The following is a 144,179-nucleotide window of genomic DNA, read 5'->3' as shown; positions in this document are numbered from 1 at the left end:
CATAGCATTTAATTTTAGATGTTTTCTTTTATCCAGTTAGAAGAATGGGTTGCGTTGCGCTTCTTATTAAAGACACAAATCACATATTTTATTTTCAGGCTTACCAGCTTGTTTTTCGCTTCATGCACGTGTACCATTGAGTCAGGGACAGGAGGAAGTTTGTTCTCAATCGACAATGGTTTTGACATCGATGTCTTATCTTGGAATTCCATTTTCTAACACTACTGAGCGTTGGACAATATCGGTTCCGATGCACAGAATCAATCTGCAAATAATCGAGTTCTATGTTACTTGTCAGAACGGTTAGTATAATAGTAAATTGTAAGGACATCGGACATTATGCTAGGGATTTTGCCTTGATTTCTTGACTTCAATAGCTGTTAGTGTTTTATAATGGCTTCAAATGCTAATAAATAAGTTATATTCCTATCAAATTGTCACAAAATAAGTTTTATTTCATATTCATTTTCTTGAAATTCGAACAGTTTTTACCTAAGGGAAATATTTTTGACAAATTTAAAATGTGTATATTTAGTTAAAATAAGCATTGACATTTAAGGTATGTCTACTATGAAATATTTTAACACAATAAATAAACTTATACTATGCAGATTATCAGTTCTATTGACATTTTTAAGAATAAACGAAAAGGAAAAAATAAAAGTGGAAAAAAAACTTTTGGACCCATAACTGTACTTCAGTTATTTCCACCCGAGTGCCCATGATAACTGATCATAGCCTATTTTTTTTTCTATACATCTATTGCTATACTGCATTTACTCATGTACAATACTGACGGGCATTATGCAGAGGATTATTATTGAATACATGCAGTGGTGTAGCTGGCCATACATTGGCGTAGTTGGCCTTTTTCAGTTGAAGCGGATCGGTGCAGGAGACTGCCTATTCCACTGTGCGTTAAGGGATGCCTTACTTTTGCATTTTATATCAGTGGAACAGAATTTCACTAGCTAGTGTCAACATTTATGTAGATATTCTTGGGGTGTCTGTATTAGTTCTTTGAAGTCCTAACAATTATTTCAGTTGGCCTCGACTCGAAATAAGTTTCAGACGTGTGAGCTTATTGATGTTAATTCTGGGGATGTCAGTGTTAGTTCTGGGCGAGTCAGTATTAGTTATATGGGTGTCGGTGCTAGTTCTGGAAGCAACTGGGTCAGTTAAACAGATGGTGTCTGGTGTAGTTCTGTTAGGGTATAGGATGCTGGATTGAATAAAAGCAAATGTTGTTCTTAAAATGCATTCTAGGTTCGATCCAACTGTGTCCTATAAAAGGTAAAAATGTGCATCAAAGCGGCACTTTTCCCACAGAAGTTCGCCTGTATCTCTTTGTCATGTTTACGTTGAAGACACATATATATGTAATATGACTAAGCCACTTGCTTGGTTCTTGACTTACGACAGACGCAGTTGTCTCAATCCTGATGACACTCAATCAACGGACTTAGACTGTCAAGAGGTAACAGATCTGATTGAAAAATTCATAAGATATTCTTATAAGGATCAGTCTGCTTTCTAGCTTGACTTTCTATGTATAAGATATGTAAGTTTTAGGAAACACATGCAATAAGTGTCAAATATTTATGTAAAATTCATTTGCCTACAACCTGTACGTAATTTTTCTTTTTTCAAATTTAAACACTCCCCCACCCCCTGTGACCAAGTACCGTTTTTGCAGCATACGTATATAATAATTATCTACAAAGGCATGGAAAATATTTTGTTGCGCCACTGGGGGGAAAGATGTTTTAAACGTAAAAAATGATTTATGTTCAGATTTTAATAGAAAAGAGAACGAAAAATGTCTACAAAGTCTTCTTTTGTGTTCATAAACTTGTAAAATGAAGTCGCATTTATCAAGAAATGGTCTTCAACTATCGTTACTATGTAATTTCAGAAGTCTAGCCCTATGTCACTTTTTTCCTTAATTGGATAGGCAATCTGAATAGTAAAATGTCCGAGGTCCTTTCATTTATCGTAGCCGTAGAAGAACCTTCCTAAAACTTCCTATTGTCACCCTGTTGAATAGTTAATGTAAAAAAATGAAAACCTTTTCATATAAGCATATTTACTGAGAAGCTTGTTCAATATACAAATGTAACAGATTTAATTTATTATCACAACAGTACTTTCTAAATGCGATGTTGCGACTGTCAAATGTTTCCTCATATTTTGCACTTACTGTTGTTACAGTTTTTTTCCTTAGTGATCGTTGAGAACAATCATTCTAATTATAAAAGAATACCGCTTACCTTGTTTTTAGGAGGCGAGAGTGTTTTTACACATTTCATAACCTCCATGAAAAAAAAATCTGCTGTGATGTTGTTCGCTTGTGTTGTATGATTCCAAATGACATTTTCACATCTTTTATTATAGTGAACACGTAAAAGGTTAGAATTTTCCTACAATTGTAACCAAATAACAGGTTTTCTAGATGTCTTGATTGGGTGTTTCTCTTGTTGCTCTGTCTTCTGAAAAGGCATTGAGTACATACGTTTTTTGTTCTTAAGGTTTGTTTTTATATATTTATACACGAGCATTCTTGAGGGGATTACTTTTATTTACACTGTCCCATATCTTTGGAACATGGTGGGGGGTAAGAGTGAGGTAAGGTGCACCATAAACCGGTTTAAGCTCCCCAGTGGTGTTTTTGCCACTGACCGTTCCAAGGCGGTGCCCCACTGTGTTCCTTTGCTTGTTCGTTTTGTCCTTATGTGTTGGCTTTGTGTGCGTGTGTTTTGTTCGTTTTGTCCTTATGTGTTGGCTTTGAGTGTGTGTGTGTGTGTGTGTGTGTGGTGCACGCGTCTGCGTGCTGGGGGTTTCGTTTTGGGGAGGCTGCGTTTTTGGTGCGTGGCATTCCCTGTTTGATATTTTTCTTTGTTTTTTGATAACAGGAGTAGATTTTGAGACCAGGGTACCGTTTTAACAGAGATAATAGTGAAAACGCATCAAAATTAACACAAAATTCTAAGTAAAAAGGGGGCAATTTGAAACAAATCCATCAAGTAATTACAGAGATAAAGAGCATCAAAACTTTAATAAAGATGCCAGGTCAAGTAGGAGAGCTCTCCATACTTAATATAGCCAAGTAAAAAATTCAGATCTCAACTACTTGAAAATAATGCTATAAACATAATTAAGTTAACAATATATACAATGTTTTACTTTATGTAAGCTGATGTAAAAATTTACAGCTGGTTGATATATTCTTACATATTCTTCCTTATTAAACATTGTTATTGTATTGTTAGACATCAACATGACATTCAAGGGGATTGAACATGCAACCTAGGGTAATACCGGACTAGACAATGACTGTGTTTCAAACTTGTTTAACTTACATTTACTAAACATGCCCAACTTCCACTTCAAGTACATGATTGTAGGCGATCGTGTGCGTAAAGCAGTCGGCACAATTTATTGTTGACCAATGAGAAACTCATCATGCTTAACTGTACTACTCTGTTCTGGTGAACTTTATTACCATTTGTTTTACCAATGACTCCAGCAGTTAAAAACAACCCAAGCTATAAAATCCAACTTTCTGTCATCGTTAATCCAAAGTTTACACTACTAACCGCTATCTGAAATTATAAAATTATTTGTTGTGTTACATACTACAAATAATATCCAACACAGTGCAGATGAAAATTCATTGAATTAAACTGTAAAGTATTATAAGTCAAAGCTGAAATTGTCATCAGATTTTTCAAACTAAAATAAGTTAGTTGCCTGTAAACAAAGATCAATGTATAAGGCCCTGCACTTTCAATTAAAGGACTATACTATAAACTAAACACGGCTGTATAATAAAAATAACCCATTAAAAGATATTCCATCAGAAGTCACAGAGCCTTCATCCCTGCCATGTGGAAAAATTGCTTACAAAGACCAACCACTAGTATATAAAAAAAAACCGTTATGTTGAAAATATCTATTTTAAATCAAAAGACATGCATTATTAAGTTTATGTGTAATACTGTGAATTATGTATAAATGTAAAAATATCACAATCTGGTGCCAAATACTTGCATGTGTCTTTTCTCCAGTCTGGTTGAAGTTGACTATACTATACTAAACCATTGGCTATCAGACAAAACATTTCCACCAAGGAAGACCCTAGAAGAATTTTATAAATACAGATGCTAGAACTGATTAATATCCAAATAAGATATATTTTGAATTATGAATTCTTGAAAATTGTATGTTCCTGTATCACAGGTTACCTTCAACACTTGTCTGTGAGGCAATTTCATCTTGGAACTGAATAATTGTAAACATTTTCTTTTCACCATTTTAGCATGAAAACTATATTTTGTTTCAGTGAGTGGAAAATAAAGACAAATACTCAGTATATTTTCCTTTGCTTAAAGGGAATTCCTATAGTTTTCTATGCGCATCTTTCTGCACAGCCGATACTATATATGGGAAATTGAAGTGAAGTCAACATTTGTTGTAACATGTTACAGCTTATCTTAAATATGAGAAATCTTGTATAAAATTACATTTTTCAATAAGTTTTATCAGTAATCAGATGTTGATATGGGTTTATGTTTCATTGGCACATATAATGCCTGACATGTATTCTGCAGCTTGCCATTCATTTGCTGTGTTGACAGCACATTTTAGTACAAAGACAGTACTTACTGATCAACTAATGATAGACAATTAACTTTATATTGATAAGACAATACCTCCTGGTGACCCATACACTTTTGGCCATGTTTATGTTCATAATACAATTGCCTATATATAAGGAAAATAGGAAACCACTCTATGAAACAGTTTTTTCTTCAAAATTTAAAAACATATTCTTTACTATGAGTAAGTTTTTATTGAAAAAGTTCACAAAATGAATATGAAACAATATATTTGTTTTCATTTGTACCCATTATTGTAATGATATAGTATTACAAATATGACTATGATATCAAATAAGTATATAATAAAATTTGTAAAAAAAGAATAAACCTTATTCTGCTGTCTTGAAGCATATTTTTGGTGGTATTTACAAAAAAAGCAGAAAATTATGAAAATGTTGAAAAGTCAATAGCAGTTTCAGCAACAGTGTTTTCACAAAAACAAGCTCTGTGACCCATTGTTTTTATTTGTTCATTGTTTTCAGCTCAAATTTTCCCATCATATAAAAAATTGGCTGAATTTGAAAAAAACAGTCTATGAAAGGAAAAAAACTACAAGAATTCTCTTTAACGCTGTTTGAAGCTAAGGTCTATGACATGCATAAAACATTAAACCTTATCATGCTGGACGCGATTGATTTTGCATTTGCGACCAGTGTAGATCATGATCAGCCTGCAGTCTGATCAAGATCTGCACTGTTTGCCATAAAGTCAGTATCATTTTTGGCTAACACCCCTTTTAACAGTTAAGGCTTACAGGGATGACAACTGTAAAATACCAGATCATAAAATAAGCCATCCAAGTATTCAAAATGAGTAAGACTTATCTAAGTTCTACCTGTACAAGTGTAAACCATTAAACATACAAATCTGAAAATCAATCAGCTGTATAAGAATCGGAATTATTTTAATACCTGAAATGTTGTCCGAATTCACCATTCAGACGAAATACTGCCATTGCATTGTACAGCGTTCTAACCCTATATGACGTATGAATTGAGAAAGCTGAGCTTCTATCAAAAGAAGTCGTTGAAATATCATTGTTTTATGTCACAATTACTGAAAAATCGATCAAAAACTTTAATTTTCCCCACAAGTTCATTTGTTTAGCACATTTTGTTGTTGTTGTTTCCTTCCGACAAGTGCACGTCACGTGACTAAGTTAGACTGGACCACTGTTTTAAATAACGACAGATCTTATCTTAGCTACGAGAACTGATTTTAGATAGCGTTTGTAGAACACTTTAACATTATCTTGAACATTCTCGTAAGTCAATATCTTACGCTAAGATAAGTGAAATCTTAAGATATTTTGTAAAACGGTGCCCTGATGCAGATGAAAAAAATAACAAGAAGCATCTGAAATAATTTGAAATAACTGACTTAGCAATGCAATCACTTAAGTTGTTTTCTTGTAATTGGGATCAGGAGTAAATATCAAACTATATTTAACCAGAGTATAATGAATGTGTTATTGCCTGGCAATTAATAACGATATTGCTTTAAAAATATGAATTGAATTTTTCAGGTATTGTAAATTCTCTGTTTAAAATAATAAATATGGCACGAGAACGGACTTACTGCAATTTCAACAGACCTCCTGATAGCATCAATTCGTCATATGATAAGCTTATAGTCAGTTTTTATAAAGACATAGATTTGCGAACAGTTCAGCACTTTGAAGGGTTTAAAATAACTTACACCGCCGCATGGGAAACAATGACTCAATTCATTGACTACATGGAGCCATATAGTAAAGGTAATATGTCTTTTCTTTACAGAATAATAAAAATGAAAACAAAATTGTTTTTGTTTAACATTCTAATTACACTGACAGAAAGTCTGACAATACTCTACTACACACAAACATTGTATTCCACATTTCATAATTGTTCAAATCTGTGTATAACTGTTGCATTTGTACATGAAATAACTGATATAATAATAACCCTAACTTGATGTGTCACAAAATGAAATCAATTGTAAGTTGACAAACCGCCTAATTTCCATATTAATTTAACGTTTGATAAATGCGTATCAGTAGACGTTTAGCTGATGGGCTTATTTCATGCATCCATATCTGTATACTCGGAAGTTCCTAAGTTTGAAAGCCCTTTATTAATACAAAAAAGCACGAATGAACATTTATAAATGGAACTGTAACTATAATTGGTCTATATAATGTTCTTTATTCCAGACACAAACATTGCTTTAAACAAGCCAGCAATTATGATTGGTTCTGTTGATGAAAGATATTCAGTCGATTTCACTGCAAACAAGGGTACAGACGGGATTACATTTCCGGATTTACAGTCTGATTCTTGCTTCCGTACTGTCAATTACCCTAATGATCCATCATGGTGGATCGTTGATTTACAGGCTATCTATAACATACGCTACATAGTGATATACAATTCATTGTCAACAGATTATGGTAATTGATATTTTCTTATTTATATGGCAGTATATTCAACTTTGACAGTTGTTTGATTGTTCACTTCTATAATAGTATGAATCAGGTATACAAAGTTCAAGATAGGTGAAAAATACTAACTTCAAGCAGACACTTAGCTATTATAGAAATATGTGTGGTTAACTGCATGAAAGAACACAGTCTGAAAAAATGTCAATACAAAATGTATATCATTTTTCACAAAAGACTTATTTGAGTTAAACATGGCTCAAAATATTTGGAGAAAATTGAGACAGCTCCGCCTAACTTTTGTTGTAGGTTTAGAAGACCATTTACTTAGTATCTTCTGCAAACCATGTACTTTATTGCATAACAGCAAAAGTTTGATCTTTCTGTGGTAATATTCGTAAGTTTCTGTTTTATCCTGTATAACATACATATCTTACTTTTCAACTGTACTGGACAACAGCTTGAAACCCACAGTCTTTCTCAAGGTAAAATAAGTAGAGACTGTCCCAGCTATTTCTCTGTCTACAATCTTTGCTACCCATATATATGCGTCAAAGTCTTGGAAATATTTCCAAACAAAGGACAAATCAAAGAAAACAATTTCAGGCCTGTTAAATTCATTTCTAGAGGTTAACATAGAAAGCTTAATTTTCTGTTTCTTTGCTATAACATGGATATGATTAGGATAAACAATCGATGTACCCACAACAATATCACCTTATAAACAAATTGTGTCTCTTGTGTAAAGAGGGCTTAGAGTAAGTCTCTAACATATGTTATATTTATTCATCTTTGAAGACTACAACTTCCATGCAATGGATGTTGAAGTATTAACAGGAATCTCGATGTACAGTATGCACGTGACTGGTCAGTTTTGCGGATTACTTGGCAGCATTACAACTATCACCCAGGCAGGAATAAAGGCCAGATACGTTCGACTCAATCAGGCCATTAATGTGAGAAGGCCGTTGACATTGTGCGAGGTGATGGTATTCGGGGAATTAGGTATGTCAAAGACACTGTTAAGAAAGTTTACTGTTTACTAAAATAAAAAAACGACTTTCTGGTAAAAAGTTGTACGTGAAATCATACCTTTGGAGATTATGCCTAAAGGTTTATCTGTTATTTCAATCAAACAATTTACCAAGCTGATTAAAAATGACGTAATCTACCTTGTGTGAGAGAGGTAATTTGTCTATCTAGCATTTCAAGCTGTAACAGTTATGTTCAATGGATTGTAAACTTTTGATTAAATACCATTAAACTAAATCGTTTGCTATATTTTTAGAATCAAGACTCCTGCATACATCACTGGAACAAGAATTAGAGTATCCCAAACCAAGTAAGACTATTTACTAATTGACAAATTCAAATGAAACCGAAAGATTAATTTCTACATTATTTTTGATCAGATCAGAGATGCAGCCTCCGTAAGTTTAACGTATAAGTGAATACCGGTACCAAACTTTACACAAATAATTTACGTTTGTCAGACGAAAGTATAACTTCGAACTGTTAAAACGCTTGCATTTTAAATGTTTATTAAAAATTGGCAAATCATAAGCTCTTGTATTAAATTATTAAACGATTTTACAAAACAATGTGTAGAAAGTTGGACATTTGTTAACAAAATTTCAATAAAAGACAAGTTTTGATATAGTTTGTCACAGAAGCGCGTTTAAATTATTGCTTAAAACAAAGACTGAAATAAGATAATAAAATAAAGTAAGTTTAAAATACTTTCGCAGTTAATGGTGAAGATAGAGAAGGTGTGTATCAATAACACATTCATTATGTTTATTAATATTTTAAATATGGCTATTCACTTTAGCAAAACTAATTGACTGGGTAATATATATTTAATAAGAACGTCACAATCAAAAATAAAAACAACGCAAGTTCAAAATCATGTAGAAAAACATACAGGTAGAAATAACGTACATTGTTGCACATCTTACTGTAAAAGATAAAGGTCATCGTCAAGTTTTTAAAAAAAGTCTCTCAACTCACAGCTTTTGTTGTTAATAATTATTTGATCTGATTCGTTGGGTTTAACGTCGCATCGACGCAATTCAGGTTATAAGGCGACATTTCAGTTATAATGGTAGAGGAAGACAACATATGCCCCTCCGGGTTAGCGGCTGGACTAAACCACCGGCCTGCCGTAAGCCAGCATGGTGTTTCCCTGACATGAAGACTTTAACGCCCTAAGGAAGGTTCGAACTTTGCTAAAGGGCCGTGACCACTCGGTCTCGGAAGCCCGTGTAATTGATGAAGCAGTTTTAGTAAACGCACCTACTTGTGATGTATTTAAGATACATTTAATTTATATCAAGAATCTTAGTCCAAAGAAATTACACTAATGAAAAGTAACTAGAACATATAATACAGAAATTATTTCACATGCGATTTATCTGAACTAAAGAAGAATGTATGTTTGTGCTTAATAAAATTTCAAGACGTTTTACCACCTCACAAGAAAGCTTGGCTAAGAGAAGATCAATTAGATCGTGTTTGAATGTCAGTAATGTTTCATTGTATACAGTATAGAGATGAGCACTCTTTTACATATAAATTTAACAGCATATAAAACATTTGTATCATTCTACAAAACCATTGCAAATTTACTCATATATTTATTGAATTCACGAAAGGAACTGCATGAAGGGGCCACATTTCTGAACAGTTCAACGCCTTTAAATACTCACCATTTTTAAAAAGCTGTTACATGTCCTCGTTTTGATGCATTTGCAACATCGTACGTTTGTTAAAACTTTACCCAAGTAGGTAAAACATCTTTTTTTGACAATTTTGTTTACATTTATTTCTTGTGGTGTGTGTGTGTGTGTGTGGGGGGGGGGGGGGGGGGGGGGGGGGGGGTACGGGGCGAACTCCTTTAGAATATTTTAAGTATCCAACTCTGTGGGACAAAACAATAAAACCTATATTGGACAGATCAGGTTTTGGTCAAGATGGTGTTCATTTACTAAAAATTCTGTTGTTTTGTGATATACTGCTAAACCTTAAATATTATTCTTTTTTTCCAAGTACTGCATGCAACAGCATTATTGATTAAATCTGTACTTTGTGTATTTTTATCAGCATACCATTATTATATTTATTTTGGAAACTAGTGTGTGTTTGCATTAAGGTAGTTTTCAAGATGAAAAAAAGCCATCCCCTAACCGGATAGCCCTGATTTTTTTCCAGCTAGGTATATTGGCCGTTGCAAGAGAAAACCTGTAGTAGTGACATAATAAAATCTTTGCTTGAAAAGTAGTTTTAAATACTGGAAAATCATTGTTCATGCAAAAAAAAAAACATAAACAAGCATATTGTATTGCAGTTATCTGAGGGAAAGCGAATTCTACCATATATTACAAATAAATATTATTTGTTTTGGCCTGAAATTACACCTACGCATCATGAAAATATAAATTTGTACATACATAAATCATTGTAACTCTTGAAATAATGCAAATAGCCATTTCATATTTTTAGATTTGGAAGGTAAGATTGTTCTTTATGAACATTTTATCACCGAAATTTGGGTATTATTGTCACAATGGTTTTCACATTGAATTGCCCATATATTTATCATTTTGCTCCAAATTGTAGAACGCCTGTCAGTTTTTTTTTTTTTTGTTTTTCGTTGTTTTTTTTTTTGGAAAGATTTGAAGCAAAGGATACGTACTCTCTTAAAAATTTTACTATATACGGTGTTGAGTTTTTATTGATTGTTAAAGATAAATACTGGTTAATTTGGAAAGAAAAGTTAATTTGTCGCTTGAATTTAAGTTGATGGACAATGGGGCCAGTGGTCTACTTGGGAAGGCGTATGTTACAAGAAAAAGCAAATGCGGTACAGAAAATGCGATAGACCTAGACCAGATTATTTCGGTAGAACGTGCCCGGGAAAAGATAGTTCTTATCGGTCTTGTAAACCTGAAGAAGGTGCCGAGGGTAAGATCGATATCTCTTTCGCTTGTACTACATTCATAATATTGGTATTTACACTTGTACATATTTGAAATTTGGCTATCATTAAATAATCAGAATTAATGAAATCATTCACAATAATTTTTACTTCATTTGAATAGAAGACGTTTAACTATAGAATAAATAAAATTATAAATTACTTCCTTCAGTACTTTCTTAATACGTGGACATAATTCTTTTGAACCGACGTTGTTTCATAATTAACTTATTTTTTATTTTAGTTCAAACTATGCTTTTACCTGCTTATATTTGAAAAATAAGATTCATTCTCTGAGAGGCATGCATGAGAATTTCGATATTTTATTCAGCGCAAATTTTATGCATCACCATTAAATCTAATAGACATATGCATTCTGACCCGAAAATGTTGAACTTTACAAGCAAAACCAGGTAAAAGGTTTTGGAATCTTGGTGTTCATATAGTTCATATAGGACTAAGAAAAAGTAGGTTATTAAGCTGATACAACGTTTCTGTAAGCAGATTACCAAATATTCCTAATAACTTACGTTAAATTGCAAAACTGGTATTGATAGAACCTCTTTTATCGCAATGACAATGTAAGATAAGAGTAGATTTTTTGGAAGCAAAGTCTGCCAGAGCATTAACACGTAAAAAAGCTTGCCACAAAAAGAACCTTTGCAATGTAGCAAAAACCAATCATAAGCACATTTCAATTATATGAAAGATATAAAAATGCGGATGAGGTGTGGGGTTATTTGGGTTAGGCTGAATATGTATAATCAATAGAGAAAGCAACGTCCCAAAAAAGCACCCACCATAGACACCCTCCATATTCTAAATCAGTTTAAGCATGGACACGCGCGCGCTCCAATAAACTTACGTTAACATACATGCATATAGAAAAAAACTAGCAAGTAGAATGAAACAAACAAACACAATGCACAGTTGTGCATCGGGCTCGTAGTGGTAAAATAACAAGTTTGGAGCTTTGGTGGGCATCTTACCTCACCCAAAGTATTAAAGAGAGGTTTGGCTGAAATTGTGAGTCATGGATTAAGGAGACTAGCATCGCTTACATACATAATCTACGTAACATATAAGTCGAAGTAGATTAAGAACAAATTAAAAATAAAAGCGCCAACTTGGAACGGCCAGCTAACTTTATCAAATAGGAAACCATACTGTAATCGACCAACTATTCAAAAATAAGGTAATATATGTATTATGCTCTACGATTTTCGCATTGTGTCCACTTTGATGAATTTCTCACATGTTTTGAAAAAATACTTACAAAAATAAGCATTTCATTTTATTTTCTTACTTCGGAAACTACCTGCAATAGTAAACGGGATGTGTAAGACCTTTTAAAATGTTTCTGTTATATTTCTTGAAAAGTTCGGACGATATTAGGTAACAATTTGTGAAGGCATCCCGTAGTTGATATCGGTGACTCTAATGTAGTAAATTTTGTAACATAATGTTTTATATGATTAAAACCCGGTACCTTCAAGCAATATGTTGCAATACAATTCAATTAAGTTAATATTCACTGTTGTTAAATTTTCTGGTCCTTAGGGATCATGAAGTTCATTCAATCAATGTGTTATAGAGTTCCGATTAAGCCGGTGCTAGTTGGGCTTAAGAGATGTTGCAAATTTAATTACATCTAATGAAGAAACTGCTAGTATTCTTAATTGTTGTATAATGTCGTAACAGCCACCAGGATATCTTTGCAAAACCAGGATTTTGGCAAACTTCACTACAATTTCTAAGTGACTTAGAAACTTCTGTTTTAGCTTGGATGGTAGTTTAGGGACCGATGATAAATAAATGATATAGTTTTGCATTATTTTTACTTTTCTTATGTATAAAAAAGATGATTAAAAAAATTGTCCAATTGGATTTGTTCCAGTTTCCAATCACATCAGTTTATGGCGTCCGATTGGAATTCTCGAAAATCCAATCGGATTTTTTTCCCATATTTTCGCGTGCTGGATATTTTTCCAGGCGGAACACATTTTCTTTCGTTCAAAGTGTGTAAAAACAATTGTAACTTGTATATATTGTATATAAGAACGTAATTTGTATCAAAGAGTGGTCTCCTGAGAACTTTTGGTAAACTTCACTACCATTTCTATGTGGCTTAGAAACTTCTGTTTTAGTTGGATGGTAGTTTAGGGGCCAATGAGCAATAAATGATATAGTTTTGCATTATTTTCAATTTTCTTATGTATAAAAAAAGATGATTTAAATGATTTGTCCAATTAGATTTTTCCAGTTCTCAATCGGATATATGGCGTCCGATTGGAATTTTTGAAAATCCCATCGGACATTTTTCCAATATTTTGGCGGGCTGGATTTTTTTCCAGGCGGAAATCAATATCTTTTTTGTATTACAAATTTAAAGGCATATTTGTGTTACTTTTGTGTTTTACAGTCTTTTTGTCTGGGTTTGAGATCCAGTGTATGGTAAATAAAAAATCCCATTTAAAAAGCTGGAAAAAATCCGATTGGACATTTTCAAAAAAAATTTCAGATTTATTGTAAACGCTTATAAATAGGATCAGTGAACACCCTTAAACATAAATAGTGAATAACGATGTTTTAGTCAGTTTAAAATGGTTTTCTAAATCCAATTGGATTTTTTTCCAATTTTAGGAGTTGGGAATTTCTCCAGCTTTTAAGGTTGGAAATTTTTCCAGCTTTAAAAAAAATGGTAAACTATCCAGCTTAAAAGAGGGGACCTTTTGCAATTTTGAGTGACTGTGGTCATTTTAAAGCTGAAATGCTTCTTTTCTAAACATATAACAGTGTTTTCCAATCTTTTGTATACATTTTGCAACAAATAAATCAATAAAGTTACTCCTCGTTGTCTTCATTTTTGAACTGCATTAATTTCATATAAATTCACTGACCAATGAGTCATAAAATAGGTCTGTTACTATTATTTGATACATTTTATAAATTATTATGAGTTCCAATGAAATCTGAAACGTCAATATTTTTCTATGTTGACGTCGAAATAACTATTATATAGGGCCTGTGACGTCATTTGTGAGGTCAGTTTCATGTATGCCATTGCGTTTAAAAGGTTTTATAAAGAGGAATTTGTACCATTCATATAGATATGCTATAATTTTGTGAATGTAACAAAATGTTTTTATTGCATCTAGAAATCGGCACTCCATATTTCTCGGAATAATATTCAGCCCATTCCGTAGCATTTTTCCAACGTATTTTCTCACTTCTTAAATGCTCAAAATCACCTACTTTGAAGATACAAACTATTGATTTAACAGGGTTATTGTCTTGTAATATCATGAGTTTCTGCTTTAATTATTAATTATTTTGGCCTTATTTAATAATTGAGTGTCAAATCAGAGACAGGTTTACGTAAATGTCCAAAACAGCGTGAAACAAACATCTTTAGTTGTTGTTAATGTTGTTATACACCAAGTTTCGTTTCTAAATAGACATGAGAACATTAGATTCTTATGACATACTACATAATTAACAGGACTGCATGATACCTGAAGATTTGTTATGTTTTGATAGGCATCGTCGTCTAAACTAATTTGAACGATGATAATTTAATTTATTAGATTAACATTCAGGATCATAACAAAATATGATAATAAACAGTAATATAAGGAATACGAGGGTTGTCCAAGCAAATAACGAACTTTCTTTCATAACAGTTAGTGCTAGTCGGCGCACACTTAATTTTACCCATACGTCTTTTAAAATTCACGTAACATTCCCGATATGCATCACACACAATTAAAATATATGTCATCGTTAAGCATTGACTGTCGTCCATTATTTAAAGAATTCTCAAATATTATGAGAGGTATTTAATTTTAAGCTGTATAGTCTTCTCGAGTGTACATTGAAATACCAACAGTTAAAATAATTATTTCATGCGTCGCTTATTTTCGAAATAATAAGAAAAGTTAGCAATTTTCTGGGATAATCCTCGTATATAAATATAATATTCGCCACACATCACGATTGTGTTATACGAACAAAAAACGATAGAAAAAACTTTTTCAATAAAAAAACTCCAATTTGACCTTTTTCCAGTTTCCGGGCGGATTAAAAATTTGGATTTTTTAAAAGTTCTCAGGAGACCGCTCTTTGATACAAATTACGTTCTTATATACAATATATACAAGAACCAATTGTTTTTATACACTTTGAACAAAAAAAAAAAAAAAATGTTTTCCGCCCGGAAAAAAATCCAGCCCGCCAAAATTACGGGAAAAACTGCGATTGGATTTTCAAATTCCAATCGGACGATATATATTCGATTGGAAACTGGAAAAATCCAATTGGATATTTTTTTAATCATCTTCTTTTGTACATGAGAAAAGTAAAAATAATGCAATAATTGATCATTTATTGCTCATTGGCCCCTAAACTACCATCGAAACTAAAACAGTAGTTTCTAAGTCACTTAGAAATGGTAGTGAAGTTTGCCAAAACCTGGTTTTGCAAAGATATCCTGGTGGCTGTTTCTTGCAAAAGACCCTTTTAACAGATTGTATGATATATAGACACCGTATGACGTTGCTTGAAGGTTATTACCGCCCGTGCAGTGGGCGTGAAAATGGCAATTGAAATGTTCTCTTTTATGATACATTTATGTTTTATGTTACCATAACATCAATGTACTGATACAAATACAGGTATCAGCCTGATCTTGTAAACATTTTTTTTGTGCTCAAACTAGGAAGAAAAGTAAACGACAAATCAAATGTAATTTTCAACACAACAAAGAAAAAAAAAAACAAAAAAAAAAACAACAAAAACTAAAAAAAACAAAACAAAAAAAAAAAAAACAACAAAAAAACATGATCTTAGAGGCTGTATAAGACAAAATCCTTTTTTTAATTTCTAATGGGACAATGCTCTGCAAAGTTTCAAACAGTCATAGGCAATTGCACCATGCACCTTTGGAAAAAGCGACTTTTACTTAATGAAATACAGAATATCAGTTTTTTTTCCAGTCCATGACCATGTTTGTTAATTTATACATATGGGTAGAATCTTCAAAAGACAACAAATGAACTCTTTATATTCCTCAAATTAAATCAAAATAGAATTAAATTATCATAGCAATTAGTTATTTATCTAAATATTTGGTCTTGATCTCTGCATTTAATAATGAATAAGTGCTGATTCATAAACATCAAATCTAACATTTACTACAATTGCAATTAAGTAATGTGTTCATATATAAGTTAAACACCATCCGTAGATGCGGCGTCCTCAGATATCACACCAGTGTGCATGTTTACACATACCTTTATCACTATATTTATTTCAGATAAAACCATTCTTGTTTATCCATCACATGGAAATGTGTTTGAGTTGTATACTGTAACTACTGGGTATGACAAGACTGCCGATTTATCTGAAAAAGGATACATTCCTTGGCTGCAGATAGATCTAGGAACTATTCACCGCATTGCCCAAGTCGATATATCATATGAAGGTATTATATAAATAATTCTAATATGGCTAACAATGCTTTAATCATCACAACGATGTTATGTGGACGTCACGTCAATGTGATATTTAACGCCATGTACGCATCAAGAAGTAGCGCTTTCAAATTTCATGATTACGCCCGACGCTTTACCGCCCATCGTGTATAAATAGTGAGAAATAGTGAAAGCATGCCATTAACATGTAATCAAATACGAATACCATTAGATAGTTGAGTGCTTCTCTTGAATGTAATTGTATCATTATAATAAGCATCATACAATACTCTTTAATTAATTCTATGTATATGGAATACAATATTCGAATTTCATTTCTTATTCTCAGTCTTCTCTGATGTGCTGGAAAATATTGCCATACACGAACAATATTTTGTAATCTCAGCTGGGAACACACTATGCGATATCAGAGTACAGAACCAACTCAGGTTATGCGGAGGCCAAAATGAATATGAAATTATTCGAATGAATGGCAAAAGAGCGAGATACGTAAAACTTACATTAATTGGGGTTATCATAGAGGAGTTAACAATGCATATTCAGAAAGGTAGGGCTTAAAAGCGTTTAGCTTGCAAATACTCATAAAGTCATATATTACTTATAATTACTGCATTAGATAGGAATGAAATATCGGTTTAATCTTATATAAATCGTGTTTAGAACGAATTCATGTTTAGCAAAATATAAATACACTATTCAGCAAGAGACTTTGTGGACAAACTGAAATGTCGTAATTGCTGACATTAGGTGATGTTGTATATCTAGACATGCAACATGTATATGTTATCGGTACATGCAATATTAAATATCAAAATGTATCTTGATTGTTTCAAAAGACAGACTTGAAATAATAAATGTTTATGTATAGTCTGCGCAAATAAAGATGATCTAGCTATTTTACATTGAAGGCAATAATCTTTAATAGTAGTTCTTGTCATGTACAGATTGTGATATCAACTAGTTGGTGTGAAATATACGCTGTTTTCTCAGATTGGCTACAAAAATGTCTATAACAAATAGTGTTTAAACGTTATTATTACAATGCATATATATAAACGTGTTTGAACATAACATTTGTGGTATTGATTCAAACATTTTTCTATTCTAGTATACAACGAGTCCGGTTGGAACAGTAGTAGTAGTTGTGATGATATTAAAGCAGGTAAACTTATTAAAATATTCGATCTACTAAGGTAATGATGACCTTAATTCCTGTATCACATTCAAGAGCTTGACAACGAAATGGCCTATTGATTACAGTTTTACGTAAAACATGTTGAAGACATATTCACCATGCTACTTTAAAGTATAGAAATGAAATAAGTTAATTATATTTTATCGCAATTATTTGTCTGTATGATCTTTTATAAGTCGATGGTGGAATGAGTATTTGGTCAGAATGGGGCAACTGTTCAACAAATTGTGGACGTGGACTTAGTTCAAGGACACGTACATGTACCAGTCCCAAACCGGTAGGAAGCGGAATGCCCTGTTTCGGAGAAAAAGATCAACATCGTCCTTGCACTGGGAATGGGAATTGCCTTGGTGAGTCCTTGTTATAAAACTATTTAACTGAAATCTACATATTTACATTGCAGTGTAATTTCATTTATTCAAACATATTTAGACGATCAAATGATCATTTGTACACCACATGTATGTAAGTGCATGATAATCTGTTATATGATGGATCTATATGTAAGCTGCACGATGTGAATCTAAATAAGTCAAATATTGTTTAAATAACACGCACAAATATACAGAATGTTTAGTAATTATTTCGACGTATACTTTTACGTAATTGATTTCTAATGCAAACAACAATCCTCTTTGCTAATCTTCAGTGTGCATACATGTAGTCGAGTAATTATCTATGCAAATAAGATAACAAACACCAAAAATCCTTTATTGTTTTTTCAGTGTGCTCGAATACATTTGGCAAGTGCTATAGCATAATCTCGAGGCTGACAAACTGGCATCAAGCAAGCCTTGAATGCCGGAGAAGGAGTATGAAACTTGTATCTGTTTTATCACTTCAAGAAATGAATTTTATTAAGAGCATTTTACGAGAGAGAAGATATTTAGAAGGAAACCCTACAGACTTTCACGACTCCGATTTTTATGTTCACATAGGTACATATGTTTGTTACTGTTGACATGGGATACGTAAATATAACTACCAAACAAATATCGTATCGTTTTTGAGAGAGCTAGTAGTAATGTGACTGTTGTAAGGGCATCGCCATTTCGCAAAAATTGTCTACACGCACATTGCGACACATTCATATTGTCTGTATTTAAACTGCATTTGTTATAACAGCCGTAACAGTGTGTTATATATTTCACGAAAAATGTTTTGGATACAAGTAATTTAACCATTCTCATTATTTCGTTGTGCACACAAACAATAATTGTTCGATGGTGTTTTCAGACGGCCGTATTTATATGAACAACGTAATTATTTTATTGTAATTTACTAAATCTGTGTGAAGGTTGTTCTCTATGTTTGGATCAAATTCGTTTCATAAAGGTATAATTTGATTTGATCTGACTTTCTAAAAATTTAGAATATACTTACTATAGAAAAAATCGCTAAATAAGAAGGGCGAGCGTGTGTTTGACGTTTGAAAGTTGGGTCTCACACAAACTTCTAACTGTCGTAAATAAGCAATATTCTCTTGAATATGATGAAATAAAATGTATAGATCAACGTGCTTGTTTCTGAGATATTTGCCCATGATTGAAAATATCTACACATGTCAAGCTAACTCTAAAATTATTTGAAATTGTTTAATGTTTAAGATGTCTGAATATCGTATTTCATCATAAGAAAGATGGCTATGTTGCTGTTTTATTAGATATTCTCACGGTTTGCAATAAATTAATGAAATTCTTTTCATTGCCGTACTCCGTATTCTGGCCTTATTCTACATTATCCAGATAAATGACGTGACGCGCTTTCTTACGGTTTATCAAACGTGCATAACGTCCTTAGTTTGCAATACTTTTACAAATCAAATGTTTCAACATAACAGGATTGTTTCTGGAACAAGATGACAGAAGTCCTATTTGGGAAAATGAACTGCCAGTTTTGTTTTCAGCATGGTAAGTAAAAGTTCATGGTTCAGTCGTCATTTTGGGTAAGATAATAGAAAACGAAAAAAAGTAAGACGGACTTTTAACTTGCAACATAATACATTTCCTTTAAAATACAAGTTAGATATTGAAAAGTAATTACTGAGGTCACTCATGCAGTACTTATATGATGACAGACCCTTTTAGTCATGGCTTAACAACAGTTAAAAATGACCGGAAAGATTGACTTCTCATGCTAAGATAATGAATAGTGGTTCCTTTGTACATGTACTACAGGAAATTCAGGCCGTCAAAGCCAAACTGCACAAGAATGAACTTTAAATTGTTTGACGAAGACAGATCTTGGGAGACAGAAGACTGTGAAAATAAGGTTGCAGAATATATAATGTGTGAATTTCAGTCAGGAGATAGATCTATTGGTAAATTTAAAACTTTGTACGAGACAAACGTTCATTTTTTGTTGAAAACAATATATGTATTCTTATTATAACGCCATAACTACATTGTAGTTTAACATTTCACCTGTCATATGATATCTAGCAATTTTCAAGTTGTAATTGGTAAAGTTATTAACGTTGCTATTTTAAAAGGTTAAGACCCAACAGTTTTGAGAAACAGTTTTCAACCCTTTTACATTTAGCCGCTGCGATCGCCTTCTTCATTATGTCTAACAGGAAAGACTGGTTACTATTCGATATATGGTTCCTAAATCACGGCGAGTAAGAGCTATTTTGACATTTTTCATCTGACCTGTTTGCATCGGGCCTTTAATTGTGTTTTTCTTGTTGCTCTGTCTATCTTCAACAAAGACGACTAAATTCGACTTTTTTGTTCTTAAAGATTGCTTTAAATGTAAAGGGATATTTTCGTATTTTACATAACTTGTCTTGTGTTTCAACTGCGTATGTTAGGAATTCATAACCCTCTGGAAAAAATATTTATTTCTGTTTTATAATATCTAGGCTGTTGCTATAAAACAACAGTCGTATATTTCACTCAGTGTTTACCTAAATGATTTTATTTAAAGCAACAGTGTTTCATACATTCATTTTGAGTATTTGATATTTCATTCGTACAGCTAATCAAAAGTATATAATATATGGTTAGGCCGGCTGACTTAAATAAAGTAGTTAAATTGTATAAATGTTTTATCACTGTGATTGTACTGATTTGCAGTTCTAATTAAAGTATTATGTGCGTATACTGTTAATGTTTAGGATAATACATATCATTGTTTTTATGTCTAAATCCACGCTTAAAACGAATATTAACTAACAAATCGTCAAACCAGGGAATAATTCGCTTGCCTCTTTATACGTTTCATATTGAAAAGGCGCTCAGCAAAACCTTAAAGGAATGAAACCCTCTTGTACTCTTACGTAGAATAGTGTTAAAATTGTTCAATAGTTGTGTTATTTTCAAATGTAGGGAATATCTGGATGGACTCTTATCTTGTTTCTAAGCAAACTTTAAGTTTTTTAATGCGTGTTGAAGCAAACTAACACTCTTAAATACAAAATTATAAATTAAGTTGACAAATGTTATCAGTTGTTTAGTTTTGTGAAATTTCAGTATGATTACTACTTTGTGGAACGTTTTCTGTACGCGAAAATGTCATCAAAAGTGCGATATTTTCATAAAATCGCAATTTAAAACTTGAATTTTAAATCAGACAAACATAAAATCAAGCAGATTAGTTTGCTAGATTAGTGAATTGGCATTAGCGACATCACAACTGAAACAAAAATAAGACGCATTGAATCATGTATAAGTGATGCCTCTTCTATATCAAGCAGTTTTCTTCTGTTACGTTCTAAATCGCTTCTTATTGCTTGCCCATACGCCTATATCAAACAAGCCAGCGCTCGAAACAGACAAACAAGCCTCTTCGTAAGAAAACCAAACAAATCTGTAAGATGATCCTTCTGAAGTATAGAATGAAACCAATCAAAAAAATAGCAGACACGGTTTGACGGAGTCTATTTATGAGAGGAAAGGGAAATGCTACACCCGTCACGCACCCTAGCACCTTCTTAAGCGGAGCTGTATTACTAAGGTTTTGAATGGGCTTAGGAAACTTTATCAATACTCCTTGCAACTTCCATACAATAAAGAAATGACTCAGTCATAAACAAAGCCACGGAGTTCAGATTTATCGACACATTGTTAATGTGTAACTTTTTGAAACAACTTATTTTAAAATCAATTAGACTTTCTTCCGGAAAGTAGAATGCAACCAAGCTAGAAGAGACAATGACTCCATACCTGAAAAATAATCCAACAGGCAATGCCCTCATTGACTGTTAGCCCTAGCTAAATCTGAACTACACGGTATAACTCCGAAACATAAAGCGGACGAAATGATGCCATAGGACCCCAAGAATAAAACAACAGAATGCATGTGTGTAGACATGTTACGGCCGTCAAACGACACTTAAGATTTGCTTTTATTGTAATCAACAAAATCTATAAGAAAATACTTTAAAAATAGATCCTGACAAGTCAGTTTTACATCAAACTTGGTTATTAATAGCCAATTCCTATTTCCCATTGCATTTAAGCTATAGTATATGGCAACTACTTTTCGGGCTGTTAGTATTACATACCTATAATCGTAAACACTATGAATCGGCAATTTTTGACATGCGAATTTATCCATTTATTGATTTACAAGTAGAAAATAGTATTTCTCAAACTAATGTTAAAAAAAAAAACAAAAAAAAAAAAAACAAACAAAAAAAAAAAACATGTATTTATCCTGATTACACCTCTTGTCATCCGAAACAATGCAAAGATGGAATCCCATACAGTCAGGCAAAGCGGTACAGGAGAATTACTTCTAATGACGAAAAATTCAACTCATCTCCTAATGATTTACGGAGCTATTTTAAAGATATAAATTTTCCGGTTTCTGTGATAGACTGTGCATTCAATAATGTGTCGAGGTCATCACAAAACGAAGCCCTGACGCCTTCAGATAAAAATAAAACAAGTGTTATTCCATTCACCGTAGAATATAATCCATCATTACCAAATATAGGTGGAACAATTCACAAGTATTGGGATCTTCTGAACATTGCAAAGAATACAAATGTTAAATTTGTTCATGACGAATACAAACCTATAGACGTACAAGAAATTTAAGCGACTACTTAGTAAGTTCGGACTTCAAATTGAACACTGAAACATACATCACGCAGAAATGTAACAGGAAACGATGTTCCCACTGTCTACGAATCAACTCTGGGTCCTCATTTAGCAGTACAGTTACAGGAGAAACATTTGCTTTACGATATGATACAAACTGTCAATCGAAAGATGTTGTATACTTAATAACGTGTAAAAGATGCAATATGCAATATGTTTGGCAGACTATGCAACAGATTTCACGGCGTATGAATAGCCATAAATTTGACATATCTAATTTTAAAGATCCTGCATATTCCACGTGGATTGCTGGTCATTTTAATCAAGATGACCATAGTATTGACGACTTCACATTTATGCCTATTGATGTGGTAAATAATCAAATTAACCGGTTATGCAAGGAAACATTCTGGATTCATAAGTTAAAAACACTCAATCCTGATGGACTTAATTCAAAAACATTGCTTAATGTGTAATGAATTTTACATGTATATGTGTTTGTTTAGTACTATTGCGTTTTTTCCTATTTATGTTTTTTTATATATACTGTTATAGGAAATCCTGTATTCTTATATCCGTAATGTACTGAACTTGCTATCTGTTATTCACATTAATTTATGTAATATTTAAAAAAAACAGTATACGTTTTTCCGCCATTCAACGTAACGTTTACTTCATGACGTCACGTCCGTTGTTTTATTATGTGTTTATCCTGATGAAGGCGTAAGCGCCGAAACGTTGATAAAAGATAAATATTCACGTGTTGTTGTTGAATTTTACCATCGTCAACTTATGTTAAAAGTAAATTATGTTTATCTTAAGCTAAAGATCCGGTAACAGTACATCGTATCGTAGAGGAGACAATGGTACACGAACAGATACCGTCTTGGAAGTATAATGGTACAAAAGACATAGCAATTTCAGGCAGAAAATGTCAACATCAACTCGCATGTCCCGAAAAGTACTCAGATTGCGGGCCCATATACTGCAGATACACAAGGCTTATAGGATTTTTACATTGTCCAACAGATTACAGTTTGAAGGATGAATGCAGTGTTAAATGTATGTACCGCTTGAATAATTTTCCACATACCAGTTAACGCAACAAGTAGAGTAATTAATAATTGGAATATAGTATTTCTATTGCGGACAGCCACTTATCATGACAAAATCTATACGAAATATTTTGGGGGAATGATACACCACTAAGCAAGTTTATTACAGACTTGGTTTGACTGAGTATATTCATGAGAGCTGATGCAATGTGCAACACCCGTACCTGATCAGAATTCTGTTTCATTAAAACCGTTTGTTTTAATGATCGTAAAGGAACAGAGCATAGAACAATACTGATTCCAATTTGACCCCAGTTTACAAGAGCAAAGAGTCATTCAGTAGAGGTACGTTTGCCATTGTGCCGTGCCTGATAACCAATAATGATTGAGTAATTAACAAACATTTCGGTGCATATGTATTTTATGATAACAATTTCCTGATCCAAAATACGCATAAAATAATTTTAATGTCCCTATAACATAGCGTCTCTTAAATATTTGGATATAAAAGTTTTTCATTTTAATAGCGTTTCTTTCAAAATTTAGTACCAGAGGATATGAACTCTAACACGGTGTACTATGTTTACATGGGGAATGTTAATACAACATTCAGTGGTAAAACTTGTCAAAGATGGGATAAACAGAGCCCCCATAACCACTTTATCCGTGGAGATAAGTTCAAGGTAGGATAATATAAAATATTTGTACTATAATCACGTTCAAATGCGAAATGAAATAAATGCATGAGTAGAGTTAAAAATTAGTAATACTGTTGCAGTTTAGATTAGGCAATATAGGCTTCTTTCATGTTTTATTCATGCAAACATAAATTCATCGGATCCACAAACCACCGACAAAATAGCAATCAGTTAGAATGTACGGCAGATGGTTTTTTCTGTCTTATTTGCATGAGCTAAGTAATAGAAGGATATTGCCAAGCTTGTATTTAAAAAGCAGCAGCTTATATATAATACGTAACTATACTTCTCCAAATAGTATGCAAATACGATGTTAACTGTTAGACACTGTTAACTGTGAGAAATAATCTTTCTATTTTCTTAATGAGACTTTTGCAGTAATGTTACCTACAGATGTACAAATACCCGCTACAACAATTTTGTCTTAAACTTAAATAATCCGTTCTGTTTGGTATTCTTTGGTATTAAGTCATACTTAATAAAACATATCTTTGACGTCGTTGGAATGGGATAAAGCCATTACATGATGTTGGTATTACACTACTGTAACAAAGCTTTTGACGTTGACGTCGTGTTTAATAAGTACATGAGACGTTGGTCAAATTGACAAAAAATTCAGGGGGAAAGCTTCTGTTTTATAAACAGAATAAATTAATATAGTCAAAGTGTTGATTAAACATGTCTAAGTAAATAAAATGTTTGACAGAATCTCGCGCTACATTATCTTATTCAACTCGTATTAAGATTTAATAAGAAAAGAAACTCAGTGACATGTAATATCCTCTAAGTATGTCACAAGTATTACAATATATTATGACAGTGGTCTCTATTTTGTAACTTAATAGAGCAGTCGTGCCTTAATCTTTATTGCTTCCTTTCATGATGAAGTTGTTTTTTTTCTGCTCCAAGTACCAGTATTTTTAATTAGTACATTTGAAAACATGATAATGTAACACATAAGCACAGATAGTGCTTGACGCACTTTTCATGTTATCATTGCTATAGTTATTGATGAAGAAATGTAAATAATAGGATTTTGGTCAATTATGGACGATTTTTGTCAAATATTGTGTAAGCTGGATCCCAGCATCACACATTATATCTAAAAGTTGAAGCGCAAGTAGTCGGTTCAAACTTGAACAAAGAAGACATAAGTGCTTTATATAGCACCAATCAAAACTCAGTTCTGCTAAGGTATAGATAGTTAGATAGTTAGCCAAGTAACTTTATAAGGAATGATAATGAAGTTTTTGCAACTAAACGGTTAGGGCGGATATATTTTCAAAAAGTAAACGTTTCAAGTTCATTGTCTAAAGAAGTGTTACAGAATTTTAACAAGGTTTTGAGCTAAAGGGCCTACACATAGGAGTTTTACCTTAAAGGTAGTTGATTATAGCAAATATAGGCTGAGCATTGGAAAGCTGGGGCAGAGACATAGGTTTTGGTAATCTACTGAGAAAGCATGAGAGTTTCAGCTTATAGACGAGGCTCAGCGTTATTGGGGAAGTAGAGCCAAGGCATCTGGGTTATACCTATATGGTAGTTGAATGCAATAACATATAGGCTCTCAACATCCAAGAGTCAGGGCAAATATACTTAGATACAGCTTTTATTAAGAAGACATAGGCTGAGCATCTATGCAATAGGATCCGTACGTTGTTGTGAAAAGACATTGTCTGATGGGAACATTGATACACACAAAAAAGCAGTTAAGTACAGTATCTCAAGCCTGTTGGAGTTTGAGCTGGTTATCAACAATATTTATTGGAGATTGTCCGCTTTAAACACGATCCCTTAAAACATTTATATCCGGCTTGAAATCATTTACGAATAACTGGTACATGAATCATTTAGGCAAGGTAGCCAAAGGAAAAAAATACACGAGATATTTGGTCTCACCAGCTATACATTTTAACAACGGACATTCTTCATCGTTTGTCAGCTAGTCTAAGACACAGAAATTTGACCCCTTTCATTGTTCAAGATACTAAAAGCGTAGGCACTTCTCTGGGTTATATAACTTGTATCCTGACACGGTCTATAAGCCTGCCATCTGTGAATGGACTTTAATATTAATTGATACAAATTTTATCCCCCCCCCCCCCCCACCCCCACACTGCCCAAAAGAAAATGATAATGTATCATGCTTAACTTTCAGATTTCTAGCTCAAAGGTCAGGGTCATACATGGCAGTCAAATTATATTAGGTATGTGGGCCGGTGGTCTATTGGTAACTCGTATGAGTGTTAATCCAGAGGTCCGGGGTTAGAATTACGTTCCAGACACTGAAAATATTTGAGATGATCTTGAGTATCTCCGACCTAACTTAAGATGTTTGTACTGGTTCTTCCCAGGAAAGACGGCGTCGCTTGTATCGGTGCTATATATCAGGTACGTTATGGAACCGGACTGTCTATTTGCAAAAAGCTATGCTAAAGTAGCCGGACAAGCCTTTATCTAAGAAGGATTTCTTTCTATCTGTACTTGGGGCTTTATCTCACTCTATCCCTCTGGTAAGATCGTTCTGTGCCTGTACTAGTAGAGGATAAATTTGCGCTCTGTGTGCTATACGTAAAACGCGTGTTTCTCATAAAAAGTGCGCAATATAAGCCAAAATAAATATAAATATATCAAGCGATAATAATATTACTTAGAATAAATGCTCCCATAATCAGATGTCGTGTCAAGCACAATACCCAGAACAAAAGCAGCTTAAAGGTCAATGTCAGTCTTGAAGATTGAATGATTATAATATGTTGTATTTTGTTTCTGGTCCATTACTTTGCAGAAAAGAATTTATATGTCAGATTGAACAGATATTTTCCTCGATGAGACAACGTGTCATGGGCAAAACCTGGGCTCTTAGTTTTTCTTTCTGTTCCGTAACTCAACAATCCTTAAAGGGATTTTAATATCACTTGGCACAAATATACTCTTCATAATAAGACGATGTAACCTTGGCAACATCAAGGTCACACTTGAAGGTCAAACGTCCATTGGATTTGTTTTTCCTTCATGGTCAATAACTCTGTCGTCCATAAAGGAATTCTAATATTACTTGGCACAAGTGATTCCGTAATGAGACAACGGGTCTTACGAAACCTCTAATACCTAACTTAAAGGTCAAGGTCACTGTCAATTATCAAAGATCAATAGGCTATTTTTCTTTCTTGGTTCATAATTCTGTCATTAATTTAGGGGTTTTGTAAAACACATATGTTTCCCATAACGAAACAATGTGTCAGTTGCAACAGAGAGCCCTAGTGCAAAGGTTAAGGTCACATTTGATGGCCAAAAGTCAACAGTGACCTTTTTCTACCCTGTTTGTTTTACAATTGCAGTTTGTACAATATTTCTATGTAAGCTCGTGTGCCTTATGAACCCAATTCAAAGTATTAATTGGCTTATTTTCTTCTGATGATGATTTCTTTCATTTCTCATAATTTCCCACAAATTTTAAAAAATGAGATGTCATCAAAATTGAAATTAGGTACATTTTTTTTATATTCATAAATGAAGTTAAACAAACAATTTAGGTCTATGTATATGCAAATTTTAATCCAAGTGCTGTGTTATAACATATTGTTTATATGAAAAAATAATTTAGATCAAAAGAGTGGTTTAACACTATTTATGCATGATGGATGGTTATACTCCGGGTGTAATAATTTCAAGAGGGCGCAGCCCGAGTGAAATCATTTGTAAGACGTATTACCGCTCGAGTGTTTAAATAGCGTTTAAACACGGTTTTGGTATAAATTATCTCGATTCTAGTATGCCCTTAATGTAAAATAGTAGATAAAATATAGTAGCGCTTTTCTTCGTCACAACAAAAAGTTTGAAGTCACCGCACGTAAACGTGATGTCATTCCAGCGTAAGAGTGTTTTAACAAAGAAAAGCATATTAGAATGTACAATATTGTCTAAACATCATTGACAGGTATCGGATCATTATGTCATACTGCAACATAGAAAATTAGGTGCCTTCCAGTTTAAGACAATGTATAATATGGCATTACTTCATTCAGGTGTTTAGACGGTCTTGATCTTTCCTTTTTTTTTCAAAAGTAATTTAACTCGTTACAAACGAATGTATACAGGAATAAGAGATCATTTTAGTGGTTTTTCTATGTTCGTAATAAGTCTATTAGTATATGCGTTTCAGAACATAAATTCTAAATCCTATGGAAGCATAGAATACAACTAAGCTGCAAAATAGCAGAATCGATTTGATTGAGTCTGCTAATGAGAGGTAATGAATATGCCACAACCTTTTGTTCCCTTAGCACCGGATTAAGCAGAATTCTTTAGCAAACTTGAATGGACTCCGTGGTTCTAAGGATTAGAAAATATGACAACACTGAGTCCAAGTATGGGGATTCCTTTTTCAGCAACCGTGCGGCATCTAAAAACTGTTGTTATGATAGATAACAAAATCTACAAATAAGCCATTGATATACTATTTAAAATAGTCATGCTTCACCTTTTCTTACGGAAAGGGCATTCAAGTAGATTCAAGTAGTCTACCTACACACCTACACATATTTCACCGCATTTGTTATAAAGAAAAGTTCAAGAGCTAGAGAACTTAATCCGAAAATCTTTCTAGAATAAAATTATCAATGAAACCAGAACACATTATTATGCAATATTTATCCCCAACTTAAAAACCCAGCATCGGTTCTGAATAGTCTTAATAATATAAAATTCACATTGAACAATCGCCATAGTTATGCCGTGAAAAATAACAGTATTTGGCCTATTATTAAATGAAGACAACTTGAACATAAGTAATAACAAGTTTGAAAATGTTTTAACCTTGAGCTAATGGGCTGTTGTTAACCAGGATCAGTTCATACTCAAAAATGCTACTGAATTCTATAGGAAGAAACATTTCGTTTTTCCATTCAAGTACTCATAACACTCTAAACCGAAAACACATTTTCGAATGTACATATCTCTTAAGACGGTTGGTTATACTCGTGGACCTTAGAAAAGACGCGTTCGGAATTGAATTTTAATACATGTTATAAAGAGTTTTTAATCGAATCCATGTGTAACATTGTCTGGTCTTTCACACGTTAAAAGTTTTAAATTCGTCTACTTTGAAACTTCGTTCTAGATTAAGTAAAATCTAACATCACTTATAAATTGTAACAGTTCGCCCACGACTACAACCCATGTATAAACCTTAAATACATTTAATTTAATATTTGATAATTTAATATCTGGAAAATGTGTTTGTGTAAAACGAACAAATGCAAATGTGGTAAACAATCTAAGTGGATACGTTGTAAAGAAATACTTCAAAGAACTTTTAATGATATTGAATTTAAATTAAACGATCTTAACTCTAGTAACAATCGCCAGTATTAGACGATGCTATAAAATAAAAGTAATTGGTTTTCTTTCACTGACAATCACAAAACCAATAATTTAAAAGACACTTTCTCATCCGTTTGGAATATAAATTATTTGCAAATTAGATTACATTTGCTAGCTATTTCAAGACAAGCTGATGAACAACTAGAAAATATCGACATAACTGATGAAGATTCTACTGATGTCTTTTTCATCTATCTTTAACGAAATGAAGCAGCAAGACTGGATGAATAAAGCCATTGTAATGTTAAAAACACGTGAAATAGTCTGTTTACTGTGCACCATTAGTTTCAGTATGTCATAAAACATACATTCGTATTTGTGGAGTGGCGCGCATGAAATGCCGCTTTTTTAAAGGAGTGATAAAAGTAATACAAGAAATGCATCAAACTACCGTCCCTAGTCTCTTGAAAGTTGCGGTTGTATAAAGATATAATAGTTATTTCCATACGATTAAGCTTATAAATGACAAACACTTCTAGACATTTTGACGCTTTATCATTTAAATGACATTATATTATCAGATTGAGTCTGCTTTTTATTCATATTTTAATCAAGTTCAGTGGATATTAGAAAACCTTTCTGTAAAGTTTTACATCCAAGGCTAAATTTTATGGTTTTAATGGAGATGTATTAAGCTGAATTATCAGTTATCTAAACATTTGAAGCGAAACTCCTTATCTAGATCATTAATTACTGGCTTGATTTTATTATCTGACTGACAAAAAAAATTAAACTATACTAGTTCTTATTTTCAAATACAAAAATGATGATCTACCAAGTTACTCAAACGGTATTTTGAATAATATAGTGGAATATACAAATCTATAAAATCTGATTAACAGCTCGATTACGCAATTTTTATTGTTGTCTTTAACTTTTTTTTGTGAATGGGCATTACCACCATCGGTTAAGCCTTCGAATGATATACATATATAAACACGTCAGACTTCATCTCCTCGTTTCGAATTCTTCAAAAATGAACCAGTGCCTTGTTCCTACATATTTTTGTAGATGAAAGTTTCCTGTAAATACATCATAACAAAATACGAAGCAAATGTAGTAGCTTAAACCACTTAATTCCGTAAAGGATATAATCCAATATGTAAAATACTGGACTGTCCGAAGCGCGAAAGCGCTGAGGACCATCCAGTATTTTACATATTGGATCGTTTGAGGCTTATATCTTACTTAAAACATTGTTTTTATGACTTAACCAATAAGGAATTATGTACGAACCATTGACGTAAAATATTCTTAAATTAAATTCGCTTTCTTATTCACTTAACCGCATTTGATAACAATTGCTATATGATTATGAAATACCCTGTAGATCCTCATGACAAATTTTAGCACGTTTTCCTCATAATGCACGATCGCGTTTTTCTCGTGTTTCTCGTTTCTCGCTTTCGTTATACAGGACTTTAGTTAGCTCGGGATTCCCTTGATGCTTTTAATTGTGTAAACATGCACGAAATAAACAGTAGTATTCTCACGAATGGCGGCGGTGGTGAAAAGAAATTTTGTGACATTTTGGAAACAAAAACTGGATTTATTTTAGTTTATGGCAAGAGTAAATTGCTTCTGTTCTTTTTGTGTAAGCGTGTACAAGGAAAATTTCTAGATGTTAAAATTTACAAGGGTATGGCGAATGAGGATAATATTTCACTGAAAGCGTAGTTGGAATCGGACAGCTGGAGAACATGTGCACTGTATGAGAAATTGGGTGATTTGTTTACATGCCTGGCAATATACTGTTGTTGTGATTTATTAGTTTAATGACAGTTTTTGTTGGGTTGTACATAAATTTGCCCCAAAATCTTCAAATATAGTGCAAGAAGACTTACAGAACACACACTTTTGATATATTATCGGATACAGCTAATGGTGAGTCAAAACCCTATTAAACTTGTGATATTATTTTCGTTCCTGTTAATTGGTTAATATACGGCGCAAAGCGGTAAGACGGAAGCTGAAAACTTGCTTTCGATACGAATTTTATTTGTGCACCCAAAACTACTCCTATTTAACAGTGTTTAAGTTATTATCACAATAGATGACGATGCATGAAGCACCCAAAGTGAGAATATATTTAATTAAGTCCCAACTGGAGTACTGAAAAAAATATTTGAGCCGCGCCATGAGAAAAAACAAAATAGTGTGTTTGCGACCAGCATGAATCCAGACCAGTCTGGTCAGGATCCATGCTGGTTGCTTTCAAAGCCTATTGGAATTAGAGAACAGCATGCGAATGCGCAGAAAATGCGCGGATACGCAGGCTGGTCTGGATCCATCCTGGTCGCCAAGCCACTATGTTGGTTTTCATATGGCACGACTTATTTGATATCATTCACCTTGAATTTGTTTGATATTTTATCACTTAAATCTCAGTATTTCATTTGAAAATATAAAAGCGAAATTGTATATACAAGAACAAAATTTAAAAACTAAAAACGACTCAAAACTAAGGTTCATGTAAGTACATATGTCTCTTATTTGCATTTTTTACTAATAGGCAGTCTCACAGACTGAACAAATGTGAGCAAATGCTTTACACTGGATGCAAACACAAAAAAAACGAAGGCAATCTATTATTTTATACGTGTTGTGCTGTAAACGTTTATATTTTGAACGGAACACTCTTTTTTGTATGTTTTTTTTTCAATACGGATAACGCCAAGGTTTTCAACGGAAAATTTAGGGTATTGGATAAACTGTGTTTTCAGGATCCAGAATAGTCACTAAAATTAAAAAGCATTATGCTCAAATGAACATGAACTGTAAATTCCTATGGTTAATGCTAAAAATTACTGTCAGTACGCCTTTGCTGGTGTTTAAATGAACATTTAGAAACGTGTAGTATTGTGTTTTTGCTCCTCGAAGGGCGAGCATAGTTGTCACTTAGTCCGCTCGTCGGTCCGTCCGTCTATCTGGAATATAACTTCAAAATTATTAACGTCATTTTATTGAAATTTCACATAATTATAGAGGTCATTACGATAAAGAGCATTGTCAAAGAACTATAACTTTACCTTACCTAGCTTTTGAATAATCTCCCTTTACTACACAAAATAAGGCTTATTAATGACATTTCATTGAGACTTCGCGAAAAGATGGAGACCACTGACGGGAATATCAGCGTCAAAGAACCATAACTTTACCCAGGTTTAGGGGCCTCCGTGGCCGAGTGGTTAGAGTCGTTGACTTCAAACCATTTGCCCCTCATCGATGTGGGTTCGAAACCTCATTTGGGGCGTAGAATTCTTCACGTGAGGAAGCCATCCAGCTGGCTTACGGAAGGTCGGTGGTTCTACCCAGGTGCCCGCTCGTGATGAAATTGTGCACCTGGGGTCTTCCTCCACCATTAAAGCTGGAAAGTCGCCATATGACCTAAAATTGGGTCGGTGCGACGTGAAACCCAACAAAATAAATAAATCACATAGGTTTTAAATCATCTTCATTTTTATACAAATAAGGCTTGTTCGGAGCTTTACTTTCATAAAGTATTAACGGCATTTCATTGACACTTGACAAAAATTATAGAGGCCATTGATGGGAATTGCAGTTTCGAAGAACCTTAACTCTACCTTGAATTCTTCACGTGAGGAAGCCATCCAGCTGGCTTACGGAAGGTCGGTGGTTCTACCCAGGTGCCCGCTCGTGATGAAATTGTGCACGGAGGGGCACCTGGGGTCTTTCCATTAAAGCTGGAAGTCGCCATATGACCTAAAATTGTGTCGGTGCGACGTTAAACCCAACAAAATAAATAAATAAATAACTCTACCTTACCTGGTTTTTTGGATTATCTCCCTCAAGCACATGCATTGGGGGAGCATCATTCGGTTTTACCGATTCCTTGTTGCGACTGAAGTACTAATAAAAGGGTAGTTAAACGTAAAAGAGCACTACCGAATTATTATGGTTGATTTGTACTGTATTTAGTCTTTAACGTTTCTAAGTTAATGCAACCGTTTTTATACATGTAGAGAACTTGAGTTTGTATGACTAGACGGCCCTCCCTCGTCTCGAAATCTAGGAATTTACCACAGTACAGCCTCAAAGAACTATCATGCTTGGTCTTATAAAACAGCTTTTTAGCAGAAAGAAATATTTTCTTGCACATTTTTTTAAAACTGGAAACGTAAACAATATTGACGAAATTGTTGCTCCAGCAAGTTGTCGTTCAGGAAGTAAAACTACGTCGACGCCATCAAAAAATATGTATAAAGTTATTTTTAAAATTTTGCGATATTTTCCATATTTATTAGGCATATATACATACATCCATTTTATTATCAGTTCTTTGTTAAAATATTAGATTGCTTTCATTTGGTTTCACTATAAAGATCATCTTGATATGGATTTTTGATAATTGCTAAATATTGGACTTCACGAGTACATTGATTCGGTATATTAATCGTTTTTCTCGTGCAGTCCAATATTAAACTGAACAGTCCAATATTAGAATATTGGACTCCACGTGGGAAATATTGTACTGCGTTCCATTGAAAGCAGTCCAATATTAAAAATACAGTACTGCGAGTACAAAGGATTGACGTCATGACAATGTTTTAAACAATCATTTACGTGACATTCTTCAATACACGTTTGGCAATTCTTGCGAAGAAGATACTTTTTGACCGTTGTACATAAACCAAATGCTTCAATTATATACAAAATAAATAACAATATCATCCAACCTACTTACAGACTACTTATAGGATGAAATAAATTTTACTCATTGTAAAGAAATCATTCGTAAAATTAAATTAAACAGAATCCTTGAAACTTCACATGTCTAATCAGGCTTGAAATGATAAAAAACTCTGTAACATAAAAAAACCTTTTTGTCTCCACTAGACACCAAGCCTTTCTTTTATTATTCTTCTCTGTAACACAATATAGATTTTTTCGATCACTTTGCTACTTCAGCCTCCTCTTTTGGGAGGGTCGTCACTATTGTGCGAGAAACCTTTTGCTTCTGGTTTTAATGTTACCATTGTTGTACATACTTTACAAACATTCGCTTTATCTGTGATCTATCTATTGGTTTGTTTGCAATAAAATGTGAAAGAGGACTACCAATATATCTGTCAAATTAACATAGTTATCGCAAGGTAAATAGATGAGATGGAGTATTTGAAATTAAATATGACAGTCAGTATGGGTAGGCAAGTTTAATTTCGCACACAAAAACAGTTATTTCCTATGAAAATATTGGTAGATATTAGTCCATGGGAACTAACAGTTGATGAATTAAATATACCTTTATCACGGATACGGACATGGAAATGTAAATGTAAACGTACTCTGTACTTCAGTCAAATTTGGGGGATTTTCTCAAACATGTTTTAGGAATCATGGTAACTTGTTGTACTTAGTGTGTATTGAGAATATGTATAATCATAATTTTAGCGCATTTTCTTTTAAATTGTGTAGAGGTAAAGTTTAACCCTGTAAAGCTGCATGCTGTATATGCTTACAGAAAAACACAGATCTTTGACGTATTTGTAATTGTTTGGGAAAGGGTGGGTGTTCTAAAATAATTGAAAGGTACACAAGGAATTGAAAAAGAAAGGAATATGAATAGAAATTACAAAAATAACTGACGGTTGGTGTAGGAGTGTATTAGGGAGGTTAAAGGGTCTGGATGTTTTTGGGAGAATACTAAAATATAAGAAGAACATAAAACTTATTTATTTGTTGTCTCATGTTTTGGTGGTCAGGGTGTATGAGTCAGTGGGATTGAGGTAAAAGGATATTTAGAAACAATATCAGCCATAACACGGCCTGTAAACACCGGATCTACATACTTTTGATGGCTAGCATGGTAGTGGAGGAAATTGCTAATAAATGATACTTCCGAGGAGGCTCTTAGTAGTAAAAAGACTACTTTCTGTAACAATTTGGAACCTTATTTCAATTAAACGTGCAATATAGTTCTAATCATAAATGACTGTACCTTACATTTATGAAGATCGATTTTCAGAGGTTTACTGTTTAACGTTAGCCCTTTTGAGAGTAGCGATTTAGGTCCTGTTCAAAACGAAAGTTAAGTTTTGCAATATATTCCGTTCCGGTTTGTACAACATTAGTATTTCACAGAAATGGTACCTATTTATTTGAAAAGCTTACATTTTTACAAAATAAATAATGTGGTTCACTGTTTGTTCTTACTTGTCTATTTACACTTTTGAGATGAGGCCATTGCCGCTTGTACATGCATAAAGAGTTGGATCATAATTTATGAGATATTTTCCCTTTAACAAGATCAATCCTGAAGAAATGATTCTGTTTTATTATAGTGACTGTAGTAAAAAGGCATTGAGGAGATTCACCTAAACATTTAACCAACGCTATTACAAAATATAAGGTTTAATGATTATATGGAAATTTAGAAGGTGGCTAACTTTGACCCGAGAGCAAAAAGAGCAACGCCGACACCGACGTCGGCGTGAGTTCAATATAGACATCCTTATTCGCTTGAATTGATTGAGCTCAATTACTGTAAATAACAAGGAGATGTTCCACAAAACTTTAATTATAGGTAGCTTTCCATATATGGGGTAAATGCAGCTAATTTCAACTTGTTTGTTACTGAAAATAGAAACAAAGGTTTTCGGTCAATAACTAAAGTTTGGAATGATATATTGTCACCAAACTTGAGAAATAGCATGGTTATTAAAACCGCTTGTGATTGCATTACAGCTGCTTGGTTCAAAGTCCTGTATCTAAATTAATAGATAATGTTCTGCCATAAACTATACTTATTTGAGTTAAGAGAACTATCCATGGGCTATTTGAGTTGAGGTCAGAATTGTTTTACCCATACAAAGAAACGGCTACCGTCCAATGAATTTAGTTCAGAATGTATTTTCTGTCACTACGATGAAATTTGTTTTAACTGCGTTGTTTGCTGATAGACTGACAAAATGATTCTCATAAATTTACAAAATTAAAAAAAGATATTTTATCAAATGGCAGACATGTTTTTTTTTCATTAGATGTACATGTAAATATAAAGTCTTAGTCTGTGTTCTCCATGGAGACAAGATTTATTCGCAGCAGAGAATAACACTGCATGAATTATAAAGATATGTTGTGCCTTGATACTTTGGCGAAAACCTTTGAAATATCTTTAAAACAAAACAAATCCCTGTGGTTAAGTGTTTCGAGTTTTGTGTTTTTAGAATTTCCCCAGACTTTGACTATAGTACATAGTGCGATTACATTGCCCGTGTCCATTATAAAGGTCTAATAGTAATTTCAGAGCTAGGAACATGAAGCTGTTGAGTCCCTGGGAGTTGGTATCTGTCAGATATAGAGTGATATTAGATATTGTGGAAAAATGTCTACTTGCATAAAATAATTGTTTTTTGTTTGTTTGTTTGTTTATAGATATATCTGTATATTGCAGCCTTTAACAAGCTTTGATATTAATGAATATCATTTAGAGCATAACATATACAATTCTACTAGGTTGAAACAAATGTATAAGATATTTTAAGATGATAATATCATAGTTGCTACAACGAAAGGCAATGCAAAATATTATTATTTCAGACACTTTTATTGCGATACGTAGAATAATAGCATGATAAATTGATTCATATTCTGAATTATGTCATAAAATTAGGGTGAGGGTATATCGGACGCCGCGAACTTCTGTCGTGACCCGGGTAATACTGGGTATGTATGGTGTTTTACCACAGATAAAGACACTAGATGGGAACCTTGTTTATTAAATGGTAAATATATTATTTTATCGTATCTTCTTTTAATCAGTTTGTGTCGTGTAATGATACATATATCAAACAGTCGTAGATGCTAACTGTAAGCTTTTCTGAATTATTTGGCATATCATATTTTAAGTGATTTTAGCATATGAGTACTTAAAGAATATTATGCTAGTATGTTGGGTTTTACCTTTTAATCATGTCGTGCTGAATATGGAGTTCTAATTACGAAGGAAGGGACTAACACGAAAGGCAACACAATTCAGAAGAGCCGAGTTAAACACAGTGATACAATTGTTCTTTTTTTATCTACTTACACGTTTTGCCACTTCAGCGGTCGATGATTTTTCTTTCCTGAGTTTACCCAAGTATTTGGTTTGTCAGTTCTCTTTGGTCGAACTTCTGTTTCACTGGAAACCTTTTGGGTTATTTTCGTCTTCACGAATGGCAAGCTAAACAAAATAAAATTTGAGCCGTGCCATGAGAAAACCAACATAGTGTGTTTGCGACCAGCATGGATCCAGACCAGCCTGCGCATCCGCGCAGTCTGGTCAGGATCCATGCTGTTCGCTTTTAAAGCTTATTGGAATTGGAGAGACTGTTAGCGAACAGCATGGATCCTGACCGGACTGCGCGGATGCGCAGACTGGTCTGGATCCATGCTGGTCGCAAACCCACTATGTTGGTTTTCCCATGGCGCGGCTCATTTATGTAATGCTTTGTTATCTATTACCTGCGCAAAGATATTGCATTTTCTTGTCCCCTAAAGTCTGTATTTTGAACGGAAAATACAATGTAAGAGGAAATTTGTTTTTGATTCATTAACAGTAAAAAGTGATCATGTAACAATCGTCTACCTTATTGAGATATTTACGAATTTCTAACATGTATTTTCCTTTGAAAATGCATTGTCTATCAGTTACAATAATAATATATATTTAAAACTTATTTCTACAACTACCTCTGGATGAAAAACGTACATTTGTATAGTCAAAACTTCCTGTAAACAATGTATGTTAACTAAAGATAAACTTCTCTTGTAAGATATTACTCTAAAATATTCGAAAATGAAAGAAGAACAATGAATTTCATAAATTCTGTGTTGTAGAATTTATTGGCAAGCGGCAATGTACACGGAATTTGAAATACAATGAGTCGATCAACGTAACAGTTTATGGCAAGCCGTGTCTTAGCTGGGACAAAGTACAAAGTTATGAACATTCCAAAAAATTCACTTCGAATGCAGAAAACTACTGTCGTGACCCTTTGAATTTTGGTTATTACTGGTGTTACGTTGATTCGTTTCACAACGATCTAGTAGACATCAAGATTGAACCATGTCAAGTTGAAGCTTACCCCTTACAAGGTGAGGTCTTTATTTAACTAGAGATTTGTCAAAATGTAACATTCTGCTAAAACGTCAGATTTATGCCAAAGTTAATTTTTGACAAGACATATCGGAGAGGTTAAATGTATACATACCTATAGATACTGAAGTTCGGGGATTAGTTAGTTTTGTCTGTGAATCATGATAGCCAATAATATTTGACAGTCAAAAATGTCTGGATGGGTTAAATATTTTCTATCTGAAACAAACTGTCAGAGAATTACCAAACATGGTGAGAAACGTTTGTTTTTCCTCATTTGTTAATCTTTCTTTGTTAAACTGCTTTGGAATAAACATCTCTGTTGTCATGGTTGCTCGATTTTAAGGTACTATATAAATGATTTTTTTTTGTTAGTATCAGCCGGTATGTTTTTACCTGATATTTTGCAGAATTCATATAATAAACCTCGAAAGCTAGTCACTACCTTCGTACTCATACGTACTCTTAATGTGTTCGTACTCAAAATAATTCGAATGTATAGTTATTATTCTTAAAATTGTTAAAAAGTTAAATGCAAAATTATTGCTAATGTAACGTTTGTAATAAGTAGAAATGAAAATACGATGCTCAAAAACTTTCAAATCACGCTTTTTTATGCAAGAATAGCAACAGTACACGTTTGTATTGTGTATTAACGTCTGCAAAAGCCCTTGGGATTCTGTGTGTGACCTCGAAACAAAAAAAAAAGTGTATTATCCCTACACTACTATACGTTCCTAACTTACTTACCGTTTGATCATTTTCACAACAGATATTAATACTGAATAGATAGAGAATGGCTTTGCACCGAGCCTATCTGTTTTCGTTGTTCGTTTTCTACCTTCTTTATTCGAACTTTTTTGTAATCCTATTATAACATTTTTTTCCCAGCGTATTAAAACAGTGTATAAAAACATGTGATATTGTCCGCGGGTGAAACTATCACACTAAATAAATCACATTGTGTCTATCTCATTTGTTCAGATAATGGTTAAGGAGGATCTATACCTTGTTGCCAGGGAAACTTTAAAGTAGTTGAACCGTAGAAATGTACCGTATTTTTATGCCTCCGAAGGGAGGCATATAGTTTTTGAACCGTCTGTCTGTCTGTCGGTCTGTCGGTCTGTCAGTCTGTCGGTCTGTCCGCAATTTTCGTGTCCGGTCCATATCTTTGTCATCGATGGATGGATTTTCAAATAACTTAGCATGAATGTGTACCACAGTAAGACGACGTGCAGTGCGCAAGACCCAGGTCCGTAGCTCAAAGGTCAAGGTCACACTTAGACGTTAAAGGATAGTGCATTGATGGGCGTGTCCGGTCCATATCTTTGTCATCGATGGGTAGATTTTCAAATAACTTGGCATGAATGTGTACCACAGTAAGACGACGTGCAGTGTGCAAGACCCAGGTCCGTAGCTCAAAGGTCAAGGTCACACTTAGACGTTAAAGGATAGTGCATTGATGGGCGTGTCCGGTCCATATCTTTGTCATCGATGGATGGATTTTCAAATAACTTGGCATAAATGTGTTCCACAGTAAGACGACTTGTCATGCGCAAGACCCAGGTTCGTAGCTCAAAGGTCAAGGTCACACTTAGATGTTAAAGGATAGTGCATTGATGGGTGTGTCCGGTCCATATCTTTGTCATCGATGGATGGATTTTCAAATAACTTGGCATGAATGTGTACCACAGTAAGACGACGTGTCACACGCAAGACCCAGGTCCGTAGCTCAAAGGTCAAGGTCACACTTAGACGTTAAAGATCATTTTTCATGATAGTGCATTGATGGGCATGTCCGGTCCATATATTTCTCATTCATGCATGGATTTTAAAATAACTATGCATGAATGTGTGACACAGTAAGACGATGTGTCTCGCGCAAGACCCAGCTCCGTAGGTCAAAGGTCCTAAACTCAAACATCGGCCATAATTATTCATTTAAAGTGCCATCGGGGGCATGTGTCATCCTACGGAGACAGCTCTTGTTCATAATTTTATTCTTTGCTGCTACAATCTCAAGTTTGTTTATTTCTGTCTGTCCTTTCAAGTACAAATTTTATTTAGGTTTGAAATACATTACCGTCCAAAGGTATTTCATAATTAAAGAAGAAGGAAAATATAGATAGATATTTAACACTTATCAGTGTACCCCTGCTTTACTGTTATCCGTAGAAGACTGTGCAGATGATAATTTTACTAGAATGCGCGGAAGCTTTGTAGTATAAGGTTAAAATATTCCCATGGCAACACAATTTTCTCTCACTTTTACACAACTATGGGATATTTTGACGGCTTTAGTGCCATTCTGTTAATTACAAACTTGGAATATTATGGTAATATTACAAGCAGAATACCAAACACTTTGCATGTTTCCTTATTTATCTTAGCGTTTAAAGTAACCATGACAACAGAGATGTTTATTCCAAAGCAGTTTAAGAAAGAAAGGTTAACAGCAAAATGATTTAAATGACAATGTATTATTGTTTGAAAAAGCTTCTGTCATGAAAATGCGGGAAACTACCTCCTTCTGAGATTTATTTGCACATTTTAACATATACAGTGTAAGGTGTACTGTTTCACCAAAAAGAATGTGTTAGTGAGTAATTTATACTGTTAAAATAAGCGATATGTATTTGTTTACTCTATCCTAATAAAGTTTGAATAAATTTAGTATAAGGACTTGGAGACATTTCATATCAGCCGTATGGTATTGCAAGTTGATCATTTAATTTAGAAGATTAGTGAGTAGTATATAAAAATTAGTGGGTTTAAAACTTAATGAAAATGTATCGCTCCTCACCCCTGAAGCACACAGTAGCAAAAAGTCTTAAACACGGATGAACTCCATGAGCATTGATAACAAGAAATATTTACAACACTTAACAATAACAAAGTAAATCATTTAAACATAGTGCTTCTAAATAAGATCAGTTGGCATAAACGATATGCATTCATTCACATTACCAAAAAGTGTAACAGTATTGTTGTAAAACAGAAATTTCCAGTCACATTTCCAAAATCATAAATTGTAGGAATTCTTACCGAAAATATGATTATGAATTTAAAAATATAGTGTGACAGAAGTTATTTTTAACATATTTGTCATCTGCCTTTGAAACTTGAGTAGTTTTTTTAACAAATTTACGAGTTTCTTGTTTGTTCATATACTTCTTTATCTAACTATCGGACACACATTTCCAAATACCAAGAGTGTATGATTCAAAATAGTTCAGCACTTCTGCTGTTTGGAAATAGTGTGCACTGATTGACATTTTCATTGTATGTAAAAAGTACGGTATGTTCTGTGCACATTTCACTTTCATTGTTCCGATAATTATGGCTGAGGCATGACTGTTATTGTACTTTATATCCTTATTGCTATGAACAATGCACTGTCACAGCTGTTCAATGAAAACCAGGAACTGATGGTTTTATTACTGAATTAACTCTTAAAAGGTGTTATGTTTGGGGCATTTCTATTTCTATTTTACCAAACACAGGGTTTCATGTAGAGAACAACTTCACAAGAAAAATTGACAATTTCTTCATATGTAACGACGGTCTGATCATTCCTCAACATTTTGCATGCAACGGAAAATTTGATTGTTTGGATCAGTCAGACGAAACAGACTGTTTACATGTATATACAAGTAAGTGAAATTTATTTGTGAATACCATATTAAAAATAACTTGACGTCTTTTTCAATCCTTCTTTGTTCTACAAAAATATTTCCAAGCTGAACGTTGTACTGTATAGCCGATTATATTTGCGGAGATTTAATTTTTGCTTTATTCGCGGCCAACATTGACAGCGCGAAATCTAAACACCGCGATAAATTGTTACTGAGAACATATACACCAAGGGACGGCCAGTAACAGGGTGGTCTTGTGTTTATAGTCTAGACCCTTTATCAGGAAATGCTTCAATCCTATAAATATAGAAATTATGCACATGAGAAATGAAGGTGTGAAAAATTATTGTTATATAGCGATTATTTACAAATGTTTGATAATTGCAATTGCCTTACAATGATCAAACAATTTCGCTGGATTCAGCAAAATTATTAAAGGCGACCTTTTAATACCGCACTTCCCTTTATGTAGCCATTTTCTTATCACATCCGAAATTTTCAAAGACAAGAATACGCGTAACACCAAGAAAACAAGAACTAAATGTGACAAAAGGTATCAGCACAAACATTTTCATAAAGAAAAACGAAAATTGTATGTATACAATTTGTCATGTGTATTGAATCAGTAAAATGATAAGCTTGCAGACGCGTTGATATCCTTTTATATCTATTCATTTTCATTGAATTAAATTAAATACAAACACGGGGTGTGTATGAGTAGGTACTTACCATGTGTTTCGATACTTGATTTAATATTAGAAAAACAGTTGCGAGATTATTTCAATGCATGACAGAACTAAATTTCGCACAAGCGTTGAATTATTACTCGACTATTTTACACTATATGTGTCTCTATTCAGACGACAACGACAGACTTATCTGCGTGTTTGTTATTATTTACATGTCTAGGAAGAGTTGCCTGCCTTTTTGTGTTTACAACTAAGGTTTATAATTCGCGGTCGAAGTAGTTTCCGCGAAATCAAGACACCGTGAGTTAAAAACTTAAACAAGAGGGTCATGATGGCCCTATATCGCTCACCTGTTATCATTGCACTTGAGGACAAGGAGGTCCTCAGAAAAAATATCTAAGTCCAAAGGACAGTAACAATAAGGGGAAGAAATTTAACCAAAAAAAGAAAAAAAATTCTTACAAGGTACAGATATGTCAAAATACACCTAAAAATTGGAGGTACCATTCATGTTGTATAACAGAAAAGTAGTCTCAGTTTTTTCCTACGGCCAATAATAAAAAAGTTACTAAAAACAAGCTATTTATAGTAACGTAATAGTAATTTAAATAAAAAATTATTGCAAGTGAACAAAGAAGGATCTGCCAAATAAATCTGTTGACATAAATGAAATTTCAAATCAGTATCTTCATTAGTTACGGAAATATACCCATTTTTATTTGAAATAAAGGGAGATAATTTGACATAAATCAGTCCATAGTTATCTACCCTGATTGGCTCAGTCCAACTAATGACAATAATGAAATTTCAAATAAGTCCTATAAGTACTTACTGATATAAATCCATTTTGATTACAATCAGGGGAGGTAATCAGATATAAAATAACTCTGAACCTACGCTTGTATCTGATTTGTCATGGAATCCAAGAATTATTGTTGTTGAAGTTATTTTGGAAGTTTGTATCAAATAAAACCATAAATGAAGTCTCTATATGGCTGCAAAAGCCAAAATAGCCAATTTTGGACTTTTAAAGGGCCATAACTCTGGAACCCATGATGAAATCTGGCCAGTTCAAGAAAGGAACCTAGATCTTGTAGTGATACAAGTTGTGTGCAAGTTTGGTTAAAGTCAAATCATAAATGAAGCTGCTATTGTGCAGACAAGTTCAAAATAGCTAATTTTGGCCCTTTCAGGGGCCATAACTCTGGAACCCATTACGGGATCTGGCCGGTTCAACTAAGGAATCAAGATCTTATGGTGACACAAGTTTTGTGCAAGTTTGATTAAATTCAAATCATAAATGAATCTGCTATTGTGCAGACAAGTTAAAAAAATAGCTAATTCTGGCCCTTTCAGGGGCCATAACTCTGGAACACATAATGTAATCTGGCCAGTTCAAGAAAGGAACCAAGATCTTATGGTGATACAAGTTGTGTGCCAGTTGGTAAAAATAAAATCCTAAATAAAACACTGCTATTGTGCAGACAAGGTCAAAATAGCTCATTTTGGCCCTTTCAGGGGCCATAACTCTGGAACCCATAGTGGGATCTGGCCAGTTCAAAAAAGGAACCGAGATCTTATGGTGATACAAGTTGTGTGCAAGTTTAGTTAAAATAAAATTATAAATGAAACCACTATCGTGCAGACAAGAAATCGTTGACGGACGCACGGACGGACGGACTGACGACGGACGAAGGGTGATCACAAAAGCTCACCTTGTCACTATGTGACAGGTGAGCTTAAAGGCGAACATTTGGCACCGTGAAAATTCATTATTGACGATAGAAAATACTCTTCTTTATTCCTTCAAGTGTAAAATAACTGATAATTTGCTGATGGCATATACACACCAGTGCTTTGTTTAAAACATTGGTCAGATACTGTAATAAACAGCCACCAGGATATCTTTGCAAAACCATGATTTTGGCAAACTTCACTACCATTTCTAAGTGACTTAGAAACTTCTGTTTCAGCTTGGATGGTAGTTTAGGCGCCAATGAGCAATAAATGATATAGTTTCGCATTATTTTTAATTTTCTTATGTACAAAAAAGTTGATTAAAAAAATTTGTCCAATTGGATTTTTCCAGTTTCCAATCGGATATATGGCGTCCGATTGGAATTTTTGAAAATCCAATCGGATTTTTTTCCCATATTTTGGCGTGCTGGATTTTTTTCCGGGCGGAAAACATTTTTTTGTTCGAAGTGTGTAAAAACAATTGGTTATTGTATATAGTGTATATTAGAACATAATTTGTATCAAAGAGCGGTCTCCTAGAACTTTTCAAAAATCCAATGGGATTTTTTTCCAACATTTTTTAATGGAAAAATATCCGCCCGGACGAATTTCCGATTGGAAAAAATTCCAGTTGGTTTTTTTTCCAATCTAAAAAATTGGAAAAAGGTCCAATTGGAGTTTTTTTTATTGAAAACGTTTTTTTTTATTATCATTACTATTGATGTTGTTTTTTGTTCGTATAACATAATCGTGGTGTGTGGCGACAAATAATAATTATATGAGGATTATCCCAGCAAATCGCGAACTTTTCTTATTATTTCGAAAGTAAGCGACGCATGAAATAATTATTTTAACATTTTAACTGTTGGTATTTCATACTCGACAGGACTCTCTCTCTATATATATATAATTGAATACCTCTCATATTATTTGAGTATTCTTTACATAATTGACTGCAGTCAGTGTTTAACGACGATATAGATTTTAATTGTGTGGGTGCATGTCGGGAAAGTTACATGAATTTAAAAGGAATTATGTGTAAAATTAAGTGTGCGCCGACTAGCGCTAACTGTATTAAAAATGTCGCTATTTTCTTGGACAACCCTCGTATTCTTTTATTTCTGTTTATTATCTTATTTTGATATTATTCTGAATGTTAATCTTATAAATTGAATTATCATCGTTCAAATTAATTTAGACGACGATGTCTATCAAACAATATATTCAACGATGTCTATAATAAATCTCCAGGTATCACGCAATCCAGTTAATTGTGTAGTGTGTCATAAGACTCTAATGTTCTCATGTCTATTCAGAAACGGAACTTGGTGTATAACAACATTAACAACAACTATAGGTGTTTGTTTTTACACTTTTATGGACAATTACGTAAACCTGTCTGTGATTTGACACTTAATTGTTAAACAAGGCCAAAAATAATTAACAATTAAAACAGAAACTCATGACGTTACGTGACAGTAACCCTGTTAAATCAATACCTTGTATCTTCAAAGTAGGTGATTTCGAGTATTTATTTTATTTAAACGACTTCAAACAGTCACTATTTGCCGTCTTATTTTTCATAAGTTGTGATTAAACTCTGGAAATTTGTAGCTTTTATGCATTTGTAATAAAATGACATGCGGAATATAACCGCTTGATTTAATTTGGAAAATATGCAGATACTAAGTTAATTATCAGGTGTTTTTTTTTTTTTTTTGTTTTTTCTTTCAAGCAGAAACGGAGTAGTACATTAAGTAAGACCTCTTCCTGTCATTTGGTATAATTATATTTTATTACTGTTGAATGTACAAATTTAGTTCCTATTTCAGTACCAAATACTGCCATCTTGAACGAATCTTGAACTAATCCCTCATCTACTGGTCTATTTAAGGAACACATTTTCAACATTTTAAATATATTTCACAGCGGTACGTGTGTTGATTAAAATTTCATGCATACTAGTACATTATATTTCGATAAAAAGTTAGACGAGGATGACTGCTGTTTATAAGCTCCGATATCTGTTGATTTAAAAGACAAATGAAAATGAGCTCTGGAGCTATAGCCGTCGAATACGCCCATTCTCTTTGTTTCAATTTATTTTCCTCCCAAGGGGATTTGATGGTCGCATGAACGACAAGAGAAAAAAATCTCACCGGTCTTTAAAACAACGAATGCTCCGTGAGCTTTAAAAAACAAGACTTTTAACCTTTACTGATTCCTATTCTGTCCTGTTAAGATTAGAAAGCAAATATTTCTTGAATTATATTTCTTCCTTCATTGTTGATAAACACAAAATTTCAAAGGTTTATCCGGATTTATATCGCGAAAATACTAGTATATTATTTGTAGCTTAGTCCAGTGAAAATCACTGTACGCCAGATAGAACAGGACAGTGCCGAGAAATCAGACTACCACCTAATCAGACTTGTCAGCGAAGTGAAATGAGGTGGTCCATGTGTAGCTGCATTCATTTTAGAAAGATAATATAAATACTAAATAATTAGATACTCAGCAACGCAATCTGCTACCGAAAGTATAAGCCTAAAACTACGATAAACTGTGTGGCAACGTTAAACGTCGCAACGCCTCTAAATGTCGCAACCACCGTTAAACTTCGCAAGGTTGACGTTAAATGTTGCAACCACTGCGAAATGTCGCAAAATCGTCGCCGCTAAATGTCGCAGCTTTAACGTTAAATGTCGCAAAAAATTGCCCACCGTTATATGTCGCAACACCAACGCTAAATGTCGCACTTTCTATTTGACACTGTGACTATCGATTCCTTGTGTATATTTACTTTTTTGAGTGAAGAAAAATTAACAGGTTTATGTAGTTTTATTTACAAATAATTATCTTAATGATAAGTGCTGTTACGTATAGCAACAAGCGGGCCTTGTTGGCCCTAGATCACTCACCTGAGTTCCACATCTTGCTTGAACAGTCACGCAAGAAAAATATTTATTATTTTGTCAGCGAAGTGAAATGAGGTGGTCCATGTGTAGCTGCAGACACAGAAATCTAACTTAAAGACACAAACACACAGCACCAAGACAATTACATGTATTTGACTATGACTCCAGGAGAGGACTGTATTCATATTTGATTCATATTAATTTATTATGTATTCCTATATCTCGAGGTGAATATTTGCAACATGCTGAAACATTAATGTCTGATGGGACCTATCACACCTAAGGCGGACGGTCAGTCAGTGTTTAAGTTTAAAAAGGGTCCATTCGCCCTTTCAGGGGCAGTATAGCATTGGACCCCTGGTATGTCGCCAGACATACAGTTGAAGATAATTTTGAAAATTTATGGTGAAGAAAATTTACCTGTACACAGTTTCCGTAAAATATCAGCCAAAAAGTCCAAATAAGTGGGTCACTATCACGACTAATGAGAGCATAAACGACAGAGATCCAAAAGGTGGTTGCAGACAATTAAGGTGAATACTATTGCATTGCTATAAAAGCTAGCTTAATAGAAAGGACGTATAAGTGCACCCTTAAACTCTACCTTCCTATCACAGATTTTTCATATCACCCTAAGTCTCCGGAATTCAATAGGTATGAAGTATATGTTGTTTTATTTACCTTTACCTACCTTCATGGTCTCCAAAGTGCGTATATTTAACATACATAGCATGATAGTTTGAATTTAAACATGATGTAGTTAGTGGCAATGCATAACGAACGTATACACACAGACTATCTTGTATCAGGAAAATTTAATACAAATATAAATTACACAACATTTCAGGCGTAAGCTTGGAAGCAAATTAAACAAGCAAATTCAGGGGTGTGTGTGGAGGGGGGGGGGGGGGGGGGAGGGGGCGGGTGCAGCGGGGCTGACCGGGTGAGGGTACAAAACATCACATGTTGATTATAAATATTGATGGGGAGGGGGTGTGACCAGGTGTGGGTACATCACTTCACATGTTTCTAAAAAATGTTCATGGAAAAGAATGAAAGAAGTTTAATGAAATTCTACCAATTGGTTGGTTTGTTATGTACAAATCTGTAGATTTTTAAACATTTAAAGGGCAATAACTCTAAGGAAAACTGACCAATTAGAAAAAAAGACAGGCATCATGGAAGTATGTATATTTATTTCAAGTTTCATGAAATTCTACCAGCTTGTTACTGAGAAATGGCTGCAGACGTGGATTTTTCATTAAATCAAGAGCAATAACTCTAAGGGAAATTGACCAATCAAAAAAAAAAAAAAAATTGACGGGCATCATTTCAGTATGTTGGTGCATGCTTATTTCAAGTTTTATGAAATTCTACCTGATAGTTACTGAGAAATGGTTGCGGACGGACATATCTGGGCATTTTTCATTAAATCAAGGGCAATAACTCTACGGTAAATTGACCAATCAAAAAGAAAAAAAACTTGACGGGCATCATCGCAGTATGTTGGTTCATGTTTATTTCAAGTTTCATGAAATTCTACCAGCTAGGTACTGAGAAATGGCTGCGGACGGACGCACGCACGCACGAACGTGACGGACGGACAACGCCATTTCAATACCCCCCTCCCGATTTCATCGGCGGGGGATAATTACTTAGAATTCTTCGAAATAGCCAAGCATCGATTGAAGCTAACATATGCCTTCACTGCTTTGGTAAATGGCTCTAAATACTAGACTACATTACAGTTCAATTAATAATAAAAATAACCCCTCTGTTTTACAACGTTTCAGCTTTTACGTCATATATAACATTACGTTACCATAGCGTTATACTAACTATAGGGCGTCAAATAAACGTTGACTATCATAAATACAGATCATTAATTCAAAGTCGATTGATTTTAAAGTTCTTCTTCTCTTGGGTTTAACGCCGTTTTCCAACAGTATTTCAGTCATGTAACGGCGAACAGTTAACCTAACCAATGTTCCTGGATTCTGTCCCAGTATACACCTCTTCTCCGCAAGTAACTGCCAACTTCCCCACATGAATCAGAGGTGAAGGACTATTGATTTCAGACACAATGTCGTTATTAAATAGTCACGGGAACATACGCCCCGCACGTGAATCAAAATGTGCTAACCTCCATTCCATATTTAAGTTTAATAAGGGTCCGACCATCCGCCCTTTCAGGCACAGTATAGCTTTTGCTATGTAGGGTATACACCCCAGATGTGCCAGTTTTCCTTTATATATTAGGCGCCACCTTACAATCTATAAGGTTAAAAATTAAGATAATATATTACAGTCTGTGTAAAATTGTTAAAACTGTTGTTTTATTTAAAACAATTTACTATTCTGAAATTATTAAATCAATCTTAAGATAAAAATTATACAGATAATGTAAATGTAATTACCTCCCTTTAATTTTACGAACTCTATTATAAACAATCTATAGACTAAAAAAACTTTAGGAAATCTATTAAATATCTATCTTCTTTTTAATAAATCTGTTCTCCGCAAGTAACTGCTAACTTCCCCACATGTATATACATATATACCCGTATTATGCATGGCCGTGTAGATACTCGTCCCAGCTTTCAACTGAGATCACGTCCAAGTACATTGGATGCCCGTGGGGGTCAGGGCGGGACATGTAAATTTACCATTTGGTCTTCTAAGTTCCTATTTTGACAATATCTAATCGGTTTTCGACAGGGTTCGAGCCCCTATTCCAAATTGATATACCTATATCATACATTTTCATGTAGGTGGGGGTCTTGGCTATTGATTGAGACCATGTTAAAGTATCTCGGAGAAGCCCTTGAGGTCAGGGCAGGTCATATACGGCTACAAGGTAGGGTTCGAAACGGCTGTTTTGACCATGTCTGGAAGGTTTTCGACCCAGTTGGGTCCATTTTGACCTAAACTTGTATCGCTTTTACACGTGGTCGACAAGGTACGGGTCCTGGCTACAGATTAAGACCATGTTCATAAAGCTGGGTGAGCCATAGGTGTCAGGGCAGTTAATACATGGAGGTACGGTATTGTAATTTATAAATACTGAATTTCAGCTGATAATGACACTATGTAAGATTTTGACCCTTGTTCGAGTCTCTACACCCCAGGTACCTATACCATATAAAAATATGTTTGTAGATGTCTTAGCTTTACATTTAAGCTACTTACAAGTCCATATAGTGCCATCAGAGTTCATGACAGGTATCAGAAATTGACCTAACTTGTTATATGCAGTAGCTGGCCCGACCCGGTGAGCCGTGAGAATTGCTCCAATGGTATCATTGGACTCAGTGAAGGTAGTGCTTGAGTTTTCAGGACTGTCTTGACTGCTCTGAACAGTTCATATATTGAGAGTATTACCGGATTTTGACCTATGACCTTGACCCCCTAGCCGACCGGGTTCGAACCTGACGTGGCCTATTTTCTCAAGGTACTGGCTTGCCAGTTACAACAAGGTATCATTTTTTAAAATCGGACCTAAGGTTATGAAAATATGACTCCTCCGACAAGGCCCATCCCTCTATTTGATATATGAAGACTGCATTTTTTCACGAAAAATGATATATTTTGAGACGGTCCTCCGACGAAACTGTCGGTGGTAAAAATACACAAACTAAATATCTGTTTAGACAATATTAAGATTTAATTTATAAAAGTTATTTCATTAAAATGTCTTGTGTTTCGAACATTCTACAATTATTTGAGGTTAATGAAAAACACGGACTTTTTCCGTACAGAAAAGTACGGAAATACAGTTTTTATCCTAGATTACATACTGACGGATGAATAAGTGTTGTCTTTTTGTCACAAATTTTCAGAGTTTGTCATTTTCTATCATAATAAGTTTTTATTTGCTGTTATTTACCCAAAGTAAATGTTTTATAAGCACTAATTAGTTTTTTTCCTTATTTTACAGCTTTTATTTTAGGCCAAAAATGGCAAAGTTCAGCAAATGTTCCCGTCGATGAAGAAAACGGTTTTTTATATTCGATTAGACAATATTTCCAACTACTAATTAAAAGAAATGGCTGTGACTAAAAACAGAGCCGGTGCGTCCGTGATATATTACAGACTCTGGTATATACCGGATTAACTAAATATGAACGAAAAATATCTTAAATGTATGAAAATTATACACTTATGCGTGCGGACATGAAAAAAAAAATTGCGCAATTTTGCCGTGCGCTCCTATTGATAATCATTCCAGGCATGCACAAAATGGCTGCATCAGCTCTGTACTGAGAAACATCGAAAAGAAATTTCAGTTTGATATCTTACTTTTAACGCTTTTATAGTAAAATATAATTGGTGAATTTTTCGAAAAAATGCGACCAAGATTAGCGCTTTACGGTCCCTATAGCTAGTCTACAGATGGTACAGACGGACAAAAATAGAAATAATTGATATTCACCAAAGCGTGTTACTTTTTAGAGCCTAAGTTGATGTAAAATATTTTTAGAAAGAAAAACAAGGTGTATTTTCGTGCATTTTTTTCCTTTTTGACATCTTGGCACCCATATTGAAGCCTGAGGCGACCCTAAGGGTCGGGTTTGAGCCTTGCACTATACCTTTATGAAATAGCTCTTGATTAGTTCTACAAATGTCTGTAGCTTTTATTACGATATCTTAATGTACCTTTGTGTAATATTTCATTGAAAATGACTGATTTTTGAAAAAAACATATATCAACAGCATTTGACCTAAATTACCTCGACATGCGACAATTCCGCGATATTTGCGCGATAGACTGTCGTGTGTCATTGCTCGTTGTCGTGTGTCGCGTTGAATGTCGTGTGTCATGGTTAAGCAATTTAAGTCGACAGTCACAATTTCACGACATTAGCGCGATATGATGTCGAGTGTCGTTGTACATTGTCGTGTGTCTCGTTGAATGTCGTGTGTCATGTTTTTAGGGTGACACACGACAATCAACGCGACACACGACATGACACACAACATTCAACACGACACAAGACACGATACTCGACAATGAACAACGGCACGCAATTTTTACTGCCACATTTTTTGTCAAAACCTAAACAGGGTGCATGTACCACGTGACTTTTTCGCTAATCTGGGGTGCCAAAAACATGGCGGATTCCTCGATAAAAGTGACATTTTCTTAAATAGCTTTTAACCGACTTGTTCAAATAAAGGGAAACATGGATGAGTGCCGTCTTACATTAAAATCCAACACTCGGCTACAAGTTTTTTGTTTCAAAGTCCGTTCGTTTTCTCTTAAAGTGCAACCGCGCAACTGAAGTGAGCAAAATTGATGATGTTAAGACGGGGGACATTTTCGTCAATTCAATAAATTAACCTTTTAAAAGACCGAAAAAGACTACTTTGCGACACATATATTTGTATGAATATTCTCGCGACATATACACCTTAAGAAATTACAAAATAAGAGCCTTACATAGCTTCCGGGGCCAGATTTATGAAATTGCTAAGTAGGGGTCCGGTTTTGTTAATGCTAAGACGGGGGCATGATTCAACGATTTGGTAATGGAAGTCTTTGGTATTTCATTTACCCGCTTTGTTAAAGTTTTTCCATATTGATACTGCTCATTATAGAATAATCCCGTTATATGTATGTTAAAATTAAAATAGTCATGACAAATGAAAGCTTTCTACCGACTTTAAACTGCATATTTTACCTAAAGTGAAATGCTTAATTTGACTGATTTAATGAAAAATGCGCCAACTTTCACTCTGTGGTGTCGGCCCGGTACAATTTCTCCTTCTTTGCTGTATAGTAAAACAAACACTTTTGGAAATGGATTCAGCGGCGAATTTCACAACAAAAAGTTTACAGCATTGAGAGCTCTGTATTTCTGATCGTATTCAATAAATCATAAAGAAACACTATCATCAACATTGAACTTCTTTGCTACATATCAAAGTACTCAGTCACTCTTTATGATTTCCAACCCACATCTGTCATGGCCGCCAGTCTGGAATAGCTTTCCGCACAGAAATGTAGTCCTGAAAAAAACACACGAACAAAACAACTGTTAAAGACATCAGAATTGACACAAAATGTTTAACAAGTCAAAGTAGAGATGGCTTCAAGTTGGGAACTTCAAATTTCAAAGAACTGCTTCCAAGGATACAACGACCCGGAAGTACTTCAATACCTGGGTGACTCTAGATGAAACAGGTCTCTAATTATTAAGAATGTGAACCGTTCTTGCTTTTGCTTTGCTTCTGAAAATGGTTTAGAATCTGCACAGCAATGTTAATCTCAAAATTTGTCTTTTTAGATCTTGTGTGCTATTTTTACGGCTTTTATTGGAATATATATCTAATCTGCAGTTTGAAATGAAATAAATTATCATACTGAAGTCTTAATAATGTTATTTAGATACATGTATTGAATTATCAGAGTATGTGCCGGTAATTTCTTCACATGTGTTGTGAACTCATAGTAAATGTTCGAAGGTTAAAGTTTAAAGAATTTTTTTAAACCATTGGATTACCACAGAAGAAAACATAATTCAGAGCCAATATTTATCATAAAACACATTGCAAGTTTAATAGACGCAGTGATCATTTTGATACTTAATCATACTATAAAGAGGTCAAGTTCTAAGATCTCTCTCACAGACGACCGTGATTCGAAGCCCGAAACCGACCATGTCTCTTATGAAAGAAAGTGGACATTTTCTTTAAGAAGATTTGAATATGGTGCCGGTTCTTCCCAGGAACGATGGTTTGATAAACTGACCACAATACAACTGGCATTAAATTTCATAAAATGAATAAAGACTAATAAGTTGAAGGTAAAATCATTTATGAATGCATGCAAAAACGTTGACACTATCTAGTTTCTAAGTAGTTGTTGCAAAGCTAATAGCACTGAAAAAGAATTAAAGCCAATTTCAGTCCCTTTCGATCTACAAAAAAGATGAGAATCGGTTTCAAGCATATACATCGCAGACCGATTCTTCGTTCAAACGACTTGAGACATTTACAGGCTCAGTAAAATGATATTCTGTGGGCTGTGTAGGCTATTCGGTACAAAAAAAAACATATATTTTTACCAACAATATCATCGAAACAAAAACGTGCCTAGCAACAAACTAACAGTTTTGGTAACAATAATTTCAAACATTTGGTTACAATCAAGGCAGTCGAGTACAATCATTCCAGGTTGTAATGCCTCAATTCACATTTAAAAATAAAGGAACTCTTATCAACAAGAATTTTTCTTAAATGCATTTTTGTCACAGAATTTCCTTTTGAACCCATTTATTAATATACTAAATGCACTTCAGTTGAAATTAATGAAGAACAATAATTAATAAAAAAAATAAAGGGGAAAAGCGCTACCTTTCCGACCAAAAGTAAATCATAAATGACCATATTTTGAAATTCGAAATGATTTTCAAATTTACTTTGATTGAGAAGTTGGGCACCAGATCATACTAAGGGTCATTGAAATACAGGACCAAACGGTCTCCTGCAATCCACGGCAGTATCAGCTGTGAAAAATGTAAAGTAATCCAAATTATAGTCAAACCAATTTCTAGAAGTAAGAAGAGATGGACAAAATGTGCAATGCTTAAAATATGCCAATGTGAGATCGTAATATAATAATGTTATTAGTCTCACCGGAAAAGACCGCTCGCCGCAGTTACACATGTAAGGTCCAAGATTTCTGTGGCCTCTTTCGTGGCGCAGAAGGCTTTTTTTGGAATTATAATATAAGCCCTTCCACATTCCTGGCACACAAATGTCTGAAATGTAAATGCGCTTTAGTACTACAATGATAATAATAATTCATATTTTTAAACCAAAAAGGACATTCTGAACAAAATGTCTTAAAATAAAATATCTGGAAATAACATATACATTTCGATTTCTTTTGACAACTTACTATCGCTAACGTCAGATGCGCAAATGTATTTTATTCAGCCTAAAAAAATTAAGTTAACGCGGCTGAATCAGAATTCAATATAAACTGATGCTTTTTCAAAAACTTAACAGTATTCTTTACATGGTTACTATAAAATTATCTAGACATGACACTTTAATCGCGTTAGAAATGTAGTACATAAAGTGAAAGTTGATGCATTTTCAATTAAATCAGTCAAATTAAGTACTAAGTAGTTCACTTTAGGTAAAATTTTACAGTTTACAGTCGGCGAAAAGCTTTCATTTGTCATAACAATTTGAAATTTACCAGACATATAGCTAGATTTTTCTTAAAGTAAGCAGTATAAACATGGAAAAAAAACTTAAATGAAGCAGGTTAATGAAATACAAGACTTCCAATAACATATCTTTTAATCACGCCCCCGTCTTAGCATCAAGAAAAACGGACCCCTGCTTAGCAATTTGATAAATCTGGACTCGGAAGCTATTGAAGGCTCTTAATTTGTAATTTCTTGAAGTGTATACGTCAAGACAACACTCGTACAAATATCCGTGTCGCAAAATAGTCTTTTATGGCCTTTTAAAGGGTTTATCTATAGAATTTGCGAAATGTCCCCCGTCTTAACATCCTCAAATTTGTTCACTTCAGATGCGCGGTTGCACTTTTAGAGAAAACGAGCGGACTTTGAAACAAAAAACTTGCAGCCGAGTGTTGGATTTTCATATGAGACGGCACTCATCTATGTTTCTTTTTATTTGAACAAGTTGGTGAAAAGATATTTAAGAAAATGTTACCTTTATCGAGGAATCCGCCATGTTTTTGGCACCCCAGATTAGCGAAAAAGTCACGTGGTACATGCACCCTGCTAAAGTGACAATGACACAAATGTTAAAACGCTGTGTGTCGTTGTACATTGTCATCCGTCAAGTTGCAATGTCGTGCGTCGTGTTGTGTGTCGCGTTGATTGTCATGTGTCGCCCTAAATAAAATACCTCGACATGCAATAATACCGCGACACTTGCGTTGAATGTCGTGTGTCGACACGACACGCGACATTCTACGCAACACACGACATGACACTCGACAATGAACAACGACACATTTTTGCTACAATATTTTTTGCCAAAACCTAGCGCGACAATTAGACATTCAAATGTAAAAATGTCGTGTGTCGTTGCACATTGTCGTCCGTCGCGTCGCAGTGTCGTGCGTCCTGCCCTCAAAGGGCGACACATGACATTCAGTGTGGCACTAACCGGATTCCGTACCCTATATATGTACCATATATGCCACTGTCAGATTCGGGAGAAAAGCTCCTGACACCACAATTTGCATATTATTTTAATGAAATCACAGCCAACTTGTAGTAAAAGTGTTGTTACACGGAACTACATTCTCTGATTTTCGAAAAAAGTTCTATCAATAAAAATAGAAGATAAAATATAAATTTTACTCACGTGTTTACAAGTAGAAACGGGCGATAGCTGCACCACGGAAATGTCGATAGCTCTTTTCGTTATCACCACAATTTGGTGGTGGCGCTAGCGTTTAGTAGCCGTGTATCAGCTTTACATCTACGAAAAAATATCTGAACTCGGACAAAACCACAAACAGTCACGGAGAAAGGTTTCATAGAGATTTTTTAAACTTCGTCAAATCGTTCAAAGGTCATTTCTTATGCTGTCTGAAAGTGTCATTTTATCCTACCACTATGCATTTTCCAGGCCGATATCTGTCTGCCGTGTAAACTTGAGCTTTACACAGTCAATGCAGGTTTACTATACCGTCAATGCAACTGACGGACTACTTTTTCAAGTATATGTGCTATAGGCGATGTAAACTGGGCTGTGTTCGAAGCTCAAACATTTCATCATTTAATGAGGACGGCCACGGTAAAAAAAAAATTTAAAATTGGTTCACTCTATCCTAGTAAACCTCCGTACGGAATGGTACTGTGACGGTTTTTTAAAGACTGTGTGAATCGACCGTGGCTTTGTTCACTCATTTTTAGTTAGAAATTTACACAAATAACCAGATTTAAGCAGTCGCTTATTGTAATTATCGGATCTAAACCATTCATGGTGGAAGGAATTTCATTATCTCACATTGTCTTGTACGAAACTGGAGTAAATTTAAGACTGCGGGCATTTGAATTCATCTCAAGCGTCGTGGTTTTCGGCTGTATTTTATCCGAGTCAAAACCATTCTGCTTGTTTTGTACGCGAATGCCCTGTTAGCACCGATGATTTATAATACACAGAACTTCATAAGGCAAAGTATGAGGCATGAAATAATGTTTTATTGTAAGGAATCGTGTGTAACTGGATCACAGACAAGGGGGTTGAACTTGAAGGGCGTAGGAATTCACAAGTGAGTGAAATTCTGGATTATTTTTGTATAGAAAAAAACATCTTGAAATTAAGTATATGTTATGCACAAATTTTATTGACTGCAGGATAAATAGAATATTAGGTTACTGACTTTCTTAACTTAAGTTTATCAAACCTCGTCTGCGAAAGGTTTATCCCCCTCGGCAAGCCTCGGGTGGATAAACTTAAATTAAGAAAGACAGTTACCTAATATTCTCTATATATGCCCCGGTTGTAAGGTATTTCCGTATTTGAACTGCAGACCTAGAAATTTTATAAATATTTTCAAGTAATAAATACTGATTCTACAGAAGCGTAAAAGGGTCATCAGACGCTAATATGTTTTACTATGTTACGTTACCATAGCGGGAAGGATATGCACTTTATTAATTTATTTTTCAACTTTTATCACATTTAAAAAGCCTCAAAAGTATCATAAAGAAAGAATGTATATAAATAACAATATCGTAGTAAAAGGGTATAGTTCTTTTTGCAAAATTGTATATACACTGGTATGGTGACTAAGTATTACTAGTATGCATATTCACAAATATATATTAATATTTACATTCGCCCTATTCTTTTCCATTGAAACTTTTGACGTTCATTTCGTATGAACAGCAAAAGGAAAGGCGCGAAAGTTACGTCATCGCTGCTTAGTGATAACTGATTGCTGTTTTGACGACGTCCGCGTATAGTCAGGGAGAACGTTCCTTAGATGACGTCGCAGTTGTTCCGTCCGCTGAACAAAATGGCCAGGAAGCTGATTTTTATGCTAAATGCTACAAATTATATGCAATTCATAATATTATATAGTTCACAAATGGAAAGGAAATATAATGTAAATATAAGAAATGAAACTATTTTTTTTTCGGTGTTCATGCGAAATGAACGACAGAATAGGATCCACAAATTAAACATGAGCGCGATTCATGGATTTGCCGATCCTATTCTGTCGTTCATTTCGCATGAACACCGAAACAAATCATTTCATTTCTTAATTATACCTCACATAAACGTCCAATGCAAATTTCCCATTAGTTTAACTTGAATAATTCTTCGCGCGGAGTATTTGTGATGGCTTTATGTGAGTGCAGCGGGCAGTGTATGTCGTAAATGAAGATATTTTCCTTTTGATTTGCAAAATTTCAAATTTTTATTTTAGATGTCTGGTCTGGCCAATAAAAATGGACTCAGATTAAACAATACAAACGAGAAAAATAAGTTTCACTAGAATAAAGAAGCATGAAAGAAATCAAAGTGCTGAAAAGAAAGCAATTTGTGTCGGACATCACTTTGGAAATTCATTTCGTTTTCAGTTGGATGATTGTCAATGATAGGGGGTATAGACCTTTTATTCCAACGAAATTCCGGATACTGCTTTTTAAAGTTAATTTATGCTAATTTTCAAACCTTTTTATTGTGTTAACTTTATTAAGACTGTATATAAAGTTATATACCAGTACTGAAGTACATATTTAATAAATATCGTTAGAAATTATGTATTTTTAACTTTTATTATCACTAACTGCGACAACGTTTCGGCCCAGTGCCTTTATCAAGTCACATGCACAATTCTTAGATTACATATTTTGCAGTTATTCTGGCTAACAAATACATGATAAGTAACCTTATATGGAATCACGGAAGTGACGTTTACGTGAAGAATACAATCGACGTAATTTGGGTTACATACTTTTATACTTAAAAAAAAAACATCCGCTACTTAAAGAAAGTTATAGGTTTCTACAAGACAACTCTTATTTAAAATAATAAAGGGAGGTAATTAATCAATGATGTATCTGAATTATTTTTTGGAAAACTGTATCTATTATTTATATAAGTCTTGTGTCTTCGTTAAATATAATTATTAAAATAAGAAAATGAAAATTAAGAGGAAAAAATAAGATAAATAAGACTTGTGTTTTTGTATTGATAAACTGGTATAAAACCTACTAGCGGGAAGGGAGGGAAAATCAGAGGTTATGACCAGGAAAAAGGGGTTTATTAATAAAACCCGGCAAATGTGTAATTTACTTCATCATTACAGAACTACAAGATAAGTATTTAATATTGATGAAACTTATGTTCATTGAGGTATTTCACTTGACATAAGCAAATACCTAAAATAACGAGATAGTTTAGGTGTTTCAATTAAACCCAATGGAGCTCGGCAATCAACATGTCATTTTGTGTAACGCGCAGACATGAAATAACACGTGGCTGGACATTTTCAACAGAACTTGACAGACTAGTTAATGTTACGTCATTATGAACTACTTTCACAACTACTGTGTGACACTGGGTTTTGTACTACGGCGAAGGGGCCTTTACTGTGTCGGTACAGTCGCCTGCATGTGTTTTTCGTCCTACTGTTTCACAAACTGGCAGGTGGGTGTGTGGGTGCGTGGGGGAAATATAAATAAGAACTGTCCTACAATTTTTAAGCAGGTGAAAATCGTTGATCTTGATAAATGCCAGTTAAATTAGAAACTTTGGCTATTGGTCTACAAGAGAACGTGACTATAAAGCTATGAATATTAAGATAAACAAATGACTTTAACTTCTAAATATATATGTGACAGAATGTAACTTGATATCGACACGATATCATTCGTAATTATATAAGCCTTCCATCCGTAAGTTTCTGGTGGGTTCCGTACAATCGAAATCGGCTATTTCCGCGGTTTGGGCCGGGTCGGGTTTTATTAATACAACCGTAACCGCAAAAAGCCTTTTCACTCCTGCTTTCCGAGTAGATACTGACATCTTATTAATGTTTCTAGAGAAATTAAATGCGCCAAAATGGAATAAAGAAATAAAAACAAACAATTCGGTTATGTCCATGACTTGTCATTCAGTTACAAATCGGTGAATTTCTTAAAGAAATATTTAAGTTAAGTAGTATTCTACAAAATGATTGACATTAAGACCATTTCCTCATATTTCTGTAAATACTATGGTCAGGATTTGACGAATATACGTGTTATCGCTTTGTGTGAATTAAAACCTGCGCTAAGTTAAGTGGCAGGGCCTGTTTCGTATTATGGTCTAGTACGATTTTTTTTTCACTACAACAGGTAGATCTGTAAAGGCATTTATATTCAAATGGTTACTAATAATAATTATAGAATGAAGGACTCCTGCGTATGAGTAACTACTGTGTAAAATAAACTAATGCTTGAAGCTTCATGTAGATGGTCTGGTCTAAAATCTTACCTAAGATACCGGAACTCAGACAAAATGGAAATGGTCATCCATCCATCCAGGTTTAGCTTAAATTTGTGGAAAAAGTGCATGGTTACAAATATGGTCGCACGCTTTATAAATATACATATGTATTAGGCCAGTCATTTGCAGATAATAAGGTACAGGTCGCACAAGGATTGTATTCTGGGCCATTTATATCTCAAAATTTAGTGTCTTGAAACTGGTGTTTCACTCTTTTTTTATCATAGAAACAACAAAATCCGTTCGGCAGGCTAAAAATGTCACATGTTGAAACGCAACAACAAAATTTATTTCTTTATATAGTATGATAAACAATTGTTGCGCTATAGCATAAAACGGAAGAAAGTTATATTTAGTCTCTATATTGGAATAATTATTGGTTATTAGATTTGTATAAGAATTGAGAAAATACGCTGGAAATATGCTTCAGATATTCGGCGACGTAATGGGTGGAATATTATTCCGAGAAATATAGAGTGCCCATTTCTAGATGCAATACAAACATTTTGTTACATTTACAAAAGTATATTATTTTTATTTTAATGGTATAAATTCCTGTTTATAAAAACTTTTAAACGCAATGGCAGACATGAAACTGGTGTCACAAATGACGTCGCACGCCCTATATGATATTCATTTGGACGTCAACATTATATTAGAAAAATATTGACGTTTCAGATTTCATTGGAACTCATAATAATTTATAGATAGGTATCAAATAACAGACCGTATTCTATGGCTCACACGTCAGTAAATTTATATCAAGCAGTTCAAAAATGCTTAGAAAAGAAGTATTTTAGCTTTAAAATGATCACACTCATTCACATTTGGAAAAAAAGTCTCTTTTTAAGCTGGATATTTTTCCAACTTTTTAAAGCTGGAAAAAAATCCAACTTTTAAAGCTGGAAAAATTTCCAACTTTATAAGCTGGAAAAAATTCCAACTCCTAAAATTGGAAAAAAAATCCAATTGGATTTAGATTTTTTTTTAAACCATTTTAAACTGACTAAAAACATCGTTATTCACTACTTATGTTTAAGGGTGTTCATTGATCCTGTTTATAAGTGTTTACAATAAATCTGAATTTTTTTCTGAAAATATCCAATCGGATTTTTTTCCAGCTTTTTAAATGGGATTTTTTTATTTTTCATAGTATGGATGTCAAACCAAGACAAAAAGATAGTTAAACACAAAAGTAACACAGATATGCCTTTAAATTTGTTATAAAAAAATTATCGTTTTCCGCCCGGAAAAAAATCCAGCCCGTCAAAATATTGGAAAAATGTCCGATTGGATTTTCAAAAATTCCAATCGGACGCCATATATCCGATTGGAAATTGGAAAAATCCAATTGGCCAAATTATTTAAATCAATTTTTTTGTACATAAGGAAATTAATAATAATGCAAAACTATATCATTTATTGCTCCTTGGCCCCTAAACTACCATCCAAGCTAAAACAGAAGCTTCTAAGTCACTCAGAAATGGTAGTGAAGTTTGCCAAAATCCTGGTTTTGCAAAGATATCCTGGTGGCTGTTAATATAAGAAGAAAATACACATTTTTACTCTTTTTAACGACCCCTGTTCATTCAATTTTAGAAAAAGTTTAACGGATACATAAAGGGTGAGATTTCCTTAAAGAATTTTGAGTATTGTTTTGAGTTTGTTAATTACCTAAAAGTCCTGAATTAGTTTAACGGTTATGAAATTTCATGTATACATGCTTTAATGATTTTATTGAAATTTTAGCCCATCCGTTGATCAAGCCTGAAATTGTAATCGGCTATTCGGATCCACCTGAAAACGGACCACTCTTTCAGTGTAATACAAACGAATGGATCTCTCTAATTGCTAGATGTGATAGAGTCATAGATTGTTTGGATGCTTCAGATGAAATTAACTGTCCTCACTATTTCTCTGGTATATTGAATACTTTAATAATAACTTGCTACAATTTGATATATTAGTTTTATTCAGTATATTATTGTACTCACTTTGGATCAAAAGAGCGTATGGACTATTTTGGAAATTTATCAAAATTAATAGTCGTAAAAGGCAACATATCCAACAAATCAATATGAATATAATGAACATTCGCCAAATAAGTTATTCCATATGTATATAATATTATGCGTTAGGTAATATCTTAGTACCCTAGATGACCGTCTGAGCTTTGCATCAGGCACGTTCCTGTGTAAAACCACTCACCTCAAATAAGTCAGCCCGACTGCTTCCTCGCATGAAAAATGCTACACCATAAGTGATGATTTTGAACCCATATCAATAATGAGCAAGTGCTTCGAAGTATGCTTATACAGGCCTCAAAGTATGGTGACATCTTGACGGTATTTATAACCGGCCTCATTCAAAGCAGTGTGGTATCTATTGTTTGTCTTTCTACACAAAACTCCTCATTGCATTTTTCATACAACACTTTCTATACAAATATACCTATTTACTTCAGTCATTTTATTACAATGAACACACACCACAATATCCGTTGCTACAAAACAATAATTTAGTTCATGCTTATTTTACACATTCAACGAAGTTAAAAAATCTGTTCCCTGATCATAAATACTAGGGGACGCTGTTTTCACAACTGCATTTTTACAACGTATGCTGTACGGGCTCTCCGTAATCGTGTACCAATTCTTTTCAATGTGCGAATAAAGTCATACACTTTGCGGTCACTCGTGTTCGGATAGTTTGTTCAAATCCTTTAATTTCATCATCACTGAAACACATTCGAATAATTATGAACCATAACATCCTTTTAGGTTTTAGCACCTTAGCTTTACTTTCAGTATACATACAATGTAACCATGATAATAATTTTCGTCAAAACCCGGAAAAATGTTAAAATATTGTAAATGTTAGAAAATTTTGATCTGTTACATCAGACTGTATTTCACAAAACTTACCAGTGTGTCTTTCATACCCAACGTTCTATAATACATATCACTCTTCCGTCGTTCTTTTACATACACAAAACATAATATTCGTTGCTATTTAGTAAGTATTTAATCCATACCAGTTTAAAACGTTTTAGGAAGTTCAATACTAGTCTCCTCCTTGATCATAGGTAGTCAGGGCCTGTTTTTTTCGCAACTGCACTTTTTCCAAGCTTCATGTATGGGTCCTCGGTTGTCGTGTATTAAAGCCGTTATATTCAAAATTGTCTTAAATTGTTAAAACTGAGATACTTCAATAATTTAGTAAAATGACTGCATAGCTTCAGCATATAAAAATATACAGAAGCTCAGAGCAAGTGTGACCTCTAATCTTTTGCGTCTCATCCTACTGTGTTAGAACATGAGTAATGTTTATTGATGTGAGACATGTTGTTAGACTTGCTTGCGAAATTAACGGATTCTAGTCGTGTGCACTGAAATAATGGCCGTGTTAGCTCAAAATTCGACATCTGAATTATTAACACAAACAACCAATATGTTAATAAAAAATCTTCTAGCTATATCGATGACACTTAAGTCGGAAATAAAAATCTCAAATCATAAAAGAGAAATAATTCTGTAATTTTCATATACACATAGATTCGTATATGAAAACATGTCAAAAAGTGTTTATGGGTAAATAATATCTACATAAAATTTTCTTGGAAGCATGGAATTCACTCTAACGCTACGGCTGATTTAGTCTATTCATGAAAGGAAATTGAGGGTAATGTCTACCCTAACACGGTGTAAGCTGAACTCTTCCATGCTGAAACATATTGAATGGTCTCCATGACCCCAGATGACTGTGATGTTAACACGAGTACATACTTTACGGCGATAGACTGATGTTGTAGCTGTCAAAAAAAAAATCTATACTAGAAGCGCAGATTGCATCTGAGCAAGATTTGACGGAGTTCGTTTATGACAGGAAATAGAATTTGTGCATAACATATAACATAAAACAGAAAAAAAAATTCTTCTTCATGATATATTATAGATATTGGGAAAATATTAAGTATGAATTAAGAGCACTCTTTATTAAACGGTTACAATATTATTTAAACGTCATTCTCGTTAATAACCATGCGGCCTAATATTTACTTGATTTGTGCTGACGGCCCGGATAAGATGGAAAACTTTGAGCATGTTTTATTTATTCAGAGCCGTCTACTTGTGCAACGGATCAGTTCAGGTGTACTAACGGTGATTGCATCCATATTAGTCAAGTCTGTAACTTCAGGGATGATTGCATTGACGCATCTGATGAGTATTGTGGTAGGTGATTCAAGATTTCTACAACTTTGACTTTTTATGTTTTCTTCTCTCTGAAATGCAAAGGATTTCTTTATTTTTAAAATATTTAAGGCCGTTGAGTCGTTGATCGTCTGATTTACCATGGTTCGTAATCATATGTGAAGAATTTAATCACAAGGGCGTTTGCCAAAGTAGTTATGTATACAATCGTTTGAAAATAAATTGCATTAAAACACACGATAAACCAAAAAAGTCTTGTTCATTTTAATTCTAAAGTATTAGTTTAAATTTCACGACAAACATATTAAACTTCATTCGCCCTAGTAGCAATTGACTCGATTTTCTGCGACAATGTTCGCTATAATTGATGGCATATAATTTAAGAATCGGTCTTTATAAGAGTTACACCAAATTTGATATTTCAATCTGTGCTCGGTTGATACTTTACAAGAAACATGTTTCTTTTTTCTTTTTTCATCTGTTTTCCAAGGTTGACTTAATTATGCTTGTTTTATCATGCATTGTCATGGAATTAAATGATCATGTTTGAACATTTCAAATAGCATAATGATACTGATATCTACCATACCAGAGATTTGCTTGAAACTGCACTAGTGCTTTATTGCAAATGTAAACTGATACAGGTTTAGTAAAATGCGCACATCTCATTACGAAATGTGTATGGCTTTTAGTACATCTGAACATCTGTCTGTATGTTCAATGTCTTACAAAGATGCATACAAACTTTTCTGGTATTTCTTAGTTAATTTCTTTATGCGGATTGAAATCTAAAGCTGTATACATCTGTCTTCATATGTTTCAACCTGTCTACCAATTTAGTCATCATCACTAATGTTATAACTGATATTATTTACAGATTCATTTCAACTGATAAAAGTTCTTCCCTATCCAGCTGACATTAAATTCGTAAAATATATCGGAACGCTTAAATGATTATTATACACCTCTTTCAACTACGCTATTTTTCTTTTGCAGATTTTGGTCTTTGTTTACCTACAGAATACCGATGTAATAGTGGGCAATGTATTTCTTCAAACCAGCGCTGTGATGCTATCAAACAGTGTATAGACGGCTCAGATGAAATTGGCTGTGGTATAGATATAAATAAATCAATATGATCAGAACAATTTAAACAAAACGATACTGCCTTTAAGCTCACTAATAAAATTTAATTGAGATTTTGCGGAACATATATTTATATCTATAAAAACGTTCAGTTTCCACGAAAAAAAAAAAAAACAGCAGTAGACTTCCGAATTTTCTTTAAGTAATTTTAATTTCTCACTGAAGGCGAATTCAATTTGTACATATATATAAAGCAGGTTCGTAGAAAACTATTGACTTTACATTTGTGCCCATGTTTTCAAATTGAAATTGATACGTTTGTATAAGATAATTATATAGATTCTATCAGAAAATATGAACATCTTGATAAAAATTGTTTTCAGTTACTATAAAATTAAACCCTATTTAAAGGAGAACCGTATTGCCCACTTGAAATCTTCTGTACATTTGTACACTCAGACTTCATCATGCTCATGAGAAATGTATGTCGTTTCTATTTTCAATAAAATCAAGTTTTGGAGATAAATATATATGATTCACAATAGTTGTGGTTGGAGTCGAGATTTTCAATCTTGTCCAAATTTCTATATTAATCATTCTGGGTATTGTAGTTTTAAGTAGCTTGGAAAAGTAAAATAAAATATATGTTGTTGTACTGTTTTGTAAAACATTTATTTTTATATAAACGTCATATGTCCTTACGAGTTGACAAAAAAGTAGAAAAAAATATCTAAGCTGATGCACTGTTTAAGTTAATATCGTTTCTGCCAAGTGACACTTTGGCTGTGGTTCTACCCGGCCACATGTTGCTTCACATACCATTAGAAAGTGGCTGAAAGTTGGTGTATTCAAGAGAGTTCGAGTGCTTATAATTTCAAGTATAAGTGTTAATTAAAACTGGTTACGAACTTTTTGAAGTTATTCAGAAAATATATCCAATCTATTAAATATTCAGTCAGCTGCCAACATGATGTTGCTTTTCATTGCGATGTTGCATTTTGCATACAACGACGTTTAACATGTGATGGCTACGCTGATTGCGAAGACGGAAGTGATGAAGAGTTATGTGATGAAGTAATATATACTTCCTGTAAAGAACTTTGGGAAGCTGGATTCAGAAAGTCTGGAAAATACGTCATTGGTTCGTAACTATAACATAAACAATTATTAGATGTCTAAATTTTTGTCAGTTACCGTGCTGCTATGCAGCTTTGGTATACAATTACAGCCTATTCACTTCTAAACGTGTGGTTCTTGAAGTTACTTCAATGAACACGGTGCCTGAAAAAATCTCTCATTAACTGTTTATGTTGTTGCGGTGTTTTACCTTAAGTTCGCTACAGCATCAGAATTGTGTCATAATCGCAAGCATAGCTAATATTTATTTCACTGTGTACACCATTTAAACATTTACTTGTAAATTCGAAATTATTTTCCCATGTGTCTGGTCCGTACGTCGAGTAATGATATTTTTATACGACAATGAAATATCATAGCTAATTGTGTCTCAAAAGACCTATATGAAGACCTAGCTCTTAATATATAAATTGTTTTTTATCCCCGAGAAAGTCTGAGATACAGTATTGTCGTTGTTTATGCCTTAGCCTGTTACTACGTACAACTTTCTGCAGCGATGTATTGGCTACCTTCAGCTTTATTAATTTGCTTTTGGTATGTGTGTTAGCAAGTTATAGCTACTACTTACACATCATAACAAGAGTCAGTGCTTATTTAATTATCGTCTCAGCATCAACTGCAGCCAGAATTGTTACACTATTACCACAAGTTTTATCCCTTAATTATTCTTAAGCAACATTTATGTATATCTAGTGACCTTTACCTGTAACGGTTGGTCAAATTGATTTGTGTGGTTAGTATCAATGAACAACTGCAAATGAATAACAAATGAATCTTGTGTGACAAAATCTATTGCCCTTGATTCTTTTATTAAAACAGAATTTTCTGGCTGATACCTCTGGAGTATATTAGCTGTTAAATTAACAACAGTAATGTTACAATACTGAATAATTTAATTAATGTAATAACACAATTTAAAAGCGGGGAATAATAGGAAGCATTGTGCACAACCAAGTAAAATAATAGCGGTCAGTTCATAAGAGGTAATGATAGTGCAAAAAGCCTTATGTCTCCTATCATCGGATCAAGTAGAAAAGTGTTATACAGGATTTGAATAAACTTCATGGTACAAACAGATCAGAAAATATTGAAATTAAAATGCTTGTACGGGGTAACATTTTGCGGCCGACACATTGCAATGTGAAAGTTCTGCCGGAACCAAGTAAAAGATAGAAGTCTTAGAAAAGCAGTTTGACATAGGTTGAGTTTGTTTTTAATACGAAATAAAGTTTGCAACACTTCTATTTCCTCCAAAAGCACAAGATAAGTGAAACCATGCTGTTATAAAAATAATGGAAAATGTGATTCTAAGGGGTCTCAAAAATGAAAACAAAGAAACATTGGGTCCATGCCTGTTTTGTCATACCCAATAAATTTTAGCCATTTGAATTTGTTCGCGAATAACTATTCATCAATCGCAATTCATTCGTACTGTATCGGTAAAATATTGCGAATGTTTCTTAAAGAAATAGATTCTAGGACAGACGTTTAAAATGTATAATTTGCAACCTTGTCAAATCAATGTCCACTATGAATAATGGCTCTTCCATTTACCTACTACAGCTAATGCTTTTTCTGTAAGACTATGTTGTTATATATAACTTTTATAAGTTTATAACGGAATAAGAATAATGTAGCCAAAGGTATGTCTGAATAACAGGACTTTACATCTTGCTATTAGACATTTGCGAATTAAGTCTACGTGAACTGTGAACACCTAAGACGATCGATTTTCAAGGGGACCGTCTCAACATGATTATTTTAGTTTATGTTTGGTAGGAAAACATTCCTATAATGATGGTAAGGTCTGACGTATTATGTAACCGCACAGAATAAGATTTGGATTTGTCTGTCCGTCCGTCTGTTCGCCAGAGAAATGTTTTGTCATACATATCGCAAAATGTATTTGATCTAGCGTCATAACACTTTCCAGTGTTCACAGTCCACGTAGACTTAATTCGCAAATGTCTATTGCAAACATGCAAACAAACATTGCTACGATATATGAATAATGTAGCCAATTGTCTTTCTGAATACTGCAGGAATATTGTAACGAATGATCTGTTTGAAAAAACAGGGTATTATATCTTACTACTACTTTGCTATTGTATATTAAAAATATAGCTATTTGCCTCTCTGATTAACATAATATTACATTGAGCTAGTGCGTATTTGCTATGGTATAGGAATAATTCGTTATTAGTCTTTCTAAAAAACTGACTCTTGCATTCATTTTCCATGTTCGCTGTAGTATAGGAATAATGTTATGAATAATAGGTACATATATTTAGCTTTTCCATGTTTGATATGGTGTAAGGATAATGAAATCAATGACCTGTCTGAATAACAGGTTCTTACATTAAGTTATTTCATGTTTTCTAAGCTTTAGGAATGATTAGACAGCGGTCACTTTGAATAACGTACTCTTACATTAAGCTGTTATATGTTTGCTACGGTACGGCATAGGAGTATTGAAGTTAACGTTCTAGCTTGTATATATGTGCCGATAAAAAGGAATAATGAGGTTTCTCTGAATAATACGATCCTAGATTTAGCTACCAGACTCTATAACTTCATGTTTTTTGTTTTTGTTTTGTTTTTAAATTGTAATTGTACAAATGTAGGAGCAATGTTACCTCTAATACATTAAATGATCTCAAGGAACAGACATATAAAACAACAAAAACAACAAGGCACAATAGCCTTAACATTTTTCTAAGAAACGCTTGACACCATATTTTGATGCCACTTATTTTAAGTACATTTAAAGTACATAGCCTGAAGAGGTCCTTAAAAGGTTGACAGTCACATAGCCTTAGAAATTTTCCAAAGAGTTGATAGACACATACCTTGATTAAATGTTTGAATGGTTGCCATTCCCAAAGTCTATTTAATCTTTGAAAGTTGTTCTCCGTATATCCTGAATAACGTCTGAAAGGGTGAAAGCCCGGGTACATCCTTGCAAGATTGACAGCCGCAGTTCCCGAATAAACATTTGAAAGACTGACAGTGTCAGAACCGGAGTAATTCCTTGAAAACAATGCCTGTGGGTGTGGGAATCGCACCAGACAGATAGTTAAGGGCCTATATTTAAAACACAGAAGGCTATGATTTAGGACAAAAGTGTAAATATTCATGAATATTTCGAGGAAAGTACCATTCAGGCAAAATTGAGTGTGAACCTTATTTTACGAATTCATTTATATTTTTCTCTCGATTCGAATCCTGTGATCAAATTCCGACAAAACCACTAAAGCCTTTGCGTATCCACAAATACTGTTATGTTCCAAAAGGTGTGTAGCAGGTCTTTTCCAGCTTTTTGAAAAGGAAAAGAAAAGAAAAAGAAAAACGTTTTCCTGTAATGAGGCAATCTTTGTTAAAAATATGACAGCGTCTTATCCGGACTTTGTTTCGACAACTTGAGATTCAAATTAACATTTAACGTCTTCATTAATTTGCTACTGCTACGTGAGCCGCGTCAAGTGTCAAACTGTGGAAGGAGATATGTTCAATATTGATACAGAAAAGATTGATATGTGTTACATGTAATAAGACAAAAGGTGTAAAGTGTTTGAATACATTTTAACCTATCTAGAGTATGTCTTTTTAAGACTTTAAACGGCACACACCTAAACTCTCTTTTTTCAGCTGGAGTTAATGTAGCGTGTGAGTTTGATGACGTTTTCAAAGATGGAAAAATGTATACGGTTATCGAATTTGATTTAGATTCTGAAATGCATTCTTCGGTTGGACTTCATTGGTATCTCATAAACAGACCACTCAGGATAGTCGACGGACAGGTCTTTGATATTTTGTCCGCGAAATATCATAACTGTACACAGCAGGTAAAGCTGTTTGTACTATGTTCACTACAGCCTTAATTTCAGCGATATTATTTAAATATAGCTAAGACATGTCACATATAACAACAGAAACTGAATACAATTACTATGGCTTAAAAAATATACTGCGCATCATTGGTATATTTATAGGTATAATTTTCTTCAATTCAACTGACAAGAAATACAATGAAATTGACGTGTGTTACCTAGAAATAAAAACAGAGTTACTATATTTTGATTAACGGGTAAATATCCTTTCGGAATAATCGACACATGTCAAAAGCGTTTCAGACACAAACTGCATATACATTGTGTATTAATTAAATTGTTTTTTTAAAGAAGGTGAATATTTTAGAATGGTACTTGCTTACTATTTCCTTGTATACGCTTTTACAGATGAGGCAAATGTGTTACCCTCAGTATGAAATTGCAATGTCCTTGGATGGACGCAAAAGTAACTGTAACTGTATCACGATAAAGTTTCCTGCTACTTTAGATCAAAATAGGTAATTGTATATTATGAAAATTTGTTTCATCATTTCTTTCTTTTTTCCAACAATCACTTGTTTTCAAGTCAAGTAATAATATCAACGGCTTGTTTACACTTGTTCTATCCTCCCCCATTTTTTGTTGTTGATTGAGAGGTGGGGGCGGGGGGTCTTGGGGTGGGGGGGGGGTGGGGGAGAGAGATTAAAGATTTCCTCTGAATCGGTAGTCGGTCTGTCAGTTCAGGGTTAAGTAAAAGGTAAATGTCAGAGAGACCTTTGGACTGGAAACCTATAACATGCTTTGACCTACATTCATAATACTAAATTCAATGGGTGATTACATGTGATAACATTTTTAAACAGTCAGAGGTCAAGCCTACTGTGACCTTGAGAATAAAGTTGTGATAACTAAATAAACTATAAGATAAAGCTTTCGTCCACAGTTGCCAACCTATATGCCTTGAATTTCTGAGTAACGTTAACCTTGAGAACAGTTTCCGCCGCACAAGGAAATGAAACTTCGGCTTATTGTTGTTTAACCTCAGGATGATAGCTTGTTGTAAGCAGATGTTTTCCCTTCGGTAGGGGTCAGTAGGTCAAAGGTCAATGTAACAGTAACCTGTAGACAGAAACAGTTTCTACTCAACAACTAAGTAACCTTTGGTCTGCAATCATCAACCGTTTAGGATGATTGTCTGTTGTCAAAAGATGTACCGAGGGTTTGGAGTCAAAGGATAAGATCACTAGGAACATTTTATCTTGGGCTCGCAGTAATCTCTAGATTGAAAACAGTTTCCACTCAGATACTAAAGGACACGTTGACTTACATACATCAAGTTTAATATAATAATTGTCAGCGGTCAGTAGGTTGAGACTTAAAACCGTTTCCGCTAAATAACTGAATAACCCGTCAAGGTTAATTGGATGTTTAGCTATGGTCAGGAAATAATCCCTATTTTTTGTTTTGTTTGTTTATTTTTAGTCCTTTTTTGAGGGGGGTGTTGGGGGTGGGGTTTGGGCGACCTGTAGGGCTGTTTAATTTAACCGGGTTGTTTTGTCACGATATAAGTTTATTTGCCTTAATTCGATCTTTCCTTTTGCTTGAATAAAAACATACGAAGCTAATCCGTCGAAATCCTTATATTTTAAGGAAGAACATCGGAACATTTTGTTTCAGAGACTTTACGCATTGCTGTAGACCAAAAAGATTAGCATTGTGTCTTGTATAAAACATATCCGTATAATTATGCAAAACAATATACAAATACAAATTAACATTTATTTAAAGAAAGAGATTGCATATTATTATGACTGACATATATCAAAACTAGTGATTAGTGGTTTAATCGATTCAAAACAATTTAATCGTTTATAAAAGTGAGTTTATTAAATTTCACACGTTGGAAGATAACATTTGGACAAAGTACAGGGTATAAGAATCATAGCTCTTCTTTGCTTTCTTTTAACTCAATTATCTCCATTAAGTAAACATACCTAAAACGTATTGAGCGAATTTCTTTAACTTTCAACTTTGCTCTAATATGCAGGCTTTCCACTAATACAAAGTGTTTCCCCTGTCCTGGCCACCTTTTGAACGAAACATTTCCTTCAGCGGTGAGACTATTATGTCACAATGTCAAATGTAAAGACCGAAAATGGTTTAAAACAACTGGAGAAACTTAGGAAGTAAATTTACGGCTCATATATCAAAGTACACAGTAACATTGATGTTCGTAACGGGTTGCAGATTTGAAAACTGGACATTGCATTGTCCATCGAATTTCTGCGGATTGTTGTCCGTGAGCTGTACATGAGCCCTATTTGTTTTCGATCATTAGGACAAACAGTGTTGAAACGGTATTAAAACACAGTTTCCTATCGATAATTAACGAATTTTTAAATATAAAAATCGTCAATATGTTTTTGTGAGTAACCTATTACTTAACGTGTTACTTCCGATAAGACATCCTGTTGGACGTACTATTTTACAAATTGCTGTTGTTTAACGTGTATTGAATCCTTTTCAGTGAACTTACAGACATAGAGGGATGCAACGTAACTTCAAATGTATATTACATAGAATCAGATTCGAAAAAACAATCAATATACTTCAGGTTTCATGTCATTAGTCAATTCAGATATATAACGCTTTTACCAGCACCAGATTATAATCTAGTGTTTGCAGGACCGTCAATCTGTGAACAAGGTAATAATACAGTTTGTTATATTTCAGTTTGCTTTTCTTCTATTCATGCTTCGATTTATATTTACATAAATAAGAAATAACAAATACAAATATGACATGGTACAAGTTAACAGAAGTTTGATCACACATAATTGAACATATCTTTCCAGCTCGCAGTCTGTCGGTTTTATTTTGATGCATCAAGATTATGACCTTTTGTTTTGTCTGCGTTGTTTTATTTTGTTTATGCAATTTAGCCTTTTATGTATATATTTAATAATTACCCTGTTAAATTTCTATAATGAGCTTATCCATCTTTCAATTTGGACAGTACTATTAACTGTTAAAATGGGTGCTTGCCAAAACGATACTGACTGAATGGCGAACAGTGCAGACCTTGATTACACTGGTTGCAAAGGCAGAATCACTTGCCGCCAGCAGGCTCAGGGTTAACGCACATTCATCAAACATACACTGAATTAGCGTCATTCTTTACGGACTGTGTCATTGGAGCTTGATATTCCTACTCGTCCTTGTTTTGATAATAAAATCAAAGATTATTGCAAACTTAAGGTAGTAGCCGACAAAACATATACTTAATATTTGTTTCGTTTCCTTAAATAGACCTCGTGAAATAATCACACTTACTATCTACAATAGTGCTATGAAAATATCCACATTAAAACAAAAAAAAAAAAATCTAAATGATAATAGTATATGATGCCAACATAAAATATGTGTACGTTGCTGATCGATAATTATTGTTCTATGACATTGAAATTCAGTAGATCTGTCTTTCTTAGTGATTTTAATGGAGTTATAAAATTAAGAATAGTACCTGTATTTCGTTCCTGGACAACTCGTCCTATGTCTTTCCACATCAGTTTAGTTCAGTTACAAAGAGTACAGGGATAATCTTTTGTGTCCGCCTTTACATTAACCGTCCTTCCAAACTATTATTAACGACTTCTTTTCTGAAATTACCGAGTGGGTGAATTTGGTAAAACTTTACCGATTGTAAGAACATCCTTAGGGAGGAAAATAATTGTGGTAATAACTCAGCACTCTTAGTTGTCGATGCAGAATGTTTGTTACACTGACAAGATTTTCGAATCTGACATAGAATTAATATGTTTCTTTAGAAATTATCAATTGAAATATTCTTTAGACTCGTTGATTCGCTGTAAAATGGTTCGGCAATTTGTGTATGACTTTTCTATATATTACTACTAGAGTGTTTCAAAACATCTGCTAATGATGAGCTCTCCATACATTAATACATGATTTTCATGCTTAATTTCTAAACCCTATACCTACACACAACTTGAAAAGATGTACACATTTGAAATAGGTCTTGCATTCATGGGTGTATTGCGCTTAACATTTTAACAAACTTCTTTAATGAACTGAATAATACTCGGTCACAGTTCATTTATGACAATTTGCGCTTGGGTAAAGTAATTAAATTTTTAAGGTTTAGGAGTATATCACCAAAACACAGAAATCTTTGATAACCGAACAACATCGTTACCAATACTTTACCTGACCATTACATGTTCTGCCGTACTGTCCCGTACTTAAAATATTCTGAAAAAGTTGTCCCTCTTTGAAAATGGATGCCATTTGTAAAGAAATAAAAATAAACAATTGCTGAAAACTGCGTTCCACCTAGTTATGTGAAATTTCAACACTCGCACGCTATTGCAAATGCATCAAAACAAACAGTAACAGTTTGAAAATGGCGAGTTTTTAAAGGCGTTTTACTGTCCGGAAGTGCTGCCCCTTTAGGCAGTCCTTTTCCTAAATTCAATGTTTATATCAGTATACTGACACTTGTTTTGTAATTTTTGTAATGATAGTGTGTATATTACTCTACAAAACAAGTGTAAAATAATGAATGAATAAATAAACAATCAATCCATCATTTTCGGTCAAGTTCATTCAATCTAAGATGTTAAAGATATTAAAAGATTTCTTCTGCAAAAAGCAAAAGAATATTTAATATGATAATTAAAGCATGCGCTTCTTAAGTCATATCCTTCAACCACAATAACTACTGTCTGACGCGGAGATACACGTGCTTAAAAATGCTATTTTCTGATCATTTTTTTCTTCAGCGCATGCAATAACACGTCGAGCAATCGGAATAACTTTCAATACTTCAGGATAATATGCCTAACGCTCAAGATACTGTGCAGTGCGCTCCAAATAAGGCCTTCATGCCATATTAAAAGTTAATGTATTATTGCATAGATACTTTTTAATTTTGTTGAAGTAAACAATGTTTGACATTTATTTAACCTAGTTGTGAAGTTATTATTGTGAATTAATAATAGTGTGCCACTTTTTTTTCAAAATATAACGGTGATACATGTATATTAAACATTGATGCAAGCGTAAATAATAATTGACTGTTCAGCAGAGTTCAACATTGAAACGCATACGCTGATGATATTTTATTAGATTTTGATAAAATAATATTCAAATCCCTTAAACTATTCTTTAATCATACTAGTTGTTTTGAAAGATCCCCGTTCTTGATTGTCCATTTAATTCACACCGTATTTTGTTGTTTCCTTTATAGTGTAATAGCCTACAGTAGTGGAAAATTTGATCAGCCGATTTCAAACGGAGTTATAATAATTAGAAATTTCAGTGTCTATAATAATATTCGTTGTGGAATTTGGATGCGTTAAAGTCGATTGGCTAGACCCAGTAATTTTGACTAGCGGTACCATCTGAGGGGATTAAACCTCAATGTTATTTTTGGATAGGTAAACATCTGACAATTCAAAAACTATGTGATAGCATTGCAGTGGTAGCTTTTGGTGCGTTATTAGCCGTGCAGTAACCCCATCCCAAAATAGACTTTCATCAAACTTCCGTTATACATAAGAATACTTTCTATTTCAAACTAATCGTTCTGTCTTATTTTTGATATAGTTGCTTGAAAATTGATAGACGAACAGCTCAGTTTATGAATTTTATAGAACTGTTGTTGAAATATTGCCTCTTTAGCGTTTAGTGATTGCAGTTACAGACACACGTAGACCAGTGCTTAAGCGTAATTAAAGAACACAAATATTGTTTCATAATATCAAAGAAGTATAAAATACACAGAATGGCAACTGGCTGTAATCTCGCGTGATCTCGTGTCAGAGCGTGAATTGGCGTTATCTTCGTAAAAACAAACATCGGCGTGCATGGAGTTACAATTTGTACCTTTAAAACTACATTTAAAATACATGTTAGCGTCTAAAACAACGTAAGTTTAATGTGAAATAGTCTTAAGACACAAAGTACACGTTTCTTGCCATAAAAAAGCGTGGTCATACGGTGATAATTAATTTACCGATGAATGATTGCTTTCGAATACAAAATGGCGCGCGGAGAAAGCGTTACTTCCGGTAAACGAGATCTCATTCAGTTATCACGGGACGTTGGCGAGATTTGCTCTATATGCCTTTCAAGTTGCCGATCTATTTATTTTTATAGCACTTTGATAATATGCAGTTAAAAATGTATTTTGCTCATTCTTCAACTAATATGACATGTTTTAATATATATAGGGTATAAGGTGATAGAATTCTACAGATCACGAAATCAAGTTGTCTGCCATTGGCTGTTGGGGCGCTTGTAATTTACGGCCTATTAATGTGCGTTACCTATTTGTTTGAAATTAATTAATGCTTTTATGAATGATATGGAACAGAAAAGTATGAATGTCGGTAAATTAAAGCAATTTTTGAACTAGTTTTGATATGTTAAATCTACATTTAGACAGTTATTCGCAGGCCATTGGTTTTTAATATCAAAACCACCTTGTTGTTATTGTAATTTACGTGACAATACAAGTGTAGACGAAAACACAAAATATGTTGTTTAAACATAATGTTTTACTATCTGATCTGTCTAAAAGGTGCATGCTTATGCCTGCTTCTGTATCAATGTTCGTATACTTAAACAGTAAATATTTTAATGCTGAATAATACCAAATGGTACTTTTATACAGTAAAATACATTGCCATAAAATCAAAATTTTCATAATATTTCATATAAACATGATAAAATAGTTGTTATTTAGTATTATGTTAAGGAAAGAAATACTTTAATTAATCAATAAAGCCCGCCCGCTTAGCTCAGTAGGTAAGAGCGTTAGTCGACGGATCGCGGGGTCGCGAGTTCGATCCTCGGGCGGGCGTATGTTCTCCGTGACTATCTGATAAACGACACTGTGTCTGAAATCATTAGTCCTCCACCTCTGATTCATGTAGGGAAGTTGGCAGTTACTTGCGGAGAACAGGTTTGTACTGGTACAGAATCCAGGAACACTGGTTAGGTTAACTGCTCGCCGTTACATGACTGAAATACTGTTGAAAAACGGCGTTTAACCCAAAACAAACAAATTAATCAATAAAATCATTCTACGGTTAGATATCAAATGTCATGATTATTAATTGAATGCAAAAGTGTAATTTACGTAACAATAATAAAGAAGTATTATGTTACCGTAATCGATAATATGCTGCCGTTATTATTTTCAGTCATTGTCTTTGTATATCATGTCAAGGTTATTCTTTGTTTTCAATAAACCACATTTTCTATGTATTCAACATACTAGAACATCCTTAGTTATGACTCTTCATCACTGTCTGAATCTTATAAGATATCGTCAATATTGGTAAGCTTATAATCTTCATCAGTTTCACTGGTTTCGTTTATGTCAATATCACCGGTATGTCAACAAGTTCATCAGGAACAATCTTTTTGTCACTCGAGTTGTACACTAACTGTTGTTCGTCATCAAAGTCCCAGCAATTTTCATCAACACCAGGAAGATAAAGGCTATTCTCATCGGCATGTAGCCACATATACACCTTTAAGAAAAGATCAGTGTCGTATAATTTTGATATGAATAAGAGTAAAACTACAAATTTAAAGTACTAAATTATATTTAATGTAGAAGAACATTAAGAGATTGTGTCAAATTTGAGTCTATTATAATAAAGTTTTCCTATTTTTTTACAATAGCTACGCAAATATGTATATTAAAAAACATTGTAGGTTAATATAAATAAATGAATAAATAACTGATAGTTGACTGGATTGATATGGTGGCAACATGGTCATGTCTATGCCGTCAGAACTATTAAGGACGCTGTTTTGGTTGCCGTTCTTCTTGACAAACATTTCATATCTAACCTTGTTGATGTTCCGATATTTTTGGTGACAATTATACTGCAAATACAAAAGACTCTCCGTCCTCCAAAACGTCGTCAATAGAATGGTATGTTGGCATATTTCTGCATTCACTTATGCTGATAGTGCCAACTACTGCATACGATAACAGATACGGAATGAAAATAAAAAAATAAAGAAAGTTAAAAAATACGCTGATTTTGTAAGCCATATGAATGTTATATTTAAATATGTATAAGTTTAAGACACTCGTCATGCAGTTCAGGGCACTATTTCGACACATTGTCTCGCTAACAATATATTTTTTTACGAAAACTTTCTCCTATTTTTACGAAAGTTTATTCAATTTTTCGCGAAAGTATTTTTTTTTTTGCGAAAGTTCATAAGATTTTCATGAAAACTTTATGATTATCGTATGCAGAAATATGCCGCCATAAAATGGATTGTTGCAGCTCGATACTTCCTTCAACGTAGTTTAACTCTTTTCTGGGCCATTCTACTCTGCGAGCTGGTAACTTTCTTTGATTTTTTAAAGTAACTGTTATTGCCAATTTCTACTTTGAATGGATACATGAACTTTCCTACAACTGTCATCACATTTTACATCCGCATAATTGGCTTTTTGATCTGCACAGATTCCACTTCTTTGTGTGTGGATTTGTTTTCTGAAGTCATGTCCGCTTTCGGTTGTGTAGCTTCAACATATTTAGATCGTATTTGCTGTGTCAAAAAACACCTGTAGTATGAAGAATATTTTCTGCTGAAACTTATGATGCTTCCCTGTTTCTTGGCATAAAGGTTGATAGTCTGTTCTATAATAAGTTTTACAGCATTCTGTGATGCTGGTACGGCTGATCTAGACACACTGAAGCCATGACCCCTCAAAAGCTTTTATGCACAAAGGTTATTTCAAGATTCATCGTAAGGAACAGATAAGGGAGTGGATAAGGTGTCGCCTCAATCCAGGAGTCATGGCTTCGAGCCCCACTGGGGTCACAATCATGACTTTTCTAATGACATCAGTACTGTTTTCCAGGAAGCGAACTCGAAAGTGATACCAATAGGCTTGAAGCTTTCATTACAATCGAGCTAAAACAAATTCGTATAAACTAACTGATAAGCAGGTCGATACACTGCATCGTTCAGACACTTTTAAAATTTTGGTACTTTTGAAAGTACTCTTTGAACGCTGTTTGACTTTCAACAAATTTTCAAGGCTTGGATTGTCAGCAAGTTCCTTTATAAACATCGGTTGAAGGTCAAATAATTATGGTTGAATATGTGTGCCATCTGTTAAAAAGTAGGTGTCAGAAGATTTCTAACATTCAAACTAAGAATGATTCTGTCCCTGTGAAGCCATGGTGTTCCAATAAGTATCTATTTGTTTTCTATTTGTTTAAAACCTATTTCTAAAATGTATTTAATTTACAATACATACATGTATAATTATGTCTTGAACATTTATAATTCATTTGTACTTATTTTGGTAACACATATTATTGTCACGTAAAATTCGCGCAACTATTGAAATGATATGGTAATTCACTGCATTCTAGTAAATATCTAGTTCAACAGCACAAATTATATATAGATTTTATAAAATTTTATAATTCTTCCCGATCTGTGTAGGGAATTTTCTTCACCTCAGAAATTTCAATTTTGTAACATTTTGGTAACATAAAAACTTACACGGAGATTACATCATGGAAAAGTTCCTACCACCACAGAAAAAATAGTTATAAGAAAGTCTAATCAGTCTGTACTTTCAATTGTATTGAAGAATCATAAACATCTTGGTCATTGGGTTATTAGTACGAGTTAAATATCTATAATGTTGGTAATAAAATCACTGTTACGTAAATTACACTAATTTCGATATTAACGGGTACGTGAAAGAAATCTTGTTTTAAAGCACATTCAATTTATGGCTAAATAAGATTGTTAATAAACTACAGAATGCACTTTTTCTTAATCATTGTGTAGCACTATTTCATCGTCTTAAATGTTTTAGGAAACATATTAAATGTCCCGTAAATTAAAAAAGCCCTAACGTTTAGACAGCATTCATGTAGGAATAAAAAGCATTCAGTATGTACTTTCCGAAAGTCATAATGTTGAGTATTCATTGAGAAAATGGTACCTCAAGGTCTAACATCTATCTGAAGAAAATCTAATCATGAACTGTAAGTATGCTTAATAGTTGTCCATGCTATTAAGATGTTCTTTATAATCATTATCAAAATTAACATTTATTCAAAGAAGCAAACCCAAAAATGTCGAAAATTAAGGAAATATTTTATTTGTTTGTTCTTAAATACTTGTTACAACTACATCAGATATTCAAACTGAATAGCATATGTTTCATGATTCGTATGTTTACATTGGATATATTTTAGCTCACCTGAACTTGTATCTAAGTATAGGCATATAACAGGATGATATCACACAAAAAGCTACCGTCGATACATGACTATCACATAATATCTTACTCCAGGACTGAATACTTTTCCAAAAATCACTATGAGAATTAACATCCCCCCCCCCCCCAGATGGTACATGTACCAACTAATCCTGCGGCTCATCTACTATATATATCTATCTCTCTCTCTCTCTCTCTCTCTCTCTCTCTCTCTCTCTCTCTCTCTATATATATATATATATATATATATATATATATATATATATATATATATATATATATACATATATATATAGATTTCAAAGGAACTAATTTCGCCTGCAAGATAAGCAGACACGTGATTCCAAGTAAACAGAGGTGTGTGTACGACCTCGATCATTCAGGCTTTCCCATTGGATGTAGGGACGGGAGTCACTTGCTGAATTGTGGTATGTTTTTTTACTGTGGTGTACAATTTTGGTCGAAAGTCTGCTTTGCGTGCGAGAAAATACACGTGCAGGCGTAGAAATATAAATATGTCCACGTGTATATTCTTATACGTGCACGAGTAAATATGAAGGTCAACGCTTGCTACCAAAATGCACGTATATCAAACTATACGTGCACGCACATCTAATATACGCGTTCACCTTTATATCGTTATGTGTACGCGTAATTGTCTACATGGTCGTGGTCAAACATGCGTATATGCGTAAATTTACAATTGTATATTAGCACTGGTAAATATGGGCGTGCAAGCTTTAATTCATAAGTGCACGTGCTATTACAAATACACGAGTGTATATAGACGCACGTCCACATAAGCTTGCACCTATATATTTATGCGTGCACGTACATAATATACTACTTACACGTGCACAAATTTTTTCATTTTTTTCAAATATGTACGCGCTCAAAGCAGACATTTTACCCAAATGGTAGACCATACTCTACGGCTCTGCTAAATTTGCCATAAACCATTATGTAAGATAAACATTTATAAGAACTGTTAAGTCATGTGTGGAAATTTTATTTGTCTCCATATATATTAAGTTTGTTAACAAATCTACTGATTTAAAATAAAAATGTTCGTAAACGCTGATGATTTGTATACATTTATATATGAATAGCGAGACATTTCATTAATCTTCATTGAAATTTTGTTTTAAATTTCAAGGATGTACATGTAGCAAGTTAAATAGTATATGTTTTCAATTAACCAAAACCTTGTATATGTGTTTGTAGAATTAATTTTAAATTGGGAAGCTGCCGGTGGTTAAAATCTTTAGCCTCCCTTCTAGCAATGGTGCGAGTGTAGTTAGTGTAACTGTGTTCATACATGTTCATACATTGTTGCTAATTCGAAGCACAAATGTCACATGCAAAGGCGCCATAATATCACTTGGTACGATATAATAAAATTTGTCACTATCAGACATGAATACTATATACTAGATAATAATATCTTATGTTTTTCAGAACATTATGATTGTCCATTGAATACAGTCCATTGTCCGGGGAGTTTCTGTATTGCAGTACGGTTTGTATGTGACGGAGAACTGCATTGTCCTGGAGGCGAAGACGAAGAAAACTGTGGTAAGGCGTAGTTTGCACTCAAGAGCGCTTATTATTCTTTTAGCAAGCACTGAATTGTATTACAAATTTCAATAGAAAAATTCAAATGTATTTGATTAATTCGATTTTGTAACATTTTCTTTTATATATCTCACTAGGATCAGGTTCAAGAAAATGTGTTTACCTTAATCCAAACTGGGAAAGTTTTTTTTTTCATATCGCTATAACTGTCGCTGACAGACAAACTCATCTTTGAATCCATGCACTAACCTAATTACGATGTCATGTATTCATTCGCGTGTCACTTATTACCTATAAAACTGTGGTAAGATGAACTTTACACTCAAGAGCGGTAATAATTATTTTAGCAAAGCTCTGAATTTTATTACAAATTTAAAAGGACAAATTCAAATATATTTGATTAATCCGATTTTTTATCAGTTTCTATTATGTGCAAATGTATCTCGCTACGACCAGGTCCAAGAAAATGTGTTTAGCTTGAACATATCTATTTGCAACTGAGAAATCTTTGTTTTTCATAGCGCTATAACTGTCACTGACAGAATAAACCTAATTACTACGCTATGTATTTATGTATTTGTGCCTTACCTAATTTAAAAATGCGGTACTTTTTGTCTTGTAAAAAATACGTGTTAGCTCTACTTTTGTTTGGATTTTGGACTTTGTCATATTTTGAATATTTATTATATTTCTATCAAGAAAGTGAAAACAATTTATTTTCTGTAGCGATTATTCACATGAAATGTGAAAATATTTCTATATATATCCAACGCCAATCTCTTTCACTAATATTATCTGCATTTTGGTATCAACTTTTTGTCTGTCCAAGTTAAAATAATCATTTGTTAAATATATAATTTTAGGATGTGCATCGTCAGAAAATGAAATAATTATAATACACGAGGAAGGGAGTCCTATCGGCCTAGACATTAATGCATTTGCTAGACAGTTTAAGTCTCACACCAATATTATTAGACTTTTATCCTACAAAGCATCTAAACCATTGCTGTCATATGGAATTAAACGTACTTTATTGGAAGTACGTGATATAGAAATCAATCGTAAGTCGAGTGTGGAAAATCAATTTGAGTGCCGGTACAAACGTATGGCAAATGAACTTATTAGGTCAGTACATTTTACAAATACTGGATTAAAAGGTGTCGTATTGATACAGAGCAGTGTAACATCTGAGGAAGTCATTAAAGAAATGCTTGAAAATATCAATATCACAGGGCATGATTTTAGAATTTATATTGCCACGGAAAGTTCCAAACAGTTACCTGTAACTTATAACCAAACTACACTTCCATTAGTGAATGATATACATATTAATCGGTGGAAATCCTTCAAGGCAATTGGTGCAGAATACTTCAGTGACCTTTGCAACTGTACGTATTTTTTACATTCTTGTACGTTTTACTTGTAAAACAACTTCTAATAGATAGATTCATTGTTTATTATTGGGAACCTAAGCTATCGTATTTTGCATCAACTCCGAAAAATTACGTTATGTTTTCTTTTTAATTTTACTTCGTCTGCATTATGAGTTGCTGCTGCATATATTTTTTGTTTTTGTCCTGGTAATAGTATCCCCTTTCATTCAAACACAGTTTCTATATCAACCCATACTTTTCAAATTTGATCAGTTTAAACAGTCAAGTGTTGTCTTCTTAACTTACCGTTCCAAGGCATTGTTCAGCTGTGTTCATCTAATTGAATGTCATCTATTTCAGTTAGAATTTTATGTACATATCCATTACGTATACACCCATAATAATGCTGATGTAAGATTTACAAGGGATTCATTCTCTCCTTTGGGTCGGGTCGTTTTCCTAGTTTTAGTTCTAACCATAGTGTAGTTTGTACAGTATGCTGTCCTATAAAAGTCTCAGTGCACAATCAGTAGTGTTTACAGTTCCTCTCTCTGCTTCTGACCATTACTAAGTTGTGTCTCAATTGCATTTCTTTAAAGGTTTGTTAAGTCCTTGTTTTATTTTCATTCTCAAATTGCGTACTTTTTGTCGCTCAACTATTTTGTCTAAACTTATTTTACATTGTTTTACGAATCTTTTGGTATTATTTTAAAACTGTGATAATGCATGACTTACTAAAATTCATAATAAAGCATCCATTGCATTAAATAATTAGCTGTCTGATAAGCAAAATAGTCATGAAAGTAGTAAAATAAGTATATCGCCAATAGAGTGGAACAACTAGTGGTTATAATTTTTCAGTCACTGCAATACTAAATTGTGATATTTTCAACTTACTTCACTTTGTAAGACTTGAACGTTGATTAGAATATACTACATTCATTGGTAAGCAATTTTAATTTTCCGCGCAGTCAGACATACATGGTCGCCAAAAGCCTTAATCAGTTTCGTTACTATCGTTTTTTTAAATATCTAGGAAGTACAACAAATGTGAAAATCTGATCTTTATTAATGATTTGATCGATTTAAGTCTACTGAAGTATTACTATCGCCCATTACATCGGGACTTACCCTTAGCCTTCTTTACACAAGGAATTAATCTGTTTAGACATTTGAATTGTTGAGTGAACATTGTCAGTTCTATAACTCTTCATGTAATGGAAAAGGAAGCTATCTATGTTATCTAGTAAACAAGATAACACAGTCATTAATCTAACTAAACTGATATTATTTTCTTGAGCTTTTCATATTCCTAGATCTTTGTAGCAGAGATTGTTCTCTATCCAGCATCAGCTGTTTCAACATGTTTTACCTTGTGAAATACTGTGGGTTTTAACTTTCTTAAAAAGGCGTCAGTTTGTTGACAAATTCTAACTCAAAAATGTAAAAATTTCCCACAGGGTTTTAAATGATTCGGTCTTTACATAAGTATCTTTTAACACTGCTTAGCATGTAGTTATTATTATGCATGACTTTTTCATGCCTGTAAGTAAAAAGTGCGTGGTTTACATGAGCTACTATGTATATAGTAAACTAAGTGTACAATTAAGTCTTAGCGGAGTTGTCTCCATTTTTATAAATACGTTACTTTATAATTCAGAAGGTGAAAACAGATACACGATAACCAGATACGTTACCGATATTTTAATTCGGAATGTATTTTGTACTTGAGGAATGCATAAGTGATGGAATTCCTATCAGTTACTCGCTGAAGGGATACCAAAAATGTTTCAGAAAAGGAACGGTGTGCACAGGAAAACGATATCTCTTAATTTAACATGTAATCAAGAAAATTCATTCTTTGTCAAAATCTAACAACAACTGTTAGATTAATCAGAATTCCTCAAACCAAACCTATTTAGCTTTTTATTTCGTTATCAGTTTTATAAGATACTGTAAAATCATTTAATTTCGTGGGCCTGGAATTTCGTGGGGATGTAAATTCGTAGATTTCAACTTCAGAACATAAAATGAATGGAATTTTCCTTGTTCGTTGGGATTAAATTTTGTGGATTGACTCAACCACGAAATCCACGAAAATTAGTCCCGCACGAACATTAGTATTTTCACAGTACGTAAATATTTAAGATTCATGATTTAACTATTGAATATTTTAGACCCTATCCCGACTTCTAGGGCTATTTCTTTGCTATGATTTTCTTAAATCATAAAATATGGGCTATCATTCCAGAAATTCTGCCATCTTGCAGCCGGGTTCTATTTACGATACAGCCTATTCTATACGTTACCGTTAATAATTTCTAGAAAATACTGACTGGCACTACAGTTATGCCATAAATGGTTTACTAGCTACACAATATGGCAACATATAAAGACAGAATATGCAGATTTATATTTTGCAGGTAAAATTAGCACTTATAGGCACCTATAAGCATGTGTTTTACGTTATCAAATGTACGTTACCAAGAATTGTAACGCAAATAGAAAATATAACTATGTGAATTTATATTTCATTTGAAGTGTCTATGTCAAAAGTGTAATAACAAGAGATTGTGGTTATGACAGATAAGATGTAGATAAACTTATATTGGTTGTAAAATATTTCTGATTTTTACGAAAAAATAAGCCACAATGTATAGTTAAGACGATAAAACGATGTAATCTTGACAATATGAGTTTTAAATTTAAAAAGATTACTTTTTTTAAAAAAAAGTCGAAAAATATTTTGGATATGGTAAAATATTTTGTTTAAACAGATATATAACATTTACAAATTCCATAAATATATATTATATATTTTAAATCATATACATGTATCACAAATTATAAATCTATGTGACGAAAATTACTATTTACATAAATTATGTATAGTTTTCTTCCAACTGAATTTACAATAAAAAATAATAAAATATCATTTTTCATGTGAAATGAAACTGATCTCATGAGTGAAAATGAATTGAAATAAAATGAAATAAATAAATAAATAAATTCCAAATGTGTGAAATGATTTGCAGAGAGTGAGTGCTCAAACTTACTTCATATATATGAATTATTATTATTATTCAATCAATGATAATGCTACAGTCCAGCATATGTTAAAAACGTCAGTAGATGCAAGTTGTTAAGCAGAAATATAATATAGTGACTTGTAACTCGGCTGTTGCTATGAAGGCATTTTGAAGGTTCTGCAGTCTAGAGATGGCCTTTCGGTAACCGATATTTTTATAATGGTTGTGTTTCACACAATCTGCTTTATATTTGGGCCTGCAGGAAAATGAAAAATGAAAAACAAAGAAGGGCAATGGTCTTGAGAACTTGTAATAGAATCAAAAATTGGTTCTAGTTGTTCACTTGATAAAGTATTACCAGGTTAAACGATACAACCGTGACCTAAATGTACACACGACTGTAATGGAAGCTCTTGAGCATTTGCTTCTATTCAAGTTTGAAGAGACAGAACCCCGCAAGGAAAACATTTCAGCCCTAATATTATAGAAATGGGCTGAAAGTCCATGCAAAGGAACGATGTTTGAAATAATAACTCTCCTGACTTTGAAGTGTGTTTCAACTGACATCAGCAGTTCATATCAGAAATCTAAAGGGTGAAAGTGGCAAAACTGCTCAATTGTGGTTAATGTATGTAGACATTATTCACATGATAGTGTTGCTCACCAAAGCAACACAGATTAATTCACCTAATTTACATATAGCATCTCTGTACAACATGTGCCTTTTCTTTGACACTTTCTTTTGCTCCAGTACCTGTCATCTGGCCGTTATAGCTACTGTGACTGGAATGAAGTCAAAACTACTTCATTATGTAGAGGCTGCCGCCATCAATAAAAGATGACATTGCTTTGTTGATTGTCAGTAACGCTCTGCTGCAAAGCTTAGTAACCATGTCTGCAACATTCCAAGACGTAGCCGAGGCTGTGTTCATTCAGCTACCTATTAAGTAAGATAGCTCATGTCGATTTTGTAACTGACAGTTACAGTCCTCTGTCGAACAAATCATATCAGCGTGGAAGACGTGGATCTGCTCCAAAATTCTTACTTGTCAGGAGTGAGAAAAAAAAGTACCACGTGACCGACAAGTATTCATGTCAAATACTGAAAACAAAACACAGTTGATCAATCTTATTTTCAAACAATGTAAATGAGATTCCTATGCACCAACGATTAAGAGAAGACAACTGTAATTTTTTCAAAGGTGAAGATGGAACCAATGTTCAAGGTCGACCTTATATACCAATGTTGCTATACAAAGGAAGAAGCAGACACGAGAATAATATTCATTGCATAGATATCAGTACTACTGGCACTTCACGAAAGGCAAAATAAAAGTTAGATCCCCAGATACAGATGCGTTTGTGTTATTGGTGATATATTCAAAAACACAAAATACTGTAACAGTTTTATTTTACACTGGAACAGGCGGCAATAAGAGACGCCATTTAAAAACTCACAACATCTTTATAAACAATGGAGAAAGATTCTGCTCTATTTTGCATGCAACACACTGTCTGACTGGTTGACACAACCAGTGCTTTTGCTCGCACAGGGAAAGTAACACCGCTCAAATTAGTAAAGGAAAACGAGGTGTATATTACAACATTAGCAGAAGTAGTTCATACACATCACTGATCTGATGACCTCTTTAACAGCATCGAAAATATTGTCTGTGCAATCTATGGGTTGAAGAATACAATAACATCAACAAACTTAATTATGACATGTTTCTTGCAAAGAATAAAGCACATGCTGGCAATGAGTATATATAATGGTATGGACGTGAGTCTATTTCCACTGTGCCAACTGTGACTTAAAATGCACATAACACGTGTGAACTGTCAATATTTCGATAATATAGTACATCAAGAACTAGCTGAAATTATTTGTGACACATCAGCAATATGTGACCCTGATGCCTTTCATGGTGACTATAAACAAGTAGAGATGACCAATATAATTGACACCATATATACGAAACAGACAGTGATTATTACCACTCAGGTGACTGAATCACGCAACTTAATTGTTTCTCAATTTTGATTTATGTGAATTCATTTGGTTAAACAGATAAGCGGTTGTTAGCGTGTATTTTTCAGTTAGTAAAATACACATTCAGTAACATGGATTACAATGTCAGCGCCGTGCTATATGCATTTTTATATCAAATTAGTTCGACTTTGATAGATTGCTCGCATTATATAAGTTTGAGCATCGTTATAAGGATTACATAAACAATTTATTGACCGATAAGTGAAAATGTTATATCGTGAATTTTAGTAACGTATATAATAATGGTAACGTACTTGTTCTTAAAAAAATTGAACGATTAATTCTTAGATACTAATGTAATGTGTATCTGGAATACTATACTTGACTGAGTTCATTTAGCTGGTAAATCTATGGTATGAAAGTTTTTTATTCACAACTAATTTTGATTTTTACCTGCCACTGTTTCGGAGAGTTCTCTGCCCTTCATCACAAGCACGAGATCAGAAAGGAAAAATTCACTGACTCAGTACACAAAAGTGCAATTACGGATCATGTGACTCAGAAAAATCACGGCATAAACTGGGAGGGGCGAGGACAGTAGATAGGGAGAGTGACAACCGATTTCGACAAGTGAAAGAAGCAATAAAGATCAAGCGCCAATCTTCGACTATGAACCGTGACGAGAGGACATACAAGCTTGCAAGCGTCTACGATTCCGTTTTCGCCGCTCACCCGTGCAGTGGCGGAAACAGTCGAAAATGACCGAAAGTTATTGCTCGTGATGAAGGGCAGAGAACTGTCCGAAACAGTCAGCAGGTAAAAACAAAAATTAGTTGTAAATAAAGAACTTCCAAACAATGAAAATACTAAATCTGACATTGTCTGACAATTAAACCTATTGAATTAATTGATATGGGTATTTTTATAAAGCATATGGTAACGTAAATGACAAAATGAATTGATCGATTGAGAGAACAAAGCTAAGCGGGAACATTGACAACAGTATATTCTGCATAACACTAAATCCACTTTCTAATGATTTTGGTTGTTTCTACCATAAATCACAACATTCCAGTTTTATCATTTATCAAATAATTGTTAAGGTAACGTGAATAACAGGCTGTAACTCATAGAGAACCCGTTTGCCAGATGGCAGAATTCAGAAAAAAATGATCTAAATAAAAGGGGCATCAAAAATAATGGGGTCTATAAAAATACCTAGAGAGAGAGGTGGGGTGGGGGTTGGCTTCCAGCTCTATGCCTATTGGTAACGTATCTGACATCTCCAGAAACATGTTGCACGAGTAAACTTAACATTACTTAAACTGTTACAAGTCATATTTAGGATAAATAAATAAAATTCTATCTGATATAGTCAACATTTGAAATAAATATATGTATTTTAATGCCAGAATGGTCAGAAGAAACATCTAATTGAACTGTAAATAACATACTCATAAGCATTTGTTTATTTTGATACATCATTGATAAAAAGACTATTTAAATCATCAGCACAGGGTGTAATGATTTTTGCATCATTGCAACAATTGAAAAGATCTAATTAGTACGTATAAGATTGACATTTCTTGCTAGAGCTATAACCACCATGTACTAAATTTTGAGACACATTGTGACCATGACTTAATGGTGACCATTTAGACATGTATCTCTGTAACAATATAGAAAACACGCCTAAACATTTACAAGTAGCATGTAAAGCAAAATACATGATGGCAGTGCATTTTCCATCAATTTGTACCAAATGCAGACTTATTTTGTACTTCGGACTTAATGTGACCGCACTTTTCAAGAAAAAATGACCGCTTCGAAAATTTCTGGAGGGTAAATTGGGGGAAAAATCATGGCCGCATTGCAGAATAATACATTGTTGGAACAGGAAAGTTGTTGCCTTGATCATTCTTGGTAAAATATGTTTAAATATGATAAGAAGTAGTAGAAAAACTAGTTAACATGGTGGAAGCCATTAACACAATGTAATCAAAAACAAAGGTCATGTGATCACCAGCCCTGGGTGCTGATAACTCTATTTTTTGTTTGTTTAACGACATCCATTAAAAAATCGCGTACATGCTTATTACAAATGACTTTTGATATTGTTTTATTTCGTTGGCTCTATCGCTACACTGACGAAGTTAAATGAAGATGTCTTTCTAGATTCTGATGGTGCAGGAAGACTCCGTCTGCCATGCTGTTCATTATATCATGCATGAATGGGTGCCTGAGTAGTTTTGATTTTTGTTTTCATATGTTGATAAACATGTTGCAATTTGAAAATGGAGTTAATGAAATACTACTGCAAATACGTTTTGAGCCGAAAGATAAATATAAGTCTAACAAATCAATCATTTTTTATTTCAGTAACAGTTAAAGTGAACTGTTCTAATGCATATAAATGCGCATCAAGTAAAATGTGTATACCAATGGAACAAGTATGCGACGGTCACATACAATGTGTGCATGGAGACGACGAAACTCTTTGTAGCTTTCAATGTCCAGCAAACTGTACATGTGCAGGTTTTTATTCAAACTGCAGTGCGGTTGACTTCGAACTGACTTCAATTCCTTCGATTCCCCAGAACACACGTCACCTTGATCTGAGCTACAACAATAATTTAAGCTTTGTATTGCAGGATGCTTGGCTAAAGACTAAACTGCTATCAGTTTTGAATATATCGCATTGTGATATTGAATCAATATCTCGACATGCATTTGACAACACAAGGAACCTTCGTTTGCTAGACTTAAGTTTCAACAAACTATCAAGAATCTCCGAGTTTGTTTTCGGAAGTTTGAAAAAACTTACTACACTTATACTTCGAGGCAACGATAATATCTCAGTCATTGAAACAAATGCATTTGACGGTTTATCGCAGGTCCAGACTCTAGATTTTAAAAATATGAAACTGAAGAAAATATTGGCTGGTACATTTGCTGGATTAAATTTAACAACAGTAGACTTGTCAAACAACCGACTGATAGCGATCGAAGATTTTGCATTCAGCGATTCAATTATAGAAACTATTAATTTTGAAGGCAATGACATCCAACACTTTACTAAAGAAATATTCACTGGACTGATAGGCTTAACAACACTAAGGACATCAGCGTTCAAGTTTTGTTGCATTCGGCCAAATTATGTTCGAGAGGAAAACTGCTACCCATTAAGAGATGAGTTTTCGTCATGTGAAGACCTCATGAGAAATCCTGCGTTACAATTTTTGCTATGGCTGATTGGAGTGACAGCTTTAATTGGCAATTTCTTGACGATCGTTTATAGGACCCAGTGCGACAAAAAAAGACTAAAACTGGGGTTTGGAATATTTACGACAAACCTTGCAATAGCGGATTTTCTCATGGGTGTTTATCTCATAATAATTGCTATAGCAGATGCGGCTTTTAGGAAAAGGTACAATATATTTTCACACATGTTTCCGTTCTTTTTTTAATTGACACTGGAATAAAGTCAAATTGTTTTAAATAGATAAGTTACTCTGAGCGTTTATAAACTTTAAGATTTTGACATTATAAAATTGACATGTGCATATTTCTGCCTAGCTTGAATTTACTTGATTCTGAGTTAACATTTTGTTTCAGGTACATTTACGTTTCCGATTATTGGAAAAATAGTGCATGGTGCAATTTAGCAGGAATCCTGTCTACAATGTCGTCTGAAGCTAGTGTATTGTTTCTTTGTTTGATAACATTGGACAGAATACTGATTATAAAATATCCATTTGGAGATGTCAGGATCACAAAAGAGAAGGCAATAGCATGCACCGCATTTACATGGCTTTTCGCTGTAACTATTGCCGTATTTCCTGTTACGTACGAGCACTACTTCAAAAATATGTTTTACTCAAGATCGGGGGTTTGCATTGCGCTACCATTAACAAGAGACCGCCCGCCTGGTTGGATGTATTCACTTACCTTATTTGTCGGCTTGAATTTCATTACTTTTATAATGGTTGCATTTGGGCAGCTGTCCATTTTCTTTGGAATGAAACAATCAACCGGTATCGCCACTACAGCTGAAGCTGCACGGAAGAGGGATTTGAAAGTTGCAAGAAATTTACTTTTAGTGGTTGCTACAGATTTTTTGTGCTGGTTTCCTATTGGAGTTATGGGTATAGATATTTTCTACATTTTGTTTCCACATCCTTCTAATCCCCCTCCTGAAGGTAGATATGGTGTTGTCCATCCTTCCGACCGTGCATGAGCCCGTCGGCAAAGTTATTAAAATACAAAAGTATTTTAGCTACAATCACTAAACCTCACATAATTATAAATAACCGCATGACTTTTATTCACATGTAATATTTTCTCCTTGATTTGATTTGTAGTTTATCTACGTAGTCTCTTGATGACTCTAAATGAAACTTAACAAAAATAAAAATCATTTTAGGACAGTAAGGCATAAACAACTTTATTCATTATCACTTCAGTAACATCAGAGTTATTGCCCTTGAATGTTTGCATTTTATTAACGACCTTTATTAACCACAATTCAAAGAAATCCATTGATGGATCTGCATGAAACTTACTCGAATATAAATAATTATAGGGCGGTGGTGCATGCTCATTTTGCAACAGTATCTCTTAAGGAACGGCATCGCGACTGCCCTTTATTTGTTTTTAAATTCATAAATTTATCTGGAAATTAAATATATTTTTGTCAAGTTTTAGCCCCCTATTGCACTAAATAATATATTCGGTAGAGATATACATTCACTGAATTTGCTTTTTTTTTAAAATATAACTTGTCGTGATTTTCAGTAATTTAAAATGTATAAATGTTAGAGAAAACATTTTTGCTTGAAAACAATTAATATAACGGCGTCATTTTCTTATTTCAAGGAATAATATATCATTATATTGCATCACTGTTATACTTGCTGACTTCGAATAAATTGATAACTAGAACAATCTTCTAAAATCGTTTAGATACATGGGTTATAGCGTACAATATACTCGTAAATCAAATGAACAGGTTTCAAACAAAACCTGAAAATCCAGCAAAAATATTAAAAATATTTGACTCATACATATTACAGGAATAATGGCCTTATCTGGTTATGTGATTTCCGGTGACATCTATGCGTGGGCAGCTGTTTTCATATTGCCAATCAATTCAGCACTTAACCCGATTCTTTATACTTTAACTGCGATTATTGCGGACAAGGTAAGCTTGCATTTTAAATGTTATGAAGAACTAACGATAACGGTCAATATTCGTACAGGTACATAGTTTACATCTGTCGTTTATAACCAAGAGTGTTGTTGTTGTTTTTTTTTTCTTCACACCTCAGGGACGCTTATCCATATCCAAGTCCATATAAAATACTAACTGAAGATATTATCTTCTTTTCATTCAAATTGAAAATGTATCTAGGCAATAATATCAAGATGAAATTCGAAATATACATATATACTTACAGTTTATTTAGAACAACATATGCTATTAATTCCGGAATTAACGGCTCTGCCTATTATCGAAACTATAATACTTATTGATAGCAAAAGAACTTGAGTGCAATATTTCATTAATATCTACTTCATACATGTATATATTGCTTCCGTCCAATTATGACATGTGTGTGTATCCCCTTTCGCCCGACAAAATATTGCTGCATTTAGGGTTATTGAGTTGTACAAGTGTATTTTTCGTCTATATATACGTTTGATAAAGTACATACTAGTATTAATATTTAGTTATCGCACTCTTATCTTATGGAAAATTGACCGAACAATGTAACATATATAGAAAGCTGGTAATTTAATTTGTTATCAAATAACAAAAGTGTTTGCGATTAATAATTTCCATAAATATTTTATAATTTAGAAGTTCCGGCCAAGTACAAAGGACCAGTCAGTAAAACAGATCACAAAAGGTTTGTGTTTTGCTTATAGTCGTTGCTTAAGAAGGTTTTGCATTATTTGTGGTTTTTTTTGTCATGTACTTAGAAATATAATATGCATTCGAGAAAACACAGGTCCTAAAGATTGTTTATCTTAGTAGTATAAAAGGAAGAAACAAGTAGCTATCTTTTGATGATGATTTAAGCGCTAAACCTTTTGCGGTTTTCATTGAAACATTATAGCGGGCAAATATTTACACCAATTGTGAAATTATAAATCAAGCATTAAGTTCAAACTCTAAAGATTGAGTCTCGCTGTAGAACAGGTTTGATAACTTGTATAACATACCGTTTGATGGTAGGCTTTAGATTTTAAACCAGTAGTAGTCTTCCGTCGAACAAGTTTTAATCATTATAATAATTGATTTAAAATGTATATACAATTTTGAAGAAATTAAGCAGTAGCAAGAAACGTTGTTTGTACAACTCTGAAGAACTTTGTGTATTATTTTACATATATTCCGTCATTCTCTGGTGTGATTCTCAGAAGACAGTTTTACTAGATGTGTGTAATCCATCTTCCTGTCACACACTACTTCCCAACTCCAGGTGAAATAATTTTCTAGATGCACATGGGACGCAAACTTTCGCCCTTAATGCATTATTAATGCATAATTATTAGAAAACGACCATAATTCTGGCGTTGGATAATGAAATCAAAAACAAAACTTTGACGCAAGCAGTTATATGCTGAATAATATTCCAACATGGTTTCATAAGACTAGGTCAAATATTTTTAAGATATATGTAACACTAACTTCTAAGCAGTTTTTGTATTTTTCACTATATAAAGGATTATAACTCGGGTCTGGCCGAGTGAAATCCCAAACAGATCTCCAGGTGTTCAACTTCACTTCAATTTACTATTGAGACTAATCGTTGAGGAGTCATTTAGGTATGCATATTTTAACAGAAAATGTCAAAGACGTTGACTTATTTTATTTCATTTTTTTTTTGGTATAAAAATGTTTAGTAGTATATTTGCTATAAAAATTAGTATCTCTTAATACAATTACTATGTCATTTACTTGGTACATTACAAAATAATGAAATTGCAGTATTTTTCATGGCTATGTTCCACATCTTCTCTTTTATTAAGTGGAAAGAATAAAATACGTTACAGACATTGGCCTCCAGATATTACACAAAAAGAACATTTTAGGTTTCAAAAAATTGATGCTATAGATATTAAAAACATAATTGAAGTGTACTAAGATATTTTTTAGAAAATGAGTTACTTATTTTATTCAATACAGATGTCAAGTTAGACCGAAAAGATTATCGACCACAGCTATTTACGCTCAAGCTTTTATCAAAATAGTTTTTAATGAAGAAACAAAGTTTTTAATTTTGTTTTGGTGGACCAGTTGACTTAACAGTGTTTGTTTACACATTAATGACCTGTGATAATGGTTGTTCTCATATTTATTGTACATTGGTATATATTTAACTATAGATAGACCGCATGTGATTACAAGATTAGCCGTTTTATTGATATACATAAAGGAACATCATGCAGCTCTTAGGTTTGCTAAAAGAAAGTCCATACTAACAGAAAAAAATGTCCTTAATCGGGACGGGCAGTTTTCAAGTAACCATCAGGCTGAATAATTTGACTATAGTATATCTGCATTTAAATCAATTTTACTCATTACACTTATGCGCAATAATTAGTAAAACTATCGACATATGTATTTGAAAACATTCGGCGTATATTTTGGGGAATATAAATCTTATCCCGGACCTTAACAGTTGCTTTGAAAAAACAGCATTGTAACACTTTATTCGAAGTAAACTGCCTTAATTATAGAAAGTTATATTTAAAGGCACTCGCTTCAGTTTTTCCGGACGGGTCGATATTTACCCCAACACCGTGCCAATTTGGTTGTGTTTCTAATCGATGTAGCTCACTGCAGTGTTGGTGCGGTCTTCTGCGCATGCCCGGAAGTGATTATCTAATGTCGCGTACGGTAAAAATTCGCAAATTATTGTATGTTCCCATGCATTTAATGTACAAAATGTATAATACACTGACTAAAGGTTAGGGTAAATGTCACCATGGTTACAAAATATATACATTTAAAGTACTTTTAGTTCAAATTGCTTCAACCCGACATATACTGGAGTCTGTTATTTATACCGGTACCAGCGCTCAAACGCATTGAGTCACAGCTGTTTCTAATCCCGTACTGTACCTGTACCGTACATTCGTAAACTATAGATTTTGTTAAAAAAAGGGCGGACACTTTCATCGTTCTATGCCATCAAAATGCTTCAGAAACACCTTAAAATCCGCTTTTTAAGAAATCTGCCGTTTGATAATTTTACATATATATTTCTTCTAAAAGTCATTTGCTCAAACACTGAAAGAGTATTTCGTACCAACCTGCGTTGTATAAATGGCCGCCACACCCCACCTCGTTGTAATTTGATTTAAGCAAAATCTAATATGGTGACCTGTCAAGCTTTCTTTTTGTTTTAGATTAGGTAGACATAACCAAAGGTATGTGCAGAGGTTGATTAAATTCTATTATGTGAAACTCGATAAAATAGCACAAGTACCAACTTAAAACTGACAAAAATATGCAAAAATAGCCCTTGGGTCTGCTGAACAAGTATTCCTTTCTTTATAAAATCATGTTCTTTTGATTTCTCTGAACATGTTTCAAATAGATATATTGTTTTCCGTTACAAAAATGCTTAGATAATCAAATTTATGCTGATTATTGTACTTTACTGAAATATATTTTAGGATTACAGAAATTTTGAAAAATGTTTAAAATAGCACCATATCTACGGGCAAATTAAATTGAAACAAAGCTGGTGACCTAGTATTTTTATTTCATTTTTCAATACATCATAACATGATCTTTTAATACAAAACATTTCATCCAGATCTATTATTGAGAAAAAAATTACGAAACTGTAGCGAGCGTCCTTAAGAGTCGTAAATGTATTTTCCCTTGCGATGTATTGCAATAGAAAGCTACGGCGACCCGAGCTCGATTCCCGACACAGTCATCTTTTTTTTCTTGATTTTGCATTTTAAAATATTTTAGAAACAACATCTTGTATTAAAAACATGAGTCTAAGGTCAGTGCCTTTATCACCACTTACACAAAACATTTCCATCAATACGTTAGTATTCCAAACGGAATACAAAAAGAAATGTTGGTAAAGTGCATTAAAGCTTAAACTAATGATACTATTTAAATAAACAACAGTGACCTGATATACACTGCCAACGGTTCCCGCAAGGCTCTTATCAGAAATATGGTGTAATGATTGTATAATTGTCTTAGTACTTAAAAAGCAATATCTAAAACAAATCAAATGTTTAGACATAAAATGTGGCTAATTGGCAAGTGCTGTCACATCGGTCACTAAAGGCGAACACAGAACACTAGTTGATAATATTTACAACATTGATATACTGTTCCGTCTCAACATTTAACTACACAGCTACTGTCTAATGAGTTTTGCATACGCCTCTGTCGGCTATGTCGACTTGATCGGGATCAGCGGAAACGCATTCTTTAAAAAAAATCATAACATCGCTTTATTTCATTAGATGTCTTTCAGTGAAATTCATAACATCAACTTTATATGATGAGTATTCTGTGTGACTTATCGATCCTTAATTCTTGTATCAATAACTTGAAAGATATACTACTGTTTGCGGATCAATTTTACCTTTCACATTTTTTGAAATCGATATAGTTATACGTTTAATTAAGTCACTAAAGCTGCAAAGCTGAAGCTATTGTAAGAGTTATCATGACAGGTTAACCCTTTCCATCCGCTAGGTTTTTACCGTATTCACATTATCGCTTAAAAGAGTTGAATGCGTCCTTTCCTTGTCTTTGCGTCACATCGTGTTAAAAATTAAACCAACACTTTGAGCGCGCGCTCTGACTGTACCATAGCAATCATGTCTTAAAATAGGCGAGTATCCCCGTCCTAGTATACGTAAAATAGCATCAATATAATGGATACGTTGTTTAGAAAGTTATATACTCAACTACGTCCAAATGGGAACAGCGTGTTTTATTTGTTTTGACATTTATTATAAACTGGGTACATATTTGCGTTTATACAGTATTTACCGGCCACGCCGTAGTTATACAGAACTAGGGTCTGTTGTAATAATTAGTTATTGACATTGTAACGGATTTTAATGTAAACAATCATTGAGGCTTCAAGCTGCACAACACATGTAACAGAATCTGAAATGCATCTTAAAATATTTGATATCGCTTTATGTCAACGCTTTGGTCTGACTATCGTTTCAACTTTTCCGGTATAATTTAAAACCTATAGATATTAGTTAGTATATTGTACCTGCTGAAGATTCATCATAGAAATGTTCCGTGATTTAACTCTAGCAAATCTAACTCCATAATGCTTTTAGTTCTACATTATGAAAGTTAAACACAATATCAATTAACATGATTATTTAAAAGAAAAGCTATGCAGCAAAAGACACTGGAATTTAGGAAGGACAATGGCTATTATGTTTTAGAGGGTTTTGTGTCTTTTTCTCCCATCCACGCGATCTAAATGTAGTATGCATTTATTTAAGATTTAAATGACTACGGTATTATTATATCTTTACTGTTCGGTTAAACAACCGTAAATCTTTATAGACGGACCCGTAGGTGTCCGTCCACTATAATGTTTCACACGAAAGATGCAAGATTCGACCCACTTTAATCAACATTCAAAAATAAACACTTTGTCCCTCAGTTTGGATTCCCTCCAACAAAAATGACGAGGCAACAATTAAGGCTAAATCAAAGATGGCTGCTACATCCATTCTGTCCAATTCAACAAAATTACTGGAACTGCCTTTTCCGTCAAATCATTAACAACACCACACAAAATGGCAGCACATCCGTTCTGCTGCCATCTTGGAACAATAGACACCAAAAATGGCCGCGAGCTTCCCCTTTTTACACTTCTGATTTACAATGCATGCGTAATAAATAAGCAACCATTAAAATAAAAAAGCTACTCTGCAAACATTCTCAAATAAGTTTCATTTTTCAATTTGAATAATCTACTTTCAAGATAGATTATTACAAAGCAAAAACATAAACACACATGACGTCATCTGATATTATTTGATATGATAAATGAGATAACACTCTGTAAGCATGTAGAATTACAGCGATATATAATGATGCGTTCTATTCTATTCTGGAATAAATAAAAGATAAAATACAAGGTTAAACATCCAACAGGAAAAGCCACTTTCCATCATCGCGGCCTTCCAAAACCACATACCCACAACTCAACACACGAACGCACATACACATGCAAACACACACACACACACACACACGCGCGCGCGCGCGTGCACGCGCGCGCGCATAGACACACACGCATGCAGAAGGCAAACACACAAGGACAAAAGGAAGCACAGAGGGGCGCCGCCTTTGAACGGTCATTGGCAAAAATGCATTGGTGACATTAAACCCGTTTATGGTGCACCTCACCATTACCGTCCCACCCACAAGTCCAAAGTCTTAAAAGAAATATATCCGCCAGGTGAATCCCTACACACGCGTTGACATCAGAATGCACGCTATGTAAAACACAAAACCTTACGAACCAAAACGCATGTACGCAATACCTTCGCAGAAAACTGAGCAATTAGGGGAATTCCCTTTACACTTTACAAAACAGGCCAGTGATGAACTCACGATGGGAGTAATACTCTACCAATCATAGATACCTCTGCCTGGTCCGTGAGAATAAATCAAAGATGAAAGCGTAGCGTCAAACTGTACAAGGGTTTAACACTAAATATGCAAAGTGTCTAAAAACAGTTGGAGCGGAAGTTCCTTAAATAAAACATTTTTTTTTTAATTTTACCAAATGCAATTGTACAATTGCCATGATCCAAAATCATATGAAGTTTGTACACAATATCCTCATAAAAAAGTGTGTTGCTATACTTGCTTGCAGGCGTGTCTTGAAATTACTATTGAATTCTAAATCCAAACCTAAATTACGATAGAGAGTTTATGTAAATAATAATGTTAACAGAATCTGTGCTGAAGAGTCTGACAAACCGATTAAATATAATATTATATATATATATATATCACATACGACGTTGCCAGGGGGAACAAAGAATTTACGAAAATCAAAATATGCCCTCTTGTTATAAATAACGGTCTGTAAGTAAAATTAAAGTTATATGCAACAACTACGGGTGGGGGTGCCGGGTTGAAAAGTATCGACTGAATGATAATAAACGCACTATCTATTATATTAAACCATCTCACAGACAGCTTGATGTATGATTGAATACTGTGATAATATAGTTATAATATATGTCGGCATTTCTGGAGGAAGGTTCAATATAAAACAACTTTTATAACAATATGACAATGTGTTCCACGAGAATACCAATTACTTGCATGTAATCTGCATTCCTATACCTGCCATTAACATTGTTCAATAGAAAGTAAACTTTAATACGATGTTGCTGTACTTAAATGACAGGTGTAGATTTCACAGAAGCACAGAGTAAGGAGCCAAATGTTTTATAGTCATTTGATATTATGTTTTTTTTATCTTAATAATATAACCCTATCTAGTTTTTGTGTAATATTAGTCAAAAGTGATTGCATATATACAATTTCGAATAAACACTAATTTAAAAATGTGATATGTGCGCGTACATCATACCAGCGTTTCTCACGTCATATCTGACAGAACGACTTCAACAAACGATCAAATCATCAATTACGTTTTTCGTTTTCGATAGGCGTTGAACTATGAATTTGGACATTTAAGATATACAAGACATATTTCATACTGAACGCGTGTATGTTGTAATATAGGTTATTATCCCAAAAACATTCATAGCACTGCTCGCATACTCATACATCATTTTACAATTGATATATTCTGTTTATCCAGAGACTGGTGAGAGCGTGTTAACATTCTATACGATAAGCTCACGAATTACACAGACAGAACTCCCGGCATCGAAATACAGCACACAGGAAGAAGTAACAACTCCAGATATAGATATTCCTTTGTCTGCAGTTCTAACCATTTCAGCACAACTTGCACAAGTTCTTCATGCATGCCATTGTTGCTCTTTGGGATTGAAACACTTTGATAAGAAATCGATCTATCTCAGACGTCGCAACAAACAAGTAAGTATCATTAGCTCATTAACTATTATTATTATTATTATTATGTACAACGCCATAGAATATATCATTTTGGGTTGCGGGTTTATTTTAAAGTGTATTTCTGTGTATCATGTATCATCTTTATTTGATTCCAAATCACATCCAGGTTCATGTGCTACACAAAGTAGTCCAATTCATGAACAATGCGAATGAATTATCAATGAGCAAGCAGTTCTTATTCATCCTCTATCCACTCACACTGGCCATTTAGATGTTATAAGATCTGTCAATGATTAGGTATTACAACCTAGGGTTACATCACTGACTTCCAGCTGTTCATGTAAGGTCAAACAGAGTTTATCTTAGATATGAGGCACATTAGTAATTGTATTTATACATGTATATTTATAGATTGACATTTAAAATGAAAATAGCTCTAGCAAAACCCGCAACCACCAGACATCTCAAGGCTTTGATTAAACATATGCGTTTAATCAAATCATTCAGTTTCAGTTTTATGATTGCATATTATCATGTTTTGTGATTTTCCTACATATCTATGGAAAGGGATATCCGCCATTTCACTCATTTTATTAGTTGACTGTAACATACCAATTCATTTCCCATGTTGGTTTTTCATAAGTTCATTATGCCTATTTATATGTACATTAACAATAATAATGTAAATATTTTAATTTCAATTGCATTTATTGTTTTACAACTGCAAAATTCAATTTCTTGTTAGATTTGTGTTTGTTTTCCAAAAAAAATGTTTGTGTTTAGATACATCAACAGTACTTTAAAAACATAGGCATAGATAAGATCTTATCTATGTTTCTGATAAAAACGAACATCATTTGCACAATGAAATGTTGATTACTAAACATATAATTGTCCTCATAATAATGACTGCATCCAAATACAAGTGTTTTCATCATAATTTTGACGTTATAAAACAAAGCCGAGAACAAGTTATCATTACGACAGAGGTCGCCGTTTAATAATTTACTGCTCCCTCTCCGGTGCAACGTCCATTTTCACCTCGTATTAAAAAAAAACACAGAGACGAAGTGTTCAAACTTGCGAAATATGGCAATTTTGACCATGTCTGAAAGGGTTTAGACCCGGATATATACAGATATCATACATGATTTTATAGGAATATATCCTTGTTAAAGATTGAGTCCCTGTCTGGGTACATATGATAGCCCGAGGGCTCAGGACAGGTCGTACAAGTTCACAAGGTAGTGTTCAAACTTATACTACTCTGCATATTTTGACCACGTCGGAAACAATTTTAATAAAATTCAAACCTGTATCACCTTAACATATACCCGTATCATACACTGATGTATAGTTGTTATGGATCCTGGCTACCGATTGACACCATGTTCGTGTATATTGGATAGCCCTAGGGGTCGGGATGGGTCGTAAAAGAACGCTATTTGGTCTTCTAACTTCGTATTTGACCATGTCTAAGTGGTTATCGACCAGAATCGAGCCCCTATACCAAAGAAATATACATATATTACACATGGTAATATAGGTGAGAGACTTGGCTATCAAATGAGACCAATCCTGAGTATGTGACGTACCCATAAGGGTACAGGCAGGTCATTTAAGGTCACAGTGTAGTGTTCAAATTTCGGAAATATGTCAGTTTTGACCATGTCTGAAAGGCTTTAAACCCGGTTCGAACCCCTATGACTATGATGTATACATGTATCATACATGGTCGTGTAGTTATGTAGGGTCGAATAATGACACCGTTTTGTCTTCAAGCTTCGTATTTTGACCATGACTAAGAGATTTTCGACCAGATTTGAGCCTTTATGCCAATCAAATATATATCCTACATGGTTTTATAGGTGTAAGTCCTGGCTATCGATTGACACCATTTTTAGTACCTAGAATAGCACATAGAGCTCAGGGCATGTCATATATGACTACAAGGTATGTCTCCAACATAGAAAATAGGTTTTTATGATGTCTCGAAGACTTTGGGCCCAGATTAATCCGGTTTGGCCATAGCATGTACCAATTTTATGCATCGTCTACTAAGTATGGGTCCTGGCTTCGAAGTAACACGATGTTCGAGTACCTGGGTTGGCCATGGGCGTCAGGAAATGTACTACATGGAGGTACGGAATTGCAGTTGATATTGACTCTATGTTAGATTTTGACTTTTGTTCGAGTCTCTACATTCCGGGTAACCTACGTATACTATATACAATGTATGGATATGTTGGTAGAAGTCTAAGCCATACATTCAAACTACTTACAAGTCCATTTGATTCCCAGAGCTCAGGACAGGTCTCAGAATATAACCAAGCTTGTTTTATGGCGATAGGGTGCTGGCCAAGACTAAACTGGCCGGAACAGGATAGCCAAAGAGCAATGCTCAACTGGTGTCACTGGACTGCCTTAACTGCTTTGAAGAGTTCATATTTTGAGGATATTACCGGACTTTGACCTATGAACTTGAAGCCTAGTCGACTGGGCTCGAAGCCGATTAGGCCTGCTTCCTCTGGCTTCTGGCTTGCTCATTGCCACAAGGTATCATTTATCAAAATCGGATTTTAGGTTATGAAGATATGGTTCTTCCGACAAGGTCCATCCCTCTATCAAATATATAAGTTTGCATATTTTCACGAAAAATAGTACATTTTGAGACGGTTCACCGACAAATCCGTCGGTGGAAAATATATACAAATTACATATCTGTCTAGATATTGTTTAGATTTAATTTGTAAAAGTTTTTCATTAAAATAGCTTGTATTTTGAACATTCTACAATAATTTGAAATGAATGAAAAACACAGAATCGTTCCGTACGAAAAAGTACGGAAATACAGCTTTTATCCTATATTACGTACAGACAGACGAACGTGTGTTATTTTTGTCTGTTATTTTTGTTACAACCTTTCAGATATTATATCTTTTTCATGAAAATAAGTTTTAAGTTTTTATTTGCATCTATTGACTCAAAATAAATAGTTTATTATACCTCAGTCAAACACACGGCGCGGATAGCTACGTGTAGCAACGGATAGAAACGTAGTAATAAGTATGGATCCGTAGCTGAGCCTTACCTCAAAGTAGTAATCCGTTTCAATCAATGCCAATACTTGGTCATAACGTATTCAAGACTTATCCCAAACTTGCAAGTTTCTCCAACTTTTGAACATGCACAAAAGTTTGAGCGATCCGTAGCCATTAGTGTGACTTTAGTCCAATTTGGTTGAACCTTCATCAGTATTTAAAAGTATAAAAACGTACGTATCCGTACTGAAACGTACCTTTTCGTATTGATCAGTAGCTGACGTAGTTAACTGAGGCTGTCCATACTTAAGCGTAGTTCAACGTAGTTCACCGCAGACCCGAGCACGCGCCGGGCAAGTTGCAAGGCACAGTAAAACGCAGTTCATCGCAGTATTTATTCGCGTCCTGTATTTTGTTTGTTCCCCGTTTCTTACCATTTTTTCCCGTACTAAGACGTACAACTCCGCACTTATCCGTGTCCGCCCCAAACACAGACCAATCCCATCTCCACCCGTTCCTCAACGCACGGACATATCCGTATATGTGACCATTGCTTACGCAAGGTTTACTTATTTTACGGCTAATACTCCAGTCACATACTCGGTGCGGATAGCTACATCTAGCCACGGATAGAAACGAAGAAATCCGTATCTATCCGTACCTCAAAGTAGTTATCCGTATTAATCCGTACCAACACTTGTTCAAAACGTATTCAAGACTAATCCGAAAGTTGAAAGTTTCTCCAACTTTTAAACATGCACACAAGTTTGAGAAATCCGTTGCCATTTGAGCGCGACTTTTGTCCAACTTGGTTGAAACTTATTCATCCGTAGCCCAACGTACTAAACGTAGTTATCCGTACTGAAACGTACCTTGCCGTACTTTGACATGCTGCCAAAAATAATCGTAATGAAAGCGCTGGCTACACGTGGCCTATTAATATGAAACTTACCGACCCGTTACTAAACCTTAATGCAAAGTTAACGTTGTCAAGCGTATTGATCCGTAGCTGAAGGTAGTTATCCGTGGCTGCCCGTACTAAAGCATAATTCAATATAGTTCACCACAGACCCTTCCACGCGCTGGGCAATTTGCCAATCGCAGTAAAACGTAGTTCAAAGTAGTACGCCGTACCTATTCGTATTAATTCGCGTCCTGTATCCTTTTGTTCCCCGTTTCTCACCATTTCCCCGTACGGCTACGTACTTATCCATGTCCGTCCCCCACAGACCAATCCCGTCCGCACCGTAACTCAACGCACAGACATATCCGTATGTGTGACTAGCTGTAACATAATATTTTACAAGCCAAAAATGCCAAAGCTCAGCAAATATTCTCGACGGCGTGTCCGTCGGGGAAAAATGATTTTCATATTCATTTAAATGATAGTTCCAACTACTTTATAAAAGAAATTTCAATTTGATATTTTGTTCCTAACACTTTTTTTAATACGATGATATTTTCGAAAAATAAATGCGACAAAAATTACCGTTGTCCCTATTGCAAGTCAACAGATGGTACAGAGGGACAGAATTTACCCAAAACTATGTATTTCCATAGAAATAATCGATATATACCAAAGCGTTTTACTTTAGCTGTCGTAAATTAATTTTTAGATAAAGTATATTTACGTGTTTCTTTGTACTTTTGAATCTGCCACCCATGTTAGAGCCCGATCGAACCTTAGGATCGGGTTTTAACCTTGTGCTATACCTATATGAAATAGTTATTGGAATGTTCTACAAAAACATGTTAATTTTATTAAGATATCTTTAGTACTTTTGTCGTAATATTTGATTGAAAATGACAATTTAAAAAATGAATTCAGGCCCGGGACCCGAACCCATTTAGAGACCGATCTGACACAACCAGGGGATTCTGAATGTCTTTTATTGTTTAGTATTTAAATATCAAATCCTATGCGAAAAGTGCTGGTTTAACACTTTAATTTCGATTTCAAAAATTCGATATCAGGGCCATATCCGACACCCGGACCTTTGGGGTGAGAGGAAAAATGTTTTAATCTGACCTTAATCTTTTGCATATCGACTGCGTAACCCTGTGGAATTTTGCATGTTTATACCCATCATTTAAAGCCTTTACAAAATATCCATGATTTTATTTGATAGTCTAACAGCTGAAAAAATTGAGATAGTGAAAAGTGAAAATCTAAAAAAGTGTATTAATCTGGGATCTTGGAATTTTCTTCTGCCTCAATTTTTGCGATTCATTATTCTTAGGTCAGGGTTAGGGGTCTTGTCAAGGCCAACCGTTTGATAGATCTACTTGGGGACCAACCAAAGTCAGTCAGAAAATCCCGACTGGGTTCACTTTCTTAGTAAAAAAAGACATCAACTTGGACCCGTTTGAGTTTTGACTGTTTTTTTATGGTTACCACTATGTATTTTGATACCGGGGTCATCATTTAAATGTTCAGAATTACCTAAGCTTTATTTTTGAATGGAATGGCTGCAGGGGGACTTATTTTCTTAGCATAAAAATATTGTCGACACCGGTATGGGGAGCTTTTGTTAACCTTTACTGTTTTTACCAGTTATTCCCCTTTACTTAAAAGGGTCCATTTTAGCGCAAAGAAACGAATTTAGCTTGACAACATACGTTTGAAATGACTAAAATGTCATTCATATGACAAAATCAAAATAAAATTGAAAATAGAATCAAAAGTTCATCAATGCCATTTAAAGCATACTTAAAATGACAAAGTTAGCAAAATAAATTCTTAGTAGTAATTTAAATAATAGCATATAAAGTGCTTTTGATTAATTTTGAATCAACGGTTTTCATATTGTTGGCATAGTTAGCAAATTAATTGAATACTTAATTATTATCAAAATATCTGCATATAAATTCTTATGACTGAATTATAAAAATCACTTTAATTCTCATTGATTACAACATTAAAAGTAGTGTTACAATTAAAATATTATATATAAATAGGGTTAATGCACTTCTAAAAAGCAACATGGTAAATGAATTGGCATATTGAAATATCATCTACTATAATGTGTGAAGTGGCGGATATCCCCGTCTATACATATCTGCGATATGTCACATGTTTAATCGTAAAGCGCCCTTAAGTGTACATTTTATATGAAAAGGGCGCTCAACAAATCTGGTATAATAATAATAATAATTACTATAGAGTCTAAATTGTCATTATCCTTATAATTTTTCTTATGGAAGAAAAGCAAAATGTCTTCTTTTTCAAAGAACAAGCTTGATGCAAAGCTATTTGACATGATCAAACTCTGAATTGCTAGGCAACCTGAACATTTTGAAAAATGTGAACTTTATTTAAGGAATTTTAACTCTCAGTATCATTTTGTAATAGCATAACGAAAGAGAAAACAAACGCTACAACATAATTATCAATTTTGTTATTACGCAACTTTTCTTACAAATGTAACGAATTGAGAAAGTTGACCAGAAATGAAATACCTAAATTGATATTGGTAAAAGATTCTATTCGTATAATAGGTAGCTGCAAGGGTAATGTTGTCGCGATGTTTTGTTTGGCCATATCAGAATGTAGTATTTTATTACAATCCAGATGGTATTGAATGAATATAGTAATCCAAATTTACCAGTTCAGACTTAACTAAGTAGTATTAAATATAGCGTTTTTGGCATTTTAACCCCCACCCTGACCCCTTGTCCCTATTCTATAAGTGGACTTTAACCTTGCCCTAAACTTAGAATACTACTTAATACCCTGAAAATCTTTTAAATCTTTAGTTAAACCGAATGAAAACCTTTGGTTTTACCAAAAAAAAAAAGATTTAGTCTTTGATTCGGACTGACCCCTTGTCCATATTCTAAAAAATCCAATGCCGGACAATTAAAAACCAAAAAATAAACAACTTTTCATAGTACTATATGAAAACCTGTAGTAAAATATGATTAAACACTTCCACCAAAATATTTGTCAAAATCCTACCACAAAAACATGGTCATTTTAACCTGACTTAACTCTTATCCCCTATAAATTTTAACGACAACCGGTGTCATTTTCTTTAACAAGTTTATCAGTCATATCGTTTGTAAAGCGACACCGGTGTCGTTCTATTGGTATTTACTTTCATTCATAAAGTTAACCGATATGTTTACATTTGTAGTGCAATTCGTTTAAACTTCCTTGTGATCGATTTACGTTTTACAGCTGATTTAATATAAGTGTCATAGGTAAATCAAGTGCATTTTTAAAAATGATAATGCGGGAAACCACAAATTCAACCAATCAAAAGCCTGCCATTTTTCTGCCAACTTGGCAGACACTGCCACATGCTGCCACTTGGCAGAACTTGGCAAAACTTTGGCAGATTATATTATATATATTTATTAATAAAATGTAAAGGTGGTCTACAACCCCCGGAGGCAAAGCCTCTGGTCTTTGATCTTATCTTCAATTAGTAAGTACATTATTAGGGTACACATAGTAATTAAACTTTTAATTAAACTTTTAATTAAGCTTTTAATTAAACCTTTAATCCAAAAGTCTGTTTATACCATGGGATACAGGTTCATCCGATATGTAGAATCTGATGTGACTACCCATCAAAAGCATAAATGTTAATTCTGTAGATTCCGAATCGTCATAAGGTGAATATCAACATTGTTCCTTGTTTTAGAATAAATTTTAATTTTTTTCTTATACATAGATATTAACTTATCAGTGTCAAAGTCCTCAGCTGCCTCAGCTGTTATATTTACATTATCAAATATATCAAAAAATAAACATCATCCTGGGGCCTTGGATTCCGCCACCTAAATATAAAATGTGATATTGGGCTTTTAGTCGGTTTATACGGTTCACCCGGGAGCTCGCACCCTTTAATAAAATCTTAATATCATTATATAAGTTCCGTTTTTCCGACATAAACACACCACTCAAAAGCATATCTAGTACATCTATTTATATTCTTGGTTTGTGTTTATAAAATCTTTATAATCTACGAAAATTCCAGGTCTTATTTCAAATTCATTTAAATAATTTAAACCGGCCATATTTTCATATGTTGAATGAATCCAGGCACCACGACGGTCAAAATACTTTTTCATTTGTATGTAATCAAAAGTATGATTATAATAGTATTCAAAGAGAAACACTTCATGTCTCACTTCCTCTACCCTTTTTTCTATTTTCCTGTCTTTCTTTTTAAGTTTAATAATTATGTTAGCTAAATCATCAATTCGTTTTGTTGTAGCAACTTCAGAAGCAGATAAATTGTCAACAGTATTCTTTGTTCTAGCTAATTGTGTTTCTTGTTTTAAGAAAGCATCTTTTACTTCTATAATTTTTTCCCAATTATTTGAAATTTTTTCATCATTAGTAGCAATTTCTTCGACATTAGCGGTTATTGCTTTAGTATTAGCAGTAATTACTTGGGTATTAGCAGTGATTGATTCTCCTTGTTTAGCTAATATTTTAACTGCAGAGTCCAAATCATTTATTATTTTTTTAATTTTATCATTAATTTGATTATTAAATTTATTAATATCTTCTTGTAATAAACCTTTAAGTTTACTTAACTCTTCGTACTTTATATTGTGACTTGCATCAACATTATTAATCAGGTCTACAAGTTGTTTCTTCAAATTTTCTATCTGATTATTAACTGTGTTAATTGCTTTAGTATTAGCAATAATTGCTTCAGTATTAGCAGTAATTAACTCTCCTTGTTTAACTGATTTTTCAACTACAAAGTCCAGTTCATTTTTATGTTCTTCAACTTTAGCATTAAGCTGCGTCATATCTTCTTGTAATTTTTTTGTAATATTACTTAAGTCTGCATACTTTAAATTATGACGGTTGTCAACAATACTAATCCAATTTCGAATTTGTTTTTTAAAGTCATCTATTTTAGAATTAAGCTCTTTTTTAAAGTCCTCTAATGCTGTGTCATGGTCATCGCCTCTTTGTGAAGCTGCCTTTTCCAATTCAGATTTATATTCTGCAAGTTTATTTGAAATTAATTCTAATAATCTTTATGCTTTTTTCAGTTTCAGTATTTAGTTTATTTATTTCTGTTCTAATTTCTAACTGATACATATTTTGTAACTTTTTTTACAGCTTCAATAATCTTGTCTTTTAGTTCTTCATGTTTAATCATACTATCTTTTTAATTCTTGAACTTGAGTGTATAACTTTTCAAATTGGTTCTAAATACTGTTTTTATATTGTCATCTGTCAAATCAGATTTCTCTTCAAGTTCTTTAATAGAATCATCATAGCTTTCATTCTTCTTCAATTTTACCTTGTAATTCAACTATTAATAATGAATTCTTTTTAAAATCTTTTGTTAATTCTTCAATATTCTTTACTCTGCTTCTAATGTCTGTTTTATACTTTAATATCTTCAAGATTATAGTTATCTATTACACTTTGAATTTTTTATACACAAACCGTCTTGGAACTGCATCAGCGGGTTTATCCGGATTTCCTAGGTTGATTATTTCATTACCTCCCATATCTAATGCTCTATTCATTGTGTTATCAAGTTCCTTATTTTTATGAAGATATGATTCCATGTCCTTTCTAAGCTTTTTATTTGTTTTTTAGTAGCATAATCACTTAAATCAATATCAAATTTAACTTTACTTACACTTTCAGTTTCACTTATTTGTTTTGTATCATTAAAAACTCCCATTATATATTACCAGTAAAGTTTTTTTTTAAAAACTTCCTTGGTTTGTCAATATATAAGAAATCATATTTTTGATTTGTTGCATTAGCAAAAGTATCACGATCTATATTTTGTTCATTACAAATCATATCATTTTCTCGTTTACCTGGACTTTCAAATAAAATATAATGTGAACATTAATTCGAATATCTTTTGGTGTTTTATAGTAAGACTGACTTAAATAAATAACACAACAGTTTTTGTGACGTCCTTGAATAAAGTATTTTGTTATTTCATTTTGAACTTTTTATCTTCACATACAAAATCATCAAATATTACTACTTTTTGTTTTTCTGATTCAAGATCATAACATCAATTATTTCATTATTAGAACATTCAAGTATTTCATTTGGATCTACTTTAATTTTTTTTGCAATTTGACTTAAGTTGTTAATTAAATCTTGATATTTAGATTGTTCTAAGTTTTTAGCATATAAGTATAATTTATCATAATATATAAGAGGTTTTCGAAGTATATGCATTAATGTATTTGTTTTTCCAGATCCAGAAGATCCACATATTAACATTCTAAAACATGAATCTGACATAAAAGGATAAAATTGTTTAAAGTTATTGGATTTATCACTTTTTGTATCATAATTTGGAATTTCCATTTATATAATTAAAAACTAAAGTTTTAAAACTTTATAATACATTATTTTACATTATTTTACATTATTTTACAATATTTTACATTATCTTACATTATTATATAAATGCAATCAAAACTTAATGAAATGATAATAAGAAAAAAATTAGTCGGACAAAAGATGAGAGCTCTTAGAGAAGAAATAATGAGAGAAAAAATTAAGAAAGCTACAAATCGGGATATGTACACTGAAATTTATAAACCAATCACTGAAAAAATAGAAAGTCAAAAAGAACAATTATCAAGTCAGTTAAAAGCATTACCTGGAATTAAGGAGCAATTAGCGTTACTTCCAAAAAGTTTTGCTGATAAGATACACGAAATAGAAAATCTAAAAATGGCGAATGAGATAATGGAAAAACAACCACCTCCGGGACTACAACAACCATTACAACCATTAAAAGAAGGTGAGCATGATACAACTGAAGAATCAGAAGAAAAATTGGGAGCAAGGCCGAAAGAAAAAAAAATACATACAGTAAATTTAGATGCTGATTTGGATACTGATGTTTTAGAAGAATATGGATATTCCAAACCGTCTAAAATGTTTAAATTATTTACTGCAGATGAATCTGATCCTGATAAAATATATGAAGACAAAGTCCAAGATACAATAGGTAATGTTACTATGAATATCGTGAAGTTAAATGGTCCAATAGCTAGCAAATCAAAATCAAAAGATCCAAATAAGAAAGAAGAAGCAAAAGAATTAAAACATGAACAAGACGAACTGATAAAGTACAAGAAACGGTTGATAAATACTTTTAATTTATCTTCTATATTTAGTGGACAAGGAATAAAACATCATAACCCATATAAAGTTTCACCAAATGGACAATATGGTAATTTAATTATTAACTTAAATAAACTTTATGGTCAAAACAAATTAATTGCTAAGGATAGAATAACTGGAAAAGAAGTAATTAACACTAAAGTAGATAATGATTTGATTGATTTGATTAATAAAAGATATAACAATAAGAAAAAATATTCAATTAATTCAGGAAAAATATTTAAAGAATTAACAGAAAAATCAGGATTACCTATCAATAAAAGATCTATGAAATTTAAAAAAGTAATTAGAGGACAAGGTTATGACGTTTGTCCGTGTAATCCAAAAGAATTGGTTAATGACTTGGAGTTAATTTGTGCTTCAATTGATGCTGGAAATAACAATGAAGAACTAAAAAATGAAGGTATTAACATAATTGATGAACTATTAAAAATGAAAACATTGTTACCAGAACAACATGAAATGTTATATAAAAATTATTTTTCTTGAATTTAAATTTTAGTTAAAGTTTTTAGTTAAAAAGATATGTTTGATAATTATATAAATGGAACAAAAAATAGTATTAAGTTCTGAAACAGTTAAAGATAATAAAAATAAACCGAGTGATTTTACAATCAGATTTAGTCGTTCTTTAATTTTAGATAAAAATAAAACTTATGTTGTTGGTTTGGATAGTATTAACACTATGACCTACTCTTGGCATAATATTAGTGATGAATATGACAATAAAAGAATTCGTTATCATAATGGTAAGGATTGGAAAGATATTATATTTACAAATGGTTCTTACAGTTACACAGATATTAATAATTATATTAGGAAACATTAATAAGTAATGATGATTTTGAATTAATCAATCAGAAATTGCTCCAATAAGTTTGGAATTTGATTTAAGTAGTATTTAAGATTTTGATTTCAATTACAGATAATTTTAAGTTGGATTTGGAAATATCAATTTTCATACATTGCTTGATTTGAGAAAAAAAATTAGACAAAACTGAATGGGGAACTACAACACCAAATATAACTAACTCTATGGATACAATTTACATTCATTGTGTCTTATTGATAATCACTTGTTGATGGTAATTTCAGTGTATTATCTATGCTTTAAGTACTGCAGATTTAACAAGAGCTTATCCATTTACAAAAGAACCACAAAGAGTTGGATATTCTGAAATTAATAAATATATTATAAATTCAATTAGAATATATATTACAGATGTATTTGGTAGAATAATTAATTTTAATGAGGTTGAAACAAGTTTTACACTAATTTTAAAAGAAATTAATAAAACTAAGTTTTAAAACTTTAATTATGAATTAATAAATTTTAGTTTTATATAATGTACAAAAAAGTTTATGACAAAAATAAAGGAATATTTACTTATGTTGATGCTCACACGGAAAAGAAATCATACATGGAACAGTATCTTTGACACTTTAACGAAATTGTTTTCAAGCGGAGTTGCATCTTCAATTGGCACAGCTGGAAAAAAGCTTTGGAAACAGCAGGAAAGCAGCACTTGAAAGTAGGAACAAAAAAGGTTGGAACAGAAGTTGGAAATTTAGCTGCTGATAAAATTGTTGAAAAATTTAAAAAGAAACCTGCTCCGGCAGTTGGTAATTTAATTGCTAAGGAATTACAAGAAAAGAATAACAGTAAAAATAATAAAAATAATAAGGATGAGGAGGATATTCATATGAGAATAAATAGAATATTGTCAGGATCTGGAACACGTAAACGTATTAACAAATTAATTTATAAAAACTAAAGTTTTAACTTTAATAAAAAAAAATAAAAAACAGAATAAAAACTAAAATAAAAAAAATAAAATAATATATAATATATACATGTTTAGAACAAAACAATATTGTGAAAGATATGAATTAACTCCTATTCAATTAGATACAGCTTTAATATCTGTCTTGGGAAATAATGTTAAGCAACAAAAAAACGGATATCACTTTACAATTAATGATAGAAGCTCATATTTTGATTGGTTTAATGGTTATTTTGAAGTAAGTTTTAAAGTAAATAAGCTTGCTAATGGTAATAATTATGATGGTAATGATCAAATTGCTCTAATTAATAATGCAGCTTCATTAATTGATCAGTTAGTGGTTAAACAAAATGGAAAAATTGTTTATGATTGTAATAATTTATACAAAGTAATAAATGTAAAGAATTTAGTTGAACTATCTGAAGATTATGCAAAATCAACTGGAACAAATGAATTTATTTATTTAGACGTTAACGCTAGTGCTGAAAGCAGAAAAGACCAAGCTACATATAATTCGGGGTTTGCTGTTAGAAAGGATTTAATCCAAGGTGGTGCTGAGGTAAATGCTAAAATTCCACTAAATAATTATTCATTTTTTCAGGGTTTAGAAACTAATATTATACCTCCAAGTCAAATTCAAATAACACTACAGCTGACAGATGATGATGAATTAATTTTTAGAGCTAATGCTGCTGATGCTGTAGAGTAATTGTAACAAAATTAATTCTATGGTTCCACGTTTGGTTTTTAATGAATTTGGGTTTGAACTAATTGCTACTGAAAGATTTAAAAAGCAAGATGGTCAACCTTAGGAAATGGTGACACAATCAACTGATACACAACAAACTAATATAACCTTTAGAATAACGGCTGGTGTAATAAAACCACAACATGTATTTGTTTATTTACAACGACCTGACAAAAGTAATTCACAAGAACATAACCCACATTTATTAGATACATTTAAAATTAATGCAGCAAATGAAAATTGCATTTTGAGTTCTTGTCGTCTTGAAGTTGGTAATGGTGTTTTTTATCCAGAAACAGAATACACAAGTATATCAAGAATATATGATGATGTAATTAATTATTATTATAAACAAAATAATAAGACTACTGGAAGTCTGCTAAATAGATCAAACTTTAATAGATTGTTTGGATTTATTCATTTTAACTTGGAATATAAAAAGGAAGTAATAACAGAAGATCCTAAGCATATTACATTAACAGCTAAATTAAATATTCCACCAGCAGCTAATATTCGTGTTTACGCAATTGTATTGTATGAAGAAACAGTTGAAATAAATACTATTGGAAATGAACTTGTCATTGTTTAAATGAACTTGTCATTGTTTAAATAAAATAAATATAAATTAAATAAAATAAATATAATTTATATATAATGACATCAAATTATATTGAATATAAAGTTAACCTTACAGATGGACAAAACAAAAATTTAGCCCGAGCCTACAACAACAAAATTCCACATACTTTTAGATTAAAACATGAACAATTACATGGAAACTTCCCTTTACTTTTAACAAAAACACAAATTAATCAAATTAAAAAAGCTGTTGCAAATAATAAGGGATTAGAAATTACAATTTCAAAAAGCCAAATGTCCAGTCAAGGTCAAAATGGTGGATTTTTAGGAGCTTTGGCTGGTTTGTTAGGAAAAACAATTCTTCCAATGGCAGCAAAAATAGCTCCAAAAATATTAGCCCCTCTAGGCATTGGAGCCCTTTCTGGACTGGCCAGTACTGGTGTTAGTAAAATACTTGGAAATGGTATGATTTCAGTAGCTAATGATAAGAGAAATATGATATCACCATATCTTACACCTAATCAAAGAAAGCAACTAGTAGGATCTGGAGTGATTAAATTAACACAAAACAAAAACAAGACGGTGGGTTTTTAGGTATGTTGGCTGCTAGTCTAGGAATACCTTTGATTACATCTTTGTTAAGTGGAAAAGGATTACAGATTGATTCTCAACGAAGACCTTACAGACGAATTCCTATAGTAAAAAAAAAATAAAATTTATAAACAAACCTATTTCTAACTTTGAAATTGAACAATGGGTAAAACAATTAAAAATTAAAAACTTTAGGGGTGTATTTAGTAGAAATAATTTACCAAGAGTGAAACTCTCGGAGACCACAGGTCTACCAAAATTAAAATTAAAAGAAAAGGACGAGTGTGGAATTATAAATTTGGACGACTCTATTGGTCCTGGAACACATTGGGTTTGTTACTTAAATAATATGTATTTCGATCCATTTGGACTTCCTCCACCAAAAGAAGTAATTAAGTATATACCAAATGTAAAATACAACAATGTTCAATATCAAGACAAAAAAAGTACACTTTGTGGATATTATTGTTTATTTTTCATTAAAATGTTACAAGACAAAGTACCATTGTATGATTTATTGTATAAAATACTAAAAATTAATAATGTAAAACAAAATGAACAAACTATTATAAATTATTTTAACTAATAAGGACATTTATTTAACTGGAATAATTAATATAATGGGAATATTCAATAATATAAATGAAAAAGTAAATAAAATAGAAAGACAATTAATAAGAAAACCTCCATTGTTTTTAACATGTTATACCCAAGATACCGATGGTGGATTATTTCAATGGAAAACTGTAAATGCTAGTCCTGGTTTAGTTCAAAATGGTAATAATGTAAGAATTAATTTTAATTGCATCTTAATTATTCTTGTTGATGCAATTAAATTAGATAAAGGAGAAGCTAAATTACAAATAAAAAATAAAGAAAATGTAATTCTTCAAAGTTACAATGCAAAAAATAACAGAAAAAATGAATCTATTTCTATTAATTATGCAAATGAATTTAAAATAAATGATGTTATTTATATTAATTCTTTAAACGTTATGAATATTCAGTTAACAATTTATGGTTCTATAATTTAAGTTTTAATTTAAGAGTTAATTTAAGAGTTAATTTAAGAATAAGCTAATGTATCAATACCATTATCAAGAATATATCTTTTATCATCATAACATGATAAAGATGTTTTATTTATAACATAACTGGAAAGAATGTGTTTATCAGAACGAATAACTTTAAAGGTGTGATTAGTTTGGGTTGAATTAAACAAAGTATCTTTGTAATTTTTATGAACTATTGTTTTCTTAACAACAAGTTTTTTAATTCCTTTACATTTTTAACATTAACTTCATTTTCTAATAAATATGAATACATTTTACTTCTTAATCCGACAAATTCAACAATGGGAATGCCGGCAGCTTCATCTTTAAATTTTCCAATTACTTTTTTATTATTATCAAAATAAAATTCTGATTTTGGGTTATAATCACTATTATCAAATAAATCTTTGTCCTTATAAAAGTCTTTATACGCATCTTTGGTTTTATTTCATAACATAATGATTTTCAGTGTCATAAACAATAATTTACAATTACTCTCGTACTTTTCCTTAATGTAATTATAATGAAAATCATACATTAAATATTTTGATAAATCTAGAATGCACATTCCAACATAACAAGGTCTGTTTAATAACAAACTTTCTTTTATTCTATGAATACCGAAAAGGTTAGAGTTAAACATTGTTGAACTAACAAATGAAGGTTTGGCTATGTATTTTAATAAAATATTTTCATCATGTGTTAATTTAATATTAACCCTCTTGCGTAAATTCTCCATCGTCTTACCGAATACAGAGTTGTCATTAACTTAAAAAGTCTTTTCAAATGAATTTTTTGCTTTAGATCTTTTTTGAGTATTAAAATCAATATATTTTTTTAACCAAGGAGATGAATCAAAAGTTAATATTTTATGTATTTTTGTTACTTTTAAACCCTAATTGTGTATATAGTTCAAGATTTTTAAAATGAACTACATAATTTTGTTTTTTCATTAAAGTTGGAACTAACTTCTTTACATTACTTTTTCCTATTTCAAATTCTGTTTTAATATTTTTACTATAATCAGAAAACCATTGATCTGGTATAATAATTTTTTCAGGAGCTAAAGGATAATCATTATGTACAGTATGTAATTCTTTTGGATATTCAAGATCACATTCAACTATAAAGTTAGTTTTACCTTTTGCAATTAATTTCTTGAATTGTTTTTCGGATATAAATTTAAAGTTTCCAGAGGTAAAGGTTGACACATAGCCCAACCGTAAAGGTTATTGGCGTCGAGGTACATAATGTATTTGCTTTCTTCTTTGAATTATAATCTTTCATATATTTATTGTTTGCTTTACTGTATCTGTTTGAAATATAACTTATTTCCTCCTCTCAGTCCCCTTTTCAATAAAAAGATACATATCAATATCAGTTATTAAATCTAACTTAATTCCAGTCATTTTAACATTGCATCCCAAGCTAACCAGGCTACTAAAATAATGACAAGGATCTAATTTGTAGTACTCTAAACATAGTTTTCTAAAATTTTCAAATACATCAGCTAAAAGTAATACGTCAGTTTTTAAATATAGATCATGATATTCTCCCATTGTTTTAATTTTAAATTTATTCCAAACATTTTTAGCATGTTCGTATTCGTTGTCAGATATATGTGTTTCATTTAAAATGGAATAAAACTCTTCTTTAGAAGGTAATTCTGTTTCTTTAAATTTTTTAAATGAATCCATGTAATCATATGGATAACACACCTTTTTTTTTAATAATTCAACACTTTTCAACAATTAAATTCTTGAGATAAGTATTTAATTCTGGAATATTTTTACTAAGTTATCCAATGATTGAGACATAAATTGGAATGAATCAATAAAAACCAAGTCGGAAATCATAAATGCCATATATCTTTCATATTGTTAGGAATAACATTAATTTCTTTTTTAAATTTCCCTATTTGTTGCATAATAAAATGACCGTCATAACCTCTTAAATTATGAAAAATAACAGGAATTTTATGTGTTAGTTTAAAATTAATATTACATTCTGAGTGAGCACTTCCTCTAAATTTTCCTGTTATATGACAATGGTCTCTTACTTTGATTGAATCTTCTATATATTCTTTTTTCACAGATATGACAAAACTTTTGTTTTTAAATCGGTGTGAATCTTTTTTAGACATTCTTAGTTCTTTGTTAAAGTGCTTTTTAAATATTTCTTTACAATATTTCCTCTTCTCAAGCATTTTTTCAATAAACTTATAAACTGCATTAGGACCTCTTAAATCGGGTTGGTTTAGTATTTTATCGTCATAACAACAAACAACTTTATAGCCGTAACCACAATCTATATGATTTTGATATGGTTCAGTAAATGAAGATTTAGTTGATGGTAAAGCAGTTAAAACTTTTTTAGTTATTGATTCAAAATCAGCATAAATTACAAAAGGTACTGCTAAACCTTAGATAATTTTTAAATTGTACTTTACTTCCCTCTTTTGGCATTTTTACGCCTTGGATACCATTAATAGCTAAACAATTTGGTATGTGTTCATTTAATATTCTTTCTTGTGAAAAATGTTGCAGACAGCTTTTACAGAAGTGTTTTTTATGTTGATATTTTGTTTTTTGAAACATTAATCTATTAAAGTCTTTTATCCAAACATAATGTTGTTGTTTTTCGTTGGTAATTAATAACATGTCACATCTTTCAGAATAATGATATTTTGATATGTACAATGGATAAATACTATTTTCTTCATAACCAAATATATTAAATGATATTTCATTTAAAACTTCTATTTTAGGTATTTGATTTAATGTAACAGGAATTTAATTCCAGAATAATCAAGATCGTTTATATGTTTTTTATATTTTGAAATATTTTGAGGATTTTTTTCAACAGGAAATTTGTAAGCTAAATGACACCATCTAAAACATTCGTTATCATCATTCTTTATATTTATTAATCCTTTCATTGGATGTTGTAATGGTTTTGGTAATTTTAAATAACTTGAAGCAGCCAACGGACTATACTTATATCTATTTATATAATGAGCATCAACTGACTCTATTCTCCAGCCACTTCCTTCAGAAATCCAATTACCAATTCTATTTATTATTTCATCAAAAGCTTGATGTAAAGTTTTTTTTTATTTCGTTTGTGTTAATAATTTCTAAAGCCTTTGATTGAAAATAAGCTGATTTATATATTGTATCAGTTTTATCATTTTTTGCAAAAGTTATTTTTAAAACAACGTTTATTTTTATACCTTTTAAAGTTTTAAGTTCAGATTTAAGTATTTCATAAGAGTCGTTTATATTTAAATATAATTGATTCTTTGGATCTTGTCTATATGTAATTTTAATTTCAAATTTCTTATAATATTGTTTTGTAGATCTCTCGATTTCCATCTATATATTATATTTAGAAAATAAAATTCGTTAAGCAAAAAAGGATTAAAAAAATAATTAAAAAAATAATTAAAAAAATAATAAAATAAATAAAGTTTTAAATTATCTTTAAGAAGAAATAAAATATTTAAATTTATATCTTTTTCCATTAGTTTTGATATTCCACATTTTACTCGGTTTTCTCCTTTGCAGCACATTGTTATTAACCCAGAATTAATACCAAGGTCTTTAGAAGCTGCATAATTGCTTTTATATGTTTTTTCTTCATTAGTATCACAGTCGGTTACAATAACTTTTTAGGATTGTTTCGAATATTATTTGGTTTGGGACAATCACATAACTTTTTAAAACTAGAGGTTTTTAGTACTCGAGGGTACAGCATTTTCTTCTTCAGTTTAATAGACAACCACAGTCTCATTCAAATAAAGTTCTTTTACGAAGATAAGGATCTATAACATTTTGTAATTTATCAATAACATGATTTTTATATTCATCGCTAACTATTGATCAAGTTTTGATTTAATAACATTTCTTCTTTTAAGAACTTTCTTATATGAATTTTTGTCTGGATTCATTATTTCTCCTAAAGTGCTAGATAATTTTGGCATAATCATTCTATCTACCTTTCTATTAACCATCTATATATAATATACTTATAGAAAAAAATCTCTAAAAACACACGTAAAAAAATTTAATACAGCTCTTCTTCTTTTTTACTTTTATATCCGTTAAGTTTAAATTCCTTCATATACGTTTCAAAGGCATTGAATATTTTTTTTTTTTTCTGCATTTCTAATAGTATTGTAAAAATATCCTGAATAACTTGTTTCTCTTCTTCTTTATTTACTTTTCCAATCCGTGCTTTTGTTATAAGTTGTTTTATTTTGTGATGATGTGCTTTTAAAATAAATTTCTTGTCGTCAAGTTTTAGTCTGTTAGTAAATATGGTAATTACTGATGGAACAGCGCCAGCAACTGCTACAAATATAGGAATAGCTGGAACAAGTGCTAATGCAGCTGAACAACCAAAAACACCTGCTGTAATATATAATCCGGTACTTACTCTTCCACAAAATTTATAACTTTTTCTGTAAGCAGCAGCTAGTTTAGTTAAGTGAATGATTAACTGATCTATTGTTTCTATTCCATTATTAGAAATTAAATTTTTATGGACCATTTATATAATATATATTTTAAATTAAATTTCTTCCAATTCACTAAATGGTACCCAACTATTAAATTTTTCACTATAACCTTTCCATTTTACTAAAGCTTGTTTTTTCTTATAGTCTCGTCTAATAACTTTTTCTATTCTAAAAACTTCTTGTGTAGTAGGTAAAAGTTCTTGTTCATAAAATGAACCTTGAATTATTTCATTATTTAAATCTTTAATAGTGTATGTTCTGGGATTTGTATTATTAATTTTATAAATTATAAATATTTCCTCTGTCCAGTTTGGTGTATATCCTTTTTCAAAATGTCTTTTAAGTTTGCTTAAACGAACTCGATCACCAATTTTAAATTTTGTTTTACTTTTTGGTATCTTTAAATCACCATATAAATTAAAGTAAACAGTACCTTTATTTAAGTTTTTACTAGCTCGGTTGGTGTCATTTTTATACTAGAATGTTTTGTTTTGGTATATTTATCAACCATATCCTGCAAATTATCTAAATAAGTATAAGTGTTATTTGCTGTAAAATATTTCCACATTATTCTTTTTTAAACTTCTATTAAATCTTTCTATTACTAACAGCCTTTCCTTCATTAAATGTATGATACATATTAATCTTATTTTTATTCAAAAATGATTCAAACTTTTTATTATAAAATTCTTTTCCTTCATCTACCCATAAATTTACTGGTAATCGTCCTTTTAAAATTATTTTTTCAAAATGCTTCAGTAACAGATTCTCCAGTTTTATTCTTTAATGGAATAACCCAAGCATATTTACTAAATATATCAATAACGGTTAACAAGTACTTTACTCCTTTATTATATTTTGAAAAAGCTTGCATGTCAACTAAATCAGCTGACCAAGTATCATCAATATCATTAACTATCACTCTTCGTTTCCTAAATTTCCTTTTAATTGGTTTGTGTAATTCTTCTGCTAATTCATCGCTCCATGTGATTCCGGGGGTATACTCTACCCCCTTTTCCCGTTTTTTGATTTTTGTCCGAGACCAAGTGTATTTCGTTTGATACTGGTTTTACAACTAAATGTTTGCAATCTTTTCTCCAAATGTTTTTGATTTAGTTTTATTTAAATTGGAAAGCATTATGCTTATCACATGTACCCTTTTTTTACACACTGTCATAGCAAAAGTCATGGTCCATACATACTGCATCCAGTTCATTGACAGGGGTCCATTATCTAGGATTTCCTGGCCCACAATAATTATATCCTGGAAGTGTTAAACCTTTCTTAGGTAATAAAGGTAACATTGCTTTGTGAATATCTAAATTACCCCCTGTACTTTTAACAAACTTTGATTTCATTTTTCACAAGATGAACAAGTAGCCTTTATCATTTTTCTCCCGTTTTTTGTTATAACATAATGAGGATTTATATTATCAGTAAATTTTCTTTCTTTCAAACAATATATTTTATTCTGTAAACTCATCTATATCATATGTATTTAAAACTTTTTAGTTGGTTTTAACTGGGTTTAAAACCTGTGGATTTTAAATTGTCCGGCATTGGATTTTTTAGAATATGGACAAGGGGTCAGTCCGAATCAAAGACTAAATCTTTTTTTTTTTTGGTAAAACCAAAGGTTTTCATTCGGTTTAACTAAAGATTTAAAAGATTTTCAGGGTATTAAGTAGTATTCTAAGTTTAGGGCAAGGTTAAAGTCCACTTATAGAATAGGGACAAGGGGTCAGGGTGGGGGTTAAAATGCCAAAAACGCTATATTTAATACTACTTAACTAGTTTACTAGAACCTGCAACTGAATTAATTAAAATATTTATCAAATATCAAATAAGTGTCCATTAACCAAAATGAGAGTCTAAATTGCCACCGATAAGGAAAAAAATCTAGAAATTTATATGATGTATTTTATTTATAACACTGGCGAATTGCGAACTTGTAACAGAAGGAAAAAAACGGATTATGACCGCTTTTGCAATACTTGTCAGTATAAAGAATACAATGCTGGTGTTTTATTTGTTCATGAAAAACTGAGTCTCTGTTGTGTGGGCAAGTCATACATGCGTCGTCGTTTAATTGCAATAATTCTACAGATACTCTATTCGTCATCTTCTTCATATCTGATAACATCACTGATACTAGATATCAGTATCAGTATCAGCCCTTTCAACATTATCACCAGCTACACACTTGTCTTGTCCGTATCACTTTTCACATTATCACGAGTGCTTTCGGACAAATTATATGCTTCTTTTTCACTCTGTATATTATCAGTTGTAAAATCGCTATTTCTACAAACATTGTCCACATAGCAACCAACTACACACTCTTCCATTTATCAACAATCACGCATTTCTAACTATTTAAAACATTGACGGGGGCTAAATTCAAAGTACACCCTGCTACATGATGCACAAAATGATTATTCATTAAAGATACAAGTGCATAAGTAAATTACAATTAAGTTATTTTTGGAGTGAAAATGATCATTTGTGTATTTTATTTATCAAACTGTTCACTGTTGAGATTAAATCATCCAAGAATCCTATGTTTTACATAGTGTCTTATCTAAATATCATTTACTTACTATATTACATGTTTTGAAAGTTGGAGTAAATCGTCTTAATTCTAATGAATTATTCAAGCCATTAAATTTCTGCTTAATTTTTTTAATTGCTGCTTTATGCACATGTCGCGGAGATAGAAGTCTGTATCTTGTGCGTGTCAACTATTCGTTTCGTGTTATTTCCCTTGTTGCAGTTAGAAAAAGAGACACAGAAGACCTTTTATTTATCACCAGATGCCAACTGCACTTTGCTGATCAAACTTTTCCGTTACAGTATTTGCTAAAATATTCTATTCTAGCCAATTAAACAACCACTTCATGGAGGGGCGTCTTACATTAATGTTACGTCCCCTACACAAGGTTGAGCAGTGGATTAAATTTTGCCAGGTTTTAACTTTGTCTCCTGCCTTGACACAGGATAAATACCTTTGGTTATTCTCATTATCGCCAAACTTAAGTACATTAATTATAATTATTATTGTTATACCAGATTTCTATATCGCCCTTTTCATGATAAACACGTTCAATGTCGCTTTACATATAGCAAACGCAGCCACACAGGGCGCAAAATTCATCCTCTGCTAGAACAGACACAGAGTGATCTGACCAGAGAGACAGGATGAGATAAATCCCCAAGAATAGATAGAGAGAAATCATTTTCAATAATATCATGTCGGGCTAACTTAGCCTAGCTCCTTACGAATAGACAGTCTGGTTCGTTGACGTGCCCGGTGTATAGCAACGATACGCGAAGCCGTCTTTCTTTGGACGAACCAGTAAATGCCTGTTGGTAAGTTGGGAGACACCTAAAAGAATCTCAGAAATTTCTAGTGCCTGGACACTTACTATCGAAATGGTTGGGTCATATGATATTTGAATCAATGTCTTCGCTTACGTAAACTACAGGCGTAGCGTTAGCTTCGGCCTAAACTCCTTTTTCAAAACTGTGGGATTTAGAACAACTGTCACGAACGTGACTCACCCCAAATCACCCCCACCACATACACACACACACGCGCGCGCGCGCGTGCGCATACATACACAAGCAGACTAAGCTGTTTGTTTGGTCATGAATGCAGTTTGGGTTGTGGCTCCAGGATGTTAACATTTCTATTTTCTTTGCAGTGTAAAAATCAATTGCTACAACATTTAGATAACTGTTTCAAAATTGATCACACCAACTATGCTTGTAAGCACAAAATAATTTTGCGTTTTTATCTTACTTCAGTTGACTGGAGCTGTCAAAATAAAGGGGGAAATGTTCATTTCCTTCGAGCCAGAAGATAAAGCCAACGATATTTACGAGTTGGGGATGTTCCTGCGTGGTCTGATTCATATTAAAAAGAAGAAGTGTTAGAACATTTATCATAAAGTTGTAAACTCAAAATGGTGTCTTCGTAACCCCCAAATGTCGACGTATAGTACAGGTTTTGATGATAGTGCTATGCATTTTGAGACGTCAGAGAGCAGTTTACATCGGAATTTTTTTTTGTCATAATATTATATTCTATTATACATAATTTTATAAAAAAAAATTTTCTTCATCGTATTTGACACATGTTACTTGCATGCGGATCTTTAAATATTATATGTCTGCACTTATTATGAATGTGATACCTAAGATTTATTATGTATTCAACAATTTGCTTTGATTTAATTCATAGTTCTATTTCAACATTATTTTTGTCAATTTACATTAAACTGTTCTTAAAATGTGTGTATATTAATGTTACCGTACTTCAAAGAACACTTCCACGTTGATGTACAGGTTTTTACTCAGTAATTTAGAGACATTTACACAGGCAATGCAATTTCCAATTTCAGATTTTTTCTTCTCCTGAGAGTCACACTTTTGAAAAAAATTATTAATCTTATTTACATTTGGACATCTGAAGTTTTTTTTTGTTCTTAACAATATCATCTGAGACATCAAATGCAATCGAAATTGACATCCGCTACAAAATAAAAATTAAATTTAGCATAGTACTTAATTTAATGCTGCTATGAAATAGACACATTCTAGCTAGAAAATAAAACGATGGCAACAAGATCTGTAGATTTCAGTTTAAATCTGGTTTCTTTCCAAAATTTTGCAATGGTATAACATACAGCTCCAAATTTTTGAAAATTGTGTTACCATAATGTTGCAGCATTTCTAACTACACTTCTTACATCTTAATTTTTCCATATTTTTTTTTAATATTGTTTTTAATTTTTTTGTTGTTTTTTATTGTTGTTTTTTGTTTTTCTTTTTTAATAGTATTTTTGAACGTTATTTGGCTTATTTTTTACTTAATTCATACAATGTGTGCTAGACTGTTTCGTGATAAACTTAAATTAGATTTTAATTTTGGTATCTTTAATTTTATCAATGTTGCTTGTAAGCTTTATAATTTGGGTGCGTTTAGCATTTTGACAATTGATTTATAAAGATAATATTTTGATGTAGCTTAGTACCAAACGATCCTTATATATTTTTGTTTAAATTCATTTGTAAAGTTTTCGAAACTAAACAAAGAAATGCATTCATGACAACACTAAAGCATTCTTTGATTGGGTACTACCGTATCAAAATGTATATCACATTGGAATATGTAAATGGCATAAAATATATTACTCTACTGGTCTTTCTGTCAATATCACATTAAACTGTTCTTAAAGTATGTATGTATATTAATGTTACCGTACTTCAAAATACAAGTTCATGTTAATGTACAGCTTTATACTCAGCAATTCTGAGAAAATATTCATTTACAGGTAGTGCAATATCCAATTTCAGAACTGTCCTTCTCTTGAGAGTCAGACTTTTGAATAATATATTAATTTTGTTTACTTTTGGACATCTGCAGTTTTGTGTGTTCTTAACAATATCATCTGAAACACCAAATGTAATTAAAATTGACCTCTGCAACAAAACAGAAATTAAACGCCATAGTACTTAGCTTATTGTTGCCATGAAGTAGACACATTCTAGCTAGATAATAAAGCAATGGTAACAAGATCTGTAGATTCTAGTTTAAATTTGGTTTCTTCTTTAGTTATGATTAAACATACAGTTCCAGATTTCTAAAATTTGTGTTACCTTTACGTTGCAGCATTTCAAACCACACTTTTTACATTTTTTTTGTCCGTTTATTTTTTCATCTTTTTTAATTGTTTTGTTGTTGCTGTTTTTTTTAATTGTATTATTGAAGGTTATTTGGCTAAATCTATACTTACTTAATACAATGTGTGCTAGACTGTTTCATGATAAACTTCAAATTAAATAAAATGTTGGTACCTTAAATTGTATCAATGTTGCTTAAAAGCTTTTGAATTTTGTTGTGTTTAGCATTTTGACAATAGATTTTTTTTTTGTTTAACGTCGCGCCGACACATTTTAGGTCATATGTCGACTTTCCAGCTTTGATGGTGGAGGAAGACCTCAGGTGCCGCTCCGTGCATTATTTCATCACGAGCGGGCACCTTGGACGCGTCTTTTTCGTACGCCAGTATTTGGTTTTTATAGTACACTGTCGTTTGTAACCCCGCTCGAAAATGTTTGAGACATTTAGCCAAATATACCAAATTATTCCATCGCTTAAGACAAAATCAGTACAAAATCTCCTCTGGCAACAGCGACTGGATCCAGAAATGACGTCATCAATATGGGCACCGACTATGAAAATAATACTGCTAAATAATGTCTGAAGAAATCAATAGAAAGAGTTATAATATCAGAGACCTTACCATGAAACAAGCTAATTCGGCAATATCAATTCTTATATTTACAATTTTAAATCATACAAATGTACAGAACCCATTTTAATAGTTTTATGTGAGCCCCGTCCAAATATCTTACATTTTTTACATTCGCTATTACCTCTTGATATTGTTTTAGAATAAGCGAATACAATTTACCGAAATCTGCTTTAAATCAGTATCCAGAATGAAAGAAATATGATGAAAATCCAAAACAAATCATTATTTGTCCATGCAAATTGTGTGTATAATTATTTACTATTGAACATCTTCAGTTTTGTGTGTTCCTTATGATAGCAGCTTACACGCCAGTGTAATATGAAATTGACCTCTGAAACGAATCAAATAAAAACAAAAATCGATTTGCCATAGTACATTTTTAATGATGCCTGTATTTGGTTTTATTTCCTACAACTATGCAATGGTAAAACATACGGTTCAAGTTTTCTGAAAATTAATTTACCATAATGTTATAGCATTTCAAACTACACATTTTACACTTTAATTTTTTTACATGTTTCTGTTGTTGTTTGTTTGGACTATTTTGTTTTGTTTTAGAAGTGTATTTTTTAAATTATTTGGATTAATCTTGTGAGACATACAATGTGTGTTAGACTGTATCAGGATAACTTTAAATAGATTAAAAGTAAATTTTAGTAACTTTGATTTTATCAGTGTTGCTTAAAAATATTTGCAATTTAGTTTGTTTAGCATTTTGACAATACATTTATAAAGATAAAAACATTATGATGTTGTTTAATAACATTCGAATTTTACATACTTTTGTTTAGACTCATTTTTAACGTTATGTAAAAAAGAAATATACAGTACATTCATGACAACACTAAGGTATTCTTTGATTTGGTATGACTATATCAAAATGAATATCACTCTGGAGTTTGTAATGCAAAACGAGCTTGACAGTTTAAAGTTTAAAAATATTGGGACAACCTAGGCTAGAAAAAAATGATATTGCATAGAAAGTTATGCGAATGATTGTTTCTGTTGAATGCATAGTTATGGAATTTATTCAAATTCAAAATGTGATATTTTCGCATTGTTCTGCATTTTCTACTTGACAGTAAAACTCTGAAATAAGTTATTTCTATTTTCTAGTGTTACGTGTTGTTAATAAAAATCACAAAATCTATTTGTTGTTACTGTTTAACCTATATGTAAGTTATATTTATTTTTGTACAATAAGCTATCTAAATGGCACTTCGTCCATTCAGTGTATTTCGTAAACTGTATCTATTCTTTGTAAATAGTTACAAACACCTTACAACGAACAAGAGCTTCTCATATATGGAATACTTCCAGCCCTGTCAATCCTAAAAATGACCCAGCTTTGGAATGTATAGTAAATGTTTAATGGTATTCTGTTAGGAAATATGTTGTTATTGAAGAATCTGAATGACGCACCATTCAAGATGGCATCCAAGATGGCCGCAAACATCAGAAAATATATATCAGTGGTGCAATAAATAAGTTACAACCCGTAAATGGTGCACTTCACCATTACCGTCCCACCCCCAAGTCCAAAGTCAAAAAAGAAATATTCCCGCCAGGTGAATCACTACACACTCAATGACAACAGAATGCAAGCTATGTAAAACACATCAATCTTACCAAAAAGACACATTCATAAAAGGCCTCCTCAAAAATATGGATACATGACGTATCGCTATGACTTCCAGTTCATCAAACGTGCAGAAATATCTTAGATATAATGCAAAACACAACATAATTTTAAATTATAAGATAAGACAACCATTCTTGTAAAAACGGAATACACCACGTTAAAAAAATATTAGATCAGACAGAATTTACACGTTTGGATAATATAAAGTAAGAAGTAGCAAACATATTAGTGGAAAACAAATAATATTACTAGATAACTCTCACAACTATCACACAATTGTAGTTACAAAGTTGTAAAATATAAAATTATCGTAATACATTAAACGATCGTATTACATAAAATAAGACACAAAATTGCACATTTGTGAAGTATAATTAGATACACATTTTGGAAGTATTGACGGAGATTACTCCATTTAAATGCAGCAGAAATAAGTTTCTCAACTTTATATTTATATTGTGTCCTAATCATTCTAGAATATTCTTCATTCTTGCATTAATCAGGCTCTTCAGAAATATTCCGAGTTCGTAAATGTTTTGTACTTTCTCCTCCAGCTTGAAAGCAATTATAAGTTCTCCTTTAATCTTTACTGATTCAGTAACCTGAACTAAAGGAACACACACACACACACATATATGTTTAGTCAACCACATTGATATAGACATAAAAAATGTTATCAAATATTTCCTAAATGTAGTTATTTTCTAACCTGCAGAATGAAACGAAAACTTTCAGAAGGCTAATTTGCAACTAATCTGCAATCAATAAGTATTTTACGTGTAATATACAGCGTTCCGTAACGATCGTCTTGATAATTTCAATAACGATTGGAAATGTTTCCTCCCTTTACTTTAAAAAACAAAATTTGTATACCACTGTAGTCTTCTTACTTTTCTTTTTTTTCTTCTCTCACCTATTAACATATTATTGTTATTTTTAACCATTACATTCCTTTAAATGGCCAACAACTACTATATGTACATGTTAAAATAGTACAATGTATTTGTATATTATTGAGAAATTAAATGTAAATATAATATTGTGACAAATAAACGGGCCTTGAACGTGGTTCCAAAAAAAAAAACAAAAAAAAATATAGTATTTTACGTGTACGCAAGCGCGAGCATACATACATAGAGTAACGTAGGTAATATTGATAGCATGTACACTGTACACCCGTTTAACCCGTTAATTATACATGTATTCAGATTATTTATGGATTTTTCCCTTTTATATGATTTTATAATTTAAGTTAAATTAGGTTGCTGAAAATTGAACCGTTCAGATTTTAACAAAGCAATGGCATGCAATCCAATTATTCCATGATTCCATATAACGTTACTTGTCTTATGTATTTGTTAGTCAGAATAATTGCAAAATAGGTAATCTAAGACATCTGCATGTGACTTGACAAAGGCCCTGAGCCAGAACGTTGTCGCAAATGGTAATACATTGTATAATGGTATAAATCGTATTTATATACAGTACCAATCAAAGTAACACAATCAAAAAGGTTTAAAAATTAGCATAAATTAACGTTAAAAAGTAGTACCCGGAATTTCGTTGGAATAAAAGGCCTATATCCCCTATCATATAAAATAAATGTTGCAAGTACAATATAATAAATCAATACTTAAAGTAGAATAAAAAATAAAATTATTACACACGAAAAAGGTAACCTTCTTTCTTGGGCATTCATCAAACTGTAAACGAAAGGAATTTGCAAAGTGATGTCCGACACAAAATTGCTTTCTTTTTTGCTCTTTAACTTCTATCCTGTTTCTTTTTTCTAGTGAAACTTATTTTTCTCGTTTGTGTTGTTTAATTTGACGTCATTATCATTGGCAAGATAAGACATTAAATATAAATATATGAAATTTAGAAATCGAAAGGAAATAATCTTCATTAAAGACATACACTGCACACTGCACTCACAAAAAGCCATCACAAATACTCTTTTGGGTAAATAGGGTTACTGGAAACTGAACCGTTCAGAATTTTACAAAGCAGTGGCCTGCAATTCGATGAAACTGCATTGGTCGAAACGTCTTTACACGAAGCTTATTTCATACTTTGGCACACCATGTTTAGATGCTACACAGTCAACAGTTTATTAGACTGGGACAAACCTTTGATAGGACAGCTTTTGTATTTTTGCTTTGTTATCACATGTTTAAGGAATTTGCTGAAATATGATATATCTGGAATTTCCATACTATTAGACAAGATGTATGCATCTATAGATGTAAACTACACTTCAAATTGGTATATATGGAAAGTAAACTGTCGGGATTTCATGTGGAATTCTTATTTCAATATTTGTTTTTAAATACAAAGACGTACATGATTATCGCATAAATATAAAAATGCATACTTTAATGTTGTAGAAGCTTATTTATTAAATTTTCTAATTATGGCGGTGCATTATGACGTTGTATAATAAGGGAACACGCTACTTTTATGGAGTTACTACATCTGAAGTTTACCCGGTGAAAGATATTTTTATCTTACACTGTAACATACACATATACCTTATATACTTACACTTCCGTTGCGAATACGAAGATAAAAAGACTTGTCGTCGAAAGGTTTTACATCCAGGAAACTATCATGAAAAACGCCGGTATTTTGTGCAAGCTTGAATGCAATCGTCAGAAGTGTAGATGATGTAATATCCATGCCAGCATTCGTTATTTCATCTAGAGTGCGGTATTTTGATGTCAGAAGCTTGTTCTCGATGGCTATCTGTATAGAATATCAATACACCCTGACCATACTCTGAATGCAAATGTGACATACAGAAAACATTGTAGACAAACACCGTTGCATTAAAAAATGCAAACAAAGTCAAAGCCATACATTGCTTAGTTGTGGAATGACATAGCAGATGGATTTCGTTCAAAAATCCAACAAGAACTTTTAATTATATGCAAGATACAAATATGGGGATGAGTTCGCATATTATAAAGTATTTCAAATGAAAGCTGTATTCCATGTTAAATGTAACCATTATAATAAATAACACCCAATCTCAAATCGTTAATCATAAAACATGGGTCATGAAAGTTTTCTCTTTTTGAAAGTAATTAAACAGTTTTATATTGTATATAAAATCGGTGGTTGTGGTAATAACACATTCTTATTCATTCTTCTCTATCCCATCCCTCCTTTTGTCCATTTCAGAAAAAAGTGTTCCTTTCAGGTTTCATCGAAAGATTTTTAAGCGAAACATGCATTGTTGTCATGATCAAGATACTCCTCGTTTAATTGGATCAACAGTGTAATAAAATACTTATAAAATACTTATAAAATAGACTGGCCCGGTTAACAGGTTGGTCAAGGCTACGTTTATGCAATATGTATTGTATTTTGCCGTGCTTTTAACTTTTAACATTTTGGACCCCTCTCAGTTTGGAACCGTCTAAGTTTATAAACACGTTTGTTTATTCTGTGAGGAGTACACGCAGTACAAACAGCTGATCGCATGTATTATTCAACCAGTTACGATACGATGTTGTAATGTCATTCTTTTTTTATTAAACTGAGTCTGCTATCAGTCTGGTTCCTAAAGTTTTAAGCTATAATGCAAACTCCATTTCAAAACATCAAACATTTTTGATATTTAAAATAATTTGTTTTTTAAAAAAAGACAAAATCATAGTCATTGAAATGTAAGATATAAGAAATACACATAAAACGTTAACACAAACAAATATTTAATATAAAATGTGTATCAAATCACTCCATTAATTTATTATATGTGCTTTACTCAATGTGCTCAAATGCTATTGTTTTGGTCATTTCGCATTTTCTTTCAACATGTTCAAAGTAAAATAAGTAGCATCCAGCTGATGTAAAGCGTTTAGGTGTTCTAAGTTGATGTTACGTATTTTTAGTATTTGTCTGTCTCGTAGCAATAAGGCTCCTCAGTAAAACTCCTGCTTGGTTGATATCACTTGTTTTATCTTCTGGTTTGTAAGACATAAACGGTTCTCCCTCAAAGATCCTGTAAGCTGTTTACAAAATGAGTACATACGTGATTTGTTATAATTTTATCACTGATTTTCATGCTGTACATGTAATGAACCTATTTACTATATATTTAACGTTTAAATTACATTACGAGAAAGCCTACAGATGGATATGATGGATATTTTGTTATACTTCTAGCTGTAATAGTTCAATAAACCAAAAACAATTAAATTCATTTTAGGCAAAACAGCATATTGTCTTCAAGATCAATATATATAATACATGCGTTTTCATGCGCATCCATGTGTATTCACCTAGTTAATTAAGGGCATACACTTGCTATCGTGGTCGTCTCTTAATCATGCGGTTGCATGAAAAATCTCCTTTCATACCTTTCTATTGCGAATGCAACGACGACGGTTGTTACGTCTAGCGCTTTCATTCCTAAAAAATAAGAGTTTGGGCAAGTTTAGCGGCAATCGACAGGATGACATGCAAACATATTCTCTAAAATTTCGGAAAAGTTTTTCCTGCAAAAAGTCGATGCCTAACCGTTAAACATCTTATTGCATTCCCTCTAGTTTCTGGAATAAACAACTGTTATATATCAAGAAAACTGATATTAATTAAAAAATAGTATGCTTGTTATTGCAATCTGAAGGCAGCATACCAACTGGTTAAACCTACTTTCTTACGATCTTTACTCATGTCGAAATTTATAAAATCGTTTTATTAAGTCATATTAAACCTAAACCCTTAAGCAAGTTTCTATCAGTTTCCGTATATTATCATTATATCGCTGAAGCTTTGAGCTTTATATGCACGTTGACTCGTTCTATTTAGCATAAAACAAATTACATAATATCCGAGTTAAGTGTCCATCAACAAATGGCAAGACATGTTTAGAAGAAATATTTTATCATATGCATAGGGCAGTTTAAAACTGCTGTAGTACCAAAACTTGCTAAACATTACAGTAAACTGATTCATTTTTGAAATCATTGAAACAACAAACCGTTTGTTATTTTCTTTAAAGACTGCTCGTCTGAACTATGGTTAAAATAGTAAGAATATAAAAAGTAAAATAAAACTCATATCAAAATGAAAAACATTTATTGTTTGAGTGCAAAGTTAAAACATCTAATTAAGGTTTAATAAAGAGACACACACAAACACACACACAACCACGCACGGACGCAAGCACGCCCGCACATACGCACACGCACGTACACACACGCACACGCAAACACTAACATAACAAACTAACATAGACAAACATACAAGTAAGATATAACAACACTGTAGGGCACCGCCCAAGACATACAGACGCACAAACACACAAACGCACACACAGGGGCACCGCCTTAGAATGGTCAGTAACCTATATAATGGAAACTGGGGGTTTAAATGCGTTTAGGGTATGCCAACCTTGCATTTACCATATTTTCAACAAGTAATACAACACAAATAAAATCATCCCCCGCTGAGAAGGGCTCTAACATTAGTGAAAAAATACCAGATCATATAAAGTAAAACATAAAATTATGGTGAAACTTAGATATAATTACACCAATGTACTCAATAGCTTGTCTGAAGTTAGAGCACCAGGAGCCTAACTTTTAACGGCACGACTAAGAAAGCTGCAAGACCAAATTCCACTACCTCCGTCCGTTTTATGTAGGATTTAGGAGAACATCAACTTTATTAGTCATCGCACCATCAAATAGGAAAGCGTAGCGATTAACTGTAGAGGGGTCAAACATGCGGATCAAAATGGGCTGTCACAGGTAGCTTAAAGCTATACGTTGTATAATATAACAAGTACTTACAAAGAAAACGAACAGGGGATCTAGAAATGATCGTTAAAGACAAACGGTCGCTGAACACACTGGATTGTATGAGCAAACGTTCAATGTGTAAGTTTGCAGTTCTTACAAATTCAGAAAGTATTTACTCTATGTAAAAGTAACATTATCAAGAACCCCAATTGGAAACCAACACATAAAGTCTGTGGCAACGACGAGCAGTAAGTTTCTTGCAACTTTTAAGTGCCTCTTCTCTTTAGATTCTACTGTGGTTGCAATACCGGCAGATATTCGTATTTCAATGAAAATAGACTCTTGACCAACTGCCACCAGGAGAAATGTGACAAAATTTAAGCAAACAAGGACTGTAAGAGAAAAAAAAAACAACCAGGTTGACGACCTCTTGTCAACGGTAGAGCAAAGCAAATTCCTGATTTCGAGTAGAGTTGATTTTTGAAATACCCTGCGTACGCAACAGGAAGTATGGCGACAAAGACAGAAAACAAACATGTAAATATAACACAAGCGACTGCCTTGTCTGTGGATAATGTAGCTCCATCAAAGGGAAATTTAATGGCCTCTCCAGCGTTATTAAACACAGAACAAGAACACTTGATTCCAAAGAAATAGCACAGAGTATCCCTGCAAGGTTACAACATACACTGTGTTTTTAATAATCGTCCACAAAAATATATATGAACAAAATATATGTATATGGAAAGATAAACAGGTACGGTATACACAGATATGAAGGAGGATGTACCTCCCTGTAAACACAAAACCAATATGTAATGATATATCATACCTTTTTCTTAAAGCAGTGTCAGCGACGGCTATAAATACAAGGTAAACTGGATCTAGAAATCAGAAACTGCCAAACTGGTGACAAATAAACCAAGACCTAATTTCAGTATCATTTTATCAGTATTCATAGTCTCAACCTATAGATAATCGTCAGTAGATTTCCGACAAGTGCCTTTATCCCAATAAGCTAAATTAAGAACTGCTATACAGAATGTCGCATAAGATAATCGCAAGATGAAAACTCGTCTTTGTGTGGTAATCAACTTTTCCACGAACATAATAAGGTCAAATGCAACAGAACTTGAATGCAGGTGTAAATAATGTTTTCATACGAAATAATCCTGTAATACCCCAGTCACACATACGGCGCGGATAGCTACGTCTAACCACGGATAGAAACGTAGTAATCCGTATCGATCCGTACCTGAGCCGTACCTTATTGTAGTAAACCGTATTAATCCGTACCAGTCCGTACGGCTCAGGTACGGATCGACACGGATTACTACGTTTCTGTCCGTAGCTAAACGTAGCTATCTGCGCCGTATGTGTGACTGTGGTATAAATATCTCTGTATGAAACGTTTTGATATTGTTCCTTTTGAAATTTATGTGTTGCACAAATGAATCACGAAATGAAATGTCTTGTAATTCTTCGATTTCATTTTATTTTGACAAATCTATTTGTGTGTGTGTTAGTCCAGAAACTGGGTCGGCCGAAATGTTTACAAGTTTGCTAGGATTTAGTTTTGTACATGAGACAACCCGTAAAAGGCATGCACATCAATCACGGGTAGTTGAAAGATACCTCAAATGTTAAGGATTGTAAGGCGTTTAAGGCAGCTAAAGACATAAGTTGAAGGAGTAGTTAGGCTATCAATACTTAAATCTAGAGAGCGTAGGTTCCTCACTATCTCAAATGCAAAGCGGGATATCCTTTCTATGTCACAATTCGAAAGATGCAAGATTGATATAATGAAATAAACGATCTGATTTGCAAACTTTATCAGTCCGAAGAAAATGATTGCATTTTCTGTTGATGATAATCTTTAACAAACTTTAAGAGGCACACGAGGTTATTGTTAATTTATATCTCCCTTGTCTTTGATCTTTGATCGGAAAACACGCGATCAGTAAGGAGACGTTACAAATATACAACATAATATCATTAATAAACAAGAGAATGACATTGAGAGTGAGCCTCTTATCATGTATCTGCTTCCTTAGAAAATCAAAGAAAATGATTTTAATAATTGCATTCTGCAGGCTTTTTATGGGATTGTTTCTTTATACAGAAAAACAGAAAAATGTGTTAGTATTATATGAACATTAATTTGTATCTAAATTTATTGGATGACTAACCAAAAGGGACTAATCTAGGATTTGGAATGCAGTTTTCCTACAAGTAAGTGGTATTCCCAATAAAACAAATAATTTAGTCTTTGTCGCAGATTTGTTTTTTAATTTAGTATTGAAATGGTTGAGATATTTGAATCTTTCTCCTGATATACAAATGTAACTATATTTAACAAGGCATTATTTATCTGGATGATATTAATCATGCGTTTCTTTCTACTCACTGAATTATCACTAGAATCTTATACACTTGAACATAAAAATGGAAATGTGGACACGACCACATCTTATCAACAAATCTCTCCATATAACATGTACAAGCGACACAATTTGAAAGTTTTATTGTAATTTTTTTCCATTTGGATCTGAATCTGAATGCTACCAAGGCAGCATTTGAGCCGCGCCATGAGAAAACCGACATAGTGGGTTTGCGACCAGCATGGATCCAGACCAGCCTGCGCATCCGCGCAGTCTGGTCAGGATCCATGCTGTTCGCTAACAGTTTCTCCAATTCCAATAGGCTTTAAAAGCGAACAGCATGGAGCCTGACCAGACTGCGCGGATGCGCAGGCTGGTCTGGATCCATGCTGGTCGCAAACCCACTATGTTGGTTTTCTCATGGCACGGCTCATTTGTTTACTTTTTAATTCACTCGACTTTTAGGAGCATGTATAGTCATTAAGGATTAAATCAACGTAATCAATGCGTTTCAATCGTTACCAAAGTTTATTTCTTCTCTTTGCATGGAATTATTTTTATGGCCACTTTGATTTCACTAGTCTATGACGTTTTTGAATTAACAACATAAATGCTTTTTTAAACTAGATTTCTAAAACCTTGTTACAAAGTTACTAGAAATCAAAATGCTTAGCCAAAAACATTTCTTCATTAGATCTTACAAACTCAAATGGGGGCATGCAAAATTCATATGGTGATATTACCTTTGGAATGATTATATAATTTTACAAAGAAACAATAAGGATATTATATTGTTTCAACCGTCGAGTGAAAGTATGTGATATAAAGATGCAAAGATACGTATAGTACATAAATAGATATAGTTCTTTTTCACTTTTACAATACTGTATTTGCATTGGTCGCTAGAATATAATGTTATCATTTCTGGTATTCTTCTTGCTGTTAAAGAGGTAAATACCTGCATGAACATTATCAAAAATTATAACATAAAGCTTTGTAATTTTTTAGAAAAGACAAACATAACATTAGTGTATAATGCATACAGGTTTTCTTAGGTGCATGCATGCATGTGTACGTGTGATAGAGTGTAGGATGGAGAGGATGTGCTACTGTGTTCAGCTTTGATTTTCCTACAGGTGAATTATACTAACATCTTAACCTGGACTAAGAGGTTAAGAGGTTCCCATATTTGAAACATTTTGAAAGTTAGGATTATAATCACATATCTGTCATTGAAAGAATCCAATTTGCTCACGATAGCGAAAACGAGTACAAAGACTGTTCACTATCTGATTCAAACAGTTTATGCAACATCAACCGCTGGACATCACGCTTTAGAAATCAGTAGCAAAATTAATCTTCAGCCTATTACACGGAGTTTCGAAACTTGAATCACAGATAAAAGTTATTACCGACTCAAATAGCACATCAATTGTGATATGTTTAAACGTGTTGCTTAAACGAATTTAAGTCACACAGTGAAATATATAATTACCTGGCGGACAACCAATGTCTGTTGCATAAATGCTAAATTTTCCATTGGGCCATGAATCAATATCTACTGATATGTTTCTGCCGTATTTATAACAGAAACTTAGTTTTAAATTATTCAGCGTGGCTGAATAATGTGTCCGTCCGACGTGCTCAAAACGTCTTGTGTTTCGTTCACAAACGGTGCACCTGAGTCTTCATTTTTAGTGAGCACGTGCAGAGTTGAGTTGTATGCCACATTAATTGACAGCTTACCCTCTCGCCACTTACAAATGGAGGGTTCTGGACAACCATGGTTTGTCATTGGTATAACATCAGGACCTACTGGCCATTGACTCATACCGTCCTCTATCTCTATTTCTAAAATACTATTGCCTTATCCATCAAACCCATCAAAAAAGTTTCCGTAAACTGCAGCAAAAGTTCGCCAGATACAGCCATATTAAAGTCTCTAAGGGTTGTTTTGTTTGTTTGGTTTGGGTTTAACCCCTTTGTTTTCAACATTTTTTTCAACAGTATTTCAGTTATATAACGGCGGGTAGTTAACCTAATCAGTGTTCCTGGAGTCTGCACAGTACAAACCTGTTCTCCGCAAGTAAATGCCAACTTCCCCACATGAATCAGAGATGGAGGACGAATGATATCAGACACAGTATCAAATCGTCACGGAGAAGATACGCCCCGCCCGGGGATAGAACTCACGACCCCGGATCCGTAGATCTTCACTCTTTCCATTTTGTGCTATGCGGGCGGGCTTGTAAGGGTTGTAGCTGCATCTTTAATATTTTTACGATAATTTATTAATATAAATATTATTTTTCCTGTAAATTTATTGGTCCATGAAGATACTGAAATTTTAGTCTTTCGAAATTATTCTAAAGTTTTACACGGAAATATTGCTTTCATGCTTCCTTTCAGTATAATATTTTGAAATATAAAATTAAATTGAAGTTTGAAACATTTTAGTATCTAAAATTGAGGAAATTTATTATGACAAATACCTTTACAAATCTGAGTAGTATATTTTGGAAACATAAATACCAGTGCGATTAATTGGAACATGTCTACTAATTATTGTCTCCAAATTTTGAATTAAGCCCTGCAAAATAACATTTTGAATATAACTAGGCCACATGCACTAAACTATGGACCGGTTATTCAAATAAGGAATCGTGTAATAATATGCTCAAACTGAGTATCTTGCCAGTCAATAGTGATATCTCGGACCTCATAATAATATTAATAGTAATATAATAATAATGGCAACATTGATGATACATTCAATATTGAAGAAAAGTGATTATTAACTTATGCAATATGAAATATAAACTGTTTCCACTTTTACAGCTATGTGCTGTACACAGCAGTTGCACTTATTAACCTACCTTCATTGAAATTTTCACACTCTATATTACAGAACTGCTTTTGCACACATTTTTTTTCTGTATATGTACCAGATCCTCTATACCCGCTCTGACCTGTAAGCAATACTAAATTTCTAAATTATTTGCCTTGCAATTTCTATATGCATGTTTATAATATAACTTACGAGACAAATATTTCAAACTTTTACTTCATACATTTAAACACCTTAAACACTTTTGTTATTATTCAAATGTATTATGTCGTAAAAAAAACGTTCTGTATCGTATTATGCGTTTGCATGTTATAATTAATAATTGTTACGAAAGGGTCTCAATTCACTTAGAAGTACGTAAGTTAAAATACTACGTTTGCGCCAACACCGCAATTCGACAGTGCGACAAAACTATGTATATACTAACAAAAGGTTAGGGTTAATATTACCAGGGTTACAAAATATACACATTAAAATACTTTTCGTTTAAATTGCTTGAATCCGGTATATTCCAGGGACTGTAATTTATACAGGCGCTCAAGGTCTGCATTGAGTCGCACTCTTATGGCAAAAACCTCACGTTCGTCAAAACAATGTTATTTTTTTTGATATTTTGGTGCGTAGGAATGTCTGCTGGGTGGCATCACACAAATACGTCAGAATGACAAATAAGTGCGCCTATACGTCAAATTCTATAGGGGGCAAGATAACTGTTACCGTGTCGAAGAACTGAAAATATCTCATTCGTCGTACGTTACTCATTTGAAGAGCATTTGCATAGTGCCAGAGTACCAGAAGGATATGGCCACAGTCAGCCCCATGGTTGTATATTTAAGCAATATCCATTGTTTTAAACAACCAAGACGTTGTATTTGATGTGAGTGAGATCAGTTCGTAACTCAAATAAACTATTTCTTTTATGTTTGTTTGCTTCTACGCTTTGACAATGACAACGCTTATTTACATGTTTGAGTGGATATAATATGATTCTTTTTACACAGAGACAAAATGCAGATATTCTATACAATGATGCAAAATTCCGTACACTCAATCAGGTAAAACAATTTAAAAAATTTAGTGTAACATTTTCTACAAGAAATATGCGAAATACATTTGAACCTTTTAGTGAACTGGCTCCGAAACCTAAAAGATGTTAGAATGTTTTTATTCGATACTGTGGAATATTTCTAAATGAAATCCATCTTAAAGATAAATGATATTCTAACTCTGGAATACATGACTTGAAATCATGAATGTAAACAAACCATAAAATTTACAATGAAAATTGATGTTTTAGGAAGTGTTTCACGTGTATCATTAACATTTCTGAGATTATTAATTTTCTTTAGTTCTGTTTACGTTCTAATATTGAGCAATTGACTTCCTATAAATGTCAAATTAACCATAAAAAAAAACATTTGAAGAAAACATCAAACAAACCCCCTAAGACTAGGAAGCAAATTCTTTTTCAAAGAAAACATTTTCCTCTTGCACTTCATCGGCATTTGTCACCAACGTAGAAGTGCAGTTGAAAGACCTTTTAACTATTATGAACAAGTTTATATATCTGTATATATAATCTATTAATGACGTATATTAGAACAATTTATGAGCTCTACCTGGCAAGGTTTTATCTAAAG

The 144,179-nt window shown here is 32.9% G+C and overlaps 1 protein-coding gene and 1 long non-coding RNA gene across 2 annotated transcripts; one reads left to right on the top strand and one right to left on the bottom strand.

Moving 5' to 3' along the window:
- Positions 1-53,840: 53,840 nt before the first annotated feature.
- Positions 53,841-56,780, bottom strand: LOC128548845 (uncharacterized). Its single transcript, XR_008367251.1, has 3 exons — positions 56,706-56,780; positions 55,647-55,771; positions 53,841-54,017 (listed from the first exon to the last, which is right to left on the bottom strand). It is a non-coding gene; the product is annotated as an uncharacterized LOC128548845 (long non-coding RNA).
- Positions 56,781-64,826: 8,046 nt separating this feature from the next.
- On the top strand, positions 64,827-131,068 carry LOC123562098 (G-protein coupled receptor GRL101-like). The gene is made up of 12 exons (XM_045354751.2): positions 64,827-64,830; positions 65,630-65,743; positions 66,719-66,835; positions 67,764-67,949; positions 83,537-83,653; positions 84,517-84,714; positions 92,428-93,475; positions 93,664-94,193; positions 95,121-95,248; positions 95,909-95,957; positions 102,918-103,159; positions 127,406-131,068. The coding sequence occupies exons 1-12, from the start codon at positions 64,827-64,829 to the stop codon at positions 127,532-127,534; spliced, it is 2,862 nt and encodes a 953-aa protein (XP_045210686.2). The 3' UTR covers positions 127,535-131,068.
- The last annotated feature ends 13,111 nt before the right edge of the window (positions 131,069-144,179 follow it).

This window comes from Mercenaria mercenaria, chromosome 15 (genome assembly GCF_021730395.1).
Source record: "Mercenaria mercenaria strain notata chromosome 15, MADL_Memer_1, whole genome shotgun sequence".
In the NCBI taxonomy this organism is placed as follows: Eukaryota; Metazoa; Mollusca; class Bivalvia; order Venerida; family Veneridae; genus Mercenaria; species Mercenaria mercenaria.
This window is presented reverse-complemented; position numbering and strand designations above follow the sequence as displayed.

Coding starts and splice junctions, on each gene's coding strand:
- LOC123562098 (XM_045354751.2), top strand. Junction 93,476..93,663: donor GATGCGGCTTTTAGGAAAAG/GTACAATATATT, acceptor ATTTTGTTTCAG/GTACATTTACGTTTCCGATT. Junction 95,958..102,917: donor AGTAAAACAGATCACAAAAG/GTTTGTGTTTTG, acceptor CTGTTTATCCAG/AGACTGGTGAGAGCGTGTTA.